Source organism: Poromitra crassiceps (assembly GCF_964638095.1).
Source record: "Poromitra crassiceps genome assembly, contig: HAP1_SCAFFOLD_320, whole genome shotgun sequence".
In the NCBI taxonomy this organism is placed as follows: Eukaryota; Metazoa; Chordata; class Actinopteri; order Beryciformes; family Melamphaidae; genus Poromitra; species Poromitra crassiceps.
Genome location: NW_028152082.1, coordinates 27,430 through 171,608, shown reverse-complemented (window position 1 = coordinate 171,608; position 144,179 = coordinate 27,430). Strand labels below are relative to the sequence as shown.

The following is a 144,179-nucleotide window of genomic DNA, read 5'->3' as shown; positions in this document are numbered from 1 at the left end:
TGCAGCCGGGCGGCAGTGTGATGTCCGGGGCGAAGACGCCCACGGTGTTGATGTCGAGGAATAGACCGTGGTCGGCCACCACCGTGCTCAGCTGTTCCAGCGAGAGCTCACTCCTGGCGCTCTCGCTCATCACGTCATGGCTGTCGTTGCGCGTGAGTGCTAAGTCGTAGCTGCTGAGCATGACCTCGGCCAGGTCGCGGGCCTGCACGGCCGGTATGATCTCCAGCTCCGAGCCGTACATGGACTGCAGCGCTGCAAAGTCCTCCATCGACACCGCTTCGATGGCCACCTCGACCACGGCCACGGCGAAATGCGAGTTGTCGCCGTTGCCCTGATGGCTCAGCTGTAGCATCCAGTCGAAGACCGAGGCGATCTGCCCCTGCGTAGGCCCGGCGTCAAAGCTGATTTTAATTCCGAGCCGGGCCGGCCACTTCTGCTCTATTACGGTGGCTATGGTGCTCATAGCGTCCGCGGAGATGTACAGGGCGCCAGGGGAGCGTTCGGGCTGCGAACGCTTCCCTGACACACGACGGAGAGAGTCCTTTGCGACGGCCCCTGTCTCGTCGGTGAAGACGCGCACCTCGATGAGGGCCGTGTCGCAGTGCTGCACGTCAAAAGGTGCCGCGGGGCTTGTCCGCGGGGGGCCGTCAGGCATGCTGAACACGTACTCGGTGATCAGGCAGAAGCGCTCGGTGCTCGGCGAGGTGGAACCGTACAGGCTCCTGCCGGCTCGCATGGCAGCAGGATCGGGGGTTTCTCGGGACACCGTCAGAGTCCAGCCGGGCTGGGGGGTCAGGAAGTTGGCCTCGCTCAGGCAAGCCGGCGAGCAGGGCCCCAGTGGGCTGATGTAGTCGGCGATGGCCTGGGCGCAGTCGCACTGGGCGCTCTTTTTGGGCTTCCACTGGCAGTTGACATCGATCGTCCTGGACAGGACCCATCGCTCCGCGGAGGTTTGGCTTCCAAGCAGGACGCTCACGTTGAAGCTGCGGTATCTGAAGCAGGTGAAGTCCCTGATCCTCAGCGAGAGGTTGAGCAGGTTGTGAACGTAGCCTTGGTGCACCGCGAACCACCACCCATCGGTCAGGGAGTGTATGGAACCGGCCGTGGGCCGGAGGACGTTCCGGTTGGCTTTGATCAGGGTAACTTTGGCACCATCGGAGCCTGTCGCAGTCCACGCCAGGATCCTGCCCACGCCGTCGTTCAGCAGGCCCGCCAGCCCAATCAAGTAGGCCGGCACGACGAGTATCTTAGTGTCACGGGTCCACCACGGACTCGGCAGGTCTACCGTGATACCGAACATGGGCTCGGGGTGCCTGAGCACAGGCTCGATCACGTTACGATACAAGTCGGTGGCAGAGGCCGACAATTTCAACCCGCTCAGGCTGATGTACAGCTGTTGAGCGCTGCGAAATACCTGCTCGTAGCTGTGCCGAAACAGGCTCGGCATGCCCTGGGAATCACACAGTTTCGTCACGGCCGCCTCGGGTAGGGCTCGCAGCCACCGGCGGGCTAGGTCGTCCATGACGAGCATCTCATCGCTGTCCGGCATTGGCGCGATGACGCTTGAGTCGGTAGTGTGCGGCTCCCGGGGCGAGCCGCACACTGTGTCGTGCCACCTATTGCCCAGGATCATCACCGCCTGGCTGCCAGAGCAGTTCTTGTGCAGCTCACAGATCTCTCGGTTGTTGCGGGTCGCGACGTGGTAGCCACTGGGGCAGACGTCGTGGCAGGTGCCGTAGTGTCCGGTGCGGCTCCCTCTGGGCTGACCCAGAGGGCAACGGTACCTACACTTGTGCACGCCGCCCTGCCACGAGTACAAGTAGCTGGCCCCACCGCATACGCGGGCGGCCAGTTGAACCAGGCCTTCGCACACCGTGTCGTGCAGCTCATTGCCCGGGATCACCACAACCTGGCCAACAGAGCACTTCTTGTGCGGCTCACAGATCTTTCGGTTGTTGCGGGTGGCGATGTGGTAGCCACTGGAGCAGTAGAAGAGGCAGACGCCTTGGTGGATTGAATGCAATGTAGCGAGCAGCACTGGCACCAGCAGTCGTGCGAGGCCCATGCTGTTCACTCAAGTGCACCAAGGTGTTAACGTCCGTCCCGTGCCCCGACACTGTTAATTCAGAACGCTTGAAAACTCTGATGACCAACGACCCCGATGGACGACGGAGTAGCCGAGGCGGCAGAGCGGATCGGGACGGACGACGACCCCGAGGCGCCCGTGCCGGTCGGCCTCGTCGGCGGCGTGGCCGACAGAGCACTCCTTTTGCGGCTAACAGACCTCTGGGCTGTCGCGGGTGGCGGCGGCACGAGTATGTCCGCCGGGGCAGACGTAAAAGCAGACGCCCTGGTATGTGTCGGCCAGGCCGCCGAAGAGGCCGACCGGCACGGGCACCTCGGGGTCGTCGTCCGTCCCGATCCGCTCTGCCGCCTCGCCTACCCCAAGGCGCCCGTGCTGTTCAGCCTCTTCGACGGCACAGGCAGCATCTGCAAGCCCTTCCTGGCTGACGGCTGGACGGTCAGGAGGCTTGATATCGACGGGAAGCACGGCGCCGACATAGTCGAGAACATCCTAGACTGGAACCCCGAGGTGTCGTGGTCGGGTCGCTGGCCGGACTTTATCTTCGCCGGGCCCGAGTGCAAGAACTACAGCATCGCCAGGACCACAGCCAAGGCGCCGAGGGACCTGAAGTACGCCGACTCGCTGGTGGACAAGACGCTTGATATTATACACTTCTTCCACGACAGGAACCCTAGGCTCCTGTTCGGTTTTGAGAACCCCGCAACAAGCTTTGTGTGGAGCCGATGGGTCTCGGCCCGACTGTACGCCGACGTCTCCAACCACTTCCTTACTCTGTTATCCCAGTCCGCCGCTGCTCAGGCTGCCAAGTCACTGAAAAGGAAGACAGCTAGGGACGGAGTGGACGACGACGGCCCTGCCGGCAAGAAGATCAAGCAGGACCAAGACAGTGACGACGAGCACCCGGGCGAGAAGATCGAGGAAGAAGACGGGGTCGTGAGCCCCACTGACTCCAAGGAGGACGAGACCGAGTATAGCTCTGCGTATCACGGGCCTCCTGAGGCGAAGGTGGATATCAAAGTCGATATCAAGACCAAGAAGGCTGAGAAGCTCCTGGCAAGCTATGCGCCTCCCCAGGCAATGGTCCGCATCAAGGCGGAGAAGGCTGAGAAGCCTGTGAGCTCGGAGTGTCCAGAGACCAAGACAGAGGAGAAGATCGGAATCTGCGCAACTGGCACCGAGGCGCCTGAGAAGGCTAGGAAGGACGAGCGCGATAGGAGACGACGCGCGCGCAAGGCGTCGCAGGCTGACGAGAACGTGGTCGTGCTCGACTACTGCCAGTACGGTGCCCCGTACAGAAAGCGGACGAGGATCATGACTAATTGCCCATTTGAGGGGCTGCTGTGCAACCGCTTGACATGCGAGTCGGTGAAGAACGGCAGGCACCTCAAGACGGCCCAGCGGGGCTCTGGCAAGTGTGCCAATGGGCAGAGGATGAAGGACGACGCCGTCTCCCTCGACACGCTCTATGCTTACCCGGACCGGCTAGTTCGTGCCATCTTCGAACGCGTCAGGGCCAGAATGGCTGAGCCCAGGGAAACAAAGAGGCTAGGGGCTCGCTCCCTCCAGCCCTCCATGCCAATTTTAACTCACTAGCATGTTGAGGTATCCTAGCAGGCATAAAATCCGTCATCAAGATTCAAGATTTTTATTGTCACTCCGTAGTACAAGTATCACGTGTGAAATTCTTGTAGAAACTTTGTGAGGGGGAGGCGGGAGCACCGATATATTAGGGCAAAGCAGAGAGGGTCTCAGTTCAGAAGGAGACGGAGGCATCATCTAGGCCTACTTTAGTTTATCGTTGGTCGCTTGCACACTCTGGTCCTGGCTCACTGTTTTCATTGTTGCTGTGGCACGAGAGCAGGAGCGAGCCCATACTTCTGCGCTGTCTTCACCCACGGCTGGACGTCGCAGGACGACACCTACAAGATGGCCGGCCCGGTGGCGGAGGACGCAATGCTTGCCGTCCTGTTGTTCGTCGGATGTCAGTATAAGCCGGGAGAAGGAGATGGGATTCGTGTATACGATCCCCGCGCCGACCTCTGGTTTTATTTACCAAACGGTGAACTTGGGCCTGAGCAATGTTCCAGCGTCGCCGCTTTCCTAAATGACGCGGTGTACTGTGTTGGCGGCTACACGATAGATGAGACAGGTTTGTCCCGCACTCTCAGCAGCGTGTGGAAGTTTGACCTCCTTACCCGTTCTTGGCACGATGCGGCAGCCATGCATCATCCTCGCGATGGGCACAGCGTGGCAGTACTGAATGGCAGTATCTATGCCATGGGAGGCTACGGGTACGACAGACGCTTCACGCACGACAGTGTCGAACGCTATGATCCTCAGACCGACAAGTGGACTCTGCTCCAACCTATGAACGGGAACAGATCGGACGCCAGCGCCACAGTACTGAACAACAAAGTGTACATCTGCGGTGGTGTAGGTTGGATACCTCCACTACATAATAGTAAGCCGAAGCCTGAGCACCTGGCCACAGCCGAGTGCTACGACCCAGACACCGACCGGTGGACAAAGATCGCCAGCATGAGCAGCGAGCGTGCCGAATTGGGCATCATTGCCTACAGACAGCGCGTCTATGCCGTGGGCGGCAAGACGCGCAGATCTGGAACACTGCGCAGCGCAGAGGCCTACGACCCGCTAACCGGCGCGTGGAGCGCCGTGCCCAAGATGCGGGATTCACGCAGCGGCTTCGGCATAGGGGTGGTGGACGACCAGTTGTTCGTATGCGGAGGAGAATGCCCCAACAGCTCCAACGTGGAGCGCTACGACGGGAGCACCAAACAGTGGCACCAAGCCTGCGGGATGGGGGCCATAAGCATAGATATCAGCTGCTGCGTGTGTCCGGAGCATGCTCTACGAATGGACCCTTGTCTAAAGCTTCTCTCTCATAACCATAGATTGTTATAGTCCATTTCCTGACTTTTATCTCTCTGGCTCTATCCTTAGTGCCTGCAGTGAGATTAAATATGTGGGCCACATCATCTCGAATGACCTCTCTGATGACAAGGATATATTTAGACAGCGTCGGATGCTGTATGCACGAGGAAACATGCTGTGTAGAAAATTTAGCATGTGCTCAGTACCGGTGAAGATCTCACTTTTTAAATCCTTCTGTACACCCCTGTACACCGCCCACCTGTGGTGCCGCTACAAGCAGGCCAGTATCAGACGATTGACAGTGGCATACAATGACTGTATGAGGCTGCTTCTGAGAGCTCCAAGAAGCTCCAGTGCAAGCCAAATGTTTGTCAGTGTTGGGGTTCCCACCTGCTCTGCTGTGCTACGCAATCTTATGTATAAATTCATGTGTAGGGTATCTGAGTCAGTAAATGACATCATTAATGTCATCACTAACACGATACGTAGTTCTGTCAGGTTCTCCTCCAGACTGTGGAACCATTGGCGAACTTGTCTGTATGTTCGAAACTGAATATGGTGGAACTCTTTTTATTGTATATTTCTTTCTATATTATTATTCTTTTTATCTATTGTGTTGTTGTTCTGTACTGTGATATGGATTCCCCTGAGTCTGCAATAAAGAATCAATCAATCAATCAATCAATCAATCATAGGTCCCGCACAGAATCGTGGAGTAACGAGTCTGTTTAAATAAATAATTGCAAGTACGTTACGTTGCTGATGAAGTAATTCGTTACAGTACTCGTTACCGCAAAAAGTAACTTAGTTACTGTAACGCTTTACTTTAATAACGCATTAGTCCCAACACTGTCTATTGCTGACAAAAATGTGTTAATGTAATGTGGAAACTGACTCAAATTCGAAAGAGAAACTTGCCTGTAAGCAAAACCTGCCGGGTGATATCCGGCTATAAACAATGGTCTACAAAAATTATCAGAGTATGTGTTTTTATTTCATTCTTCACAACATTTCAGGTTATGACAGAAGCTTTAGACAGGTTATGACAGAGAAGCTTTAGACGAGGGTCCATTCATAGAGCAAGCTTACACACACAGCAGCTGATATCAAAGCTTAGGACCCCCATCCCGCAGGCTTCGTGCCACTCTCTGGTGCTCCCGTCGTAGCGCTCCACCTTGGTGATGTTGGGGCATTCTCCTCCGCATACGAACAACTGGTCGTCCACCACCTCGATGCCGAAGCCGCTGCGTGAATCCCGCATCTTGGGCACGTCGCTCCAAGTGCCGGTTAGCGGGTCGTAGGCCTCTGCGCTGCGCAGACTTCCAGCCGAATTGTAGCCGCCCACTGCATAGACGCGCTGTCTGTAGGCGATGACGCCCAAGCCGGCACGCTTGACGCTCATGCAGGCGATCTCCGTCCACCGGTCGGTGTCTGGGTCGTAGCACTCGGCTGTGGCCAGGTGCTCAGGCTTCGGCTTACTATTATGTAGTGGAGGTATCCAACCTACACCACCGCAGATGTACACTTTGTTGTTCAGTACTGTGGCGCTGGCGTTCCACCTTTTCCCGTTCATAGGTGAGAGCAGAGTCCACTTGTCGGTCTGAGGATCAAATCGTTCGACACTGTCGTGCCTGAAGCGTCGATTGAAGGAATTGTTCTCCCAGCCTCCCATGGCATAGATACTGCCATTCAGTACTGCCACGCTGTGCCCATCGCGAGGATGATGCATGGCTGCCACATCGTACCAAGAACGGGTAAGGAGGTTGAACTTCCGCACGCTGCTGACAGTGCGGTACCAACCACTCTCATCTTTCGTGTAGCCGCCAACACAGTAGACCGCGTCATTTAGGAAGGCGGCAGCGGTGACACATTGCTCAGGCCCAAGTTCACCGTTTGGTAAATCAAACCAGAGGTCGGCGCGGGGATCGTATACCCGAATCCTATCTCTTTCTCCTGGCTTAAACTGTCGTCCGACGAACAACAGGACGGCACGCCGATATCGCATCCTCCGACACGGTGCCGGACATCTACGTAGATGTCGTCCTGCGACGTCCAGCCGTGGGTGAAGACAGCGCGAAAGTATGGGCTTGCTCCTGCTCTCGCGCCACAGCAACAATGAAAACAATGAGCCAGGACCAAACTGTTGAAGCGACCAACGTTAAACTAAAGTAGGCCTAGATGATGCCTCCGTCTCCTTCTGAACTGAGACCCTGTCTGCTCTGCCCTAATATAGCGGTGCTCCCGCCTCCCGCTGACAAAGATTCTACCCTGTGCCAAAATCCTCTCCCCCGACGAAACATAATTCAGATATATGGTGTTTAGGTCACATTTTTATATAATGCTTCCAGGAAACCTCGGTCTCTTGTGTGTGCTGCATTAACAATATGGGTTCGGTGGGCAACTGACCAATGACAAAAATAAAAACAATGTTCTCTAAGAATGATGAGAGTATGCGTTTTTATTTCATTTTTCACAACATTTCACAGGTTATGACAGAGAAGCTTTAGACCAGGCGGTACATTCGTAGAGCAAGCTCCGGACACACACAGCTGCTGATGTCAAAGGCTCGGACCCCCATCCCGCAGGCTTCGTGCCACTTTTTGGTGCTCCCATCGTAGCGCTCCACCTTAGAGCCATCGCCGAGTGATCCTCCGCATACGAACAACTGGTCGCCCACCACCTCGATGCCGAAGCTGCTGCGTGGACGCCGCATGTCGGGCACGGCGCTCCACTTGTCGGTTAGCGGGTCGTAGGCCTCGGCGCTGCGCATTTTGATTTTGGCACTGCCGCCGCCCACTGCGTAGACGCCCTGTCTGTAGGCGATGACGCCCAAGTGGGCACGCGCGCTGCTCATGCTGGCGATCTTCGTCCACCGGTCGGTGTCTGGGTCGTAGCACTCGGCCGTGTCCAGGTACTCCCATGTCCCATCATCTAATACACCACCGCAGATGTACACTTTGTTGTTCAGTACTGTGGCGCTGGCGTCCGTCCTTTTCCCGTTCATAGGTGAGAGCAGAGTCCACTTGTCGGTCTGAGGATCATAGCGTTCCACACTGTCGTGCGTGAAGCATCTCTCATACTCGTAGCCTCCCATGGCATAGATACTGCCATCCAGTACTGCCACGCTGTGATTACAGCGAGGATGATGCATGGCTGCCAGATCGCACCAAGTAGACGTATGGAAGTCGTACCTCTGCACTCTGCTGATGCTGCGGTAGTTTTGATCCTCATCGACCGTGTAACCGCCAACACAGTAGACCGCGTCATTTAGGAAAGCGGCGACGCTGGAATATTGATGAGGCCCGAGTTTACCGTTTGGTAAATCAAACCAGAGCTCGGTGCGGGGATCGTATACCCGAATCCTATCTCCTTCATCCAGATCTTTGTGAGAGTCTCCTCCGACGGCCAACAGGACGGCATGCGGCTCCTTCACGTTGTCCTTCACGTTGTCCTCGGTGACCGGGACGGAGCCTGCGTTGGCGTAGTCTAGGAGGGGACGCATCACGTCCTCCGACACGGTGCCGGACATCTACGTAGATGTCGTCCTGCGACGTCCAGCCGTGGGTGAAGACAGCGCGGAAGTATGGGCTCGCTCCTGCTCTCGCGCCACAGCAACAATGAAAACAATGAGCCAGGACCAAACTGTTGAAGCGACCAACGATAAACTAAAGTAGGCCTAGATGATGCCTCCGTCTCCTTCTGAACTGAGACCCTCTCTGCTCTGCCCTAATATAGCGGTGCTCCCGCCTCCCCCTGAGAAAGATTCTACCCTGTGCCTCTGACAAAAATGGTGTAGATTGTTATGTACAGAGTATGCTGTGTGGGCTGGTGCCATACCGGTCGAGTTCGTGCTCGAGCTGCAGTTCGAGTGCCCTTCTCGCACGAGCGGTCGAGGTCGTGATCGAGCTGCAGCTGGCCTGCCTTTCTCGCATGAGCGGTCAAGTTCGTGCTGCAGCTCGAGTGCCGGTCTCGCACAAGCGGTGGAGCTTGTGCTCGAGTGCAGGTCCCGTTCTCGCATGAGTGGTCGAGTTCGTGCTCGAGCTGCAGCTCGAGCGATGTTCTCGCATGAGCCGTCGAGCTGGTGCTGGAGCTGGAGCTCGAGTGCCCGTCTTGCATGAGCGGTCGAGCTTGTGTTCACGCACGAGCCGTCGAGCGCGTGCTCAAGCTGCAGCGCGAGTGCCGTTGTCGCACGACCGGTCGAGCTGGAGCGCGAGTTCTGTTCTCGCATGTGCGTACTTGCATGAGCGGTCCATCTGGTCCTCGAGTTAGAGACACGGACACCGAGAACTTGCGAACGGTCCCGGGCACGCAAGAGTGTGCTGGTGCCGTTCTCGCATGCAGGGGGGGGGGGACTGTTTTTGAAAACCTAGTGGGCCAGGCAAGCGACGAGAGCAATTGAGGAGGTGGAGACAAGTGTGCCAAGGGTGCAAGGTGTTTGAGGACTGAGGCGCACAGGAGTTTGTCAGTATCACCGAGCTCGCTGTCTCCGGGCGGCTGTATTGTGCTTTTGATATATTTTGCAATAAAGAGGAAAACACAACTTTGACTTTGTCGATTGTAGTTTATTATTGTTATTCATCACAGGTAGAATGAACTCACTTACACACAGATGTAGGGATCACTAGAGGAATGTTGCGTTCCTCGACTGTGCTCGTAAGCTCAGGGGAGGCTGGGGTACAATCTGGTACATTGCATCTCTTCCCCTATGGAGATTAATGTCTTTTGGAGGGGGGTTGTGTCTGTGCGTGTGTGTGTGTGTGTGTGTGTGTGTAACATATTCATATATTATATATATATATATATATATTTACCAACCCATTCAGTCCAATGAGGGCTCGGCACTAGGAAGGGGGCGGGGGACAAGGGGCTTCTGCTGCAGATAGTCTTGTAAGAGTAACACCCCCCTGCCCGAAGTATCACTTTCTGTCTTTTCCCTTCTGGTGTGAGGCCCTGCAGAAGTAAGAGTTTCCCATCAGAGGAGATTGTGTCCAAAGTCCGAGGTTTCTGTGCTAGTCAAGAGTGTCTGGTCCTCAGAGTATCGAGCAGGAGCTTGCTCTAGCAATGGACCCCTTGTACATGTACAACCTGGTCTAAAGCTTCTCTGTCATAACCCGTGAAATGTAGAATAAAATAAAAACGCATATTCTTATCATTCTTGTAGAATTTTTTGTCATTGGAACCCCGGTGGTCGCAATGCCGCCTTCGGTCTATTGGCGGGTCAGAGTGGACGGCACGGAATTCGACGTCCGCAAGGCCGTCCTCTGCGGCTGCAGCCGATACTTCCGCGCTGTCTTCACCCACGGCTGGACGTCGCAGGACGACGTCTACGAGATGGACGGCCCCGTGTCGGCGAACGCGATGCGTCTCCTCCTAGACTCCGCCGACGCAGGCTCCGTCCCGGTGACCGAGAACAATGCGGAGGAGCTGTTGATATCGGCGGACTACCTCGGCTTCGCCGGGGTCAAACGCTCCTGCTGCGAGTTCCTGGAGGCGCGGCTCCACCCGGTGAACTGCGTCGGCATCTTTACCTTGGCAGACCTATACAACTGTCCGGACCTGAGGAACGAGGCCTTTCTCTTCATCCTGGTGCGCTTTGAGCAGATCGCCGCAGACTCCGAAGAGTTCCTGGGACTCTCTCTCGAGCGGTTGACGGACATCCTCGGACGGGACGATCTGAACGTGAGGCGGGAGAGCGCCGCGTTCGAGGCCGCGCTCCGCTGGGTCGCCCACGCACCCCAGGAGCGCGAAGGTCACATATCCGCGCTGCTGCCCAAGATCCGCCTGGCCCAAATGGCCACAGACTACTTTGTCGACCGGGTGAAGAACAACGGTTTGGTGAAGGACGATGCCGAGTGTGAGGCGATCGTCGCCGAGGCCGAGAGGGTCATGCGTGATGTAAATGCTCCGACTCGGCCGCGCCTGCCGCACTCCGTCCTCTTGGCCGTCGGGCATTCCGGGCATTGCGGAAATGGAACTAATGCGATTCGGGTCTATGATCCACGTGACGAGTGCTGGGTCGATCTACCAAGCTCTGAATTTGAGCGTCCCCGGCATCGCAGCGAAGCCGCTTTCCTAAATGGCTTCGTCTACTGTGTTGGTGGCTATCAAGAGTATGACGATGAGGACTTCTACAGCCTCACCACAGTGCTGAAGTTTGACCTCCGTACCCGTACTTGGCACGATGTGGCAGCCATGCATCATCCTCGCTTTTGTCACAGCGTGGCAGTCCTGAATGGCAGTATCTATGCCATGGGAGGCCGCCCGTTCACGAGACGCTTCACGCACGACAGTGTTGAACGCTATGATCCTCAGACCGACACGTGGACTCTGCTCCAACCTATGAACGGGAAGAGGGCGGGCACCAGCGCCACTGTACTGAACAACAAAGTGTACATCTGCGGTGGTGTAAGTGATGATGAGTTCCTGGACACGGCCGAGTGCTACGACCCAGACACCGACCGTTGGACGAAGATCGCCCGCATGAGCGTCGAGCGTGCCGACTTGGGCGTCATCGCATACAGACAGCGCGTCTACGCAGTGGGCGGCCACAATTCGGGCGGACGTCTGCGCAGTGCCGAGGCCTACGACCCGCTAACTGACACGTGGAGCGCCGTGCCCGACATGCGGGAACCACGCAGCAACTTCGGCATCGAGGTGGTGGACGACCAGTTGTTCATATGTGGAGGATGCTTCGACCGCTGCAAGATGGAGCGCTACGACTGGAGCACCAACGAGTGGCACGAAGCCTGCGGGACAAAGTTGCGATGCTTTCAGATCAGCTGCTGTGTGGCACACGGACTGTCCGACATGGCAGAGTACGCCGCGCCTCGCTACACCACAGCACGTCTACGCAGTGGCCGGCAGTTCTATCGGAACTAGAGGAACCTAGAACTAGACGAAGGTTGTTCATGTACAACCTGGTCTAAAGCTTCTCTGTCATAACCTGTGAAATGTTGTGAAGAATAAAATAAGAAATGCATACTCTGATGATTCTTGTAGAACATTGTTTTTATTTTTGTCATTGGTCAGTTGCACACTCTGGTCCTAGTCCGACAATCACCACAGCCCTCCCGACCGCCACAACGGTCCCAGGTCCCCAGTCCCCTCCGGCCCAGCCTCAGACAGCATTCAATCCGTAAGGAATAATTACGTCCTTATAGTACAATGTATCTCTCTCTGGCGCCCCCCGTTGACCGGAAGGCCACCTTTCCGGAATTCCCCTTTCTTGGAGTGCTATATATAGCCGATATAACAATATGTGCCTCTCTGGCGCCCCCCCCGCCCCCCCCCCCCCGCCCCCGCTGGCTGGAATCTCTCTCTCTCTCTCTCTATATATATATAGATCTATCAGATAGTCTTGTAAGAGTAACACCCCCCTGCCCGAAGTATCACTTTCTGTCTTTTCCCTTCTGGTGTGAGGCCCTGCAGAAGTAAGAGTTTCCCATCAGAGGAGATTGTGTCCAAAGTCAGAGGTTTCTGTGCTAGTCAAGAGTGTCTGGTCCTCAGAGTATCGAGCAGGAGCTTGCTCTAGCAATGGACCCCTTGTACATGTACAACCTGGTCTAAAGCTTCTCTGTTATAACCCGTGAAATGTAGAATAAAATAAAAACGCATACTCTTATCATTCTTGTAGAATATTGTTTTTTTTTATTTTTGTCATTGGAACCCCGGTGGTCGCAATGCCGCCTTCGGGCTATTGGCGGATCAGAGTGGACGGCACGGAATTCGATGTCCGCATGGCCGTCCTCTGCGGCTGCAGCCGATACTTCCGCGCTGTCTTCACCCACGGCTGGACGTCGCAGGACGACGTCTACGAGATGGACGGCCCCGTGTCGGCGAACGCGATGCGTCTCCTCCTAGACTCCGCCGACGCAGGCTCCGTCCCGGTGACCGAGAACAATGCGGCGGAGCTGTTGATAGCGGCGGACTACCTCGGCTTCGCCGGGGTCAAACGCTCCTGCTGCGAGTTCCTGGAGGCGCGGCTCCACCCGGTGAACTGCATCGGCATCTTTACCTTGGCAGACCTATACCACTGTCCGGACCTGAGGAACAAGGCCTTTCTCTTCATCCTGCTGCGCTTTGAGCAGATCGCCGCAGACTCCGAAGAGTTCCTGGGACTCTCTCTCGAGCGGTTGACGGACATCCTCGGACGGGACGATCTGAACGTGAGGCGGGAGAGCGCCGCGTTCGAGGCCGCGCTCCGCTGGGTCGCCCACGCACCCCAGGAGCGCGAAGGTCACATATCCGCGCTGCTGCCCAAGATCCGCCTGGCCCAAATGGCCACGGACTACTTCGTCGACCGGGTGAAGAACAACGGTTTGGTGAAGGACGACGCCGAGTGTGAGGCGATCGTCGCCGAGGCCGAGAGGGTCATGCGTGATGTAAATGCTCCGACTCGGCCGCGCCTGCCGCACTCCGTCCTCTTGGCCGTCGGGCATTCCGGGCGTTGCGGAAATGGAACTAATGCGATTCGGGTCTATGATCCACGTGACGAGTGCTGGGTCGATCTACCAAGCTCTGAATTTGAGCGTCCCCGGCATCACAGCGAAGCCGCTTTCCTAAATGGCTTCGTCTACTGTGTTGGTGGCTTTGACGATGAGGACTTCGACAGCCTCACCACAGTGCTGAAGTTTGACCTCCGTACCCGTACTTGGCACGATGTGGCAGCCATGCATCATCCTCGCTTTAGTCACAGCGTGGCAGTACTGAATGGCAGTATCTATGCCATGGGAGGCCGCTGGTTCACAAGACGCTTCACGCACGACAGTGTCGAACGCTATGATCCTCAGACCGACACGTGGACTCTGCTCCAACCTATGAACGGGAAGAGGGCACGCACCAGCGCCACTGTACTGAACAACAAAGTGTACATCTGCGGTGGTGTAAGTGATGATGAGTTCCTGGACACGGCCGAGTGCTACGACCCAGACACCGACCGGTGGACGAAGATCGCCCGCATGAGCGTCAAGCGTGCCGACTTGGGCGTCATCGCATACAGACAGCGCGTCTACGCAGTGGGCGGCGAAAATTCGGGCGGACCTCTGCGCAGTGCCGAGGCCTACGACCCGCTAACCGACACGTGGAGCGCCGTGCCCGACATGCGGGAACCACGCAGCAGCTTCGGCATCGAGGTGGTGGACGACCAGTTGTTCATATGCGGAGGATACTTCGACCGCTGCAAGATTGAGCGCTACGACTGGAGCACCAACGAGTGGCACGAAGCCTGCGGGACAAAGTTGCGATGCTTTCAGATCAGCTGCTGTGTGGCACACGGACTGTCCGACATGGCAGAGTACGCCGCGCCTCGCTACACCACAGCACGTCTACGCAGTGGCCGGCAGTTCTATCGGAACTAGAGGAACCTAGAACTAGACGAAGGTTGTTCATGTACAACCTGGTCTAAAGCTTCTCTGTCATAACCTGTGAAATGTTGTGAAGAATAAAATAAGAAATGCATACTCTGATGATTCTTGTAGAACATTGTTTTTATTTTTGTCATTGGTCAGTTGCACACTCTGGTCCTAGTCCGACAATCACCACAGCCCTCCCGACCGCCACAACGGTCCCAGGTCCCCAGTCCCCTCCGGCCCAGCCTCAGACAGCATTCAATCCGTAAGGAATAATTACGTCCTTATAGTACAATGTATCTCTCTCTGGCGCCCCCCGTTGACCGGAAGGCCACCTTTCCGGAATTCCCCTTTCTTGGAGTGCTATATATAGCCGATATAACAATATGTGCCTCTCTGGCGCCCCCCCCGCCCCCCCCCCCCGCCCCCGCTGGCTGGAATCTCTCTCTCTCTCTCTCTATATATATATAGATCTATCAGATAGTCTTGTAAGAGTAACACCCCCCTGCCCGAAGTATCACTTTCTGTCTTTTCCCTTCTGGTGTGAGGCCCTGCAGAAGTAAGAGTTTCCCATCAGAGGAGATTGTGTCCAAAGTCAGAGGTTTCTGTGCTAGTCAAGAGTGTCTGGTCCTCAGAGTATCGAGCAGGAGCTTGCTCTAGCAATGGACCCCTTGTACATGTACAACCTGGTCTAAAGCTTCTCTGTTATAACCCGTGAAATGTAGAATAAAATAAAAACGCATACTCTTATCATTCTTGTAGAATATTGTTTTTTTTTATTTTTGTCATTGGAACCCCGGTGGTCGCAATGCCGCCTTCGGGCTATTGGCGGATCAGAGTGGACGGCACGGAATTCGATGTCCGCATGGCCGTCCTCTGCGGCTGCAGCCGATACTTCCGCGCTGTCTTCACCCACGGCTGGACGTCGCAGGACGACGTCTACGAGATGGACGGCCCCGTGTCGGCGAACGCGATGCGTCTCCTCCTAGACTCCGCCGACGCAGGCTCCGTCCCGGTGACCGAGAACAATGCGGCGGAGCTGTTGATAGCGGCGGACTACCTCGGCTTCGCCGGGGTCAAACGCTCCTGCTGCGAGTTCCTGGAGGCGCGGCTCCACCCGGTGAACTGCATCGGCATCTTTACCTTGGCAGACCTATACCACTGTCCGGACCTGAGGAACAAGGCCTTTCTCTTCATCCTGCTGCGCTTTGAGCAGATCGCCGCAGACTCCGAAGAGTTCCTGGGACTCTCTCTCGAGCGGTTGACGGACATCCTCGGACGGGACGATCTGAACGTGAGGCGGGAGAGCGCCGCGTTCGAGGCCGCGCTCCGCTGGGTCGCCCACGCACCCCAGGAGCGCGAAGGTCACATATCCGCGCTGCTGCCCAAGATCCGCCTGGCCCAAATGGCCACGGACTACTTCGTCGACCGGGTGAAGAACAACGGTTTGGTGAAGGACGACGCCGAGTGTGAGGCGATCGTCGCCGAGGCCGAGAGGGTCATGCGTGATGTAAATGCTCCGACTCGGCCGCGCCTGCCGCACTCCGTCCTCTTGGCCGTCGGGCATTCCGGGCGTTGCGGAAATGGAACTAATGCGATTCGGGTCTATGATCCACGTGACGAGTGCTGGGTCGATCTACCAAGCTCTGAATTTGAGCGTCCCCGGCATCACAGCGAAGCCGCTTTCCTAAATGGCTTCGTCTACTGTGTTGGTGGCTTTGACGATGAGGACTTCGACAGCCTCACCACAGTGCTGAAGTTTGACCTCCGTACCCGTACTTGGCACGATGTGGCAGCCATGCATCATCCTCGCTTTAGTCACAGCGTGGCAGTACTGAATGGCAGTATCTATGCCATGGGAGGCCGCTGGTTCACAAGACGCTTCACGCACGACAGTGTCGAACGCTATGATCCTCAGACCGACACGTGGACTCTGCTCCAACCTATGAACGGGAAGAGGGCACGCACCAGCGCCACTGTACTGAACAACAAAGTGTACATCTGCGGTGGTGTAAGTGATGATGAGTTCCTGGACACGGCCGAGTGCTACGACCCAGACACCGACCGGTGGACGAAGATCGCCCGCATGAGCGTCAAGCGTGCCGACTTGGGCGTCATCGCATACAGACAGCGCGTCTACGCAGTGGGCGGCGAAAATTCGGGCGGACCTCTGCGCAGTGCCGAGGCCTACGACCCGCTAACCGACACGTGGAGCGCCGTGCCCGACATGCGGGAACCACGCAGCAGCTTCGGCATCGAGGTGGTGGACGACCAGTTGTTCATATGCGGAGGATACTTCGACCGCTGCAAGATTGAGCGCTACGACTGGAGCACCAACGAGTGGCACGAAGCCTGCGGGACAAAGTTTCGATGCTTTCAGATCAGCTGCTGTGTGGCACACGGACTGTCCGACATGGCAGAGTACGCCGCTCCTCGCTACACCACAGCGCGTCTACGCAGTGGCCGGCAGTTCTATCGGAACTAGAGGAACCTAGAACTAGACGAAGGTTGTTCATGTACAACCTGGTCTAAAGCTTCTCTGTCATAACCTGTGAAATGTTGTGAAGAATAAAATAAGAAATGCATACTCTGATGATTCTTGTAGAACATTGTTTTTATTTTTGTCATTGGTCAGTTGCACACTCTGGTCCTAGTCCCACAATCACCACAGCCCTCCCGACCGCCACAACGGTCCCAGGTCCCCAGTCCCCTCCGGCCCAGCCTCAGACAGCATTCAATCCGTAAGGAATAATTACGTCCTTATAGTACAATGTATCTCTCTCTGGCGCCCCCCGTTGATCGGAAGGCCACCTTTCCGGAATTCCCCTTTCTTGGAGTGCTATATATAGCCGATATAACAATCTGTGACCCCCCCCCCCCCCCCCGCCCTCGCTGGCCGAAATCTCTCTCTCTCTCTATATATATATATAGATCTATCTACATGTACACCATTAGATCCTTATAGTACTATCTATCTATCCATCCATCCGTCTCTCTCTGGCGCCCCCCGGTAGCGATATTATATATAATATATAACTATTATATATATCATATAACAATCTACACCATTAGATCCTCATAGTGCTATCTATCCGTCGCCCTCTGGCGCCCCCCGGTGGCCGAAATGCGTATTTACATCCCCCCCCCCACCCCACCCCACCCACATCATGCCACCTTTCCGGAATTCCCCTTTCTTGGAAGGCTATATATAGCCTCAGCCTACATAACAATCTACACCATTAGATCCTCATAGTGCTATCTATCCGTCGCCCTCTGGCACCCCCCGGTGGCCGGAATGCCTATATATATATGTACATATCTACATCTACATCCACATCTACACATATCCTTACAGTGCAATCTATTCCTCGCCCTCTGGCGCCCCCCGGTGGCCAGGATGCGTATCCACCCCCCCCACACACCACACCCCCACACCCCCACCCCACCAACACACAGCCTTACATAACATCCGGAATTCCCCTCCCTCTGCCGCCCCCCGGTGGACGCAACGGCCCCCGGTGGCCGTAAGGAATAAGTACGTCCTTATAGTACAATGTATCTCTCTCTGGCGCCCCCCGGTGGCTGTAAAGAATAAGTACGTCCTTCTAGAAGATTCCAGAAGATTCTATCTCTCTGGTGCCCCCCGGTGGCCTTAAGGAATAATTAAGTCCTTATAGTACAATGTATCTCTCTGGCGCCCCCCGGTGGCCGGGATGCGTATCCACACCCTGAGCCCCCCCACCTCACCCCCACCCCACCCACACACAGCCTTACATAACAGCCGGAATTCCCCTCCCTCTGGCGCCCCCCGGTGGACGCAGGCCATAGAGGGTGCGCGAAACCACCTCTAAAAACGTGGGCGGGGCCCGGCCTGCCTGCGCTACACGGCCAGCTGGACCTGGAGGGGACGGGGGACAAGGGGCACAGGGGGGAGTGATTCTAAAACGCCCCCCCCCCCCCCCCCCCGCCCCTCCCCGTGCTCCTGCTCCTGCATATGTATATCTCTCTCTCTGGCGGCCCCCGGTGGCGTAAGTTATAAGTACGTCCTTATAGTACAATGTATCTCTCTCTGGCACCCCCGGTGGCCGTAAATAATAAGTACGTCCTTCTAGAAGATTCCAGAAGATTCTATCTCTCTGGTGCCCCCCGGTGGCCGTAAGGAATAATTACGTCCTTATAGTACAATGTATCTCTCTCTGGCGCCCCCCGTTGACCGGAAGGCCACCTTTCCGGAATTCCCCTTTCTTGGAGTGCTATATATAGCCGATATAACAATCTGTGCCTCTCTCAAAAGCTGTTTGCCAACCGCCATAAAACATTAGAAGAAGAAGAAGAGAGAAGAGAGGAGTTGTCAAAATGGAGGTAAGCAAGGTGTGTGGCGTGCTACTTTGCAACATGCTTGCACTTACTTTGCAACGTGCTATGAGTCTTCACGTGAAGTGAAGACGTTATCCGATGCAAAACATCCTCTTCTTTTAATGACACCTAGTTGTTGCATCCAAATTGTTGCATAAAATCCACTTTTCTGTCTTTCAAAAACCGAAAAGCATTTATCTGGAGCACCGCTTCTTCTTCTTCTCTGATCCGAAGCAACCCGGAACAACGACTTCCGGGTTGCTCGAGGTGCTCCAGATAAATGCTTTTCGGTTTTTGAAAGACAGAAAAGTGGATTTTATGCAACAATTTGGATGCAACAACTAGATGTCATTAAAAGAAGAGGATGTTTTGCATCGGATAGCGTCGTCACTTCACGTGAAGACTCAGGTAGGAGCCGGCTTTTAGACCTAGACGTGAAAATGGCACAGTGTAAAATGGGAAATGCGTGACGTTCGCCGGGCTGTTGAGGCTACATTCATATAAGCATTAGACAATCGAATAGCCATCATCTGAGTAATCTGCAGGAAAGATCAACTGATGTTTAATTAATGAAATATTGTGTTGCTTGTGTTTGTTGTTGCTTGCGTTTGTTGAGTAAAACAGAAGATCAGGATATGAAATAACAATTAAATAGTAAACAGGGAACGGGGAACGGGGTATGTTGCCTCTTGTGGGCTTTTCTTATTTCACTGTTTTCTGCCTTCTCCAACCTGGTTTTCTTTATTTTGGATTAGGAGGATGCTCTGCTTAGGGACACCATTGAGGCAGCAAGGTGGTGTGGCACAAAAACATTCAAGGGAAAACTTTCCCTTCCCCAAGTCATCACCATGGACAAGGAAGATCGCTTGAGGGCAGTGGTGGAACTGCGACAGATGTCTGATGGCCTGGATGAAGAGGAGACTGAACTAAGGGAACCGTTCATGTTCCATTTCAGTCTGCAGGAAGATTACGAAGAATTTTGTGTAGAAATTATAGACACAAGGCGAATGCGGGTGTCTGCTGCTTTTGGAATAAAGGAATAGAGTGTACAGAACACTTACTGTTTTTGACACCGACAGGAATAAAGCGTGTTCAAGTGTCAATGGCACAGACATCACTTCAGTCTCTGATCTCCTTAATGTAGCTGGGTTCTGTCCACAACTGACCAATGACAAAAATAAAACCAATGTTCTACAAGAATTATCAGAGTATGCGTTTTTATTTCATTCTTCACAAGATTTCAGGTTATGACAGAGAAGCTTTAGACAAGGTTATGACAGAGAAGCTTTAGACCAGGGTCCATTACGAGAGCAAGGTCCGGACAAACACAGCAGCTGATCTTAAGGCTTTGGATCCCCGTCCCGCAGGCTTCGTGCCACTCTTTGGTGCTCCCGTTGTAGCGCTCCACTTTGGAGCTGTCGGGGGATCCTCCGCATACGAACAACTGGTTGTCCACCACCTCGATGCCGAAGTGACTGCGTGGACCCGGCATGTCGGGCACGGCGCTCCACGTCTCGGTTAGCGGGTCGTAGGCCTCGGCGCTGCGCAGTCGGTCCATAGAACTGCCGCCTACGGCGTAGACGCTCTGTCTGTAGGTGATGACGCCCAAGTGGGCACGCTTGCTGCTCATGCTGGCGATCTCCGTCCACCGGTCGGTGTCTGGGTCGTAGCACTCGGCCGTGTACAGGTAGTCTGTCTGTAGGCGACCATGCCCATGCTGGCGATATACTACACCACCGCAGATGTACACTTTGTTGTTCAGTACTGTGGCGTCGGCGCCCGTCCTCTTCCCATTCATAGGTTGGAGCAGAGTCCACTTGTCGGTCTGAGGATCATAGCGTTCGACACTGTCGTGCGTGAAGCGTCTGTCGTACCCGTAGCCTCCCATGGCATAGATACTGCCATTCAGTACTGCCACGCTGTGCCCATCGCGAGGATGATGCATGGCTGCCGCATCGTGCCAAGTAAGCGTACAGAGGTCGTACCTCAGCACTCTGCTAAGGCTGTGGAAGTCCCCATGCTCGTCGCGCGTGAGGCCGCCAACACAGTAGACCGAGCCATTTAGGAAAGCGGCGGCGCTGGAATATTCCCGAGGCCCGAGTTCACCGTTTGGTAAATCAAACCAGAGCTCGGCACGGGGATCGTATACCCGAATCCTATCTCTTTGTTTCAGAGTAAAGTTTCCGATGACGGCGAACAGGACGTCATGCGGATCCTTCACGTTGTCCTCAGTGACCGGGACAGAGCCTGCGTCGGCGTAGTCTAGGCGGGGACGCATCGCGTCCTCCGACACGGGGCCGGACATCTACGTAGATGTCGTCCTGCGACGTCCAGCCGTGGGTGAAGACGGCACGGAGGTATGGGCTCGCTACTGCTCTTGTGCCACAGCAACAATGAAAACAGTGAGCCAGGACCAAACTGTTGAAGCGACCAACGTTAAACTAAAGTAGGCCTAGATGATGCCTCCGTCTCCTTCTGAACTGAGACCCTCTCTGCTCTGCCCTAATATAGCGGTGCTCCCGCCTCCCGCTGACAAAGATTCTACCCTGTGCCAAAATCCTCCAGGACCAGAGTGTGCAAGCGACCAAGAAACCTTTAATACCTCAATCTGACTTAGCTGCACGAATATCAACATGCGTTTATGTGATTAAATATGAACAGATATATAGACATGATATATATCTATATCTATATATAGATATATTTACCAACCCATTCAGTCCAATGAGGGCTCGGCACTACATTTTGCAAGAGGAGTCCCAAGCTTTGACTTTTAAGTGTGTAAGCTTCGAGTTGTGAAAGCACCGGTCAGTCAAAGAACAACACCAACACCAACAACAACATTGCAGGCACATTTAATTCCCAATAAACGTAGTTATTTTTCTTTTATTGAAATCTGTGCAATCTTTTTTATGCTTCGTCTGAGGGGTTTAGAGTTCGTCAGAGGGCTCAGAGTCTGCCGGATCGGCTCTTAGCAGGCTCACACGATAGCCATGCTGTGTGTCCGCGGCCCAGGCCCACTGTCACCATCCGTGTACTGCTCGAGCGCGTCCTCCACGGTGCTCGGGCTGACGGGCACCCTCATCAGGTCGACGTCCCGCGTGACGGCCAGAGTCAGTGCCTGCTTGTCGATGTAAGCAGCGGTGTTTAGGTTGGCGGCTCCGCGCCTGGCTATGATCTCCACTGCAGCCGCCAGCGCGTCGGGCTGGATGCGCCCGCGCAGCGAGCTGAGGAGATATTTCATATTGCCGATCTCGCAGACGACGGCATCGATCTCCCTGTCGTACTTGGTGAGCTCCGCATCGGGCAAGGAGTCGATCAGGGCTCGAGTCCTGGCACGACGGGATGCCTCGCACTGCTTCTCGAGCGCCGCTATGGACTTACAGGTCATGGAGATGGCGATGTCGAGCTCGGCCTCGCTCTTCTTCTCGTAGCGCAGTAGGGACTCGCGTGTACGGCGGTGGATAAATATGGTGGCGAAAAAGTTGGCGCCGCAGAACATGGCGAGAAACGCAAGCTCGGCCAGGCCCCGGGAGATCTTCTCGCCGGGTCCTTGGCGGCGCCAGCCGTGCATCTCAGTGGCAGATGTGGCGCTCTTGTGTGCTGACGTTGATGAGCCTCGAAAGCACCATGCCTGTGATGTTCTTGGCGGCGTCGGCAGCGGTGTACGTGAAGAATCCCGTCCCGCTGATCCTCGGCGCTAGCTCACTCAGGAGGCCTGCGCTGCCGATGTCTCGCTGCTTGAGGGCCTTGTCCGAGGTGACGCCGATGCCATAAGTAGAGCAGAAGGCCACACCGAGGGACGCCTGCAGAAGATTAGGGCACCGCATGCCCTGGGCCCGATCCACTGCGTCCTTGAAGGGGTCACTGTTGAATCCGTCGAGGCGACGATCGAGCTCGGCCACCGGCTCCGCTTCGCAGAATAGCTTGATGGTCGGCCGAGGGCCCGAGCCCGCTCGCCGCTTGTGCCTGTGCAGCTCGCAGACACGATACACGGAGCTGAAGGGCCATAACAGCGTAGGCATGCAGCTGTACGAATGTGTGCCGGCCAGGGGGTCGACCCGGAGCTCTTCGTTCAGGTCCTCGGAGCGACCGCGGATGAACAGGTATGGCCTGCGGTAACCGGCAGAGCCGTCAGACTCGGGGCAGAAGCCGTTGTAGGCGTCCGCCACCACCATTGCGTATGGGTCAGACTTGGAGAGGCTCACGTCACCGCCGACTATCTCCTTCATGTACATGTTGGGCACGTGGATGCCGGGCGAGTCGAGCTTTTCCGGCATCACCAGCGACTCGCACGACTGCGTGATGGTGGTCTCCCGGTGGTTGTTGCAATCTGTTGGTTGGCACATGATCTTGGTTCCCAGGGTGAAGTGCAGCGACTTCTGCTCGATGAGCGTGGCGCCTACGCCTGTGAAGCGGACGCCGCGGAACAGTAGGTAGGACAGACCTGAGTAGTAGCGCCGGTCGAAGTGCTCCAAGATCACGCGCCGGGTCAGCAGGGTGGTGTAGTGCGCGGCCAGCAGCACTTTGGGCAGGTCCAGCGGCAGGTCGCGCAACATCTTTACCCTCAACGCCCAGGGGTAGGCGATGACCGAGGTGCTGCTGAGGCCCAGGTCGCTGAATTGTTTCGGCTCGGTGGCCGTCGGCTCGAAGTGTCCAGAGCGGTCCACGCAGCCTTTGGGCTGCACCTCGGCGAAGATGTGATCGAAGCCCTCCAGTCGGCCGACCGTGAGCTGCAGGCCCTGCTGTGTGCCGAGCTCATTGCCTAGGTTGGCGTCGGCGTCGCGGTACACCAGCGGGTGCTGGGTTGGGCCCTGCAAAGCGGACCCGTCTTCGGTGTAAGTGTAGGGCCTGGCGCCGAGGACGGGCAGGACGACCCAGTACATGAAGTTGCAGTAGTCGACATCGTCCAGGGTGAAGTAAGCCGGGTAGCCGTATCCGTCGTATGCGGTGGCTAGGGCTCCCTCAGGCGGTTGGCAGAACAAAGGCAGCGAAGCCACCACGGTGTTCTTGCGGCGGTCGCCGACCACGCGCTCGAAGAGCTTGAGGATTGAGCGCTGGAAGTTGTCGAACTTCTGCAGCACTATTGCGCCGGCGACTGTGGCCCCAGGTCTGTTCAAAAAGCGAGCCATGGCCACTGCGGCGATGGGGTCGGCGAAGACGGCGGACAGCTGGCGACCGGCGCCGGCCACCAACAACCTCTCTAAGGTTTGCTCGTCAAAGTAGGGATCATCGTAGGCTTTCCGCTTGATGTCTATCACCGCTTTGGCGCCGCCCGAGTAGTTCAGGCCCTCCCGAATGAACTTCAGGTAAGACTCGATGCCAAGGGCCTCGGGCGACTTGCCCAGCATGCTGACAAGCTCGCTACCGATCTGTACAAACTCGCCATGGACGTTGTTCATCAGTGACGAGTTGTACAGGGCCACGCGTGGCCTCACGGCCCAGTGCGTGGGCTCTGCGAGGGCGCCCGCATTGTTCACGGGCATCGCCATGTACCGCGGGCAGAACTCCAGCACGCAGGCGGCGTTGGCTGTCTTCGTCACCCAGGTGTCCTCGTGGCCCAGGCGAGCCAGCTGGGCCACCTGTACACCGGGCTGGCCGCCGAAGGTGGTGATGATAGCCCGCTGCAGGGACTGGACGCGCTCGGCGCTAAACAGCTCGGGCGGGTTCGCCTGTTCGTGGATATCTCTAAGCGAGACTTCTACGATCTTGCCGTCGTACTGCGTGACGTAGGAGACATTGGGCGATCGACACGCGACCAGGCTGGAGTTGATCTCGCCGGTACTCGTGTTCTCGCCGAGGATCTGGCTGGGCCTAATCCTGGTCACGGCCGGCGCCAGGCAGCCCACTGTGCAGTACTCCCACTTGTGCCCCTCGGCGTTGGAGAAGGCTTTGTTCTCCATGGACGTGTCCTCGGCGGAGCCCTGTTCCAACTGCGTCGTGGCGACGCGGATGATGGGCACGTTGGACGACCTGCCGCCGCCGATCGACATGACCGGCATGGTGACTCTGGACTCCCGCTGCTGCGCCGAGGTGTCCATGAAGGCCAGGTGATCTGGCGAGGTGCTGCCCGACGTCGGGGGGGCAGCGTACTGCAGGACATACTCGCAGCTGCGGTCCGCGGTCAGCGTCTCCTGTGTCAGGTTGTACGACATGTACTCGGGGGTGAGGTTCTTTTCCAGCGTCTCGCAGGCGGGGATAGCCCGGTACATACTGTCGCCCATGACCAGCACCTCGTCCCTGTCACTGTTGAGGATCCGGCGGACGTTCTCGAAAACGCCATTGGCGGCGCTGGGGCAGATGTTGACGATGCCGCACATGAGCTCGGTGAGCACGAGGACCCAGTACAGCCGGTCGGTGCGACTTTGCAGCTTGTTGCGGCGCAGCAGCATCTCGACTAGCGTTGGCTGCGCCGAGCAGCATCGCAGCACGGCCATCATCATCATGAGCTCCCACGACGTTTTGGCCGTGGTGAACTGGAGCTGGATTTTTTCCATGGCCTCTTTGCGGTTGATCATCATCAGCTTGCTGCCGAACGTGAGCGTCACGAAACGGGTGATCATGGTAAACACCTGCTTGTACTCCCTGGTCTGAGCGCCATTTCCGGTCGAGTCGTAGGCACCCTCCTGGGCTTCGCGCTGGTCCGTCACGAGGAACTTTCTGACGAACACGGTCGCCTGGGGCACGTGGGCCTGCGGCACCACCGTCTTGAAGACCAGGCCGGCGAGCTGGACTAACATCTCCTCCTGGTGCTTGAACAACGACGCTCCCATGGCCGACGCGCCAACCTTGGCAACGTGATCCGTGTTGATGGACGAGTTCCCCGCCCCGGGCCCGAACATGTGCTCGATCATAGCCTCTGCGAACGCTGCTGACTCGAGGATTGTCGGGACCGCCGGCGCCTCTCTGATGGCGACGGCGGGCCTAAAGCCGAATGAGTTAGCCTGTACTGTAGTGCTCATCTCGGCGGAGGGAGGGGAGAGGTTGTGCTCAAGGCTCGGGCGTCGCTCCCTGGGTCAGACGATCCTAAGGGCGACGTTTGAGAGTCTGGGGGGGGTAGCGGGGCGCTTCTTGACACGCTTTACGGGCAACAGACCGCAGACTCTATCCTCGATGGCAGTCAAAGATGCGGTCATTCTCTTCTCGGCTCGCTCTGCCTTTGTTAGTAAGGTTTGATCAAACGGAGACTCGCGGGCCCGCCTGGAAAAATCGAGCGAGGTTATGGTCTTCGCCACGGCTCCGTGCAACTTCTCAGTCTCCCTGTCTTTACGAGCCTTGTCGGCGCGTCCCAGGAGTTCTCGATAGCTTTCGTCCTCATCCTCATCGTCTTCTTCGTCCAGGCCTCCCTGGAGGTAGCTGCTGGAGCTGCACAGGCAGCATAAGAGTCTGACCAAGAAACACGGCATGCTCGCGGGCTAGGACGTCATGGATCGTCATACCGGCCCCGCTGATAGCTGTTAGTAATGTTAATTAACCCACCTCGGGCTAGCCCTGCACGAGACTATCGAACACAATACAATCAGACACAACACACTGAGACAGCACTTTCGAAAGGCTCTTTATTCGACGCTCAGCAACACCATACATAGGCAAAATATTAAGAAAAAAATAACTGACAGACACAGGTGTAACGAGAGAGTGAGCTTATGGACAAGGAAGAGGCTAAACTGGCGGCGATAGCCCTAGCCAACCGGCAGCAAGAGCCCTTTCGGGGAAGCTGGGGCAGGTCGGGAGGGCGGCGTGGAGCACAGCAGCCGCAGCTGATCGCGGTGCACAGGGCGCCGCACAGGAACGCCGAAGAGCAGGCCCGGGTGGGCGACGATCCGCAACTCAACATTGTCATCGACGAGATCGTCAACTCGTTCAGCCCACACCTGTCACTGGAACTGCTTCTGTACAATGTGCTGGGCAGCAACTGCGAGAGCGCGTCGGCCCTGGTGCGCTTCCTGGTCACGCACTACTCGTCCAACCAGGTGTGCGACCACATCAGGGATACTCTGAGGAACCTGGTGCGCTGGATCGTCCTCCAGGGCTTTGTGCCCTGCTCCTTCGTGCCCTGGAGGCAGGTCCGAAACCTGCGCATGGGCCTGTACGGCAGGACGGCCCTCGTCAATGTCATCCGGTGCTCCGGGAGAGGCTTGGGCTCAGGCATGGGAGGCATGGCCTCGGCGGGGGTGAGCCCGAGGGACGCGGCGGCCGAGGCCGCTCAGGAGCAAGAGGCTCACAGGACTGTGCTCGGGCTGCTGCTCGACGTGCCCGTCGGCATGCTGACGGATCAGCTGAAGAAGCTGATGGCGCGCAGCTTGCCCAGCGATCTCACGGCTGTGGTGTGTAAGCTCATCGGCGATTGGATTCGGGAGGACTGGGAGCGCAACAACTTCACGACCGACACCGCCATCAAGATCTCCGTCGTGTCCCTGTGGGAGGTGGTAAAGACGCTGGAGCACGGCCGGTGCCCCGTGGTGCCTGAGTGCAGGCCTTCGGGATGTCTGGCTTTCTACGACCCGGTGACTGAACAGGTCACGGCTTCAGTCGACGGGGCCGTGTACGTGCACGCGTCGGTGTGGCGGGGCGACGCGTCCGGTGGGCCGCTGTTCACCCTGGCCAGGGGGGCGTACGCCACGGTCAAGGGCTGGTCGACGCTCTTCGAAGACACCGCCCGGGGCTTGCGCACGTCTTCCAGCAGGCGCATCTACACGTCTTCGGTGCCGGCGTTGCAGTCTTCGGCCGTCGGCCGGCTCGCCGACGTTGTGCTGTCGGCGAGGCGCGACGGCACCGGCGGCCACTCGGCCAGGGCGCCCGTCGACGCAGTAACAAACCTCCTGCTCAACGACAACAGGTCCGACCCATTCGGCCTGACGTCAGAGACGCTGCGCGATGTGCTCTTCAGGCCCGGGGCCGACCCCTCGGCGCACAGGTCGGCTTCCCTGTCGCACAACCTGAGCACCATGCTTAGCTCCATGGTCGAGGACAGCAAAGACTCGGTCGTGCTCAAGGAGTTCCTGAGGGTCGTGTCCCACGACCCTGACGGGGCGCTGCATGGGCTCAAGGCTCATTGTGACACCTTCAAGGACGGCAGGCTGATAGCGGCTGCCGAGGCGGCCGTGAAGCGGATGACAGCCGCGGATGCCGTCGAGTCTGTCCAGGAGCCCGTCACGGACCTGGGCCCCGACGTCAGACTGCTGTGCCACTACCCGTCGGCGGTGAACATCGCCCAGCTCGAGGAGATCCTCAGCGTGTGGACCAACTTCTGGCGGAGCACGCTGTCGGGCTTCAGCCAGTTCAACCGAAGGCACAACGCCATCCAGTACACCAGCAGGAACCAGGCCCGTGAGCTGGACTCGGGATCGCCCAGCCACGTGTTCCACAATGTCCTTGTCGAGCTGCTCAACACCTCGGGACGCAGCTTCGCCGACAGCCTGGCGGGCAGGAGACCCGACGGCTCTCTGCCCGTCAACGAGATCATGCTGGCCCGTGACAGCCTGAGCCCCTCGGCTTACGGCTTGCTGCTAGCCAACAAGCTGGGGCTCAGCCTGTCTGACGTAAAGCACAGGAACCCATACGACAGCGGCGACGATGACGATGAGCACCCTGTCGTCACATTAGCGCACATGTCAATCCCCGAGGATGGGCGGGCTGGCACAGGCCGGCTGCGGCAGGAGGAGATAGACAGGGATCGAGCGCTGCAACGTCGGGGATATGGGGAGCCCTGTGCATACCGGCCACGTCGCTGGCAACGGCAGGGGCCTCGGGATGGGCTGGGGGGTCGCCACCGGCGACGGTACAAGGTTCTCGGTCGGGACCACCAGCAAGACCCGGAGGAGTCGCGGGGCGCGCCCTCGCGCGAGACAGCCGGCTTCCGAGGGCTGGGATACACCGCGCAGAACTCTGCTGAGTATCGATGACAGGCGCCGGTGCGGTCGCTGAGATGGCCAAGGGTAGCCGACGGCTGAGCTGCCGGCCGGGAGCCGAGGAGGAGGGTTTCCTACGAAGACTCTGTAGACTCTTGCTGCCTTGCAGGCTCTTTGACCTGAGCCTAGTGTTGTTGGTCTGTCCTGAAGCTCGAGTAAAGCTGTTGTTGGCAAACCCACGTGCCCTGTGTGCTCTGTGTCTTTTTTTCACTTTAGGGGAAGCCAGCTCAAGTTTCTCGGTCTCAGGCTCAGCTTCCGGAGGTCGCCCCAGGCTCAACGCGTCAACGGCCAGGGCTGCGTAGCGGCTCATCGGGTCGACGTCGGGGTGGCAGCGGCTCAGCAGTCGATTGCCGTCGATTGTCACGTCGGACATGGAGACGTTGTCGAACATCAGAGCCAGGAATCCTTTTGGCTCCAAAGTCGCACGGCCCGGCAGGCTCCAGAGGGGCTCCAGGCTGAGCTCGCTCACTTGGTAGAGCGACACCCTGAGCCACACCGAGAGTGTCTGAAAGGGCGCCAGGAGGTGTAGCGCTAGCTCGAACGAGAGGTGCTCCCCAGCCAGGGTGATCAGAAAGTTGTTGATCCGCTCGATCGGGTCCATATTGTTGGCAAAGAACTTCTTGTGATCCGGCGAGGCGGTGTATCTCACAAACTCTGCATTCTCGTCGTTCACCACCACACCTACTAGGTGCTGGAACGAGACGGGGCTGTTGCCCAGCCGCTGCTGGGTTGTCCTCTCCTGAGGCGGCTGAGGTCGTTGCTGCTGTTGCGTGTGCCGCTGAGCCATAGCTAGTTGTCAATGATCCTTCTCAGCGTTAGGCACAGTTCGTCGAGATGGTCGCAGAAGCGCTGGTGCGTCTCTATGTGGTCGTCGACGTGGAGCGAGCGCAAAGAGCCGGCGAGCTCCTGGGTGCGATCGAGGCACCGGCCTTTGTAAATAGGATCGGTCCAGCCCGAAGAGCTCGGCACGACCCATTTGTGGGAGCCGTCCGATCCGGCCGTCCTGCGAGCCGGCACACGGACACCGCGGCAGACGATCTCGTTGAGCGCGTGAAACCAAAAGTCCTGGAGACGGAACGACTTGCCGCACGCCGGGCATTTTGCTTCGCTGAGGAGCCCCTCGGGCCTTCGATCGGAGTCGGCCTTGCGGAGGATCGACCTGGCCTCTGGCAGGACGATCCTCGGGAGACCGAAGGTCGCTGTGGCCCCGTCGTCTCCCGTCGCCTCCAGATGCATGTAGCCAAACAGACGGCCCGTCTCCAGGTAGAGGAACGTCCACTCGCCGTCCAGCTCCGAGGCAGATGCCTCCGCTGCGCCGCGTGAGCCCTCAGTCAGATTCATGCTCTCGAGCGCCTGGACGCATTCCTCCACCTCTAGCAGCATCTTCTCGCTCGTCGTCACCAGGTCCCTGAGGCCTATACGGTGAGCGTGCCTGGCGGCCCGAGCCTTGACACTAGTCGACGAGAGACCCGCCGCAGCCAACATATTCCCGTAGTGCCTGTTCGCTATATCCGAGATCTTGGAAACGTATAGAAGACACGGAGGGGAAGCTGTCGGGGAGGTGGACGCCGTGCTGCTCGACATGATGCCAAACGTTGATGATAAGCTCGGCCCTGGCCTGGAGCTTGCTCTCCGCCCGCAAGTATGCCTCGTGGTCGAGTATGAGCTGGTGGTGCAGCTCGCTGGGGTTGTCGAGCAGCCAACTGGCCAGGTGCACGAACTCGGGGTTCTTGATGTGGTAGTTCATCAGGACCTTGTCCTGGAACCACGAGCATTCACTCTTGTACCTGGTGTCGAACGCATCGCCTACGTCGCGGCTGTACTGTGCCCAGTACTTGGGCGAGCTGCGGTCCCGGATCCCGGCGAACCACGTCTCGGTCAGGTAGAGTAGACAGAGCTTCTCCTGTGAAGTGAGCATGCCGTGACGGTCCTGAGCCAGTTGGCAGCAGAGCCTGTTGAAGTGCACGTTGAGCTCGACCAGATGGGCCACCTTGTCGAGGGCGTTGGGCAGCTCGACCTCGACATTCTTGACATTCTGGGAGTTGATGGCCATGGACGGGAAGAGCTGGTGGCTCCCGCTCTCGCACACATTGACCGATGAGAAGAAGAAGGGCGTGTGGAACTTGGGGTTGTTTGTCTTCATTTTCACCACCACCGTAGCGGGGTTGGCCACGCCATACAGGTAGCACGTGAGATTCTCATTGCTGACCGTGAACGCTTTGGCCGAGGTGACGGCCCGGCCCTGGGCCAGCGACACGGTCTCGAACATGCTCCTGAAGTAAGGCTGCCAGGAGTGCTTGGCGTTGGACGTGTAGTTGGCACTGCGGCTCACGTCGGACGTGAACTCGATGCAGGTGTTCCTGTAGCCGTGCTGCGAGCATAGCCTCTTCTTGTCCGAGACGAAGCGGAGCCTAGTTAAGTGCTGCGTCTTTGTGGTGTTGGACTGCACCTCTGCGTACTTGCGCAGCGCCTGGGAGAAGACGCGCGAATGGAACTGCTGGTTGCCCACAGTGTTGACGTGCATCACGTGGAGCAGCACGTCGCCGGCCAGGCGCACCACGCAGCTGCCTGTGTCCCTCAGCAGCTCGCTAGGGCTTTTCGAGTTCTCTAGCCGACGAGCTGGCGCCGCCCCAGCCCCAGTAGGGCTTGGGGCAGTAGAGCCAAAAGAGAGGCAGTCGGTGCACGTCGGAGTCCAGGCACCAGAGGCCAGCCAGCCAGCACAGCCGAGACGTCCGTGACTCGTACAGCCTATTGGCTGTGGCGCGCGGGTCTCTGCGTCCGAAGGCAGAGATCGGACACCGACGACCCCGCGAAGGCCGCTGCTTGCGGACCTTGTGGTGCGCTCGTGGCTTGTGTTCGAGGCCATGGACGAACAGTGCGGTCTTGAGCTCCTGGGGGCACAGTGCCAGTGCGGGCTCAGAGCGGGAGAAGAACTCCTCCAGGTTGAACAACAGCAGCGCTCGATGGCCCGCATATGTCAGCGCCAAATGGGTCCACAGCAATTCGGCTGCGACCTTACAAGCCGGGGAGACGTCGGGCGAGCGCGAGACACGCCCCCAATCGGCAGGCACGTCAGCCGAGAGGTTAGCGGCCAGGTACTCCAGGACTCTGATCTTGAATAACGTGGCCTTGTGGAGCCGTGTGGCGCGTAGTTCTGCGGCCAGGGCCACTGCGTTCTGCCGGGCCTCGTCGTGCTTCGCCGTCAGGAAGCAGAGGCGACAGTACACGGGCACCATCTTGTCCAGGAAGTCCAAGGGCGCGACGCTCGAGGACCACAGGTACGCAAAGCCCCCGTGTAGCCGCTCGTCGAAGTCGACATAGGCCAGACGTTGCGGCGACCAGACAGTTCGGCCCAAGACCAGGAGCCTGTAGTCGGCAAGGCAGTCTATTAAGTGCCTGGAGGGGAGTACAGCACCCTCAAGCTGGGCCCCTCCAGCGGCAGCACTGGCCACTATCTCGTCAACCAGGTAGCCTAGGAAGGTGGCGTAGTCCCTTATGCAGACGTGCGGCCCCGGCCAGGTCGGAAGCGGGGTGCCCGCCCGGTTCTTCGTGGCCTCAGCCATCCTTGCCTGTTACGGCGGGCTACCTGACGGGGAGCGTGATGGAGGAGGCAGCGTCGAACGGTCGACCAAGAGACCCAGGACCGATGGAGAGCACGACGAGATGAGGTCCCAGCAGAGCGCCGGGCCAGGGCCCCTGGCCGGCGAGTACGAGCAACTGTACGGAAAGCTCAGGGCTAAGCTGGTCGATCTGCAGCAGCTGGTGCGAGGCAAGGTGTCGACGATCACCTCCCGGGCAGAGTCCTACGCCTTTATGAACGTATACGGGCTGTGCTCGCTGGAAAGGTCCGTGCAGCCGACCTACGGCGGCGCAGAACCAATCAGATGCAAATTTAGCAATGTCACGGCGCACCCGGGCGGCAGGCCGGGGCTGAGCTTCGGCGTCGGCACCGTATTCGGGACACTAAACCCTATCTTGAGCGCGCGGTCGGCCCAGGGCGAGATACAGCTCACGCGCTGCTGCGAGGCCGATTACCAGAGGAGCGTCGAGGAGTATGTCAGGCTCCAGTCGGTGGCCGGCCAAAGGTACCAGAGAGCCAGCGGGGACGACCTGGGCCGCAGCGTGGGGAGCTTGGAGAGGCGCTTCACCCTGAATGTCAGGGAGGACCTCCATACGCTAGGTTGCGCATACGGGCAGCTGCTGGCTCTGGTCGAGCTGCTGCACATCAACCTCCTGCTCTTTCTGCACGGCTGAGGCCCAGGTGCGGGTTCAAAGTCCTGGGTGATGTCGAGATGGGCTTCGATCTGGAGTCAGACGATGAAAATGTATAACAGCACCAACCGCTGGGAGAGCATGTGTGTGTGTTCTATTCTGTAACTTGGAAATAAACAAAGCAAACATGGCAAGACACTGAACATAGTTTACTGTGCTTTATTGCCCAAGATCTGTCACACTACAATACATGTACAGTACACAAAGCACATAAGCGCCCACCCCAGGTCTACGCTACAGCCTTTCAGTCTTCGCTGAACAGCCGGTGGTCTCGCTCGGTGCTGCGGCGCTGACTGGCCGGAGCCGGGCCTGACTATGATCAGGTAGGCGACCGTGCGCTCTACTTTGCTCAGGTAGGTCAGCGAGAACCTTATCCTGGTGAGCCGCAGCTGGCGGTTGTAGCCGGCCGGCGTCTTCGCCTGTAGAGCGCAGCCGATGAATGGCGTTGGTACAGTGCGTTATTGAACATGTAGTTCCTGTAGCTCAGGTCTTTTGTGTCGGTGTCCCTCGTCTGGCGTCTGCTGCGCGTAACCCTGAAGTTGACACAGTTGGGTGTCATGCAGCCGAACACCTGAGGGCAGAAGCAGCCGATCCAGGGGAACTCTTTGCGCAGGGCCCGGGTGATGGTGGGCCGGTAGCAGTTGAGCACGGTCACATGGCCGGAGCCGGGGCTGACGATGATCAGGTAGGCGAGCGTCTGCTCGGCGGCGCTTGGGTAAGTGAGCGAGTACATCATCCACGTGAGCCACAGCTGACAGTTGAAGCGGGCCAGAGTCTTGTCGTCGAGCTCGTCGTTGTTCCTGGTCTTGAGCTCAAACAGCACCGTCTTGCGCGTGACTGTGTCGTAGCCAACCATGTCTACCTCGGTGCTGAGGCCCCAGTGTTCCCGGATGCCCGTGCACCCCTTCCAGCAGTTGTTGTGGTAGGTGGCCGGCACACCGGGCGGGGAGTTGGCCTTGGGTTTGTCGGGCCTGGGGATGTTGGCCACCTTCACGCCGCCTTGAAGTGGCTTAACATTGAGCGCGGCCAAGTGCCTAATGACCCGCCTGGTGACCAGGCCGACCTCGCTCATGGTCTTCTTGTTGTTGAAGACGTCCTTGCAGTCCTGATCGATGGCGTTACCCACCGCCACCGACAGGTCTAGCCTGTTCCATACCTTCTGGGTGGTGACCGGCGTCAGCGTGTTGGCCCGCCAGCGGAGCAGGAGGTCACTGCGGAACAGTTGTGCTATTCTCTCCTGGATGTTGAACGTGCGTGTCATGTATTTGGGCAGCCACTCGAGCTGGCTGTCGGGAGTTGAGCTGAAGTGTTCGAGCACCAACTTGAAGATGTACGTGCTGGTCATGTTGACGCGCCTGGCCCTCCTGTACGAGTATACAGCCTCGAGTTTACGCGTAATGCCCGGCACTGCGTACCAGCGGCTGTCCGCCATGGAGCGGGCGTACAAGCCCTTGTTCTGAAGGGTTGCGAACGTGATCGCAGGCTCTTCGGGGATCATCGTATTAAATGTCCGGGAACCCGGCTCTCTGTCTGTCTGCACCACTCCGCATTATTAGTGGTTCTCCTGTCCCGAGCGTGACGAACATGCAGTCGTACCGTAGGGGAGACAGCGCTGTGATCCCTGTCGGCCGGCCGGCCCTCAAAGACCGCATTGTGTCGGCGCTGCAGAGCGTGAGCAGATTCAAGGGCAACTTGGCCGTCACTCTCGAAGTCATCAGAACGCTCGTCGTGTGCTTCTTGGTCCTGCCCAACAACGTGCTGTACCTGCTCGACAGCACCAACGGCAACGCGCCTGGGTTCCAGCACACGCGTTGCACTAACGATCCGCAAGACGGCGAGGTCGAGGAGCCTGCCTACGGACAGGTCTACCTCAGAAGCGGCATAGCCACGGTTGTGCTGGGCTGCGCCTCACTCGTCATCTCCATCGTCTCCAGCTACTTCGCCGGCCTAAGCAAGTGGAAGTTGGCCACCAAGTACGGGCTCAGCAAAAGCGTGACCGACGGCAAGAGCACCCTGATCGTCTTGGTCTGCCTGGGGATAGGCAACGTGGAGCTCATCATGGCCGTGGTGGCAGGCTGCATGGAGCTACTGTACCGGCCCCTGGTCAACTCTCTCACCAGGTGGCACAGCATGGAGTACTCCATTGCCATCATCAACATTGTGGTTGTGTTTGCCCACGTCTGGGGCTCACTTGTGATCGTCAGAAGCGTACTGGGGCTCAAGAACGACCTGGACGATGATACCGAGTTAGCCGCTGGGACCTACTGCGCGCAAAACCCAACTCATCAGCCGTACACTAACTCCAACTACGCCGGCTATTGTGCCACCAACTCGTCCTCGACCTACCGCCCCGAGTCATCCGTATTCCAACGGCAGCACTAGGACCACGGCGAAGCGGGAAACGGGCGGCATGCAGTCCATGTACAGCCCCCGGATCGCCTGTGCGCGCTATCCCAGAATACCGAGAGGTGCAACGTGGCCTGTCTCTCTCTGTGTGTATGTGTGTGTGATGCTTGTGTACCGTCAGGTGTCTAGCTGTCAACTGTTTTTTTTTCTTTTTTGGATTAGTGTTGGCCTTTGTCTTTCATTTTCTGTACTGTATCCTAATGTCAATAAACATCACACAACACCTTGTCCCCGGTTTCTGAGCGTTTTCTTTTATTGATCACTTTACACGACATTGAAATGAAAAACAGACAAGAGTCTACGTCTATCAGCAATCTACAGGAAATTATAAAAAGTCCGTCCTCTGACAGATATATGTCATCCTCTAACAAATCTGTGCGGCTCCGAAGAAAAATGCTATCCTCTGACAGAAATGGCTTCCACTGTCAAATCTGTGTGCATTTTGTCAGAGACACACCAAACCCATATTGCTAATGCAGCACAGAATTGCCAGAGGAGACCGAGGTCTACCGGAAGCATTAGTGAACACATACATGTAGTACAGAATGTGACGGCTGTGTGATGATTGTATAAATGTGACCTAACACCATATAACTGAATACAAGGACACACTCAAATAAAGAACAGAAATGGATTTATGTATTATTATTTATTTTCCTTTATCATTATTGATTTATTTGATTTTACTTAGTTAGGGTTAACTCCATCTCGAACAGCGTACGGCGATGAAGTGGAGGTACTTGCTCACTCTCCTCCTTGTGTTTCTTCCCGGGAGTCATCTCCCCCTCCATCGGCCCGCTGTCTGTTCTGGATCTCGAAGCCTTCGCTGAGGCGGCTGAGGAACTCAAATCTGTTCAGTCCAGAAATGCGCAATAAATATGTGTCTGTTTCAGAACTGGGGGTTGACAATTTCCCTCCATCTTCCGCTGCTCCGTCTCCTCCTCCTTCTGCCTCTTGTGCGTCCAGCAGGTCAAAGCCTTTGTTGATATGTGTCAGTGCCTGAAATCTGTCCTGTCCGCGGACGTGTAATAGATATGTGTCAGGACTGGGGGTTGAACATTTCCTTCCATCTTCTCCTGCTCCGTCTCCTCCTCCTTCTGCCCCCTGTGCGGCAATGGCATCAAGGGCTTCTCCTGCTCCGTTTCCTCCTCCTTCTGCCCCCTGTGCGGCCATGGCATCAAGGGCTTTGTTGATACGGCTCAGTCTCATGTAGGTGTCGTGTCCGCGAACATGCAGGTCAAAGACCAGAGGCTCTACTGATGTAAAGCTCTGCATGTTCAACGTTAGCCGGAAGGAATCTTCGATCTGCCCCACCAGGCAAAAGGGCTGTAGTTAGGCAGGACCTTCAAAAACACCTTATATAGCTGCTCCCTCTTAGTCACAGGGGCCCGGATGCGTCCGGGCATGTCTCACTCTGCTTCTTCGTCAGAGGGGCACAGAACTGTTGTTCTTGTATATGGTGCTGTAACAAGCACTCATTTCTCTGACAAAAATGAGATCCTGTGACAAGTGCTCATCTCTATGACAAGAATCCAAACCTCTCGCAAAAAAATATATCTCTGTTTATATATATTGCTATACATGTACAACCTGGTGTAACGCTTCTCTCTGTCATGACCTGTGAAACGTGTGAAGAATAAAATAAAAAAACACATACTCTGATAATTCTTGTAGAACATAGTTTTTATTTGTGCCATTGGTCAGTTGCACACTCTGGTCCTGGCTCACTGTTTTCATTCCTGCTGTGGCACGAGCGTGATGTCCGTTGTGTACTTGTGAATCCTCGACCCCGGCAGTGTTAGCCTGTGCTACCCAACCAACCTTTTTCGCATCAGTCTTGGTCAGAATCTATCCCGTTGTTTTGAGACAGCTCCGGGTACATCTGCTGCCTAGGTCTCTGGCCATACAGATGCCACGGTACACTTGCCGGTCGTTCAGTGGCACGCTGGGTCACATTGCACGCGTTCTCATCCGGCCCAGTGCGCTCGGTCTGCTGAGTCTGCTGGTGCGGATAGAAGTGGTTCTGGGTCTGAAAGCGGCCTCCTCCGTTTTCCTCGTTATATTGCCGGTGCTCCGAGACTGGATGAGGCTGAACTATCACAGGTGGAGCTGAGGGATTTGGAGAGCTGGACGAAGTCTGCAGCCAGCTCTGGGGTATATCTTTCATGGTGCCACGCACCACATCGGGCCTGCTGCTGCACAGCTTGGTGGTGATGGACCGCCCGCGGGTCGTCTTGCGTGACATGCAGTAGCGGAACAACAGGAAAATGTAGTAGCGGTTCAGCTTCCGCGGGTCCTCAGCGATAACTTGGGGAATGTTCAGGTTCACCTCGTTCATGGCCTTGCACTGCATCCAGTGGAGGTTATCGAGATCGGCCTTGGGCACTGTGCCAGAGTCCTTCTCCCACATGTTCCGCAGGAGGTCAAGCTCTGACTGCTCGATGCTGACGTTGAGCGTCTGCAGCTGCAGGCCGGAGGCAGGAGCCCCGGCCATGATGAGGATCTCGAACAGCTCTGGAGATGCATCGTCGGACAGCACCAGCTCCTCACGTATCACGCTCACCATTATTTACCCCTCCGTCTGAGGATCAGGCTTCCGCAGCAGGCGGGCAGTAAATAGTCGTTGCGTTGTCCATAACTTGCCTCGTTATTGTTCCCTTCTTGACCTTTCTGGCCAATAGGGCGCTGACAGACTGTAGCCTCAGCACTGGGATCACCGAGCTGACATAAAGCTCTTTTGCCCTAATTAGGACCTACACAGGCTGAGTTCATGAGCTGTGAAATAAACAGACTCCAAATGCATGCAGCCTTGTGTGTGTGTGTGTGTGTGTGTGTGTGTACGGCAGAGGGACTACCATAGGCTCAGACAAAGGTATAGCAACACACAGCAAAACTTTTCTGATCTGTTCAGCCTAATGTATGAAAGTACAACAAAGAATGCAACTTGACTGGTAGATTTACAACATTTATTCTATTGTATGTAACTATTACCACACAACGTTTATTATAAACACAACCAACATAAAAACCAAATAAACTACAACAACAAATCTTCAGTCTTCCTCCGACTCACAGCTTTCTCTCTCTGGCCTCTCCTCCTTCTGAATCCCAGTGTTCCTTGAAGGCCTCGAGTACCATGTCCCTCAGTTCCTGGGGATAGATGAGAATCCTTCTCCTCTAAAATACAGAGAAAACTACACAATGTAAGGACCCGGCAGTGCGTAACATCAATGATGTATACACGAATAGAGAATATCACAAATTAATCGAATTGTTCTGGACAAGCACCTGAAGGTTGAGGGGGCGACGCACAGGCCTTGCCGCTTGCTGCAGGTACCTCAGTGGCAGGGCGGCGCGCTCCGTACTCGAGGCACGTGCGAGTGGCATAGGACTCTGCGACCGATGGGGGGGCCACATACCACTTGGAAGATGTGCCTACACCATGACACATGGCGACGCACACCCGATCCCGCTGCTCTTTGCTGAGCTCACGCTCGGCCTGGTACAAAAGAGTGAGTGTTGAAGATGCCGTCAAATCATACCCTGAGAGGGGAAGCCGAGTCCATATGACAGAATTTATATCTATCAATCTGCCAAACTCACCATCGTTGCGATAGAGGCGCGGATGACGTTGATCGTCACACCACTTATTTTAATCGAGTTGAACACCGTCCCCACCATCTCCCCCAGTTTGGCCATAACTCCCCCGGCCGAGTTAAAGAAGAAGGTAGCCTGGGACTGGTAGCCCGGGAGCGTGTGGCGGATGGTGGCGAACCTCCGGAACCAGGTGTACTCCTCAAGCGTGAGGACAATTCCTGCTTGGCCAAAGGTGCCGGCCGTCTTATGCTCTGCCACCTGGAGTCGTAGACGAAAATGTAGTAGTGTGTTCCAGCCAAAGCCGAATACAGATACAGGAATACACAAAGCGATATGTACAAAACATCTCATGCTTGGTAAAGGTTACCATTACGTACATTGATGACGTACACGTCCTCGTCCTGCTGTGGGTTTTCCACCTGAAGGGGGGTCAAATGTGTGAGCACCCCTTTCCGATGGCCGCTTAGGGAGAATACATACCCCGCCAGCCACCCGACAAAGCGCTTGAGGGCTTCCACGCTGCCTGGGCTTTTCAGCAGTTTCTCTGATACATCGATTTAAAGAGACAGTTATTTCACCCAATATTTCGTATAATGGCTGTGGATCTAGTCGTACGGTCTAGGATATTTCACACTTACCCAGGCAATTGGGGATTCTGCATTTTGCCACTCTGCGGAATTCTTCCAACTGGGCCCTGCTCAGGAGAAACTCTGTAAAGTATTAAATTGCAAAGTCAGATAATTCACATACAAAAAAAAGAAAGAAAGATAAGAAAATTTCATACAAAATGTTGTACTCACTGGCCTTCTCCAAAGCTTTTCGCTGACGATGTCCCAGCAGCTCAGCCTCGAGAGCATCCTGCTCCTTCTTGAGGACTTCCAAAAGGGAGCTAAAGCGGCGAGATCCCAACCTCACCTGAGGATAATAGATAATCCAAAACAAAAAATACATAAAATGCAATTAACAATGTCTGTATGGGTGTCTAAGTAGCTTTGGAAATTGTAAAGTGTTACATTATTACATTGCTGAAAAGTAATCCACTCAACACTGCTACTCATACCCCGTTGAAGGCCTGACTATGCACATAAATCAGGAAAGTCCGCACATGGTACACTCGGGTCTTGATAGTAGGTATTGCAAACTGTGATCGCAGGTCTTTGAGCCACCTAAAACAATATATATATAAGTAGAACTAATGCTCTGGTAATTGACACAGGTAGCAACAACAATCACACCATGGTGTGTGTGTGTGTGTGTCTGCGACAAAAAAAGAAGAAAAATATAACTTACATTTGAAGTTTCCCTGGCTCATCAATATAAGTAAGGGACACATTCAGCCCGCTGTCGCCACTTCCCATGGCCCTGATGAACTCCATTACATGCTTGACCCCCTGCTTGCAGTTCTCTTTTTTTTTCTTTGAGGCATTGGAGTGTAGGCGACTGCTCAGCCAGCGATCGGTGAGGTCCCCTATAAGCAGTAAACAAACACAATAATTGTCAGGCAAATGTAAAGGTGATACAGTCATTATAAAGGTTTGTGCTGAGCGACAAACCGATTGTCATCCTTGCCCGTCGCCCCTCCAGAGCCCTGGGCGGCAGAACCGCTGGTTGGTCGCGCCGCCGGTCTCTTCCCTGAAGGCTGTCAGAGTCTGATTCATCTCGCCTCGGTCTCTTCTTTGCATTTTTTGGGTCCTTGGCGCCCCAGCTGCCACTGGCGACGGCGTCCGCCAATTTACACTCTAAGTCAACCACTAACTTTTTTAGCTCCTTGACCTCATGCCTCGTTGACTTATCCTCTCCCTTCTTTTCTTGCAATTCTTTCAGGCGCTGCCGGATTTCTCCATTTTTCTCTTTAGCCAGTACCTCTTTCCTCTCTTCCTCCTTTAAACGTAGAACATAAAGGGTTTGAAGCTGGAATCGTTATGGTTAAGTTCCAAAATGACCGGTGGTAACTAGAGAAATCTAAAGGTGATGTTAAGAAAGGTGTACAATCATACCCCAAAATCGATGTGCTCAACAGCGAGGTGTATGTCCAGCCTTTTCTTATACTCCCCGGCACACTTTCCTTGGTGGCAGGGCAGTGGTCCAGCGTACCTCAACACAAATCAGTTTTCAATATATGTTCAGCATAATACAGGAATTAAAGAAGCTCTGCCTAGTGCGGTAAAAACATTTTTTTTACTTACCTCCCGTGGTCAAGGGCAAGATAGAGTTTGCGCTCTTCCTTATCAAATATATGGTGGACTTTCATGAGGTGTTCAGGCAGGTTGACCAGCTTGTAGTAGCAAATGGGGCACAATCGAAGTGGCGGCATCTTTCAGGCCTTCAGTTTTTGCGAATATCTGTGCACAAACGCAGACACATTACAATTACAATGAACATAATACTTCTGGCATTCGTAGGAAACAATTGGTAAAGAAAATGTACTTCTAAAAGAAAAAGTAGGTAGCATTTTCGAGCTGGAATCCTATCAATAAAACACTTACAGATTACGCTTCTCCAAGACATGTACAAGACAAGACTCCAAGACACTGGTATTTTATAGCCACCACAGGGAGCATCCTGTCAGAGCGAGACAGAGTTGTCAGAGGATGGTGTTTCTGTCAGGAGATATCTTTGTTAGAGGACAGCCTCTGAAAAACGCCCCTCTTACAAAATCCTCTCCTCCGACAAAAAACTCTTCTCTGACAAAACGCCCGTCGCACAAAATCCTCTCCTCCTCTCCTCTAGAATGGTACAGGTTTTAAGCCCAGTTTTCTGCTCCAGATAGTCTTGTAAAACTAACACCCCCCTGCCCGAAGTATCACTTTCTGTCTTTTCCCTTCTGGTGTGAGGACCTCCAGAAGTCAGATTTTCCCATCAAAGGAGAAAAAAAAACGCATACTCTGATCATATCGAATATTGTTTTTTATTTTTGTCATTGGAACCCCGGTAGTCGCAATGCCGCCTTCGGGCTATTGGCGGATCAGAGTGGACGGCACGGAATTCGACGTCCGCAAGGCCGTCCTCTGCGGCTGCAGCCCATACTTCCGCGCTGTCTTCGCCCACGGTTGGACGTCGCAGGACGACGTCTACGAGATGGACGGCCCCGTGTCGACGAACGCGATGCGTCTCCTCCTAGACTCCGCCGACGCAGGCTCCGTCCCGGTGACCGAGAACAATGCGGAGGAGCTGTTGATAGCGGCGGATTACCTCGGCTTCGCCGGGGTGAAACGCTCCTGCTGCGAGTTCCTGGAGGCGCGGCTCCACCCGGGGAACTGCGTCGGCATCTTTACCTTGGCAGACCTATACCACTGTCCGGACCTGAGGAACGAGGCCTTTCTCTTTATCCTGCTGCGCTTTGAGCAGATCGCCGCGTACTCCGAAGAGTTCCTGGGACTCTCTCTCGAGCGGTTGACGGACATCCTCGGACGGGACGATCTGAACGTGGGGCGGGAGAGCGCCGCGTTCGAGGCCGCGCTCCGCTGGATCGCCCACGCGCCCGAGGAGCGCGAAGGTCACATATCCGCGCTACTGCCCAAGATCCGCCTGGCCCTAATGGCCACGGACTACTTCGTCGACCGGGTGAAGAACCACGGTCTGGTGAAGGACGACGCAGAGTGTGAGGCGATCGTCGCCGAGGCCGAGAGGGTCATGCGTGATGTAAACGCCCAGATTCGGCCGCGCCAGCCACATGCCGTCCTGTTGGCCGTCACTCGAATCAGGTTTGGCGACGGTACAACTTCGAGGATTCGGCTATACGATCCACGTGACAAGTTCTGGGCCAATGTACCAAACAGTGAACTTCGGCCTATGCAAAATTACAGCGCCGCCGCTTTCCTAAATGGCGCTGTCTACTGTGTTGGCGGCTACATGAGCGATGAGAGAGGTTCGTTCTGCATTAACACCAGCGTGCGGAAGTTTGACCTCGGTACCCGTACTTGGCACGATGTGGCAGCCATGCATCATCCTCGCCCAGGGGGGCACAGCTTGGCAGTACTGAATGGCAGTATCTATGCCATGGGAGGCAAGGTAGGAAAGGTACAAACCGAGCAGGATGGGTTCGAGAGAGGCATCGTGCACGACAGTGTCGAACGCTATGATCCTGAGACCGACAAGTGGACTCTGCTCCAACCTATGAACGGGAAGAGGATGCACGCCAGCGCCACAGTACTGAACAACAAAGTCTACATCTGCGGTGGTGTAGTATATCGTCGTGTGACGGAGTATGAGCACTCTTATGAGACACATGAGGTCCTGGACACGGCCGAGTGCTACGACCCAGACACCGACCGGTGGACGAAGATCGCCCGCATGAGCGTCGAGCGTTCCCACTTGGGCGTCATTGCCTACAGACAGCGCATCTACGCAGTGGGCGGCCATGGTTTGGCCGGACGACTGCGCAGCGCCGAGGCCTACGACCCGCTAACCCAGAGGTGGAGCGCCGTGCCCGACATGCCGGAACCACGCACCAACTTCGGCATCGGGGTGGTGGACGACCAGTTGTTTGTATGCGGAGGATCACCCGACAGCTCCAAGGTGGAGAGCTACAAATGGAGTACCAACAAGTGGCACGAAGCCTGCGGGATGGGGGAGGATTGCATTTCAATCAGCTGCTGTGTGGCAAGCGGACTGTCCGACATGGCCGAGTACTCCGTGCCCCGCTACACCACGGCGCGTCTACGCAGTGGCCGGCAGTTATATCGGAACTAGACTGCACAGCGCCGAGGCCTACGGGCCGCTAACCGACACGTGGAGCGCCGCGTCCGACATGCCTCGTCCGCGCAGCAGCTTCGGCATCGAGGTGGTGGACGACCAGTTGTTCGTATGCGGAGGATCCCCCAACAGCTCCAAAGTGGAGCGCTGCGACTGGAGCACCAATGAGTGGCACGAAGCGTGCGGGACCGGGATGAGAGGCATTAGGATCAGCTGCTGTGTGGCACACGGACTGTCCGACATGGCAGAGTACTCACAACCTGGTCTAAAGCTTCTCTCTGTCATGACCTGTGAAACAGTGTGAAGAATAAATTAAAAACGCATACTCTGATCATTCTTGTAGAATATTGTTTTTTATTTGTATCATTGGAACCCTACAACTGCTGTACATAGCGTCAACTCCATGCTCATCACAGAGGTCTATATTTGTCTCTATTTCTTTTCTATGATTTACTCTAGGGGTTTGCTCTGCCCCACCGGTTATTCTCTCTTCATATATTTGTATTTATACCAGAACCCCAGAATGCCAGCACCAATAGCCATCAGCATTAAAACTAAAATGTGACACTGTGTTCTTTGTATTCTTTATTTTCGCAGGTGCAGAAAACACACATACACAGAAAATCAAAATCTGGTTCACGAGGCCCAGGGCCCTATGTAGAATTTCAGTAAATCAACAACATATATCAGGTAACAGAAGTGTCACTCCCACTATTTGTCCTGGAGTGTCTCAACCTTGACGGTGTCTTCAAGCATCTCAGCATCAGCGCTCCCCAAGGCCGCCACGGACGTCTTTGCCTTGGTTAAGTGCTTCGCATACATCATGTAGTGGCCGTAGTCCCTCGCGGCCAAACCAAACCCGTGTTCGTCAATGTCGCGCCAGAGCAGCTCGGTCAGCCAGTTTTCGGGCCACGGGACGTATGAGGGGTGGCACACCTTGACGACGTTCATGGCATTGTAGGTGGTAGCACCGCGTTCGCCCTTGGTGGCAAAGGCGCTGTCGATCAGCATGGTGTCCTGCCCCAGGCAATCCATCATGCACAGGTCGAGCGCGAATGGGCGGCGCTGCAGTGCACGCACGGCGACCGTCATCCTGCACAGATCCTCCTGGTCTGCAGAGGGGGCGTGTGACACTCCTGGCCTGCCACGAAAGTTGCTCAGCATGACCTTGACGCTGTCAGCCTCGCTGACCAGCCTAAACACCTCGCGAAGGATCAGCTCCAGGCCCCGGCACACCGCCGCAACGCTCAGGCCGTTTTCCTCAGCCAGATGGAAGAGATTCTCCGGGGCCGCCAGCCGCACATCGGGCCCGTTGGCGAGGTCGAGCCGGAGGTGGCGGCCAGGCTGCTGCGGGTCGTCGAAGTTGAGTAGTGCGAAGTAGTGGTATACGTCAGCCAAGCGGTCTGGTTTGAAGGTGAACAGCAGGTTCTGGAGAAGTTTGCGCGGCTCCATTCCGCTTGTCTTGCACGACAGCGGTTTGCGGTACTCGGGCACCTTGTCGAAGATGGCCACGCGTACCTTCGCGGTGCGATTTCTGTAGCTCGCCTCGAACTTGGTCGCTTCGTCCTTGCCCGCCTGAACCAAGGGCGTTGACTTCAGGCCCGCCGGCAGGTAGAGCTGGTGGCGGAACACACCCGTGGGTAGCCGAAGGTGATCCGGTGTGCAGATGCGCTGACTGTACAGGTACAATCTCTCCAAGACGGCCCGCGTAATCCAGCCGAAATAAGACCCGGACCAGTCCTCAACGTACTGCGTGATCGCCCTGGCCGTAACGTTGTCCCTTAAACGTATAAACAAGTCGCCCCTGTGGACCTGGCAGGTCTGCCGGTTGATCAGCCACAACAGCAGGTAGACCTTGCTCAGCGAGACTTCGTTCATCTCAGCCAGGACATCGTGCCAGATGAACACGTCCGTCTGCTTCTTCGGTGCAGAGCGGGACGTAAGCGGGAGCTCCACTGGTATGGTGCGATCGGCGAGCGCTTCCATCTCAGACCTAAGGTCCTTGAACTCAGTGGAGTTAGGTTCAATGAAGCTGGTCACTCCCTTGACCAGCTGCTCCCAGGCATCTGCTTTGTTGCCAGAGCAGAGGGCCCAGCTGGTCACGGCATTCAAAGGCTTGTACAGCAATGCTGACTTGACGCCCTGTTCCAACGGCAGCCAGTACTTGTGTAGGATGTCATGCAGGATGTCGAGCATCCTCAGGCAGGTCTCGGTGTAGGAAGGCAGCGTGTCGGCGGACCCGCACAAGAAGCAACGGTTCTCGGACATGGTGTTGTTGTAGAGGCGGTCGAGGGATCTTGACTGAGGTGCGGAAGTGCGGACTGAGACCTCGCTGATCCGCTTAGCCTCGCTTAGGCTAGTAGCTTAAATTCATTGTCAACAAGCCCCTCTTCTAGGCCGTCACCAGGAGTCAGACCGGGGCCTCTATTCGACCAAGCTCAGAAAGATAGACACAACAACACCCTAGGGGTTACAGTCAAATATGTTTTTATTTTCTATTGTCTCACATCACACATCGAGTTACAACAGTGTCACAAACTCCTCAGTTATGCCAGCCCCGGAGCTAGGCGGTGTTCGCGTGTCGGCGTCGCCGTCCGTTTCTGAGCCGTCGCTGTCGCTGTCCGTTTCTGAGCCGTCGCAGTCTGAGTCGCTCTTCTCGTCGGGCAGCGTAACGTACATGGTGCTGACAGTGGTATGCAAGTACTTGTCTGGGCCGTAGCCGTCGGAGTTCCATTCAATGCAGCCGGCATCCGAGACGGACGCCGCAACACTCAGACGGACACTCTCGCTCTCCGTCGTTGCGCGTTGCGAGTCAGCTCGCACCACGAAGAGGGCTGCGTTGATCTCCGCCGGCTCTCGGAGCAGCGTCACACTCTTCTGTATGGCCGCAGTAGGGCTCACTGTCAGCGTCGCAATCCGAGACATGGTCATCGGAGACCTCAGAGTCTTAGCCGTCGCTGTCTGCGGCTGAGTCCGGGTGCCGCGGCCCGCAGTCGTGAACCATCAGTGTGTCTGAGTCGCTTGCGACTGACGTGGGCTCGAAGTTGTTAGCAGCAAGAGCGGCTCCGAGACGCTAATAGTTCAGTCGGCTGTCGGCGTCTACGGCCCCCCCGTCGTCCCCGCTCCTCCCAAAGCACGAGATGCAACGTGAGACGAGCGTGGGATAGTCGACCAGCAGCTCCGAAAAGATGGTCCTCTTGCACAACGGGCATGTGGTGTACACCTGCCTCATGTAGGTGAATGTCAGCGTATTGACCGACTCGGTGCAGAGGGGCATGTACATGACGGGGGCCTGGCAGCAAGACGAGCTGAAGGCCATCCTGTCGAAGTCAAACTGGACGTCGATGTTCTTGGGGTTGCCCCGCACTTCCGCTGAGCGGAAAGTCTGGTTCTTGAGGCAGCTGTAGCAGCGCATGTCACACTCGTCAACGCGGGGCTTGCCGCGCGGCTGGCCGGGCACCAGCAGGAGCTGGTGGTAGGTGGGCTCGATCCAGTTCACGTAGCAGTTGAGCACGGCGTACAGCGTCGTCAGCACACGCTCGTGCAACCCGGCCAGCTCCGCGAAGTTCTCTTGGTTGATGAGTTCGACCGCGGGCTTCAGCCATGGCATGCACGCAGCCGCCAGCTCCAGCGGGCTGTCGGTGGTGTAGGCCATAGCCAGCCTGTAGTAGCAGCCGAGGCCCCACTGGAGGTCGCTCTTGACCAAGCCCGCGTGGCCGACCTGCTTCACCTTCTGAAAGGCCTTGGTGAGCCTGTTCTGGTATGACTGCTTGGCCTTGACGAAGCTCAACTTGTGCCACTTGATGCCCGGGCACTGGCCGTCACCGGACCTTCCGGTCGCCGCCGTCCTCGGGCGATGCTGCCTGGCTAAGACGGAGCCCTGAAATAGGAGCCCGGCCGCCTCCTTCACGCCCCTGAACCGGGAGGCGTGCTCCGGGGTATTAGGGCCCGGGTTCCTTGACAAGTACCTATAAAAGTGCGCCATCAGTCCTAATCTGAGTAGATGCTTCTTGTTCTCCCTAGCTGAAACCTCCTCCCTGCTTGGCAGCCAGTTGGCGTTTTCCCCCTTCTCGCCCGGAAACAGCGCAGCAGCCAGATCGTCCCACAAAAAGAGACAGAAGGCGTACGCCTTGTCACAGCCCCGAGTGTTGGTCTTGCACGTCAACAACTTCTCTAGTTCCTTTCTCTCACGGTCGGCTCCAGACCCCCTCGGACTCTTAGAATGGCGGGTGGCGTAACTAAGACACTGAAGGTAAACCTTCCCCAGGAGAGTTTTTGCCTGACGGTGGGACCGGGCCACGCCAACATCGATTACGGGATGGAGCTGTCGCCCATGACCCACGTCCTTGTCGACTCCCCGCCTGTCTTCCATGTCTACTGCCCCGCCGTCGTGCCGAGCAAGGTGCTCGTGCTGCATGGCGAGCACCTGGGCCACTTCCTGACTATCCAGGGCAGCCCTCGCACCATGGACAAGGTCCCTCACCGCTCCCACGTCACGTATGAGCAGGTGGCCTGGCAGAGCCTGGTCAAACTGCAAGGCGAAGAGGCTGTCCTCTCGGCGTTCGTAGGCTCTATGACCTCGGACAATGTGCTCGCCGAAATACAAAAGCCTTCTGGCGAGGCCCAGCCCTGGATCGTGTTCAGGGAGACTTCGCTGGAGGCGGCGGCCTTCATCTTGCAGCTGCTCCAGAAGTTCTCGCCGATTGACCTGAAAACCGACGATCCCATTCCGGGGCCCGACGGATCAGAGCCTCGGCACATGGTGTTCATGTACCTGACGCAGCTGTTTGCCAGGTGCGTGGCTCTGAACATGGAACCCCAGGACCTGGCGATGGTGCTGAGCGCAGCCTCCGCGCCCTTCCTGGAGCACAACTTTGTCGACCCGCTGTTTGCAGCGACGCTGACGAAGCCCATGTGGCTGCCGGTCGGCGGCGTCTACAGGCTTTTCCAAGGCTTCCACATCTGCCAAGGCGAGGACGTCACCCCATCTACTGCAGGCTTCTACTGGACCGGCGCCGACATAGCGGAGCGACTCGCGCACAAAAACAGGTTGACGGAAAGCGAGTGCCGAGCCCTATGGTTTGTTGCCCCGCAGATGGGAGACCGAGCGGCGGCGCTCGAGAAAAACAAGGCGCTTGCCCAGGTGCCGATGGGCGGGCCGGACATGTATGGTAAGAACCTCTGCATCTACGAGTACCTGCTGTCAGACAACATGATGGCCTACCTGCAGTGCCTGGTGTTTGCGACGATGCGCAACATGCTGCCCTGCCACAACAACAGCCAGTACAGCCAGTCGGACCTGGACAAGGCCGGCGGCAGCGTGTTGCTGCTGCGCGATGCCATAGTAAATCAAACAGAGACACTCTACAAGAGCATCAAGGACGGGTCACAGGGGAACATGTTGCTGTGCTCGGGGGTAGGCTTCAGGCCCCAGACCGGGGGCGCGATGCAGGACTGGGGCAAAGTGTACACGTCACAGAAGGAACAGCGGCCCGCGACCAAGCAGCACAGCAGCTCCTCCAAGCAAAGCGGCACCTTCACCTCGGTTGCGATGACCATGAGCGGGGGCACGTACATGTCGGAGGCCATCGACATTTCCCTGGCGGGCGCAAAGACGGACAAGCTAAAGCTCAATTCCAAGGTGGGCGCGATGATGGCCAGCCCGTTCAAGTGCGGCTCGGGCATCAATGCTAAAGCATCCACGGTAACGAGTATTGGGGTGTACTCCCGCTGGCACCGATTCAACGAAACCGAGTTCACCGAGGTGGGAAACGTACTCGACCCGAACGACCCCAGGTTCGACGAAAGAATGAACAAAAGCGACATCGAAAGGGACCACACCTACCGGTTTCTCGGCACCAACGGCAACATGCCCATGTGCCACTTCACACTGGCCCTGTCGATCCGCCAGGCCGTGGCTTTCGCCATGGGCTTCTTCTGTGCCGAGCTGGCCCGGCTTGTGCATGCCCCTAACCCCAAGCACGGCTCCAACCTGTACAACGCTCTGTTGTGCCTGAATGCACAGCTGATGCCCAAGAAGGGTAACGAAGGCGAGACGGTGAACATGCTGACAAGCTTCAAATGCTGCGACCCGCTGAATATCAAGGGGAAAGCTTTTCCCGAGGGCAAGCCATGGTCGTCCGGGCTGAACTTGGACTCGCTGGAATGGCTAGACGCTGACCGGTGTAATACGCTCCCCCCAACGCTGGGGCGGACGCTCCGCTATCTCGGGAATACGCGACTCAAGGTTGACAATCTGCTTCAGCAAAACGACAAACTTGCGTACTGCAAGGTCCAGTTAACCCGCGACTCAAGGATCCTGCATACGGAGACGATGTTCAACAATGCTCGGGCACAGGTACTGGCCCCGGTCATGATCGACACGTCGCTGTGGATCTTCGCGGACCTCCACACTGGTACGTTCGGCTGCATGAGATTTTGCAGGAACAAGGACTATTACTACATCAATGTGCTGAGCAACCAGTGCATCAACGGGGATGTTCGCGGCCAGCACGGCAGGGCAGCTTACACAGAGTCCGAAGCCGTCCCGGAGCAGTCCATGTTTGCCACGGTAAAGAATGAAACTGATCTCATGCTCGTGGCCCGCATCCAGGTGTCTAGGCTCAACGCCCTCTTCCCCAAGATAACAGAGGAGTCGTACAGATCTCTTGTGGCCAAGATACAGGCCAGCCAGATCGAACTGGATAAGGACGAGAGACCCCTGTTTGAGCTGGCCAAGAGCAGAGCGGCCAAGCTGCGCGCACACGACACGTCCGAGGGCTACGGCGACGCCGTCAAGCGGAACTGGTTCAACGGAAACGAGGACAGCAAGGAGGAGGATCCGTACGATCACATGTTCGATGACGACGACTAGGGCAGCCATTCCGGCATGTCGGCACGCTGACGAAGACGCTATAGAGTTCCTGCAGCAACCAAGAACAAAATGTTTCATACCAAACGCAATAAATCTGCTAAATTCATAAACGTTAGACTCATCCAGATCAGAACCATGCCCGTTATCGCTGTTGTCTTATGTACCCTATCATTTCCTGTGCCGTGTACTTTCCATAATGTGCAAGCAAACCTGTAAAGCCAAAGGCAAATTTCCACATTGTGGACAACAATAAATTGAACTGAATTTAATTGAATGTCTCTCTGCAGTATGCAGATGCCTGTCTATATATCCATATATTTTCCTGCAATAAAGAATACATATTTCGATCTGAAACCCTTTTTGTCTCATTCTCTCATCATTACAAACTCGCACATCGGGCTGGTGTTGCACAGAGGTTTATTGTACAAGGGACAAGGGAAGAGTAGCATACGGGGAAGAGTAGCATAGGGCACTGATTATGAGAACTAGGGCAGCCATACTGGCCCGTTTCTGTCTAGCCCATGATCCTGTTGTGTTGTGTCTACTGTTGAGATGAAAAGAGTCTAGGAAAAATATATGAAGGCAGGTTGTCTTTAGAATAGATGGCTGCTGAGCCTTCATGTCAGTCTTCTGCCATCTCCTGTGAGGACCTTTACCTACTGTACTAACAGGAGCGAGCAGCCACACACTGACCCGGATCTAGGAGACAGACGCGCTTCCGATATGAGCGACGCGTGTGTCTATCCACCCGCCCAGCCCAACCAGGAGTCCGGCGTGATCGGACTGGTTGCGGGTGAGAGACCCCCACCTAAGCGCACCATGAGAAGAATGCCAGCCTACTACCAGCCTGCCAACTCGGAGGTGTTGTCAAAGGAGTGGCCGGATGTCAAAACTCGGCTGGGCAATTGCTGGTGGGGGGCAGCGACCCAGGCCGCCGTTTACAATGCACTAGAAGAAGCCGGCACCAACAACATGGTGTTCTCCGGGTACTTCCGCAAACATGTATACGGTGACCTGATCTCGGTCACTTACAACGTTGATGGTCACATCTGTGATGCCTCCGTGCGCGTCGAGGACGGCACTTTCTACTCCAAGCGTCTTGGCCCAAACAACCCAAACATCGGGCCGGGTACCCTCCAGTGGGTACTGGATGAACTGAAGGGGATATACGGGCGATCCTTCACCGCCCTTGAAGCAACCGGATCGCAGCCTGACGACTTCATCTCCAAACTGGTGATGCGGAAAAGAACCATGATGGCGGTGCTGGACAACGGCACCAATTGCTGTCATTATGTTTGCAAAAAATAAAATAAATAAAAATGAACACCTCAACCCAATCAGTTCCGTCTCCTTTGTTTGTCTGTGTTTTTGCTACTCCGTGTCATATAAGGGTCCACAATGCAGTTCATTATGTGCACAGTGTGGTGCTAAGGATGGTTGACAATGAACACAGCACAATAAGGACAACACTAAGGTTCTGGTGAGAAAAGTTTAATGAACACTGATACACAAGGGGGCAGGGTAGGGAGGACCAAAGTCATTTACTATACAATGTTATGTTACCGGTCTGTTGAGTGCCAATAAAGATGCGTTCACAAGAATAAACCTTCTGTCTTTGTCTCTCAGTTTTGGGGGTATGTGTGTACTGTGGCAGTGGGATGCTGGAAATATCGCTAAGGCACATGTTAGCAACACTCCAAACTACTACCTCGATGATGTGACGCAACAAGGGGACATTTATGGTACCAGGTTAAACTCTTTGGCTCCATCGATTTGGCCCAGCACGAAAACACCCAAAACGCGAGACCATGCCCCCCTCTGCCTTACTGCTGCTCGTCGAACTGAGCGACCCGGGCTCGGTGGCCTCGGTCGAATACGTGCGGGTGACGCTGTCCAAGCTGGGTCGAGAGCTCCCGCACCTAGTGGCAGTAAAGCCAGACGGCCAGGGCCGTGTGTGCGTAGACCTTGACAACGGCTTCTCCCCCGCCACGCATTGCCTCGTGCTCGTCGTGACCGATGCCTCGGGCGACAGGGCACACGGCCTGATCTCGGGCAGACACTTCCTCGACCCGTGCTACGCGGACGCCAGAGGACACCCCGTGAGACACATGGGCTCACTGGCCGGGGCAGAGATAGCGTGGGCCATGCCCGCCGAGGCCCCCCCGGGGGACGGCGACGACCGGGAGATCTACATGGGCAAGAACCCCGAGATCGAGGTGAGGAAGATACTGCGCGGGGTCTACAGGGAAGTCAGGCTCGCGGCGTCCGACATGTCCGCCGGGTTCGAGCTCGACGCCACAATGGTCCAAACAATGGCTGCACTTGCGGCGCCGTTGGCGTTCAAGGCCCTGTACGAGCAGGTCGTATTTCATCTGCCGTCAGGCGACCCGTCGCCGCCCCGACCCTGGGGCAACTCAGTCGTCCTGCGCCGGGCTCCAGCAGGCGGTCTGTCCTGCTCGGCTGTTAACCAGTGCTGCGACAAAGCGCACGACCCGATGCCCCCCGAGGCCAGGCTACGGATAGGTCTGCTGTTTGACGGGCTGGAGCTCAAGAGGTACGGAGGTGACAGAAGAGGTGGCAAGATTAAGATCGACAAGATCACGACGGACTACTGGGGCGTCTGCCTGGCGGCGTTGTGCTGCGACGCAGCGAGGGTCTGGGCCTGCGCCCTAGTGGAGCTGCACTCGGGGATCAGAGCTGGCCTGGGCCTGGAGGGCCTGTGCCAGCGCTGCGGCTACGCCTACCGACGGGACCCTAGCTTCGCCTGTCCCCCGGAACCGCTCAGGGTCCCAGGCGTAAAGCAGATTGACAGGATCCTCCTCGGGAACGTGTGCACAACCCTCTGCGCCGAAGCCCGGCGTCCCGGCGTCGACGACGAGCCTGTGAGGTACTGCATCAACCATGCTCGTGCATACAAAGGTGGCGAGGAGGAGCTTGCACAGAGCGCAAGCCGACGAGTCGTAGCGCGCCACTACGAATCGGAAGAACTCGCAGGCTGGGAGCTGTGGCAGTGCCTCAGTCGCTACGAGCGCAGAGCCTACGCCAGGAGCCCGGACGGACCTCTCTGCCCCCAAGCCCGGGCTGTCCGGCAAGTCGAACTTGACCGTATCTGCGAAAGCATTTCCTCCGGCGGCCGCTGCTGCTCCAGCTGCTACGCCTCCGGATCCTATGACTCACGCGACGGGACCCCAGTCTGGTGCTGGTGCGCCCCAGCGACCCGAGTTTCAGAGGATGGTGCAAGATCCGTGGAACTTTGGCGGGGATTTTCGTGTCAGGTTCTCGGATATCATATACGCGTCAATCCCCTCGGTTCCCGGGGCCGAGTGCACGACAGAGAATCTCAGGCTGATGTCTGAGGGCTTCCACAATTTTGTCAGCCTGTTAGATAAGGTGAGAGGCTCGGATGTATCTGGCTTGGTGACCGAAGCCCTGACGCAGGAGCTGTGCGGCGCGTATCACAGCATCGCAATGCTGATGATGACCTCGACGATCGAGGCCAGGACCAAGATTGACAAACTAGCCTTGCAGTTGAAGGAGGCCCGGCAGGAAAAAAAGCAAGGAGTCATGACGCTTGAGACCGAGCTTGCCGAGGTCAGGCAAGCTGTGGCCAAGGCTCAAGAAGCTGGGAAGAAGGCAGATGAAGAGAGAAGCGCAGCCAAGGAGGCAAGGACCGAGGCCGAGGCCAAAGCGACAAAGGCAGATGAAGAGAGAAGCATAGCCGATGAGGCAAGGACCGAGGCCGAGGCCAAAGCGACAAAGGCAGATGAAGAGAGAAGCGTAGCCGAGGAGGCAAGGACCGAGGCCGAGGCCAAAGCGACAAAGGCAGATGAAGAGAGAAGCGTAGCCGATGAGGCAAGGACCGAGGCCGAGGCCAAAGCGACAAAGGCAGATGAAGAGAGAAGCGTAGCCGAGGAGGCAAGGACCGAGGCCGAGGCCAAAGCGACAAAGGCAGATGAAGAGAGAAGCGTAGCCGATGAAGCAAGGACCGAGGCCGAGGCCAAAGCGACAAAGGCAGATGAAGAGAGAAGCGTAGCCGAGGATGCAAGGACCGAGGCCGAGGCCAAAGCGACAAAGGCAGATGAAGAGAGAAGCGCAGCCGATGAGGCAAGGACCGAGGCAGAGGCCAAAGCGACAAAGGCAGATGAAGAGAGAAGCGTAGCCGAGGAGGCAAGGACAGAGGCCGACGCCAAAGCGACAAAGGCAGAGGAAGAGAGAGCCCAGGCGGTGCAGGCGCGTACCCAGGCCGAGGAGGCGAAGGAAGCCGCCGAAGCAAAGGAGGCACATACCACTAAGCTTACGATGGCCATGCTGGATGAGATGGATAGGAAAGTACGCACGCACGATGAAGAGACTCGGCTCGCCCAGATGGAGCTGGCTGAGGTCTCGTCTAAGTTCAACGTGGAGAAAGTGGAGCTGGCCCGTCTTCTACAGATGGTGAGGTCCGAAAATACCGATTTGAACAATAAGTACTTGGAGGATAGCCTTGCACTGGAAGAAGCTCAGGACCGCAACCTGAAGCTAGTCGACATGTGCCACAGTGTCAGACGGACCCTAGTCACACTGTTTCCAGAACTAGAGGAGGGGGGCGAACATTTAGGGCATTCCGACCTCTTGGCCAGGGCACAGGAACAGGTGGACAAGTTGATTGTAGATCTCAAGTTCATGATTGGATCCCACTGCATCAGGACCTCCGAGGACGGAGGAGGATACTTGTCCTGGCACCCCGTCAGCTCTATGGTCGGAAAGGTCAGGGAAACGATCTACAACTACATCGTAACAAAGCTCACTGTAGCCGCGCAGCCTATGGAGGGCGTTCTGCAGCCCAGGCTGCAGGCCTCTGGTAAAAGACGCATGGACCGTGGCAGCAAAGAACACCCCGCCAAGTTCAAGATCACGTCTGAAGACGGATCGCCGAGCGCTAAGAAGTGGGTCAATGCCGTCTTGAACATCAAAAATGAGCCCGGCGAGGACGAGTACCTGTACGTGCGAGAACAGGTCTGCGGAGCGCTGTGCAGGGCCCAACACGAACTGAGGATGGTTGAGCTGGGCACCCTCAAAGAGCTGCCCGGTCGGCTCGGCAAACTGCTCGGGGTTCCGGCGGACAACATCGAGGGGCCAGTGGCAGGCTGCCACTGTGATTACATGGTCAGGTTGGCGCAGCTGCTAAAGTGTCAACTGATTGTGGTATGGACACCCAGCTTGAGCTACCAGTTGTACGGCTTTGTAGCCGATGCTCCCGTGTACGTGCTCCTGGCCTGCGAGGGCACCCTTAAGGACTACCACATCGCCACGGTCGAGAAAGAGGGAAAGCCGTCGCTCTGCATGGTTAAGGACATAGCCAAGCTTACCAGCGGGTTGAACAGATTTATCCACCAGGAATCAGGCTGCGGGTCTCCGCCCGAGCCCGACCCTGGTGCGAGAGATCTACATCTAAACATAACCATGGTCAAGGTGCCAACATGCAAATTGTCTGATTGTATTGATTTAATTGTCTGACTTGGGCCTTTGTCTGTCTGTGTAGTATGTTCTATTTGCATGTACTATGTTTGACAATAAAGACAGTGCTGAATCAGCAACCGCATGTCTCGTCTCCTGTCTGTCTCATATTGTGCCTTAGCACAATGCCTTAGCAATGACAATACTGATACCAGATATTTACGTTCATAGAGGTGTCTTTATTTATTTGTGTTTTACAAAGTTACATCATGCAACAAGCCAGGTCAAGAAAGACACGAATTAGAACACAGAGCCAAAGCCGGAAGGGTCGTGCGCACAGTCGAGTCTGGGCTCCGAAGCGCCGCGGGCTGCAGTCGGCCTGACGCCGGCGGTCTCATCCGACCCTCAGCGATGCACGGTCCTGGTCTGGTAGGTGTAAACAGGCATGTCGATAATGTGGTCCATGAACCTCTCTGCGGCGGTGAGCAGGGCGTCCGGGTGGTAGTGTGTCAGGCGGGGCAGCTTCTTGACAGTGTGGTCGCCGGTCGGGTGGTCGCTGTTGATGCTGATGTGCATCGTGTTAGGGTCCTCTGTGCGGTACACAAACAGCGAATTGACGTTCAGCCTGTCCAGGGTGATTTTTGGCAACCCGCTGCAGGCGATGTAGATCTCCAGGCACTTGAACTCCCGCTGGGCACTCATCTCACACTGGCCAATCGTCCCCCCCCCCCCCACCACCACCACGTCCCCTACGTTAATACACTCCCTGTAAGGCTACTCCGTTGCTTCCGGGGCACGTTTTCCCCGGACCCTCTTCCGATCCCTCATGCATACAGGCCTCAACCACCGAATGTTCCGGCGCGTCGAGGCCGGCGCCGCTGACCTAGGAACCTTGGCGCCTCCGGTAGCCTCGACGGAGCCGAGCTCACCCGTGTGAGTGAGGTAGTGCCGCTTTAGGTGCTGGTCACAGTCGACGCTCGACGGGCGGGCCTCGAGGGCTGCGATCTCCTTGCGCTTCCACCGCCAGTTGACAAGGTTGGTCGAGATCGACAGGCCGTACTTCACCAGGGCGTCGGCGGCCCGCTCGGCCCCGGCTGCGGCGACCTTGTCAGCAAAGTCCTTCTTGAAAAGTATCTCGCATTGCAAGCAGTTCGGCAAGTCTTGACATGTCGACCCGCTCGTGCCCGACCCGGCCGTTGCGAGACAGGGTGAAGCCCACACCGCCATCGCCGTCGAACACGTAAATGCCGTCGGCAAGCGGCTCCCCGGGGCTATCGCCGGGCACGACGTGGTCATGGCTCAGCTCACGCAGTGTACAGTAGGCCGTGAGGTGTGCAAATACCCAGATCAAGGCGGCGAGGCGTGAGTTATACACGGTGGGTTCGGCCGTATTGCTCAGCTGCAGCTGCACGCCCTGCTCCAGCGTCAGGCCTATGAGCAAGGAACTGTCGACGACCGCTGCGCTCGTCACCAGGTCAGCGGCCGTCTCCACTGGGAAGCCTGCTGCCAGCAGGTGCTTGAACAGCATGATCCGCTCGGGCAGCACCTTGTAACGTTCCGTGTGCCTGCGCGCGGGGTCCACGACAATCCTTGCCACCATTGCCACAAGGCCGTTGTTGGTGCCCGTCGATGCTACCGTCTTGAGCGTGGCCCGGAGCGTGCCGATGCGGGGCAGAGCTCGGGCTCTGTCGCCAGCTTTGCCCTCGTAGTCAGCTTCCAGCGCCTCGGCGCGCTTCCTGCTCGCGTTCAGCGAGCCGTACAGCTGGCACAGCCACGCGAGCGGGTACTCGCTCAGGTAGCGCGGGCTCGACAGCTCCTCGAGCGCATGCCTGTGAATCTCCAGCTGGTGGTACAGCTCTTTGGCCAGCGTCTGCTGCTTGGCTATTTCGTCGCGCCGCTTCAGGTACTCGAGCTGCTCCATGAATCTGAGTGGCTCTGTTTGGCCGTGCGCCGACGGCTCCTGGCTGTCGGGCTCGAACATGGTAGCCGAGGTGCTGGCCCTGGCCACCCTGCGTATCCTGCCTTTGGCGGCAAAACTGCCACCCCTCCCGGCGCCTTCTGGGGCTCCTGATAGCACAGGGCCGAAGAGCTCGTGTCTGAGCGTCAGGTGGTGGCACGAGATGCTCCGCCGGGTCTCTTCCCACTTGTCCCTCGTCACCTCGGCCTCGTACACACACTCGGGGCACTCCTTGGTGTCGAGGGCGTCCTCCGGCACCACTGGGTATCGCAAGATAAGCGCGTAGAATCGCTCGAGCTTCTCCAGCGAGGCCAGCGACTCGGCCCGGGGCACGATGAAGAAGTCGCGCGACAGCTTGCGGTGCTCGTCGCACGCCCTGGAGAGAGTGACCGGCTGGCCCGGGTAGCCGCAGATTGCCCGACTGTCCGAGATCCCGATGCAGATCAACCACAAGGTGTAACGGTCTAGGTAGTCTGCCGAGGGGGCGACGGGGCTCGCCAACACAGCCCTGGGCGACACGAAGTCTCGGCAGAACTCCATCAGGGCCGAGCTCAGGCTGCCCGAGCACCGAGCCGTGCAGGCCGCATCGTACAGCTCCACTAGGCGGACTTCGCATCCTCCGCACCCCGAGTCTCGGGCTTCGTTGTCGTCGCGCTCAACCACTCTAGCACGCCCGGCACTAGCCGGTTCGCGAGTAGTTTGAGTCCGGACCATTCGCACAGACATAGCATCAGTCCGATCCATCGAGGGTCAGTCGAGCCACTGGGAGGCTTGGTGTCTTCGCGCTGTAGCAAGACGGGCCACTCTTCCCTTAATCTCTCAAACAGCTGCTGGCTGCATCGGCTGCCGAAGCGCTCCGGGAACAGTTGAGCGCGAGGGCTGGGCGGGATGCAGCAGCTCCTCAGCCTGCCGTCAAGCTCCTCCGGCAGAGGGTCGAACAGGTAGCTTGTGCCGCACGGGGAGAGCACCACGCCGGCGTGCACCAGGTCGCGGGCGGTCGCCAGTGCAGCCCTTCGACCTCCTCGCACCGCCACTACGAGCCTCGGATCTGGGCCCAGCGTCAGGCCCGGTGAGATCCGCTCGGCCAGGGCTAGCGACTTGGCTGCCAGGTACACCAAGGAGTGGTCACAGGTCGACGACAGCTCGAATGCGGGCTTCAGGCCGCAGCCGTGCAGGGAGACCATTGCCACCCGACGCATTAGCGATGAGAAGTTCCCGGCTCTGTAGAAGGCTGTCACGCAACCGCGGTGCCCGATGCGGACCCGTGACAAGAGCGGCGACTCGTCGCTCCTCTCGACGATCACGCAGCCGGCCGCCGGCAGCTCGTAGACGAACTCCACCGTCAGCCTGGAGTTCAGTACCAGGGAGCCTCTGTCAGCGTTCCAGTCCAGCCACTCGCTTGTGACTCGGATGGGACCCGGCTCTTGGTCATCTCCGTCCAGCTCTCTGTCATCTCCTTTTCCTGCCTCGATCTTGGTGGCGTCTTCTTCCTCCTCGACCTCCGTGATGAGCAGCAGCTCGGACCTCCTCAGGTCGACGGCCTCCCAGAACCTGAGGCCCTTTGCTATAAGCTGCCCGTCATCGGGCCTAGTCCAGGAGGGAGGCTCGCGCGGGTCTGCAGACCACGCTCGCGCGGCTTCGCCGATCGCTGTGAGGTCGGGTCCGCACAGGCCCGACTCCCACCTGTACTTGAGCAGTGCGGCCTGGGTGCAGAAGTAACCCGGGCTGACAGACGACCAAGGAGTCTGCTTCCAGGTCTCGGGCCCCCGCACACCTCTCGGTATGCGTGCCTCCCTGCAGAACATCTCGAGTGAGTCACGGCAGCGGATGTGCACCGTCTCCACCGGGCCCGCCAGTGCCTCGCCCGAAAGCCAGTCAACAGCATTCACGTGGAAGCCCATGTCGCCCCTGATCTCTGCCAGGCGAATGGATTCGTCACTGGGGTGCAAGACCAGATTGCCGTACGAGTTCACCAACATGATGTCTTTCGAGGTTTCAAGCTCAAAACTCAGGGCCTTGCGGCTCTTGCAGCCGTCGTGGCGCGAGACCAGGTAGGGGGTAGACGAGCTGCTCAACACGTCCAAGCTCCCGTGCAGCTTGCCCGTCCACTGCCCCATGGAGTCCTTGGGTGAGTACACCGTAACAGTGCGGCACCTGAACGGGCCGGTGGCGCCAGCGAACCACGCCAACATTCTCTGTACGTAGCCATAGACGTCGGGCCGCAGGCACCTGATCTCCAGGCGCTCGTACGTGTTGCCCGACAGCATCCTAGCGGCGAGGGCTCGCGCGAGCCCGGAGGCAGAGCAGACCTCATATGTGTGCGCCACTCCATCGGCGGCGTCTCTGTCCCCCTCGCAGCCGCTGAGCTTGCTCTCCGGTGTGGCGTACCAGTCGCCGGCTGCCGCAACAGTGATCCGCTTGGTCCCCAACGTCAGGGCCTTTGCGCACGACGAGCTCAGTGCCTTGTTCTTCACCAGGCAGGTGCCCCGGCTCCACGTCCGCTCCGAGGGGCAGACGAGTACGCGCGAGGCCAGGACGTCGAAGCCACGCCACGCTTGAGGGCTCGAGGCCCTCGAAGCCTCCAGCTCCAGAACCATTGCGGCGCTCTCTGCGCTCGGGTCGGGGGCGAACCTTGCCGGCGGGGGCTCTGCGCTCCAGCTCGAGGCCGGTCCCGCGCCGCCGATCAGCCGGAGCGGATCCCGGGATACGGCGAGCTTAGCGTCCCACGACGGCTCACCGTCGCTGTCGACGGGCGCCCTGTCAAACGACCATTTGGTCTCGACCAAACTCGTCCACGTACTCTCGCACACAGCATAGCCCTCGACGGGGTCCCTGTGACCCGGCCGTACAAACATCTCTTCGAGGACAACAGTCTTGTCCCTGCACGGCAGCCGCCCGATGGGTTTCGGTTCGGGCCACGCAAAGGCATCCTGGCCGAGCGCAGTCGTCCTACACGCCGAGGCGTTCTGCACGACAACGGCCACCGACTCAAGCCGCTGCACCAAGGGCCCTTGACCCGACACGTGGAACAGCGGCGACTCCGCGGCGTGCACAAACGTGTAGCCGTCCACCACCGAGACGCCGGGCTGCCTGGAGGCTCCGGCACGCCGAGGTCTGAGCCTGAGGAACCGCCACTTGCCGAAGCTGGTCCTGACGGTCGAGGGCGCGCTCGTCACGGGCTCAAACTCAAACACGGGTCCCAGTGTCTCCTCGTAGGCCCGCAGCAGCAGCTCCTCCTCGTCACCGCGCGGCAGCAGGAATGCCGAGCCCCGCCGCAGCTCATGCTCCCTAAGCGGACTAGGGTCGCAGCACCGGGCCAGCAGCGGGCCCAGCCGATGGTCTCTAGAGCAAAGGAATGCTCCGACTAGATTGATTCTGCTGCCCCAGGGCTCCCGAGTCTCCGGGGCCGGCACAGCGCAGGCCCACACCGAGGCACCCCGGTGCCTCGTCACGAGGATCAGCCGCAACTGCGACAGCGAGTTTACGCGGCAGGTGTCGGCCACATGCTCCAGGATGGCATACACCGGCAACAGAGACCCGCCGCCGTGCACGATGAGCTCGTAGTCGAGAGTCACGTCGCCCGCTGCCATGGCAGGCAAGCAGGGGTGCACGGCCCTGTAGAACGCGGTCAGGCACACGCTCACATCGAAGCTTGCCTCGGTCCCGCAGCCGCCGTCGCCCGCCAGCAGCCTGGCGCAGTGGCCCAGGAGCACGGCCTCGTCGACGTGAGCCTCGTACGCCGCGCCACTCTGCGAGACGCCCCTGTCTGCCCGTGCCAGTGCGAACGACTTCGGCTGCAGACTCACCGACAGGTTGAGTTTGTACTCATCCAGAGGCTCGGGAGGGCCCTCCGCATCGGTCTGTGCCGCTGCAATCTCCACCGAGGGGAAGAGGGTCCCGTCTCCGATGGCGGTCGTGCCACCCCGGCCCCGGCTACGCTCGCTCACCGGGCGGACTAACCAGGCCCTGACGACTCCGCCGTCTCGGTCTTCGTCCTCGGCCAGAGTCAGGCTAGGCCTGCGCCTCCGCCTGCACCAGTCGAACAGACGACTGAGCCGCTGATCCACGTAGCCCCTGGCGGCCTCGCTAGCCACTGCGGCTTCGCGGCCCGATAACGGTCCGGCGGCGACTGGCGCGCCGGCTGAAGGATGGGCTGGGGCGCGGGGTCGGTAGTTGAGCTGGAAGAAGCAGGAGCCGTCGTCTTCCGGGGCTCTCCCTCCTAGGTCTATGTCGTAGAACTCGTCGCGTAGCTTTGTCCTCTTCGTCGACCAGCGCGGCAGGGGCTCGACACCTTTCGTGGCGGGCATGGAAATGCACACATGCTTGCTAGCGCTGTGTTCCCTCAGCAACCCGGCGGCCTTGAGGATCTTGAGATTGACAAGGCCCAGGCTGCTCACTCCTACGATCTTGGGCTTGCAGCCGAAGGCTGATTCGGGATCGATCAGCACCGAGTGGCCAGTCAGCAGCCTGAGCCGAGGAGCCCCGAGGACCCCCGTCGCCACCTTTTGCAGTCGCGCCGCTTCGTCATCTTCGTCTGCGTCCCGGGCCGCTCCGAGACCGTCCGAAAGCTGCACCGCGAGTTCATCGGGCATGGTGACCTCCGAGGACAGAGGCTGGGGCTTGGGGCAGATCGGGCACACATCGGGGTCGGCGGAGAACAGCAGCCTTAGATCACGCAGCGAGTCCCTCGATGTGGTCGAGAAAGCCAGGTGCCGGCGGCCGGGCTCGCAGCCTGTCTCCACGGCCAGGTAGGCCAGCATCAACGCCTGGGCCTCACGCAGTGTCAGCGGGGAGCCGAGCGAGAGGCCCGCGCACCTCCTGTTTTCAGCCTCCTTGAACATCGACTGTAGGAGCTCGAACGCGTACAGCATTGCCACGCAGCCGGCGAAGCGGAGCTCACGGGGCACCGACACCTGCATGGTGCCGGGCGACAGGCACACGGCTTGGCTCAGGTTGCAATCGTGACCTCGCTCTGTGACCCGAGCCCCGCGTCTGTACGCGACCAGCATCCCGGGACGCGAGTCAGCTACTCGGTCTCCGTCATCCCTTACATTTCGATCTGTCCCGTCGCTTCTTTGGCATTCCTCGCTTCCTCCCTCGCTAGAGATTGTGAGGTCCGGGTGGGTGCCAAGAGAAACTCGAAACGAGGCGCGCTTCGAGGGTACCCACTCGATCAGGTGTCCGTAGAGGCCGGGGATCCTGTTCAGCTGTCGAGGAGTCTGGCGCCTGTGAGCCTGGATCCTCACAAGCTGCTTCGGAACAATTACCAGCAGGTCCCTCAGCGTGTGCCTCAGCACGCACACCAGCTCGTTGTCGGCCACAGCCGTAAAGCCCGCCGGCAGGAGCCTGAGCTCGTGCAGCGCGAGCTCGGCGGCGATGGGGTCCATAGTGGGTTGAGGCGAGGGAGTCGACCTGGGCTGCAACGGTCGCGCGGGACGCTCACAGAACCGAGGTTCCAGTGACCTGAGGTCGAGGACTGCGTTCCGCAGCGGCGTCACGCACTTAAGCTTGAACTTGGTGCCGAGACGCGGGTCGCCGATGGTCAGGGCGCAGAGGGCCCTGACGATCTCGGGCCCGCAGCAGGCACCGAACGTCAGGCACACGTCGGTCTGCCACGATGAGACCAGCCTGTACAGCGACGGCCCGTCAGCTACGATCAGGCTCGAGGGACCGGTGAGCTTGGTGCTGCGCGATGGGCTGGCTGTCACGGTGCACCTGATTCCCCAGGCGGGCCACGCTCCGCCCGACGTCTCCGCGTCCTCAGCCTCCGAGCACACCACCAGGCAGGCCCCGACATCCGAGCTGCTGTCGTCCCGGTTGAGTTTGAAGGCAACGTCGGAAAACACGGCCAGGGTCCGTCTGAACTTGGCGTAGCCGGACTCGGACCGAGTCTGCACGCGGGTTCTCGGTGCCAGGTGCCCGAAGCGCCTGATCTCCAGTATCCTACCCTGAGCGTCGGCTGTCTCACGTGTGCCGTCGGCTAGGTCTGTCTGACTTATGGCGCTCGTCACCGACAGCCCCTGGCCCTGGAGGCGGCCGCGGCCGTCTCGGCACCTGGCCAGGAAGCAGGGCAGCCACTCTGCATCTAGCCTGGCCTCCCGCCGGAAGCCGGCGCCGAACATGCCGCACAACTCATCCTCGGTGAGCTCTGGCCGGTCCAACTTTAGGCACGTGTACACGTACAGCAGGTACCTGTCGCACTTGTAGATGAGCTGCGTCCCCAGCGGCAGCCTGCCGGCGCCCGTATTAATTAGGGCAGTGGGCACGTCGGCGTTTCGCGACGACGGCAGCTGCGGCATGGCTTCGTCTTTCTGGGTCCCGACACTTAGGGACACAGATGCGCTATCCGTGCGCGATCGGCTCTCGCAAGCCTGTGGTGTTATCTTTACAAATGCCGGGCGCACGTCAGACTCGTTTCAGTCTATGGAGTGGGACATGACCTATGAAGGTTTGGAGCACCCAAGGGTCAAGAGCGAGAGCATGCTTCCCTGCTCCGATGACTCAGACAATTTCTTCGACCAGAAGGTCGACCTCGAGCGGTGCGAAAGCGAAGAGAGCATGTCAATACACTACTTGAGCTCAGACTCCGAGGACGACGTTGCCTGCCCGCGTCTCCGACAGCGGGTCGTCCGCTGGAGTTACGACAGAGTCGAGGGCAGAGCTGCCGCACCACAACGAGCAAACGCCTCGGCAGCCTCGAGAGAGTGCCTCAAGTGCGACGCACTCACTGTGCAGTGCAACACTGCAGCCGAGCACTACGATCGGACGCTGGCGTGCTACGCAGATACAGTGCGGGAGCTGATTGCGGGTGGCAGATCGGTCCTAGAGCGATGCCCTCGCCTGAAGACGGACCACGGCGACGACCAGCATCTGAAGTACTTTGTGGAAGCCGTACTCGGCCGCAACGACTACGTCGGTGACATCGCGGCCATAGCGGCCCGGAGACGAGCCGGCAGGGCATGCGGTGCTGGCTCCGCCAAGGGTGAGGCAATGCTCTCCGTGGCAGAGGCTCTGAGTTCTCAATTTTCCGACTCCGAGGCCCTGCGTTATGTCGTACGGGCGTACATCATGCTTTACATCCAGTACGTGGAGGTGTGGCGCGACATGAGCACTAGGGTGCGCGGCGAACTCCCCATCATGGAGTTCGTGAGGCTGACCAGCGGCAGGCCCGGCGCGGAGCGATGCGAGCCCTGGTCCGAGGCACTGGCCTATGCGACACGCATGGAGGACAGGATGAAGCTCATGGTGCCTGCGAGAATCCGGGATATGTGCCTTGCGGACCTGCAGGCCGTCAAGCCCCTTTTGACAGGAGTACCCACGGGCTGCGACTTCCGGGTACCTCTGGACGCCGCGTCCGTCTCGCTAGAGGCCGTCCGCTCGAGGCTGGACGAACACGTTTCGCAGTGGGCCGCCGACCAGCGGCAGATGGACCTATACCTGGACATGCGGTCCGACCTCACTCTGATGAGTGAGCTGATCTCGCTAGGCGAGATCTCCGTCAAGACCCTGGTGTACGACCGCCGCTTGCTCCTGGCCGCTGTGCGTAAGCTAACCACCGACACCTGCTCACTTGGGGGCGAGCTTGCAGACCCGCAGAGCTACTAATCTCGCCCCAGTCGAGGGAGCGTGCGCACGACCGGGCATGTCTGACTCTTGCTGCTGGACCCTGGTCTACTCGCCGGACTCGGACGGCGGGGACTCCGTAGAGGGTGATGGTGATGAGGAGGAGGGAGAAATAGAGGGTGAGAACAGTTTTACGAACAAAGATGAACTGGGAAGCGCGTCATGGGGCTCGGCTGAGCAGTTCCCGTGCCCCCTGTGTTCCGACTTCCCGGACTGCAACGTTGTCAACGAGTACAATTGGACGCTCGACGACGCTAACGCAGATGCCCAGGGACACCATACAAAGCTGCACCTTACCGATGAGATCGAACCCCTGACGCCCACGCTGTACTTCGTGAAGGCGGGTGACCTGGTGCGGGTGAAGGGCCCAATGTTTCCACGCCAGGCTCCAGCTGCGGGCCAGTGGCTGCTCCCGCTCAAAGACTGCCGTAGGGCCTTGGGAAGGCTGCGTAAGGCCGCACTGGCGGCCCAGCAGCAGCCCAACCTGAACAGAATCGTGCTGGAGCAAAAGAACGACGACGGCCTTCTGGAGCTCGTGGCTAAGTGGGTGACCGACTCCGCCGTGGTCAAGCACAGCCTTGAGACCTTCGGCGCTTTTGCCTCCGACGCCCTGCTCGCGCCATTGCTGCACACAGTGCTCAGGTCCCAGTGGCTGGCAGAGCGCAAGGCCCGGCTGGAGCAGAACAACATGATGCCACTCGGCTGGGGTGGCGAGTTCTACGATGGATGCGCGCCGGCAAAGCCCTGCCGTTCATGCTGCAAGAGCTGCAAGGCCGCAAAACGGGTCGAGCTGGTCGTCCACCGCGCCAATCGCTCGCCCTGGTCCATGGTGCAAGCTCTGAGGGCAATACCCCCGACGACGCGGCTCTGCATCAGAACCGCAGCATGGGCCGCGGGCCTGATGGAGCATGCCGCCGTGGAGGCGTCACGCGCTAGCGACTGGCTAGTCAGGAACGAGGCCGTGATCGAGTTCTGCGCGCTGATGTGGGACATGCACAGCCCTCGCGGCGTGCCACGCACCACTGGCCTGGTCGACTTCGCCTGCCGCATCGTCACCCACCGCATCGCCTATGAGCGCCAGTGCTCAGTACTGCGTGAGCAGGATGTCGACACGCTGACAGTAATGTTTGGCATAATGCACCTGGATGGCGACTGCCCCGGCGGCGTCCAGAAGGTCCCACGAGAACGGCACCAGATGATCTCCCGAGCCGACGTCATCGGGCGGGTGGTCCCGCCCGACCTGAGAAGCGCGACACCTAAACTCCCCGCCGTAAAGGATACATTCTCGAGTGGCGTACCGCCCGCAGTTTCGAAAGACGCAAAACCGCCCCATCGCGAAGCATCCCCGGTCAACACACTAACCGTGAGCGAGGCCCTGACTGTCTGCTTCCCGATCGTCGCTACGGAGCAGCTGAAGTTGACCGACCCCGACAGCGGCGGCTCCGTACAGTTCTCGGGCTACTTGTGGCCCACGTTTGTCAACCGCACGAGACGGTGCTACCCGCTCTTCCGTACGTTAGCCTTCCCCGCGCATCCCGCCCCTGCCTACCTGCTCGAGATGCTGGCTCAGGGCTGGCGGCTCGCCAGCGGGGTACTACACCGCCTGCCCGCTGCACCGGGCCGCCGCAACCTGTGCATCGACGAGAAGCACTTCCAAACATACTTTGTCGCCCCACTCAACAGGCTCTGTAGCTGTGCCGTGATCACGTCCGGTGAGGAGTCGGACATGTTTGAGCTCCTCCGGTACGGGATCCTGCCGTGCTTCGCAGGGCAGGGCGATAGTGCCCCGGACCGGGTCGTGAGCGCAACGATGGCTCTAGCCTTTGCAGCCAGCGGTATAAAGCTAGTCAGTGTGACCAGGTCCGACACGGTCCGTACGGTCACCGTGGCAGGCCTCTTCTACTTTGCGGCCTGGTACATCCTCGTCTACGCGGGCGTGTTGCAGCTCTGCCCGGCCGTCTGCACCGGGGTGGACCGCAATGGGTCAGACGCAGACAGGCTACTGCTCCAGGTCATCCGGCTGTCCGAGGACACCGGAGAGGTTCGGGTGGTGTCCTACGACAGGACCGCGCTCATCGACGCCCTGAAGATTGTCTTCGGCCAGTTCCTGGCTCCGTACACCCTGGCGTGTTTTGCAGAACTCTACGGCGCCGGGCTGCAGCTCCAGCTGCCCTACGCAAAGGCGCTCAGTAGGACGCCGGGGAACCTCAAGACCGCCCTGGGCAGCAGGGACGCCTGGCTGGCCGCCCGGCGCCAGGCTATGGACGCAGCATCCGGAACCTCCCATGACCATTCAGCGGCTCCCGATACCCCGTTTGTCTACCTAGGCCCAATAGACAGTAGCGCGAAGAGCACCGTACTGGGCCTCTCGCAGCCCGGCCCAATGGCCAGAGCCATCGATGCCTCTGCAGACGAAGCTTACAACTTGTGGTATGGCACGGTGGCCTGGGAGGATGGTGTCGACAAACCGGGGCAGGCTGGACAAGTTCGCACCGTGCTGGCTGAGAGTCTGGAAGAGCTGAGCGCACTGACCCGGTCGCTATCCATGACGTAGCGAGCTATGTTCTCTTAGGTACATACAGTGGTTTTGTAATAACAAAGTATTAAATTATATTATTATTATTATATCATATATAATGTATGTATGTATATATTATATATATATATATATATATATATATATATATATATATATGTTTGTGAGTGATGAACAACAAGAAATAAATATTTTTTTTTCTAATGGATTATACAGGATAGGCAAAACATAAGCCTTGGCTCCAGCCTATTCCTTTTTTCGGTCATTGATTGTATAAATTGTATTTGTGTGAAATGGTTTGATATGTACATGTATGATGATGTTGTATATTCACACAAATTGTTACATTTTGTTTTGTGGTTCATTATAACCTATGACCGAAAATAAAACATTTATTCATTCATTCATTCAATAAAGAGACCATAGACAGAACAGCTGAACTTTCTTGTGTCTTTTAATGGGTAATCTTAGTAACAACGTCAAAGGGAAATGTACCATAAGATCAAATAGACAGTGTACAATATCAAGTCAAGTCAAGTCAAGTTTATTTGTATAGCACATTTCATACACAGAGGCAATTCAAAGTGCTTCACATAAAATGGTTGGCAGGAAAAGAAAAGAAAAGATAATAAAATGGACATTTAAAAGCATCACAACAAAACTTAAAAAAAAGAGTATAAAAAGTGCATTAAGCAACAGGCGCAGCAGTTGCAGAAAGAGCTAAAAACTTATAGAGGACTCATTGGGTTTGCATAGTAGCTGTCAGCAGTTAAAAGCGACGGTAAATATAAAAGGCTTTAGTCTATTTTTAAAAGTAAGTAAGGTTGGGGCAGATCTGAGGTCTTCAGGCAATTTGTTCCAGCTAGCAGAAGCATAGTGGGTAAATGCAGCCTTCCCATGATTTGATTTGATCCTATAGGGACAGTTAATAAGCTGGACCCTGTTGACCTAAGAGTTCTAGACGGTTCGTAGCGTGGGGGCAATTCAGCTATGTATTTTATAGACTAATAACAGTATTTTAAAATCTATTCTATGACAATTGAATTTATTGTTGTGCACAATGTGGACATTTGTCTTTGGCTTCACCTTAGATAAAATACTGGTTAACGCAGCCGGTCTAAAACCATTGAGCTCTGTCGCTCTGGGCTTCTTAGGGACAGGAATAATGTCGGATAGTTTCCATGATTTGGGAACAGAATGATTATTCAATAATAACTGAAACAGCTGTGTAAAGACGGCTGTGAGCCGAAACCCTTCAGTCCTGAGTCAATGTGGAAACATTCCATCGTTTCAAAATCTCAATCAAAAAGATCAAGGCGCTGCTCCTCCCTGTCCTTGGTCGGGGGGGACTCCTGCGGGTCTGTGGTCTGGAAGCTCTCGTCACAGCTCTTGCTCAAGCATTGGTTTACTAAGCCCTGCCAGGACAAGAAGTTGTCCGAGTCGTCGGACTCCTGCGGGGCCGGGCTCTCGAAGCCCTCGTCCCGGCGGGAGTAGCGGAGGCCTCCGGCCCAGTCCCTGGATGTCGAGGAGTGCTGCGAGTCGTCGGACTCCTGCGGGGCCAGGGTCTCGAAGCTCTTGTCCCGGCGGGAGTAGTGCAGGCCTCCGGCCCGGTCCCTGGACGCCGAAGAGCGCTGCAAGTCGTCTGACTCCTGCAGAGAGCCTTGATCTCTTCGGCCACCAGCTTGCTGTGCCCCCCACCTCCTGGTCTTCTTGGATGTCTGATTCAGGGTGGCTTTAGCCTGCTGCCGCAGTTGTGTTTTGGGCTCGACGATCACCGCCTGGTTCCAGGCATACTGCTTGTTCAAGAGCTCGAAGGCGAACGGTCCGTAGGGCTGCACCGAGCCCTGACCCGTCTCGATGGTCTGGGGCTCATACTCCTGCTCTGGCCCCAGGAAGGTGAACGAGTTCAGCCGCCCGGGGTTGCCGAAGCATAGCTCATAGAAACGCGTCAGCAGTGACATGTCGTCGCGCAGGTCGCCCTGCGGCTCGACGCCGTTGCGGACCCACCTTGTCACGTTGCTGATCAGATCCTGGGCGTCCTGCGGCAGGTACGATAGCATGCCGAGCTTCCGGAGGGTCTCGCTGATTGAGCAGATGCCCTCCTTGGCCCGCTGCCCCCGCATAGCCCTGTTGGTCTCATCAGCTGTCATTATGCAGCCGGTCAGCCGGTGCACCCGGAAAGGGTGGATGCTGTCGATTAGACACGAGATCATGTCGGGTCTGAAGCCGTGGCCGTTTCGGTACAGTCTAGCAGGCTGCACGGTCCTCAGGGTGAAGCCGAGCAGCATGAACGTCAGGATTTGGATCCTGATCAGGCAGAGTGTCACATGGTATGCCATCACGCGACACTCGTCGGGGGTCGAGTAGAGCAACCCGCAGGGGCTTCCCAGGTTCCAGGACCCTGGCGACTCGCTCACAAACACGGCGGAGCACCTCTGCATCTCCAGCGGGCTCATGCACATGTGCAGCGCGTACGTCCGCGGTACGAACGCGTGTCTCTGCAGGGTCGTGTGCATGTCCAGGATCCGCTCAAAGTCTGCGGACCGAAAGGAGTAGGTCATGCAAAGCAGCAGCCCTGGGATTTCGTGAGCCGTGGTCACGGCACCCAGCACCTGGGGTTTGCGTGCCGCAATGCGTATCAGCCCTTTCTTGTGGTATACCGCCGAATTACGAGGCATTACTTCCGCGATGATCTTCACATGCCTGAACGGTTTGTCCCAATCGGCGGGTGGCTGCGACAGGTCCACTGGCAGGTACTCCACTGGTTTGCGCGTGCAGTCAAACGTGATCATGTTATGCCCCTTCGGAGTGTACGCCTTGGCGTCGACGTTCCCGCCACTCAGGTACCAGCACTTCCCCTTCGGCGACTCCACGCCATTGAGCCAGTTCACCGTCTTGTTACCCACCTGCGGTCGTATGGCCTCGCTGAGGTCGCTCCGGTAGGGCATGTGGAGATCCTGTACCGAAGGCCATTGTGTGCCTACTGTGAGATCCAGGTCCTGGCAGCAATTCCGAATGGGCTCCCGATTGCCACGGGGCTCCACCCTTTTGGGACTGATGTATTTGCGTTTGCACTGTAGACATTGGATGCTGTCGCTGACAGTGATGTTTAGGTTGTCGCAGGCACCGTTGCCGAATCTAGCGGCCACCGGGTCTGGCACGCCGTGCACGTGCCACAAAGTGAGCCCTGACAGGACTTCCCTCAACACATCTTCGTGCGACTCGTCCTCTGTCGCTGTGCGGCGCACGAGCCGACGACTGTTTGAGCACGGCCTCTTCATCACCTGCCCGCTCTGGCCGTAGTTCTGCTTATTCAAAGGGTCCGGGGTGCTGCAGGACTCGTCGGTGTGGCTCCTGTGTCTCTTTTCGCTTTGCGATGCAACCTGGAGAGTTTCATGAAGAGAGTTTCTGTGCATTTTAAACAGGCCTGCCAAAAAGTCTATCTCATCGGGTGGGTTCGAGCACAATGCGCTGTCTCCGTCGATTGTCTCATTGTCTGAGCCGGAGTTTGTTTGAGACAACTGGTGGAGCAGCTGGTCGGGATGCTGCAGGTTGTGTCCGAGCTGTGAGGTCGAGCTGTCGTCGTTTACTTGTTCCTCACCCTGATCCGGCCGGAGGACCTGCTGGTCCAGCGTGTGGGTTTTAGAGGCAGCGTAGGCAACGCGTGCCAGCGTCATCAGTTTGTTGTCACCTGTATTTGAGTTGTTCGACATGAGCTCCTCAAAGAAGCTATCATCTAGGGTAGTTGCGAGGGAATGCGCCGGAGGCAGCTGTATCTTCCGCCCAGGTCCCGGAGGCTGCTGCATGCTGGAGTCGACGTGCCTGGTCCGGGTCGAGGGAGAGGGCTGCTCCTGCCCGTGAGGTTGAGGTTCCGGCTGTTGAGACGACTGGAACGCGTGAGCTGTCAGAATACATGCAGTATCAGGCGTCCGTGGGTGCTGGCTCAATCCGTGCTGGAAGGATGCCATCGGAGGCTGTCTGTCGGGTCCCGTTACAGCTTGGGAGAGATAGCACGGCGCACCGTTGCCGAATCTAGCGGCCACCGGGTCAGGCACGCCGTGCACGTGCAACGAAGGGAGCCCTAACAGGAGTTCCCTCAACACATCTTCGTGCGACTTGTCCTCTGTCGCTGCGCGGCGCACGAGCCGACGACTCTTTGAGCACTGCCTTTTCGTCACCTGCCCGCTCTGGCCATAGTTCCGCTTATTAGAAGGGTTCGGGGTGCTGCGGGACTCGTCGGCGTGGATCCTGTGTCTCTGCTCGCTTTGCGATGCAACCTGGAGAGTTTCATGAAGAGAGTTTCTGTGCATTTTAAACAGGCCTGCCAAAAAGTCTATCTCATCGGGTGGGTTCGAGCACAATGCGCTGTCTCCGTCGATTGTCTCATTGTCTAAACCGGAGTTTGTTTGAGACAACTGGTGGAGCATCTGGTCGGGATGCTGCAGGTTGTGTCCGAGCTGTGAGGTCGAGCTGTTGTCGTCGTTTACTTGTTCCTCACGCTGATCTGGCCGGAGGACCTGCTGGTTCAGCGTGTGGGTTTTAGAGGCAGCATAGGGAACGTGTGCCAGCGTCATCAGTTTGTTGTCACCTGTATTTGAGTTGTACGACAGGAACTCCTCAAAGAAGCTATCATCTAGGGTAGTTGCGACGGAATGCGGCAGAGGCAGCTGTATCTTCCGCCCAGGTCCCGGAGGCTGCCGCATGCTGGAGTCGATGTGCTTGGTCTGGGTCGAGGGAGAGGGCTGCTCCTGCCCGTGAGGTTGAGGTTCCGGCTGTTGAGACGACTGGATCCCGTGAGCTGTCAGAAGACATGCAGTATCAGGCGTCCGTGGGTGCTGGCTCCATCCGTGCTGGAAAGATGCCATCGGAGGCTGTCTGTCGGGTCCCGTTACCGCTTGGGAGAGATAGCATGGCGAGAAAGGATGCATGTGAAGACTGACAATTCTATGTTATTCTATAGAATAAATAAATAAACCCTGACCTATAACACAATCTAGCTGCCACCGAGTCCAAAAGCACACAGTGTCAAAGTGTTTAATATACCAAAAAATGCTCCCTGACAGAACACAGGCTGTTAAGAGAGTGCGTGCCTTCACAAAGGTGGGGTCTGGGTGAAACTAAGGTCGACCGGCTCGCACAGTTAGAGGAACCTCTGAGATTCTAACTGACAGAGTGAACAGGCTCTAACGAACCGGCACCTGACTGAGCTTGCGGTCTCTGACAAAGAACTGTCCCCTATGACAAAAAATGCTCTCTGACATAACGCAGGCTGTTAGAGAGTGCGTGTCTTCGATGACGGAGGGACCGGGGCCTGGGTATAGGTGGTGGAAGACACAATATTTAACACATCCCCAGTTGGCAACACTGAACCCGACTGGATAGGATCACAGGGAGGAGAAACATGGCTCTCCTTCACAAGTTTTCTATGCGGCTCTTTCTTCATGTCTGTTCCCTGAGCTGGAGCGCATGCTGGGCGCATATTGATGTGACTATGTCTGAGAGTGCGGTGGCCGTCGACCTGGGCGACTCGGCCCAAATCCACTGCGGGTACAACATCACTGACCTCATCTCGTGGAGGGTTAAGTGGTCTGTGGCTGAACGCCCTTTGGCTACACGCTTACGGAAGAGGATTTCCTTCGGTGGAAGTGACAATCCGGGTCGGGTTGATAACAACACGGACTACAGTGGTCGCATCAATATGACCTGTGACGGCCGCGGAAGCCTACTAACCATCCGGGAGGTCCGGCTTTCTGACGATGGAGAGTTTTTCTGCGAGGTTCATGGGATGATATATGGCTACGGTGAGGGCAAAACCCATCTGAGGGTGTCTGCTCCAGATCCTCCTGCCACCACAGCTCCCCCGGCCCCCACCGCCGCCACGGCTCCCCCGGCCCCCACCGCCGCCACGGCTCTCCCGGCCCCCACCGCCGCCACGGCTCCCCCGGCCCCCACCGCCGCCATGGCTTCCCCGGTCCCCACCGCCACAGCCGCGGATCAACTGTTCACCTCTCTGACCCTGGCCCCAACGACGGACAGGGTCACGGGCGGCGCGGTGGGTGGAGTTCTCTTCCTGGTCCTGATTCTCGGGTCAGCCTACTTGATATACCAACACAGAAGGGGAACTACTGCTCGGGCATATACTGTGCAGGCATATACTGCTGCAGACTTTAAAGTCTAAAAGTCCGTCCGTCTACAGGACTGACTCTCATAGCGATCTCGAGGAGGGCAACCTTTCCCCAAAGCAGTCAACAGCACTCCCGCTACCTCCCAGAAGACTCTTATTTACAAACTTTCATATATGAGAATCAGATCAAATCGTCTAAGTGCCCTGTGTTGTCACTTGATCAAATGTAAAACCTATCCTTTTGTCTGTATTATTTGTAAATGTTCATCTGGAAATAAATAAATCCTTCCTGGCTGAGGCTAGTAATAAGAATGGAAGTGCGTGTGTGTGTGAGCAGAATTCTGGCCGGCTCTGGGCCTTCCTGTACCTCTCTCGCCTCTCATGATATTTTTGGCAGACAGATGAACGCTTGTCATGGGACCTCATTTTGGCCCCCCGGTTATCGGCCGATGGCTCTGAGCTCATCGAACTCTGATGAGCTCAATAAAGTGAACAGAAAGCATAGGTCCAATAAAGTGAACAGAAAGCATAGGTATGGTTTGATCATTATTTTATTTTATTTCGATTATAGAGACATAGACAAGTCGGTAATGTTGTGGAAAAAACAGTAAGCTCAATAAACGAGCAAGTCCAGAGAAGGAAATGTCACAAAGCACTCTTGAAAGTAAATGAAGTATTTATTAATCTGCAGATTGAGCAGTTTCAATGAGACAATAACAAGGTTGTAGTCAGTGGAAGAACCGAGCCTCTTCCACACAGGGTGAGTTTATATACAGTAAGCAGGCTGGGTCTTGAAAAAGGTAAGTCCTCATGTGTACGTGCGGTCCTGCACACCAACTTGACGAGCTGAAAAACATGTTTGTTTCATAATATATCAAAAGGACACGAAACCAGCCATAGACAGGTACACATCCTTGTTTTACAACAGGGGTCTCTTGGTAGTCTGATGTTACGGGTAGTTTCACATAGAACTGAAACTCCTGTCTGGGGCCAAACATCCGTTAGTATAGTTGGGCAAACATCTTATAGGTCACACATTATTACAAACAATTTTTCCATCACACTCCGCCCTTTGATTACAAACTCATCAAAACATTTGTAAGCATCTTAAATGTAAAATTGGTATCTCAAAACAAACTAATCAACAGTATAAAGGTATCAAAAGTTTATCCTTCCCACTTATAGGGTAAATGTAACATCTATCAAAAACAACACCATGTGACAGATAACATCAGAGTGAGCAGTTTCACTTAAGCCTTCTCTGCTCCCTCGTCTTTCAACTCAATGTCACATTAAAATATATATTGCTTATAACAGCTGTTTTTGTCCAAAGTAGGGATTTAATCTTCTTCAACTTCGGGGATTTTTTAGCAAGCAATTCATTTTAATAGTAGTATCACTTCTAATATATGTATATGTAAAAATTTATAATCAGGAATTAAAATATTTCAAACAAGCACAGCTGAACACATCTTTTAGCTGTAATGACATCACTTCTGACTGAAATGTCAGAAATCGATCAATCAAAGCAGTTACACAAGTCACATGTAAATGGTCAAACACATATGGCTTTCAGTCAGTTCAGGTTTCAAAGCATTTACTCCTCACCAGAGGAAGTTTCGTCATCAATATCAGTTCCTGGGTACAAGTCAAACTCATTCACAGGGTAAGAGTCAGGCTGTGTAGAAATTTCATCCATGTTAATATTCTCATCGTTTCCTGTGCACTCATTCTCGAGTAGGGACAGAGCATAAGGCGGGGGGAAAATCTTCCGCATTCTGGGTTATTGTATCTGTGGGTTCATGATCTTTCTCTAGTTTTGGGGAGTACACTTTTTTATCAAAAGTTTGGATGGAATGGGTTTTTTTTAGCAGCAGAGAGATCAGAAACCCCACAGGTCAGCAAGGTTGGTGAGTAAATATTTTGTTGGTTGCTGGACTCTACTGGATCTTGGGGCACTTGGGAACGAGCGGCTGTGTTTGAGGAAATGTCAGAGGGAAAATCAGGAAAGTCAGGAGTCTGGTCATTGGTCATATTTATCTCTAGCATGGTTTTGTTCTCTTCAGGGTGGGATTTGGAGTAATCAGGATTAGCGGTAACCATATCAAAAGAGGAACACCCAACAACAAACACATGGTGACTCGAATACCACAAAACCTCTTTACAGCATTTTCCTCCATTCCATCTGGTGGCACCCCGTCAGCAGGCTGTGTAGTTCTCGTTGTGTATCAGGTGGCTGGCTGGATAAAAAATGTCTTTCAAATACTCTGCGTGGTATTTGAATATCTGTAAATATGTTCTTTTCTTGTATTGTTCAGGATATTCAGTGTAAGTGTTTTTCTTGCAGTCCTCTGTTGCCCCTGTACCCGTGTCTGGGTTTAGGGAAAGTGAGTGGAGTGTGTAAGGGTGATGCAATTGTGCTCCTGCTCACTTTGTGGTTTGGCTGAAAGGGGGTGGTTTCGTTTCCTGGTTACAGCTGGGCTGACTGGAACGAGGACTGGAACCTTATGTGATGTTTTGTGTACGTTGTCATCTGGTTTTGGCACCTCCCTGCAGTGACTGACATGGATTTTACCCCATATCTCTTTCGGCCAGCGCAAGACATCGCCCCGTACTGTTAGTTTTCTTCCGAATCTGCTCATAAGAAAAATCATGTATACTACATTTGAAAATGCGTGCTTCATAGCAGCAGGTACATGGAAGCATAATCATCTCATGAACCACCTCTGCTTGGTCTACCATGTTTAACGGGATTGGTGTTATTAAGATCTCACAGCGACGCCTGCTCATTTCTGTCTCAGTAGATGGACTTGCAGGCAGAGGTTGCGGCTCCTCCCCCAAATGAGCAAAATAATATCTAAATGTTGCATCAATAACTTTCATCATTTCCAATTCGCATTCCATATTTTTCTCTCTTGCTGACGCTTCGTCCTCTGTTGCCACAGCTGAAGCCTCTGTTGAGCGGTCCTGCACACCAACTTGACGAGCTGAAAAACATGTTTGTTTCATAATATATCAAAAGGACACGAAACCAGCCATAGACAGGTACACATCCTTGTTTTACAACAGGGGTCTCTTGGTAGTCTGATGTTACGGGTAGTTTCACATAGAACTGAAACTCCTGTCTGGGGCCAAACATCCGTTAGTATAGTTGGGCAAACATCTTATAGGTCACACATTATTACAAACAAACTACAGAGATGTGTGTATCTATCACAGATCTATGTTTACTGACAAAACGATGTCCTGAGGCAAACCCCAGCTCTCTGACAAACTAGTGGCTGCTGGAAGAAAGAAATGTGCAGTGCGGCACAGATTTGTCAGACGATAGAATTTGTGTCAGACAATAGCCTTTTCCTGGTAGGGTCCAGGTTTTGTCAGAGCCTATGCACTCCGCCAGCGAGAATCTACAAAACTAAATATTAGAGCAGGTCTTCACTCACAAGCACTCTCCAGCAGCAGCAGCAGCAGCAGTGGGATAGAGAGATCGGAGTTTTAAACACATACAACTTTCAACTAATCCTTGGGGACCATTCCCATAGCACCCTCAGCTTCCCTACAATCCACCCCGGTCTCCAAGCCCAACCAGGCCTCGTCGGCCCTCTCCTGCTCCTCGGCCTCCCCACCACAGAGCTCTGACACATGGGACAACTCGTCCTCAGCCAACCAGGTGGATAGCCTTCGCGTGTTGACGTATTTCCCTTCTTCCTCGGATCCCTACAGCCGCTTCTCTGAAACCTCGGCCAGCACTGCAGCATCCCCTACCGCTTCCACCACCCCAGGCTGTGTCACAGGGAAAAAGGTTCATTTCTGTGAGGAGGTAGAAGAGATAGATGTCGCTTCCTCCGCAGATGCCAGGAGGTGGAGCAGAGGATAGCCTACTGCATGCAGCCCCGGCACCGAAGCCTGGTGTACCAGAGTTTACCGTCCACTGACAAATCTGTTCCATCCTGACTAAATAGTCCTCTGACTAAGCCGCTTCTCTGACAACACTATCCTCTCTGACAAATCTGTGCCTCTCTTACAACACTATCCTCCGTCACAAACATATCATCCTCTTACAAATCTGTGCCGTGTGCACCCAGCCCCCCCACTCTCTAAAAGCCTGTGTTTTGTCATAGGGTCCAGGTTTTGTCAGAGCCTATGCTCTGTCACTGAGAATCTACAAACTATAAATATTGGAGCAAGTCTGCACCCACAAGCACTCTCCAGCAGCAGCAGCAGCAGTGAGATAGAGGGATTGGAGCTTTAAACACATACACCTTTCAACTAATCCTCTCGATGGATACTGCAGCAGAGAGTATCATCGGACCCTCGGAGGCTACCGAGCCTGCCTCAGGAGCCGAGAGCACAGGGTTCACGGTGATCCTGTCTAAGGACCCCCCTTGGTACAGGAAGCTTGGCGACCAGGTACAGCGGGGACCTTTGAGCTGCGAGGATCGCCTCCAACTGTCAAGTGTCTGCAGCCTCATGACGATTGAGAGCAACAACATCATGACCAACCCGGAGGTGGTCCGCATGCGGATGAAGGACAGCAACGTCAAGAAGATGATCAGGGTCCGGGTCTTGGACGAGGCGAAGAAGTTACAGGAGAAGCCCCGTCCCGAGCTGGTGATGGCCTTGATGGACATGGCCGAGATCGAGGGGGGTACCCGGCTCCAGTGCTTCTCGGACGCCGGGCATTTTGACCGGGCCGGCGCGAAGCAGATGGTGCTGGCGTCACAAAACAACTACTTCCTCTTCTACCTGCCAGCGAAGAAACTGTCTACAAGCGTCAAGCCCATCATACCCGTAGTGACTTACTACAAGAACAATCAGAACATGTGGTACGTCGACAAGCTGACCTCCAGAATCGCCACGTACACCGTGCCCCTGGGCTGGTTCAGGGAGAAGCCGGCCTACTTCATCCAGGAGGTGCTGGCGCTGTCTGACCGGGAGACCCTGGAAGACCTGAGGGCTGCGACGGGTGGCAGGTTTCAGTTTTGGGACCTGTCTCTCGAGGTGCCGACTCACGAGTCGGCCCTGACCCCATCCTTTGCCTACGTCCAGCTCGGGACGCTCATTGGGCAGGACCCCGTAGAGGGGAAACAGACGGTCCAGCCCATGCTCTGCCTGGACGACGGAGCGGGGTGCGGTGCAGACTCCAAGAGGTTGTGGTACGACGTCAAGCAGCTGCGACCCGGGGTCCTGACGACCAAGTTTTCCGTCGATCGTGCTCAGTCCTGTGCCCTCCCTGCCCTGGGCCTGCAATTGAAGCGCGAGTCTCGGCACTGTGTGGTGCCGACGATCCCCCCTAAAATGGCAGGCTTGTCGTCGACCCTGCATGGTTCAACGACACACAGGTTCCTCAATGCCTTGGAGTTCACTGCCGTGAACGGCAACGGGGAGATACCGGACTGCCAGACATGCATGCTGATGGACCTGGTCACGACGAGCAACTTCATGGCCCCGCCGGTGTTCTACGACAACATTTACGCTGACATTCTCCGGGGATACACTCAGCGTGACACGGGTTTGGCCATACCCTGCCACATCGACTGCCGCCTTTCGGACCCGCTGCGCAACGAGCTCGTGACCCTCGGCATCAGGCTGCTCAGCAACGGCGTCCCGATCCCCTTCGCTGTCGCCGAGCTCCTGTGCGGTGAGTCCTATGCCGCCAAGGGCTACCTGGCTTGGATGCAGGCCTTGGCCAAGGAGGACTCTCTGGTGCTGGCAGCCAAAAGGAGCAACAGGCGCAAGCTGGACAGCCGTATGGTAAACAATTGGAAGGCTCTCCAGAAGGCAGCCATGGACTACTGCCAGGCCATGGTAGCCGCAGAAGACCCCCTGCTTGATCAGTGGGCCCAACTGTTCGGCCCTGACGCCCAGACTCCAGATAATGTGAGTAAGGTACGCCACATGTGGAATGAAATGGATAACAAGTCAGGCTGGAACAACAGGAGATCTAGGGGGGCGACCGCAGAGGAGAGCAAGAAGGCCAAGATCAACAAGGAGGCCAAAGACATCAAGGAGAAAGCTCTTTTGCTGATGTGCAAGCTCAGAGAGGACCACAGCCACATCACCAAGTGCCGCAAGACGACGGGTTCAGCGGTGCAGCAGCAGCAGCAGCAGCAGCCCGCAGAGACAAAGCTCAGTGAGAGAGCAGAATATATGATCAAACATTTCCCACTGCCACTCGCTTACCAAGGCAATGGCACCAACCTGGCCAGTGTCAACTGGACCAAGATCTTGCAGCACCTGCTAATGGAGCCGCGCTGGCTCTACGCCGATCAGGTCAACAGGGACGCGGTCTGCATCCTGCTGGACATGCCCAACAACATCCTGGCCGAAAAGAACGCAGACCAACTTCAAGCATGGACCCAGGCCAACCAGATATACATATACTCCTACTGCAAGCTCATTAAGCACAACAAAGCAGATATGCTGAGCGCCACTCTGATGGACAGCTACAAGAAAGTTATCACCTCGCTATCAACCTGGAGTCAGAAGGTGGGTGTCATCGCCAAGGTGGAGCGCAAAGAGCATAAGGACGAGGTCGGCAAGAAGCGTAAGAAGGCGCACAAAGAGCGCAAGGACAAGGCCTGCAAGGAGTCTAAGAAGGCACGCAAAGAGGCCAAGGAAGAGGCACGCAAGGAGCCCATCGAGAAAGCTCGCAAGGGTAAAGCTCACAAGGCCAGCAGTAGCAGAGACTCCAAATGTTCATACTTCATCGACAAGTGCGACGAAACCATGGACGGGTCCGAGGAAGAAAACGAGGCCTACGATGAAAACCTCAGAGACAGCGGGTCGGAGAGCATCGACGAGCCTGATGAGAGCTCCCGTCGCGAAGAAGAGGTCCCCGGCGGGGGCCTATCGGCGGGCATGAAAAGGGACAGCTTGGGGAGGTCGAAGCAATGCGACTCTGAGGTTAGGGAGCGGTCGGCGGAGACTCAACTCTCCTATCGCGTAGAATCCGTTGTGTCCCCGAAGCTCCAGCTGCCCCAGGTCAACCCCAAGGGAAAGACTGCTTCGCCCACTGAGCCTACCTCGTCGTCCCCTCGCTTCAAGACAGACGGTTCCACGAGCAACGAAGAGAAGCTGTCGTGCTCCCAGGAGGGAGACCGGAAAGTCTGTGTGGAAGCCGGGGCCGATGGCAACTCGGACGAGGATGACGACGAGCCTGATCCGCGAGCCGTGTCCGATGGCAACTCGGACCTGGACGAAGATGAGTTTGATCACGAGCTGCTGCAGCTGTGATGATTACTCGATATGTTGCATTAACAAATTAATTCAAAGCCACAGATGCATTAGCTACTTCTGAAAGTGTCTTTTCATAGAGAGAGAGAGAGAGAGAGAGAGAGAGAGGAGGGAAGGGGGGGAGGGGAGATATATACATATTCTTGCCACGGCGGTGCACCCTCGCTGTCGCTGACCTGCCTGATCCCCATTGAATACCTGCCGCCCCCGGGAAGTCTGGTCACATAAAGTGTAATGACTAGCCGTGCCTGTTGTTTTGTATGCAATTCTTAGGTGTATTGGTTATGTTTGCAAAAAATAAAAGAAATAAAAATGAACACCTAAACCCAATCAGTTCCGACTCCTTGTTTGTCTGTGTTTTTGCTACTGGGTGTATAAGGGTTCCACCTTGCAGTTCATTCTCTGCACAGTCTAGTGCTAAGGATGGTTGACAATGAACACAGGACCACAATAAGGACAACACTAAGGTTCTGGTGAGAAAAGTTTAATGAACACTGATACACAAGGCTCACAGCAGGGTATAGGGTAGGGAGGACCAAACAAAGGGTGTTATTACATTATTATTATTATTACTATCATCCAATTATACGCCTCACAGTCAGCAGTCTGTGAAAGACCAAGATTTCACTTTGTCGAACAGCCCTGTGACGCTCGTCACGGTACCCCGGTCGGTCAGGAGCACAAAGATCACATTGAGTGTATAGTAAGTGTAGCTTAGCCTGGGTATAGGCGCCATCTTGAAACGGGTGATGTACATGATCACGGGCGCCCACTTGCGTGCAGTCACCAGCCCCGTCGTTGCTCCGTGCGCGTAGTACGAGCTGCCCTCGGCCATGTCGGGGGCTGACATGGCTATCTCGTCGATCGGCAACACATGCTCCAGGGCGCCTTCGGAGAGTGTGATGTTGCTGCGGGTGCAGTCGGTGACCGTGACTGACACTTTGACGTCGGAGCCAAAGATCTTCTTCCTCATGGCCGACGCGATGTCGCGGGTTATGTCTTCGAAGAGCTTGGGGTTCGGGTCGGCGTCCTGGGTCCCGAATACCTTCACGGGCGGGCTGCTGTACGTAAACACTTCAAGCTGCCTCCTGCCTTTTGTCCGCTTGCCTTTCTTGGTGAACCAGCAGGCTCCGTAGCTGTTGAACGTCAGCCTACTCGTCCGGAGGTCCACGAAGGTGGGTGCTTTGCGTTTTAGGGGCTGGGCGGTGGGGTTGAAAGTGGCCAGTGCCCAGGCTAAGAATTCCTGCGCCCCCTCTGGGGAGACTGCCCGGGACGCGAGCAGTTCACAGTATGTAGGCATCAAGGTCGAAGAGATTGCAGCCACAAAGCTCGAGAGCCAGGCGCCACCGGATTGGCCGAAGAGCTCCTCGCGGCTCCTGAAGTGCCTGGCCAGGTACCTCACCACGTCGATCATCACAGTGCCTTGGCTCATCAGGATGTCGCAGGGCAGCAGCTCCTGTGTCGGGAGCAGGCCAGCTTTCGCGGCAGACTGGAGCGTCAGCAGTACCTGCGTAATGAGCTGTTGAGACGTTAACTGCGTAATGAGCTGTTGAGAACGTAATGAGCTGTTCAGACACTTGCTCAACTCTGTTGTGTTGGGCACCAGCTGGGCGTACTGGAACAGCAGCGTGTTTTTGTCACCGCAGCAAGTTACTGCGTCGCCCCGGGGACCGTGGAAGATGTCAGGGTACTGCGCGACGACGCTCTGCGACAGCCGCACCAGATTCTGCTTGAACACCCGCATGTCGTCCTTGTCTATCGAGTCCAGGCTCACTATGGTGACGGGCAGCTCGTCCTCCAAGTGCCTCGAGACAATCGAGACGCCCTCCACGAACCTGAGAGCGGCTTTGCCGGCCCCCGCTAACGGCCGAACGGCATCCTCGCGCTTATTGCCGCTGAATCGCTGGCGCAATGTGGCCCCCTTCGCCCAGAGCTCGTCGACCTTGTCTTTGTACCAGGTCTCTGGCTGGATGTGGTCGGGCGTCAGCCTCAGCATGTCGAGGCCGTAGTGAGTCTTGGTAGTCTGGTTGTACTTGGCGGTGTAGCGTGGCGCCCAGGCGTCGGCGGCTCGAGGCTCGACGTTCCTAATTTCAGGACTCAGGACCACATCGGTGGTCCTGTAGGTGCCGATCGTCACCGACGCGGGCATCTCATAGTGTAGCGCCTCGGACGTCGGTTGGCCTATGTCGGATTTGGCGTTGAGGTACCTAGGCGTTGAGAGCAGTTGCGCCGGCGTGCACCGTTCCTGCGGATAGAGGGTGATGCACATCAGGCCTATGTTGACAAACTCCTGGTACTGGCCGGGTGTGACATTGAGCTTGAGGAGCCTGGCGTTGAAGGAGGCCTTCACGTCGACCACGGAAGGTCTGGAGCCACCGTAGATCCGGAGGAGTTGGGCTGCGTCGATCTTCTGCATGCGCGGTTCGTAGAGGGTGTCCAGTTTATCGGGCTTGTAGCAGCCCAGCATGGACGCGAGTGACTGGGCGTGCTTCTTATGGCAGAAGCCGGCGTTGCTGAGGGAGCAGAAGAGAATCTCGGAGAACCTGCACTCCCAAAGGACACAGTACCAGCTGAACATGTCGCTTCCGAAGCTGTAGTCGGCACACCACAGCACCTCAGGGGGCATGTTGACCTGGTTGCCATTGTGCTGGTCGGGAGTGTTGAAGGTGCCGGCGGTACCAAAGTCACTGAGCTTAAAGACCACGGGGAAGGGTGCTCGCCCACACGCCGACACGAGGATGTTCCTGCTGGTAATGTCCCTGTGCTGCACCGACCTCGAGCGCAGGTAGTTCAGGCCGCAAAGCGTGTCGTACTCCACCGTCAGCATCACCTTGCTCATCTTGTCCGAGCAGCCTAGCCACTTGGCAAACTCCTGCAGGGTGCACACAGCTCGCTCCATGACAATCACTGCCCTACCGCCGAGCGCGTATTCTGCGCCGTCGCACCAGTAGCCACACAGCGTGCGCACCACATTGGTGTGCCTCATCGATACGCCGAGCAACAGCTCTTCCATCTGGCAGGCTACCTGGACATAGGCCAGGAGCTTTTTCCTGACTACAGGCACAGACCAGTCATCCGCCACAGGGAACAGGGCTGTCTTGGCCACAACGTCGGCGTTCAGGGCCACCGTAACGCCGAAGCCGCCGGAGCCTAGCAGCTTGTCGTCATCCGCCATGAGCGTCATCAGGTCGAGGCTGTTGTGTGAAACCTGATCCGGGCAAGGCCCTACGTTCGCCAGCAGCGTCCACGGCTCTGGCGACACATCCTCTCCCACCCCGGCGTCGGCGCGCTTGTCTATGTAGCTCCTGCCGAATCCGTCCAGGATGGGACCGGGTTGCACCACATCACTCAGGGTCTTGTAGCTGGAAGGGTTGAAGCCTTCGATCAGGGGCCGGTCCTCGTAGCAGACACAGACCGCCGTCTGCTTGCGCCCCAACCTCGAGAACTCGGGGTAGAGCTCCGTGACGGGTTTCTGGGCTAGCAAGCGGCAATACACCAGTGTCGGATGGCTCTGGACAGGACACTCCTTCTTGCGATTGCCCAGCACGTAGAACACGACCAGGGTGTCCGGCTCGCCGTCGTCCTCGTCGCGTCGCACCATCGCCACTACCCACTCGGTGTTGGCTTTCAGATTAGGCTTCTCGTTGTCGACGACCGCCACCAAGTTCAAGAGGCTATTTCTCTCGAAGAGAAATGTAAGCCGCTCTACCGTGTCGGTTTCAGAGTCCAGGGCCTCGTCGAGGCCCAGGGGGTCCTTGACCCGCATGCATGACAGCAGCCCGGCAAGGTTGTTGGCCTCCACCGTCTGCACGTGGTACAGACGGCAATCCCGGATCAGAGCAGACACCGCTGCCTTGTACGTGTTGGCCATGTAGTCTTAGGTGACTTTTCATAGAACTGCAGAACAGAAGAGTGGTAAATAATGGTGAGCATGACAGGCATTTTTGTCAGAGCGGCAGTGTTGTGAGGCAGTGTTAAGAAGCTCCCCGCTTTACCCCAAGTGTATCAAGACGAAACTGCAGACATCTTATAACAAACTGATGAGAGTTGTGTTAAATTTACCTTTCAGAACCCATGTTGGCCAGTCCCAATTCATTGTACTAAACTGGCTGTCAGTTGAAGACAGAGTTTAAAGAAGGACACGAAAACAGCTGGTTCAAATATTAGGTTATTTATTGTCAAATAAACATCCTGAAATAGTTACAGACTGTGTTTCTGCACACATAGCACAAGTTGCGACAGTGAGCGCAAGGGAGCAGTATGACATCTTTCAAAGCGTGACAAACTGTACAATTTGGAGTGTCGCTGTAATACGGAAAGGTAATATATGTCATATATGGACATACATCCGACACAAGGTCCACATATATGTCACCATATATGTACACGTATGCACTCTGCATACAAACCCATCTGAGATATATGCATATATATGTGAGGATCATATATGTGATCCAAATATTAATTGACATATATGATCATATAGGCAATTAACATATATAAGTACTCCATAAAGCCACCGCTTCCTCCCGGGCGGCCCTCGTCGATTCCTGCATGACCAGGGTCAGGTATTGGCTCCTTGTCGGGAGCTCAGCATCCTGCTCCGTTTTCCTCTCAAAGCAGTGCAGGTAGAATTGACCCTTCACATTCTTTAGGATGTCTAAGGGACTGAGCGTAGGAAAAGAGGGAAACCACATCCTAGGTCGAAATGGTTCGGGCGTCACGCTCCATCTGAACATTACCACTGTTGTATCATCCATAGTTGTAGTTGTATATACCGGTGCTCCCTCTGAAAAAACAAGTTTGCAAGACGATTAAACTTTCACAAGACGGGGATATTTGTAAGAGAGTTATATCATTGTAAGAGGATATAGCGCCCCTATTTGTCAGATGCCTTATGTTTCGTCGTTGAGAGGATCTTGTGAGAGGAGCATTTTGTCACATGTGCATTTTGTGATAGGGTGTTTCGTGGGAGGAGAGGGTTCTGTCAGAGGACGTTTCTGTTAGAGAAGGTGTTCTTTGTAGGAGGAGAGGGCTTTGTCAGAGGCCTTGTGTTCATTAAACTTTTTCTCACCAGCACCTTAGGTGTTGTCCTTATTGTGCTGTGTTCATTGTCAACCATCCTTAGCACCACACTGCGCACAAAATGAACTGCAAGGTGAACCCTTATATGACACCCACTAGCAAAAACACAGACAAACAAGGAGTCGGAACTGATTGGGTTGAGGTGTTCATTTTTATTTATTTTCTTTTTTGCAAACATAACCAATACACCTAAGAATTGCATACAAAACAACACATGTTTTACACAAACACACTAAAACCACCAAGTATCAATCGATCGAATATTTTATTTATGTTTCAGAGCTATATCATCAGTACAACAGGTACATTTTAAGATGCTCTGGTACAATGGGTTAAAAACACAAAACATTGAATTTGTAGAGTTTTCAAATTTTCAAATTTCAATTGATTGATCATAACAAAAATGTTTTTAATAATAGTCTTATAAAAACAGCTTAAGTATAAAAAAATATATGATACACTTTAATGTCATGTTGATACACACACACACACTTGTTTTTCTTATTGTACAAAGCACCAAGTACAGTCACCAATATTGGGACCTGGGTCCAATATCATAGAATTTCTGACTATAACAGTGGTAGACAGTAATAGAGTAATTGATGCTCTAAGGGCGGCTGTAGCTCAGGAGGTAGAGCGGGTCGTCCACTAATCGCTTTGGATAAAAGAGGTCGTTGGTTCGATTCCCGGCTCCTCCAGTCTGCATGTCGAAGTGTCCTTGGGCAAGATCCTGAACCCCAAATAGCTCCCGTTGGTGTGCCAGCACCCTGCATGGTAAACTGACGCCATCGGTGTGTGAATGGGTCAATGTACCTACTGACTGTAAAGCACTTTGGATAAAAGCGCTATATAAATGCAGGCCATTAATCAGAAAAACTGTACTTGGGCAGTGTTTACGTTGCACAAGGCAGGTCCGAAGCAATCGTTCACCATCAAAGGGACTGAAGGGACTGATGGTTGGTGGCAGATTAGTTCTTGATTTAGATCGATGTCACTCGCAGCCACCTGAGTAGGACGTTTGAAAAGGGTTTCGATGTAGTCCTTCTTCTCAACATTAAACACAGACTTAGACGCAGGATACAAGGGTGGCATTTGCCCACCCTCCGGCAGCTCCAGAAGCTGGCAGATCTTGACTATGAAGCCCACCAAGCTGCTCTCTTCGACAGCTTTGCAGCCTAAGACAACCTCAACGTTTCTACTGTACTGGGACTTGAGCCACAGGTTCAAAGCGTAGGTCATGTTGTTGAAGTTGGCCAGGTTGTATTCAGCTCGGTCTAGCCCCAGGATCTGGTCGTTCTGCGTGAACCACATCGCCAAAATCACTGCTGTGTCCAGCACAAAGGCACACCAGTGAAATACCAGCCCGGCGGGTAGGGACACATGGAAGAGTCGGGGGAGGTTGTCGTCTTTAGCCACCATCTGGGCCGGTGAGGGCCTGTTTAGGCCGACTGCGACATGGTTCCAGAAAGCCGGCAGGTGGGGGATGCACGTGTAGCGCAAGCTTAAATCCAGCGGTACTTTCTCCAGGCACTTGAAACTCATACTGTCCCTGGCGTCCAGCAGCTTACTGTAGGCTGGCAATAGAGAAGAGAGCAGAAAATCAGTTACGTTTACACAGACACAAAGACACACAAACTTGGAAACTGACTCAAATTCGAAAGGGACACTTAAGTTACCTGTAAGCAAAACCTGCTGTGTGATATCCGGCTGGTTCTCTATCATGGTGTGGACATAACGTTCCTGAGCTTCGAGGGTTTTGAACTCATCAGCGGGCACCAGGTTCATGTTCCATTTGTGGTTGTGCACAAACAGAGCTTTCAGGACTATCATGTCTATACCTGGGCACGACGAGATGGCATTCTTCGATGTAAGATTGTGCTCTTCGCATCCTCCGTTCGTCTTGTAGCACTTGAAGCAGCAGATGCACTCGCAGGCCACCCTCACGGCCCTGTTGAGTTGGATGTAGTAGCTGTCGGTGTACAGCTGTGTGTTGAACACAACCTGGCAGAGGCTGCAGGTCGTCATTTCGAGAAGCTGCATAATACAGTCCAGCATGTATGCCTTACTGTTATAGCAGGACAGGCTGAGGTGATCGCTGGTCTGGATCCTGTTCCTCAATGCCCCCTGCAATCTTTCAAACTTTCTTTTTTGGCCCTCGGGCTGCACTCTTCTCTCTGCCTGCAAACCGGCTGTGTTCCTCTGATTCAGGGAGATCTGGGCAGGTCGCTTCCTGGGAGTTTTGGGGGGATTCTGAGGACGGGAAGAAGAGACCGAGGCCTGGGCGGGGTTCCTCTGATTCAGGGAGATCTGGGGAGGTCGCTTCCTGGTCGCGTCGGAGGAATTCTGAGGATGGGAAGAAGAGACTGACGCCTGGCCGGGGTTCCTCTGATTCAGGGAGATCTGGGCAGGTTGCTTCCTGGTCGCGTTGGAGGAATTCTGAGGACGGGAAGAAGAGACCGAGGCCTGGGCGGGGTTCCTCTGATTCAGGGAGATCTGGGGAGGTCGCTTCCTGGTCGCGTCGGAGGAATTCTGATGACGGGAAGAAGAGACTGACGCCTGGCCGGGGTTCCTCTGATTCAGGGAGATCTGGGCAGGTTGCTTCCTGGTCGCGTTGGAGGAATTCTGAGGATGGGAAGAAGAGACCGACGCCTGGGCGGGGTTCCGGACTGGCTGTGCCTCTAGTATTTGGGTCAGATTCTCTATCTCTGCTGTAATATCCATGAACGAGGGCATCTCTGAGTTGTCGAAGAGTGTTTCCTCCAGCTCCTCAAAGAGTGCGTCAGACTGCTTTGTTGTTACAAACAAGGCGTCAGAGCAAGCGTTATTGATCGCGGCCAGCTCGTCGTCGACAGGCATTAGCGGCGAGCCGTCACCATCGCCGCCATCGCAGCCGTCGCCGCCATCATCGTCGCTGCTGCTTCCCCTGTCGTCGACAGGCATTGGCGCCGAGCCATCACCATCGCCGCCGTCGTCGCCGTTGTCGCCGTCGTCGCCGTCGTCGCCGTCGTCGCTGCTGCTTCCCCTGCTGCTGCTGCTGCTGCTGCTGCTGCTGCTGCTGCTGCTGCTGCTGCTGCTGGTGTCGTCGCTGTCTTGTTCGCTGTTGTTCTCGGTCCAAGGTTTTCTGTTCCTTAGGTTGCGTGCAGCAGCAGACTCCTGAGAAACAGACACAAATGTGCTAGGATTATACATTCTGTCACGCCAAGGCCAAACATTGTCATTATAGCACTGTTTGCTGATAGACTGCCAAACTCCTTACCTTTCCATGCTGGGGCTGCTCGTGCTCCGATTCCTCCTCCATCTCTTCAGTCTCAATCTGTTGCGTGTCCAGAGTCACCACGTCTGTGCCAGCCGGGGTGATAGAGGCAACAGCTTTCTCTAAGGCCGTGCAGGATGTCTCTTCCTCAGAGAGTAGACCATGGTCGACCTCCAGGAAGTGCTCACGTTGGCCTCCAAAGCCATTCGAAGCTGGCTGTCTTTGTGCGGATTCGCACGAGTTCGCGGAGCTCCAGGCATATCTCTCTCTCTGGCTCCCCCCAGGTTCGCTCTGCTTCGAACTCCTCTTGCTGTTAAAGTCGAAAATCGTGCTGGGGTCCACGTAGCGGTGGCTGCCTCTTCCGTCTGTCAGCGGTGACATGCTGCCCCTTCCAGGCGGTCTGCTCTCCCTACCCTCCGATGACCTGCTGAGTTTATAGGGTGCTGGAGCTCTGTCCTCCGAGCTGTGCCGTTTGCCCCCCATCAATGGCCTGGCTTTATCCCATCCAGGCATCCCGTCTCTAGGCCGCCTGTGAGGTGCGTGCCACAGGCGATCATTCAGATTACGTCCCTCCAGCCCGTAAGAGCCCGAAGACGAGTGTGGCGAGTCTCCACACCTCTGGTCAAACTGCTGTGGCTGCCTAGGCGGAATAGAAACCTGACTCTTAAGTCTGCTGTTCGGCTTGTATGTCGGCATCCTATACTGGAGCTCTCTGGAGAGTTCTCTCTCTGCTTCTCTGCTTCGAGCTACACCCATATATACGCCCCTGGACAGGAGGTCCATCCTCCAGTTACAAAGAACACCTTCTCTCACAGAAACGTCCTCTGACAGAATCCTCTCCCCCGACGAAGCAGAAGCCCTCTGACAGACGTCCTCTGACAGAATCCTTTCCCCCCGACGAATCGGTAGCCCTCTGACAGAACACTCTCCTCCCGCACAATGCCTCTTGGTCTAAAGCTTCTCTGTCATAACCTGTGAAATGTAGAATAAAATAAAAATGCATACTCTTATCATTCAGTCCGACATGGTACGCCGCGCCTCGCTACACCACAGCACATCTACGCAGTCGCCGGCAGTTCTATCGGAACTAGAGGAACCTAGAACTAGACGAAGGTTGTTCATGTACAACCTGGTCTAAAGCTTCTCTGTCATAACCTGTGAAATGTTGTGAAGAATAAAATAAGAAATGCATACTCTGATGATTCTTGTAGAACATTGTTTTTATTTTTTGTCATTGGTCAGCACATTTCCGTCAGCACAATCTGGTCCTGGTCCCACAATCACCACAGCCCTCCCGACTGCCACGACGGTCCCAGGTCCCCAGTCCCCTCCGGCCCAGCCTCAGACAGCATTCAATCAATCAATTGGGCATCCGTAGGACACACGACAGCTTTGTCTAATTCTAGGCGTTGCAGTAGAAATTGTACAACATCCTATATACACAGCTTCTCTGAGGAAAACAGACACATATACGACGATATGAGATGCTGGGTTCCTTCTGTGCTACTGCGGCGACGGCCTGAAGATGACAGAGCCGCTGTCGTCGACGCAGAGGACCCCGAGCATTTCCGTCCAGTCGTAGTAGAATTCAGGCTTGTAGCTCCCCGCCCGGCCCTGGAAGCGGATCAGGTGCTGGATGCCGCAGTCCTGGATGGAGATTTCAGGGACGCCGACATCATGAGCCAGCTTGATGTTGAAGTAGTACACCGGCTCTCTGGGAAGCGGCTCCAGGTTCTGCCTTTCAACGCTAGCGTTGGCGAGCACGGTAGCGGTCTGGTGAAAGAGCAGGCACAGGATGCAGGAGCACGGCTCGACCGGGTCGGTTTCCGGGTCCAGAGTCCGGTAGGCCTCGGGAGAGAGCAGCGACGGCAGGGGCTTGCAATGGACCTGACCGTCGGGCCGGCGCAGCAACATCCCCTTGCATGCGACGCCGTTGGCGCACGGCGGTAGCCGGGGGTCGGTGAACATGGCCTGCAGCAGGGCCTTGTTGTAGACATTACGGACGAGGGCCCGGCCCGGCACAGCGTCCTTGGCGAACTTGGCCATCACAGGATCTGTGTTCTCGCTCAGTAGCCGCATGACGGTCAGCAGCGGCGTGCAGCCCGGGCACATGACGCCCGGGAATTCGTCCGGCAAGCACGTGCACCGTTTCGGGTCGGGAAGGAAGTCGGCGAACAGGACTTGGATGTCCTTCGCTTCCAGGTACTTTGATCGCGTCACCTTGGCTATCACCCGCTCCCTGTTTGCTTCTCTGTAAGCCTCGGGCATGTCCTCGCTGGTGTCGGCAGCGTTCCCCGGACCTTCCTCCTCGCAGCTGGCCTGCCGCGGGCCCTCTCGTCTGTCTGCGACCGAGCCGCTCGGCTCGGTCCACAGACTCTGCATCTCCCTGCGCTCAGTAGGGACGGGCGCGGAGCAGATGCGGCATCTCTCGATCGTTCTTGCGCACTGGGGGCACGCCCAACGGCAGCAGATCCTCTCTCGGACTCTGTTAAATAACTTGCACTCGCCGCAGAAGAATAACTTGAGCGTGGAGCAGTCGTGGAGGTGGGGCTGCTGGGCGTACCAGGGCTCGACGTCGGCGCTGGGGGTCTTAAAGCACACCAGGCACACGCGCACATTGCCACAACCGCAGTTGATCACTATCCCCGAGCGTGAAGACAGCTTGCTGGTCTTGACCAGGCTCATCTCACACACCAGGCATTTGGTGGCAGTGTCCTTGGCAACGGCGCGAGCCACGAGCGGCCGCTGCGGCTCGTGCGAGATCGATGAGAGTTTCCTGTATAGGACCGTGCACTTGTTGCCGCACGTAGCCTGATTCCTGGCCGACTTCTCGGCACACGCAACGCGTAGCATGTCAGGCACGAGGCCTGTGAAGGCCGGAGTGTTGAACATGTCGAAGCTGCCGTCATCGCCGTTGCTCTGCTGTGAGCTGATCAGAGCGCTGACTCTCGAACCGGTGCCCGTGATAGGTGACAAAGTGTTCGTTCGCGGTGCCGTCAACGAGCCGCTCAGCCAGCTAGGCCTTTTGCCGGAGGCCATTTGCGATCAGCACAGGACTTCAATGCCGTGGATAATAAGGGCCCTGGCGGCAGCTGGCGCGGGGGGCGATGATACCAGGGATGAAGACACAAAGAGCGGTAAGGCTGAGGAGCGGTGCAAAGAAGGTCTGAGCCAGAGGAAGAAGATTAGACTGTGCGGCCGGTGGAAAGAAACGCTCCTTATAACGGGCAAGGGAGGATCGAGCCTTAAGGACCAAGCCAAGATCTTGTGGCCCAAGGAATCAGTGTCCGTGGCACGAGCCTACCAATGGACATTGCACCTGAGGAAGGTCAACCCTCCCGGGTGCGGTGTCACAGTGTTGGTCCGGCTGAGGAAGTCGGACGGGCTGCCACCGGGGCTGTACCTGTACAGCCAGTCGCGGCCTGAGAAAGCAAACCTCATGGATGTACTGGAACAGCACGGCATCAGCATGGCTAAAAACATGCGTGCGAAGCTGCCCATCAGAGTGTTCCCGGGCAGTGACAGCTGCAGCGCCATGTACGTCATCCACAGGACGGTATCAGGGGATAGCATCAACGAGTACGGCAACAGGCTGTACGGCGACGCTCAGACCCTGCACGTCATCAAGCCGGGGTCCAACTACACAGGCTGCGACCTCGTCGACATCGGCCTGCGCAGCAAAGAAAGGTGCATCGTGGACCTGCGGTGGAAGGCCGGTGACCTGCTGAGCGAGTGCTACGACGCTGTGCCCAGGATCCATGGGCTAAAGGCCTTGGTGTGGCAGAACGACTCAGAGTCTCACGTCGCCGAGACAGCCGTCGTCGCATGGCTCCACGGCGTCGGCAGCCTGCCTGCTTGTGTGAAGCTCATAGATCTCACTCAAGAGAAATACACATTCTCCTACATGGTAGCTGACCTGGACACCTTCCCCGGCAGGGCAAAGCTACCCGAGCCGCCGGACCGCAGGCGCTCGTACTTCACGCACATCTACGTGGAGGGCGACGTCGGAATAGCCTGCGCCGCGATCGGGAAGCTGCCCAAAGGCGTGATGCGGATGGGCTACCCGGGCGACGTGAAGTTGGCCGCTTGGTACGAGATGCCGAGCGTCGGCACAGCGTGCCGGCCAACCCCGCTGACGGAGGGCAGGCTGGTGCACCGGGTCCCGGCAGCCAGCCCTATGCCCGATATGAGCAGCTGGAAACAGTTTGATGCGATCAGCAAGTGCTTCTTCACCACCGTTGTGCATGCGCTGTACTACAGCTGTGTCAATGGCGACTACAAGATCATGACCACTCACACGCATGCCTATCACGAAAACTCGGAGATGGCCGTGCTGTGACGGCAGGGACTCGGTGACCAGGGAACCGGGGCGAGGGTTGTGTTTGGGGGTCTGGGGTTTGCGATCTCTGGTCCGTGTATGATGATGATGATGACTGCTTGGTGAACTGTGCAGTGTGCAGTGTGCACACGGTGGTGGGGTGGATTTTCACATTCTGGTTGATTTTGTTTCCTAAAACGAGAACGATTTTGGTGTTTGTTGTGTACATACAATGACGAGCGAAAATAAAAGTTACACGAAAACAAGATCCGAGAGTATTGTTTTTATTCCAAAAAAGTATAAAACACACACAATCAGGGGCGTCATGCAAGCCAACAATCTGAGGGGGCGAACTCTGGCGCCGCCCGAAGGGCGGCAAAAAATTTGGGGGGTTGGAAGCCAGATTTAGAGGAATATCTAATTTTAAATTAACAGACTGAGCAGGTGTAACCATAAGGCTATTTTCCAAACTGCTCAGCCTCCTGGAAAGATCCATAATCACCAGACTAAGTACATTGCCACTGCCCAGGCTCAATGGACTTGACAAAAAAGGGAGACCACATGTTTCAAAGCAATGTAACACAATGTTTATTTTGGCTGGTATTGCCTTTTCAGAAGGTAGAAATCTGTCCTTTAGAGCAGGGGTTCCCAACCTTTTTTGTGCCAAGGACTGGTAGATACATGGGGAAAAAAGTTGCGGACCGGTTGTCAATTCTAATGGTTTTAGTTATATATATTTACTCACCAGGTGGCGACAAAGGGTAAATAACAGCCTTTTGTGTTGTACTGTATGTAGCCTATACAGTATTTATGTTTTTGTTTTAACTACAAACATACATAAACGTAAACTTGAAACTATGTTTCAACTACCATACACAGCCTATAATATTATAGCCTATGTTTATTAAAAAAAAAAAAAAAAAAAAAAAATTTACCTCTCAAAAATCTGAGGGGGCAATTGCCCCCTCAGTTACAATGGGCATGACGCTTCTGCACACAATCAACCATCTCACCAAACCGGGCTCCAACTGTCCCACACACATTCAGTATTTGGAACACACCAAAGACAAGATACAGAAGAGTCACACAGATTCAGATGGCATTGTGCAGTGTCTTGCTACGCCTCTCCTTGTACCTGCGGCCGGACGGGGAACCGTTTTCCTCCGCGGGAAACCTCTTACGGTGACGCTTTGTTTTCTGCTTTCTGGCCTCTACGTCATCGTATTGTGACTGTTCTGACTGCGAGAGCATGCGGAGAGGCCTCCCGCATTCAGACTCTATCACGAAAACTCGGAGATGGCCGTGCTGTGACGGCAGGGACTTGGTGACCAGGGAACCGGGGCGAGGGTTGTGTTTGGGGGTCTGGGGTTTGCGATCTCTGGTCCGTGTATGATGATGATGATGACTGCTTGGTGAACTGTGCAGTGTGCAGTGTGCACACGGTGGTAGGGTGGATTTTCACATTCTGGTTGATTTTGTTTCCTAAAACGAGAACGATTTTGGTGTTTGTTGTGTAGGGGAGAGTGGGGTGAGTTGTGCCAGAGGGGAAGTTGTGCCACCCCTTGTATCTAGAAAACCATAGAAGAAATTGGTCATGTGACCACACATTTTTGAAGAGGCATCAATTTTACTCACTCTGCAAAGAAGGGAGGCAGATGGCACAAGAGCTAAGCACATTTATGTTCAAAAAAATGTTTTTTGCCTCTCAAAGTAATTTTTTTATGATCAAGGTTTATTGATTGTTGTGTCTGAACAATTATAGACAAGCTTGAAAACATTTCACACATGTGTTAGTGTTTTAGTAAGCTACAATATGAGGCTATACTGTTAGCTCCAAACCAGCTATATGATACAAGTTTGTTAAAATGGTGGGGATGGGGTGATTTGTGCCAAAAGGCCTGGGTTAAGTTGTGTCAGTGCAGTTGCAGTTGATTTAGTGAAATTTTATTTCATTTTGTTCTTAAATGTTTAAATAGACCTTGTTGAAGAATATTGCAGTATTGGCAAGTGTAGCCTGGCTCTGTGATAGTTAATTTTGTTCATTTTGAACATAATCTTTATTTCTGAAAATGTTAAATATGTAGGTCAACTGCTGCTACCGTTTAGCCTTGTTTAACCCTGTTATAGTACACTGGACTTTAGTGTTATCTTTATTTTGTCTTGCTTTGATATAGCATTACAGTATATGAGATGAAAATGTTCTGTTTTACTTCAGTAATCAATGGCACAATTTACCCCAACGTATTCTCTCCAAAGGCACAACTTACCCCGCACCGGGGGCAAGTTGTGCCAAGAGACCACTTTTTTAAGAATAGCCATATTTTTTTAACAGTTTATTTAAGATCCAAAGGGAGTGTTCCCAGTGGTGCACAACATCCTGAAATATATTTACAGATTGTAGTTGGAGGCATTACTGTCATGCCCTCACTTTAAAGACATCTCAAGTAAAAAGTGGCACAACTCACCCCACTCTCCCCTACATACAATGACGAGCGAAAATAAAAGTTACACAAAAACAAGATCCGAGAGTATTGTTTTTATTCCAAAAAAGTAGAAAACACACACAATCAACCATCTCACCAAACCGGGCTCCAACTGTCCCACAGACCCACACACATTCAGTATTTGGAACACACCAAAGACAAGATACAGAAGAGTCACACAGATTCAGATGGCATTGTGCAGTGTCTTGCTACGCCTCTCCTTGTACCTGCGGCCGGACGGGGAACCGTTTTCCTCCGCGGGAAACCTCTTACGGTGACGCTTTGTTTTCTGCTTTCTGGCCTCTACGTCATCGTATTGTGACTGTTCTGACTGCGAGAGCATGCGGAGAGGCCTCTCGCATTCAGACTCAGAAGACCTGCTACCTGGACGGCGCTCGGTGGCATCGTGTTCTTCGTCGGACTGAGATTGCTGAATGAGGGAGCCTCGGATCCTATACAGAGGCTCCCTGTCCGATGGCTCGCCCCTACCGCCGGCCGAGGCGTAGCCCAGTTGAAGGTTCTCATCCGCAAAGGACGCCGAGGCCCGAACGTACGCGCCCCTCCTGCGCAGAGCTTCCAGGTTGGAGAGCTTGTCTCCCGGACGTACTGAGGCCATGGTAGAGGCGTAGTCAGCCTTGAGGTTCTCAATAGTAAACAACTTCTCGGAGTAAATGCTGTTCATCGCTGTGACGGCGTCCTTCCATTCCCAGTCCTCCTCCAGGGCCTTGCGGTGTGCCTCGAACCCATGGGGCTCCTCGCTGAGGGTCAACTTGATCGAGCCCTGGTGGTAGACGGTGCGCGTCCTGCAGAAGGAACTCAGATTGAAGATGGGCACGCCCGAGTACTCGGGTGAGCACACCTTGAGCCTGGGCCCGTGGAAGGTGCCCCTGGGCCCTGCGCGAGCCTCCTTGACGTGGTCCTCGTTATAAGCGTCGGGCGGTGAGTCAGGCAGGTTGTGGATCACCGCGCCGTAGTATATTGGGGCCGAGCAGTTGTAGCGGTGCCGCTCCAGGCTGCTGCTCTTGACGAAGGACATTTCCGCCAGTGTGCGCACCCCCTTGGTCCCCTCGAGGATCAAGCTCTGCACTGTGTCATCTTTCAAGTCGAGGGTGAATGAGATGGTGCGCGGAAGGGCTAGCGAGGCGTCGCCGTCGACGCCGGCTGCAGCCGTTGTCTGGTTGAAGAACCCCCCGCCGGCCACCTGCACATCGCCTCGCTGATAAGCGTCGACCATGGCCGTGCTCACCTTGTCCCAGAAGGCCCGGTGGCTCTCGGGAGCATAGAGAGCCAGGAGGTCGTAGACCACTTCAAGGGACAGGGTCACGGAGGAAATCTTTGACTGAGTCTTGTAGGGCATCTTTTTGTTGAAGCCATCCGGCCGGTCCTTCTTTTCCTTTGCAGAGAAGCACAGAGTCCTGGGGCTCGTGTCGCCGTCCCGGGTTCGCGACGGAAAGGAGCACGTGGCGCACTTTGCCAGCATCTCATGCGCCACCGAACTTGTCTGCAGCTTTTCCGGGGGAAAGTGCAGCTGTTCGATGCCCGCCACCTTAATGCTCTCATTTTCGAAGGAGAGGCTGAGGCAGCTCTGCTCGTACACTTGCTGCAGCACGTAGACCAGGACCTGGCAGGCGAAGTTGCTGTGCGTGTCGATGACCTTGGGCAATATGTCGGGGAGGCACGCGGCAGAGCACAGCTTGAAAAGTGAGGCCACCTCGATGCAGACCTGCCCGAACGAGAGCTGGTCTAGGGCCTTCATGCGCGCCGCGTTGAGGTCCTTGAAGAAGCGGACGTGGCCATCACTGTCGTCGGGCCTGCTCCTGCGCACAGTTGTCCAGGGAGGCACCCAGAGGTCGAAGACGAAGTGGCATGCGAGCTTCATAGCCTCGGCGAACACCATCTGATTGACGATGCCCAGCATCCGCTGGTTGTTCTTGCTCCGTTTGCCGGTGTGCAGCACGTAGGTCGACCTCAGCACCTCGATGCAGCTGGTGCGGGCTGTGTCGAAGGCTTCGCTGAACTGCATCAGGCTGTGGTGGGCGATCATGCTGGTGCACTGCACCAGGTTCTGCCTGTACAGGCACGTTGCCGCGATCTTGTCCATATGCTGCTCGCTCACCGTGTCTGCGATCTCCTGGGTAGAGCGCGTCCGCCATGCGCTGTTCGTGAACTCGGAGGGCATGACGAGGGACCGGTCCAGCCAGGCCGGGCTGGCGAAGTCGAGCGTGTTGGCGGTCCACACAAAGCCGCAGTTGTGAACCGAGTGCACCTTATTCGTCTCTAGCGCACCCAACGCCTGGTTACGAAACACCACGTTGCTCTCGACGATGCTATCGTCGAGCAGGTGTTTGAACACGTTGGGGATGTTGCAGGAATCCCGGTCGACACCGTGCGCGCTCTTGTCTGAGTTGTGAGTGTCCTCGATCATGACCGTCCACGCCGTACGCATCTTGTGGTACTTGAACGACTGCGGCGTGAACGACGTCAAGGTCTCGATGCAGCCTTCCACTTGGCTGAATAGCCGCAATAGCAGTTTGTTGATGAACGTCTTGCCCTCGCCCGGCGGCGTAAAGTTGAACAGCATGCACCGCTCTATCGTGTAGCGAGGCGCCGTGTTGGCGATCACGTAGTTGAACGTCGTCGAGGCCTGGAACAGCCGGTGGACATTGAAGTTCTCCACAAACAGGTGCGAGACCAGCGCTCGGTCGTACAGCTTGAGCGGGTCGAAGCCGTGGCTAGTGGCAGTCTCCGCCATGCCTCTGTACAGACCCCTGTATATCTCGGGGCACTGCTGGCCCAGTGACAGGGCCGAGTTGGACCGCGAGTCGCCGGTAAGAGACCGGAGCCCTGTGTACATGCTCTCCACGCGCTCTGGCGCGCTGAACCGGACCTCGGCCAGGCACGTGTACACCATGGTAGCCATGCTCTCAAACATGGGCAGCGGAAGGCTGCCCATGTCGCTGCACTTGGTCTTCACCTCCTTGGCAAGGCGGCTCAGCTTGGCCAGGTGCGGGAACAGGCTCTCTAACGTATCCCCCTGGGACACTATATGGAACGGGTGTTCGTCCGACGTGTTGTACAGGCAAGCGTACGAGGCCACGCACTCTCGGGTGCACTCGTCCAAGCAACCGCAGCCTCCATCGAGGAAAACTGCGCTGAGCGGCGCCATCCTGCGCCGCTCACCCAGCTCGTTGATCGTCTTGCTCAGCAGGCCCTGGGGCAGCGGCACATGCTTGTGAAGAATGATGTCCAGAAAGGCTGCGGGCTGCTCCCTGGTGATCAGCGAGTCCATCTTGTACTCGAACACGATCAAGGGATGCGTGTCCACCCAGGTTGCGTTTCCGGTGGCCGCCAACTTGTCAACCAGGTCCTGGAGCTTCACCAGGAAAGTTCGGTCGCCCTCACGGCCCGCATTGTACGCCTTGGCCAAGTAACCCTGAGAGAACAGGTTTTCGGCCAACATGGCATCCATCAGGGAGTGGAAGAGCTGCTTGCCCTGATGCGGGAAGTCCAAGTCGACGATCGTCGACACAGACTCGCGCAGAGCTTCCAGGCTCAGGTCCTGGATCGTGGCGGGGACGGCGTGCGATCTGCTGCCCGACGAGCAGGCAGGTGTGTACGCCGAGCCCATCAACTTTCGCACCTTACTCTTGTCCATGTTTCTCGAAACCAAGGTGTCGGACACGTAGTCCAGGCAGGCGAACCCAGCGCTCACCTCGCCCTTGCTGTCGCGCATGTTGATCATGGCGTAGTTGAGTGACGATACCTTGTGCTTCACCAGGCCTAGCCGCATGAACGCGTTGAAGGCCTCTTCGTATATCCCCAGCGCAGGCGTCTCCTGGTCCATGAACACGCCCATGTCCTCGAGGCTCTCGGTGTCACTGTCATCGCTGACGTCGGGCTCCCCGGCCGAAGCCGGTGCGTCGGTCGGCGGGTCCTCAGACAGGTCTAGGACGAAGCAGAAGAGCAGGGCCTCTGCAAAGTCCTCACGGATCGGCGGCGACATATGGTGCACCTGGGGGTTCTCCAGAGTGATCTGGAATACCTTGCCCTTGAAGCAGTAGGAGATATAGAGCAGCAGTTGGAACAGCGAGCGTCCCTGGCTCCCGAGCGCTGCAAAGCAGTACACATCTGAACCCTTGTCGTACAGCAGGGTCTTCTCGACAGCAAGGAACATGACATGCCTGTACTTGGGCACACTCACGCTGGGGTAAGCCGCAGTGTAGCGGGTGCGCGGGGGCGCCCCCGGTGGCAGGAGCTCACTGTCGCACGGCTTGGTTCGAGCCCGAGGCATCCTACACCAAGGCCCAATCAGCAGCTCCGCCTGGAAGAAAACACCTTTTTGGTTTTAGATTTTTGTCTGTGCTGCTGGGGCGGAGACTAGTCTTATCATGTAAAGTTGCATATAGTCCCTCCTCCATATACTGATAGGGTTTTTGTATCTGCAAAGCACCACTACCGCTATGGATGGCCCGTTCCCCTTCATGTCCGCGTTCCCAGACATGTACCCCACCTGGCGCAGCGTCGACCTGGCTCGCGAGCGTTGCCTGGTGGGACTGCTCGTCAAGTCGGTCATGTACGACCAGCAGCACCACAGCCTGCTGTGCAGGGCCCTGGCCGTGTATGGGCCTAACCGCTTACTTGGCTGTACTGTCTCAATGCAGGTGAAGGACATCGCCCTGGTGGTGGGCTACGACCTGGAGCTGGGTGAGTCCTCACCCGAGACCTGGGAGCGCGTAAAGGCCCAATGGAGACAGCACATGGTTGCCGAGCCTGTGCCCTTGAAAGTACGGCAGGACGACATCAAGAGGCCCGTGGATGCTCAGGTCTTCCCGCTCGCCTCCGTCACCCTGGCCAACAGGTACTTGGCTACGGTGGCGGGAGCCCTCACCTTTGGCGACTTCAGCGGAGAGAAGGGCTACTACATGCCACGCGACGGCAACGTCCCGGCGCTGTGCTCCGGCCTGATGTTCGGCCGGCTCTACTTCCTCCCCGAGACAGAGGTCGACCGGCTGCTGACCACCCCTGTGGTGATGCCCCTGTCTCTCCGGGACCTGATCTACGACCACGAGCTCTCAGAGGCTGAGGCGCTAGCCTTCGACGCAAAGCACCGCAGCTTCTTGTACAACAGCGCGTGCCTCGACATTGAGACGGTGGTCAACGAGAAGTACAGGAACCGCGCGACCCAGTGTCCTCAGTTTTCCGCAGACAACCCCTACTGCACCGAGAAGAAGGTGGAGACCCTCAAAGCATTCGCCCGCCAACTGGCCGGAAAGCTGGCCGGCTCGCGAGGCAAGTCGAAAGTGAACATCCCCAACCTGCCCGCAGATATGGTCGGCAAACAGCACGAGATTACCTGTGTTTCCCTGGTGTTCCTGCGCAGGAACAGACGTAAGGAGCATGGCAAACACAGGAAGAGCCTCATGGTGTTTTACAACACAGCCAAGGTCACCGGCCCACCCCCGGACCACAATGCTCCAGTGGCACGTTCTGTGGGCATCGGTGACCCAAACCGAATCCGGATGTACGCCTGCACCAGCGAGTTCTCCCTGCTGTGCCAGGTGCTGACGGCGCTGACCAGCCAGAGTATTGATCTGATCTACGTGTACAACGCCGGCTTCGACCTGAGGGTGCTGCAGCAGCGCGTGCGCTTCTACGAGAGCCGGTGCTGCACCCGGGGCCACAGCGGCGTCAGCCCTGAAAATGGTGCCAAGCTGCGCGCGCTGTGGGACAGCCTGTTTGTGTCTAACAAATTTGGCAGCCGGCTGCAACCCGTCTTCCAGTTTGAGACGCCTAGCCTGATCAACTTGTATGACGCGCTGCTGAAGGAGCTGAGCGATCTGATCACGCGGGGCACCGAGACCTGTGAAAAGCTCACCAGGGAGGCTATCAACCGTTTCAACAAGGGCAAGATGAAGCTGGGCCACTTCAAGATGAACAGCTGTGGTGCCAATGTGATCGATCTGTTCAGGATGGCAGAGACCCGATCTAACACATTAGACTGCCCCGGCATGAAGCTCAACGACGTTGTGCTTCACGCCGTCGAGGGCATGCGGCGAGCACGGGGTATGCCGCCCAAGGACCGTAATAAGCTGCACAAGCTGTCGACCGTGAGCTACGGGCGCACGGACGAACTGATTGCCCAAGGCGGACAGGGCCTCTTCGAGGTGCTCGTCTATAACCTGGTCAACTCGCAGCTGTGCGCGAGGCTGGCCAAGGTCCTAGATCCCGTGTCGTGCCTGTTCCACCGCTGCCGCTCGACACTCAACATCGACGTGATCGTGCACGGTCGCGGAGGCGCGTTCAGCGGGTTTGTTCAGAGCATTCACGCGGTGCAGGTCCCCCAGCTCAAGTACAAGCTCGACAACCTCAGGTGCATGGCTGGGCCTGCGGGCCGCAAGCTGCCCAACCGGCGGCCCTGGACCATGAACGTGAGTGAGGAAGCGTGGAAGGGCGGCTCTGTGTGCACGCCCCTGACAGGCCTTCACTATTCGGGGCCGGGCATGGGCCTGGAGCTGTCCTTTGACTTCGCCAGCATGTACCCGTCGATCATGAGCGCGCTCAACATCTCATCCGAGTCTACTGTCCCCTGGCCCCCAACAGAGTCCGATTACAATCTGTCGGGCTGGCTGTGTTACAGCTGGGAGGTCGAGGGCTTCAAATGCGCTTCGCTGATCATGAAGCACGATGATGCGACACGCCGCTTCGTCCGCGACGACGGCATCATGAACTCGTCCATGGAGCGCTACTACAAACGCCGCGCCGAGTGCAAGCAGCGGCTGAAGGCGTCCGTGCTCAGTGACGAGCAGCGCGCCTACTCAGAGCTCCAGGTGCTCGAGTGTAAGATCCTGATGAATTCGTTCTATGGCACGGCCGGTGCGTGCGGACCTCTCATCTCAGCCGCAGGCAGGCAGCAGATCTCGCTAGTCAACCTCTGCGTGTCGCAATTCTTCGACTCCAGGTGCCCCATCGTTTACGGCGACACCGACAGCGTAATGGTGTCGTTCGGCTACGGGCCCGAAGACGAGCCCGAGCCCGAGTTGGAAGACAGGGTCGACAACGCTCCGCCGGGCGCCGAGGACGAGAGGCTGGCGACGTTCGTTGAGCGGGCCCGCAAGGCCATTGCGAGCAAGTTTGGAGCCGAGGCGCAGGTGCCCGCCTTCCTCGAGTTTGTGCACAGGAGGCTAATCGATGACGTGCTCGGCCGGATGTACCTGATAGGGCCCGGCAACTCGCCACAGCAGGCCTTCAGGGACCCCAAGGGCGGCGAGACGCTGGGCTATCCCACGTACCTGGTCCGGATGGCCGACGGAGCTGAGCTTGATATCACGCGCCCCTTCGTCGATAACCTTAGGATCAAGCTCGAGTACGAGCACAGCTCGTCGGTCGTTTGCCATATGGCCATGAAGACGTACGTCAGTCTGAGTCACGCGGTCGACCGGGACACGGGCGAGCTCACCCAGGTCGAAGTGCAGGTGCGTGGCCTCTCCGCGGTCAAGAGTGTGCGCTCCGCATGTGACACGGCGATGGCCGACGTCTTTATCGCGTGCGTGATGCGAGGCGACTGCCTCAAGCTCGAGCCCCACAGCGTCAGATGCTTCGCCACCCTGCCCTGGCACCAGTTAAGCATCGGCGACCGCATTTTGTTCAATCGGCGCAAGGTCGAGATAGACCATGCCACGGGCCTGTGGCGGGGGTTGGCCGACGCCGAGACAGCGCTCGGCTGCCACACGGTCGAGCGGGTCAAGGCAGTGGACTTTGACCTGGGTTTCTCGGGCGTGTCAGTCACGCTCAGCGATGACGACTCGACCAAGCGCACAGAGGTGACAACGCTGTACAAAGACAAGAAGTACTGCCTGAACCACCTCTTTTCTTCAGCTGAGGCAGTGCGCAGGGACCTGATCGCATGCAGCGCTGCAGAGCTGGTGTCGTCTCAGATGGCTGTCGGCTTCTTCCCATGGAGCGAGCTGCTCAAGTGTGCCAAGAACACCAACATGAAGCCGGAGGTGCTCAGCAGGCTCGGGGTCGAGAGCTCGAGCGTCAAGACGACGTACGTCGAGACGGTGAACACCTGTCTGAATCGTATCACGGGCCTGTCTACCAGGGTCTCCATGAGGCCCGACGACAACAAGGTGAAGCCGTGCGAGGCAGCTTTGTACAGGTACCCTCTCAACCTCAATGCCAAGAAGGGCTGCCTCGTTTCCATGTTTGGGGCCTGCTCGCTGCCCCGCTTATCCAACTCTGCTACCAATGTCGACGCCGAGGACCCTCGGGACAGCAAGAGACCCAGGCGGTCCTCTCTCCTCGTCATCTCCGACGATGGAGAAGAAGACGGACACTGGGATTTAGTCAACTACGAGAACGGGTGCGAGGGAGGCCTCTGTCGGGAGGCCACCCCACAGGGGTGCGAGGGACGCGAGCCGGTGGCTGATAGGATGCTGATACATCACCCGTACCAGCCCAACTGCAAGTGCTACGAGGGCTCCAGGGTGCTGGTGGCCCACGAGGCTGACTACACGCTGATCAACCACCACACCAAGATGATCGCACACTGCGTGGTGGACTACTGCCTGCCCCGCTACATGTACAGCGCGACACCCGCCAAAGAGAGCCTGGCCGTGTGCCGCAAGCACTTGGCCGACAGGTTCGAGGTAGTTTCGGAGAGACTCAAACTGGGGAACGACACGTTCCTGATCGTGATGAACAACTGCCCTCTCCACGTGATGCCGAGCTGTGGGCGCGAGGAGCTTGAGGCCATCGACGCGCGCAGGATTGCCATGTGGCAGCTGTCCGCTCAGAATCGGGCCCTGGCAGCCAGAGCGATCGTCACCGACATGGGACTCAACCCGGCACAGGTGTACCGCAGCGCAATCGGAGCCTTCGGGGGCTCACTGTCCAAGGCCCTCCGTGAGCGCACAGTCACGCTCACTGACAACAAGCACGCCAAAAATGCATGCGTGTCGGTGAGCGTGCCGAGGCCGCTGCTGGACGATGCAGGCATCGACGTGCCCGGCACCTGGATATCGGTGCACGGAGGCGAGTCTGAAGAGGGCGAGCTACTCGACCTGGCAGGCACCCTGTACCAGGCCGTCCTGACAAAGCAGTTGTGCGACCCAGACAGCTTCCCACGGCCCGCTATAGCCCTTCCCAGCGACGTCCTGCGCATCATGCCTTACTCTAAAGAGGACGTCCCCGAGTGGGTCGGAGCGTTCGTACAAAAGGGATGGCTGAAGGAGCAGGAGCGTCGACCTCGGGAGGATGCGTCGGGCCGTAAGAGGCCTGCAGCAAAGAAGCCAGCCCCCTTCCTCCCCGACTACCACTGCACTGGCTGCTCGGAATTTTTCCAGGTGCTGCACAGGCAGCGCGTGACGGCTTCGCAGCTGGAGAACTTTGTGTACAAAAACTCGACCAGGAGACAGATCGGCGCATGTGTCAACGAGCAGTGCCGGATCTGACTGCCAGTGTGACTCCGAGGCTGACGAACACAAGGCTGTGAAATGTCGTCCACAATAAAAAAATAAATAATTAAGTGAAAAACAGACACTATGTTCTTTGTATTCTTTTAGGTTTAGGGCTGGGCGATATGGACCAAAAATCATATCTGTATTTTTAGGCTGAATGGTGATACACGATATCTCTGTATTTTCTACAAAGTGTGGGCTAAATGTTCAGTTGTAAAGCCACATGTGATGTAGCGCTCAAGCATCACAATATTTGGACCAAATACCTAGATATTGTGACAATATTGCAGGCATGACTATTGGTTGGTGTAGAGGTCGTAGAGAGTCGCGGCTGGTCGCGTTGGATTCCTCGTCTAAAATTAGCATAATGGCGTAAAAAAAAAAACGGAAGTAGAATTTCCCTTGCTCGGATCGAGGTAAAAGTTTTTTTTTGGGCTTCTCGCCACATTTCATAGTGTGTAGAGTGGTTACACGGCTATGAAAAAAGGTTAGCATTAGCATTAGCATGTTAGCATTAGCATGCTAACATTAGCTTAGCATGCTAGCAACATTAGCATGCTAAAAAAACTACTTCGGGTTTTGACTGGCCCGGCTTGTGCATGCCCCTAACCCCAAGCACGGCTCCAACGCTCTGTTGTGCCTGAATGCACAGCTGATGCCCAAGAAGGGTAACGAAGGAGCAAATACCAACATTTTACAAATTGGGACAAATATCCAATCGAAACACTTACTTTTGGACTTTTGGACTTTTGTAAAAGTATACTACACCTCCATAGGAAAACCACAAATAATGCCTGTCGAGCAGAATTAGGCCAATACCCCCTCCAAATAAAAATTGAAAAAAGAGCTATCAAATTCTATAATCACCTAAAAACAAGCGACCCCCAAACCTTCCACCACAAAGCCCTAAAACACCACGAGATGAACCAAGACAAAGACAAGAGTCCCCTCTGCCAACTAGTCCTGAGACTCAGTCCCCTAACCTCAACCAACCCTACAGAGCCTCAGGACACCCCACAGACAATCTGGCCCAACCAAATTATAACAAGACAAAAAGACAAATACATCACCCATTGGAAAGACACCACAAAAACTCAAAGTAAAATGGAGTGCTATTTGGCCCTAAACAGACAGTACACGGTGGCAGAATACCTGACCACCGTGACTGATGACAAATTAAGAAAGACATTGACTAGGTACAGAGTCAGTGGACACAGCCTGGCCCTAGAGACCGGTCGACAAATGTGACAAATATGCAGAAATTAGAGCATCATTCTTCCCCAAAATTATACACAAATACCAAGAATTCAAAACACAATCAGAAAGAGACAAGCTTAAATACCTATTAGGAGAAAAACCAAACTGCTGCATATTGGCAGCTAAATATCTGGCCTCCTGCCACAACCTCAGAGACATCCAGTGAAACACACCAGCTCATTTTATTTTTATTTTTATTTTATTTTATTTTATTTTTATTTCATTTCATTTTTACTCTTATTCTTATTTTATTTATTTTACCTATTTTATTTATTTTATTTTTATTTTTATTTTCTATTTGACAATTACTGTTTGTTTACCTGATGAACAACTGTAAAAAATTTAAGTCAGAATGCCCCATTTTTGGGGAAGTTTATATGTACATATATCTTTGACTGTAAATTTTGACTGTTTGTACATTATACATCTTCGACTGTACATTCATTTATTATTATAATTTCCTTATTGTTGTACTGTTAATATGTGTATTTGCTTTGGCAATATAAGCACTGTCTTTTCATGCCAATAAAGCAATTTGAAATTGAAATTGAATTGAAATTGAGAGAAAGAGGGAGAGAGAGAGAGAAAGAGGGAGAGAGAGATGGATGCCCCCACAGTTCTTCCACATGACATTACATCATCATATTCAAAGCATGAATACATGCATACATCAACACTTAAAAACAAACAGCAATACCTTTGTAGATGGAGAGAGAGAGAGATGGAGAGATGGCTGAAGCTGAATCCCAAGAGGCTGACTTAGCCTGTCAGTTGGCTGGAGGCACACACACACACACACACACACTTCATAAACACCATAAATCCCTGTATTACCATTACCATAGGAAACGAATAAACAAGCGACCCCCAAACCTTCCACCACAAAGCCCTAAAACACCACGAGATACATATATCTTTGACTGTAAATTTTGACTGTTTGTACATTATACATCTTCGACTGTACATTCATTTATTATTATAATTTCCTTATTGTTGTACTGTTAATATGTGTATTTGCTTTGGCAATATAAGCGCTGTCTTTTCATGCCAATAAAGCAATTTGAAATTGAAATTGAATTGAAATTGAGAGAAAGAGGGAGAGAGAGAGAGAAAGAGGGAGAGAGAGGGAGAAAGAGGGAGAGAGAGAGAGAGAGATGGAGGGAGACCTTGACCTTTAACCAGCCCTGTATTGCATAGCCGAACCTGTTTTTTGTTGCTCACTTGCGCCCCCTTATGGTCAGAAATAGCCCGAACCTGTTTTTGTTGCTCACTTGCGCCCCCTTATGGTCAGAAATACCATGTGTTTCTGCTCAGTTAAGAGAGAGAGAAAATAATACCATAAATGACGTAATTCATAGCCGAACCTGTTTTTTGTTGCTCACTTGCGCCCCCTTATGGTCAGAAATAGCCCGAACCTGTTTTTGTTGCTCCCTTGCGCCCCCTTATGGTCAGAAATACCATGTGTTTCTGCTCAGTTAAGAGAGAGAGAAAATAATACCATAAATGACATAATTCATAGCCCGAACCTGTTTTTGTTGCTCACTTGCGCCCCCTTATGGTCAGAAATAGCCGAACCTGTTTTTGTTGCTCACTTGCGCCCCCTTATGGTCAGAAATAGCCCGAACCTGTTTTTGTTGCTCACTTGCGCCCCCTTATGGTCAGAAATACCATGTGTTTCTGCTCAGTTAAGAGAGAGAGAAAATAATACCATAAATGACGTAATTCATAGCCGAACCTGTTTTTTGTTGCTCACTTGCGCCCCCTTATGGTCAGAAATAGCCCGAACCTGTTTTTGTTGCTCCCTTGCGCCCCCTTATGGTCAGAAATACCATGTGTTTCTGCTCAGTTAAGAGAGAGAGAAAATAATACCATAAATGACATAATTCATAGCCCGAACCTGTTTTTGTTGCTCACTTGCGCCCCCTTATGGTCAGAAATAGCCGAACCTGTTTTTGTTGCTCACTTGCGCCCCCTTATGGTCAGAAATAGCCCGAACCTGTTTTTGTTGCTCACTTGCGCCCCCTTATGGTCAGAAATACCATGTGTTTCTGCTCAGTTAAGAGAGAGAGAAAATAATACCATAAATGACATAATTCATAGCCCGAACCTGTTTTTGTTGCTCACTTGCGCCCCCTTATGGTCAGAAATAGCCAAACCTGTTTTTGTTGCTCACTTGCGCCCCCTTATGGTCAGAAATACCATGTGTTTCTGCTCAGTTAAGAGAGAGAGAAAATAATACCATAAATGACGTAATTCATAGCCCGAACCTGTTTTTGTTGCTCATTTGCGCCCCCTTATGGTCAGAAATAGCATGTGTTTCTGCTCAGTTACGCCACCTGCAGGTGAGGAAGACCCCTAAAAAGACAGAAAAAAAAGGATCCTACGAATTACGTTATTCCTAGGAAATGCATGGGGAAATGACAGAAAGTAGCTCTGTGCGAAGGCCTCGTTCTGCATATGACTCGCAGACAGAATGGAAATGAATATAATTAATAGCATAAACCATGTAATTCATAGCTATTAGTTCAGAATTCATAGCCGTAGACCCTAACCCTAAACCTAACCTCTCCCACCCCCCACGCCTAAGCCTAACCTCCCGCAGAACCTAACCTCTCGGCGAAACATTTTTTGGAGATAAAAAGGGCCGCCTCTCCGGTAGCATAGAAGTCAATGATCGGAATGCCGACACTTCGGAATGGCGAGCTGACCCCTGCTAAAACAATACTTTAAAAAAAGTACATTTTAATCCCCCCCGTCCCAGCAACCCCCTCCCCCCGTTTGCTTTTAACTTTATACTACCCAGATGCCCCCACGTTTTAAAATTTAAAGCATTTTTTTTTTTATTACGATAATGTATTACGATAATTATTACGATAATTCCATGGGGTGCTAGTTTCAGAGCATCAGAGGGCGGATATTTCACCCAGCATCTTGGGCGTGGCACCTACATGAGGCGCCTAAATCTGTGTTGCGATTCGGTACCGGTTGTAAAGGTACCTGTACCCATTAGTGGTACCCGGTTTCGGTACCCAACCCTGTTTATGAAGTGTTCCTTCAACCATGACGTTAAGTTGGGATCAAGGGAGCTGTTGAGTTGAGATCAAGGGAGTTGTTGGCCCAATTCCAATCCGCCCCCTAAAGACTCAAGCCCTGTTCCCTCACTCCCTCTAATGGCCACCATCTGAAAGTGGTTGAGTCATCAAGTGTGGAAGGTGTCGTATCTGGCGCATCTACCCTCTATTATCTTATATTATCTTCTATTTTTATCATTAAGAGAGGAGTGCAGTTATGAAGTGTAGGGAGGTTAACTAAAGAGGACTAGGAGTGGAGGTCAGTTGGGAAACAAGCTCAGGCAGGCTCCTCTTTGAAGCATGGGAAAGAAGCAATACAGTTGATAGCCTCAGGAGAGACACACAGAAACATACAGTGTTCTAACAAAAGCGTTTGATTAGTATCAGGGTGCGACAGGAGGTTTACACACAAACGTACAGTTTGGGGGTGCAGAGAGGATGACACACACTCACATGCACTCAAATGCATTCACATGCGCAAGCTTGGTTCAGCTGTGGAAGGAGTTGAGAGGGGGTAGAGATGCTTTATGACCGTCATAAAGCAGCTACCCATTTGTTGAAAAGGAAGTTGGAGGATTTTTCTATTTAGAGAGGCTAGGTTGAATGGGTTTGGAAACAGGTGTGCGGAGACAATAAAGTAGTTGTAAAGGGGTTTAGATGTCAGAGGGGGTTTGATTGACAGGTGACACACGCAGCTGCTCCACAGATAACACACACACATTTAGGAAAGGGAGCTGATTGGATGAGAGAGTGGGGCATGACAGTGTGAGAGTAGTAGGTAACTTAACCTAAGGAAGTTTTAAATACAGAGGATGCAGGGTCAAAGTTCAGAGGAGGCACTCAGAGAACAGGCCAAGACAACTCTCCATGGCATCCTCCATAGCCATGTCAATACAACACCTTCTGCAAATAAAAGACCTTCAAATAGACTACATCATGTCTTGTGGTTCATCTCTTCGTCTCCCAAATGTATTTGAAACACGACAAAGGGATCCACATTGGATAAATAGGAGGATTGGGACAGCAGAGCCCTTTGCACTTGACAAGATGATGTTGACTCTGGCAGGTTTGGGGCTCGCTATATATTGTTTATTGTCAAGACGCCTAAGGAGGTACAGTGGAGCAGTGGTAAGCACTATTGCCTCACAGCTCGAAGGTCGTGGGTTCGATTCCCACCTGGGGACGAGGTGAACAAAACATGCAATATCCTGGTTGCTAATGTGGTTCCTCCTCTGCTCATTAAGGGCGCCTGTTCAGAGGGAGGGGAACTGGTTGGAATAGCGTGAACCTCCCACGTGCTATGTCCTACCGGTGAAGCTTCCTCTGTCAGGTGAAAAGAAGCGGCTGACTGACTGCCCATGTCTCGCAGGAAGCATGGAGCCAGTCTCGGCTCTCCCCAGATCGGCAGAGGATGGAGTAGCAACCAGGATTGAGAAATCAAATGAGCACTAATGAGGGATAAAATGGGATTAAAAGAAATCGGGAAAAAAAGTATACAAAAAAAAAAAAAAAAGACGCCTAAGGTGTTTGAGGGATAGACTCCCTGATGAGTCTGTTCTCATCCAGGCTCTGGCTCTACAGAGTGGACAACAGGTCATTTAAAAATAATAAATGTAGCCTACTGCAAAATCTGCAATTGATAACTCTGTAATTATAATTAAAATAAGCTTAATAATGACATGTCACCCAACATTTTACACAATGTCAATACTGTGCAATACAGATTCGGTAAAACTATTTCTCATTCATCAAAAAAGTTGTGGATTGCAATTGTAATAGAAATGGTCGATGATTATACTAGGATTGTGTAATATAACTACTTGCATTCCTCTGATATAATATTTTTGCCGTTGTCTTCCTCAGCATTTCCATTTTCTATTTAGGTTTTAAGCTTATATTGCCATTTGGTATTTAGCCAAATTATAGTAGGCGACCCTTGTGTCACTAAAGAATTTCTCAGGGTTTGAACACCCTTGTTGAGATTTCTCAGGTTTTTAACTTTGTTTGGACGTCTCAAGGTAATTGTTGAAACATGTAAGGGATTGTGTACTGGGATGTTTTTCAGCGTTATGCACTGTCATCTCTTAATTATTGTGCTTGCTGACAAGCAAGGCACAATCTTGAAATCCCACATACTTATTATTATTATTCTATCTGCCAAAAAGTTCTACGAATAATAACTCCCCCAATTTTTGCGCCACATAGACATGCCAGACCTCAAAATGACCGGCTTATTGAGGACAGGTGTGCTATGACTTTGTTAAGGGTTTGTGAAAGCGGTTTGGCCGCAATTCGCCATTAAGCGCCATTTTTTTCCCATTGACTTGCATGGGGTTTGGAAAAATCTTGCAAAATCTTGCAGTAAATTAGCTGTCATTCACAAACCATAACAGCTAGAGCTACGAAACTTGGTAGGGAGGTGCACGGAGGGGTCTTTTACTATCCCCGAAAAAATTGCACCAATTGACCAGATGGTGGCGCTATAACAGCCCTCCTTACCTTTTGGTCCATAACTTTTGAACCGTAGGGTTTATCATCAAAATTCTTTTTTCCCTGGATTCCTTGGGTCCTCCCGCATCTACTCAACTAGGCCACGCCCATTTGCGTCTGACTAGATTTTCGGCCATTTTGCATTTTGTCCAAAACCGTTTTTTTGCCATTTCTCCTTGAAATTTTGTCCAATCTTCACCAAACCAACGCACACATCATGTGGGGACTGTCCTGCACAACACTGATTTGGAAGTTAAAAAAAAAAACACACCGTTGCGATATAATCCACTTCCAACTTTCTGTGGGTGGGGCCTATTTCACAAAAATCATCCGATGCTAACCAAACGTAGTACAGGTGTGGAGGGATGTACTCTGAGCCTATATCAGAAGTATTTTGTCATTTAGCCTTTAGGGGGCGCTATAGCAGCATTCAGTGCCTGTCCCTTCTCAATTGTTTTATTTTGAAGGGCGGCAGGAAGTGCGGATTCATTGTCATTATGGCCAGCCTTCCTTCTTGTATGACACTTGACACTTCTGAGTTGATTTCAGAAGAGATAGTGTCATTTGGCGTGTAGGGGGCGCTATTGTTTGCCTATGGGGGGCGCTACAGCAACGTATCTCCGCAACCGTAACTCGTAGAGACTCAATGATGGCGGCGTTGGAATCGGGGTGAAAAAGTACGCTACTGGTGGGCAGAATCACGATTGCACCTTCCGTTTCCGAGATAAAAGCAATAATTATTGTGCTTGCTGACAAGCAAGGCACAATCTTGAAATCCCACATACTTATTATTGTGCTTGCTGACAAGCAAGGCACAATCTTGAAATCCCACATACTTATTATTCCTATTCTTATATCTGCCAAAAAGTTCTGCGCGTAATAACTCCCCCAATTTTTGCGCCACATAGACATGCCAGACCTCAAAATGACCGGCTTATTGAGGACAGGTGTGCTATGACTTTGCTAAGGGTTTGTGAAAGCGGTTTGGCCGCAATTCGCCATTAAGCGCCATTTTTTTCCCCATTGACTTGCATGGGGTTTGGAAAAATCTTGCAAAATCTTGCAGTAAATTAGGTGTAATTCAGAAACCATAAGAGCTAGAGCTACGAAACTTGGTAGGGAGGTGCACTGAGGGGTCTTTTACTATCCCCGAAAAAATTGCACCAATTGACCATATGGTGGCGCTATAACAGCCCTCCTTACCTTTTGCTCGATAACTTTTGAACCGTAGGGTTTATCATCAAAATTATTTTTTCCCTGGATTCCTTGGGTCCTCCCGCATCTACTCAACTAGGCCACGCCCATTTCCGTCTGACTAGATTTTCGGCCATTTTGCATTTTGTCCAAAACAGTTTTTTTGCCATTTCTCCTTGAAATTCTGTCCAATCTTCACCAAACCAACGCACACATCATGTTGGGAGTGTCCTGCACAACACTGATTTGGAAGTTCAAAAAAAAAACACACCATTGCGATATAATCCACTTCCAATCTTCTGTGGGTGGGGCCTATTTCACAAAAATCGTCCGATGCTAACCAAACTTGGTACAGGTGTGGAGGGATGTACTCTGAGCCTATATCAGAAGTATTTTGTCATTTAGCCTTTAGGGGGCGCTATAGCAGCATTCAGTGCCTGTCCCTTCTAAATGGTTTTATTTTGAAGGGCGGCAGGAAGTGCGGATTCATTCTCATTATGGCCAGCCTTCCTTCTTGTATGACACTTGACACTTTGGCTGAAAGCAAGGCACAAATTACAAAGTCCCCCATTATTATTATTGTGCTTGCTGACAAGCAAGGCACAATCTTGAAATCCCACATACTTATTATTGTGCTTGCTGACAAGCAAGGCACAATCTTGAAATCCCACATACTTATTATTATTGTGCTTGCTGACAAGCAAGGCACAATCTTGAAATCCCACATACTTATTATTATTGTGCTTGCTGACAAGCAAGGCACAATCTTGAAATCCCACATACTTATTATTCCTATTCTTATATCTGCCAAAAAGTTCTGCGCGTAACAACGCCCCCAATTTTTGCGCCACATAGACATGCCAGACCTCAAAATGACCGGCTTATTGAGGACAGGTGTGCTATGACTTTGTTAAGGGTTTGTGAAAGCGGTTTGGCCGCAATTCGCCATTAAGCGCCATTTTTTTCACCATTGACTTGCATGGGGTTTGGAAAAATCTTGCAAAATCTTGCAGTAAATTAGGTGTAATTCAGAAACCATAAGAGCTACAGCTACGAAACTTGGTAGGGAGGTGCACTGAGGGGTCTTTTACTATCCCCGAAAAAATTGCACCAATTGACCATATGGTGGCGCTATAACAGCCCTCCTTACCTTTTGCTCGATAACTTTTGAACCGTAGGGTTTATCATCAAAATTCTTTTTTCCCTGGATTCCTTGGGTCCTCCCGCATCTACTCAACTATGCCACGCCCATTTCCGTCTGACTAGATTTTCGGCCATTTTGCATTTTGTCCAAAACAGTTTTTTTGCCATTTCTCGTTGACATTTTGTCCAATCTTCACCAAACCAACGCACACATCATGTTGGGAGTGTCCTGCACAACACTGATTTGGAAGTTAAAAAAAAAAACACACCATTGCGATATAATCCACTTCCAATCTTCTGTGGGTGGGGCCTATTTCACAAAAATCGTCCGATGCTAACCAAACTTGGTACAGGTGTGGAGGGATGTACTCTGAGCCTATATCAGAAGTATTTTGTCATTTAGCCTTTAGGGGGCGCTATAGCAGCATTCAGTGCCTGTCCCTTCTAAATGGTTTTATTTTGAAGGGCGGCAGGAAGTGCAGATTCATTCTCATTATGGCCAGCCTTCCTTCTTGTATGACACTTGACACTTGTCGCACGCACGCTATTATACAGACAACAGACACACCTATGCTTGTATCTCAGTGGGTATATCACTCATGGTCTCACTCTCATTTGCATACTGTATGTTTTCAGCAGCTCCAACTCTTCTCTGTTAAAAACCAAATGCTAAAAGTGTACTGGAAACAGGAATCCGGTGAGATTTGACCAGATAAATAGAGCTTAAGAGCAACTCTGAGCAGCAGCGTTGCATGTTGGGTAGAGCAGTGTTGCATCTTGGGTAGAGACAATGATATACACTTGTCGCCAACCATGGGAGGCCTGTCTGTTCTGTTACCTGCTGTGTTAATGTAGCATGGTAACATGTCCAGAAAACAATGAATGAACAAAATGAACTGAACCCATGGGTAAGTGTCACCACTTTGTGGTTGTTCATTTTATACAGCCAGCTGGGTTTGAAAACATAATGGAAGAGATAGCCTAGTGTGAATAGCCTAGTGTGAATGGAGGCTGTTAGCCACAACAACTGTGCCTTATAGGCTAACCTCAGCCAGCCAAAACAAACACCTTGTCCCCCTGGCGTTAGGACACACTGTTCATCAATGTTTGGGACTAGTTGCAACAAGCTAATTGAGCTAATGCTAGCGTTAGGCCAGCGTTTCTCAACTGGTGGGTAGCGTCGCGGGGCCGTTTTGATTGGGTCGCGGACTTTTACAGTACAGTACTTTTTTTTTTTTTTTTTTTTTTTAAATTCAGATTATTGAAACTGGATTAGCCTGACCAGTTTCACTTGTTTAACAAGCTGAAGCATATGCTCTGCCTGTAATTCAAGAGAAGTCTGCCTTTTCATTTCATATTTGATTTTAGTTCAATTCAGATGATTGAAACTGGATTAGCATGGCCCCAGTTTAATTAAAAGTTATGACCAGTTTAACTAAAAAGCATATAGCCTGCCTGTGATTCAAGAAAAGTCTGCCTTTTATTTCATATTTCATACAGTTCAAATAAGACTTTCTGACCATGACCAGTTTGACTTGTTTAAATTTAAAAACATATAGGCCTGTAATTCAAGTCTGCCTTATTTCAATTGGTTTTTAGCCGTAGTTGCACTTCTGTTGCACTTTTTTGTTCATTTGACAGTGCATGAAGGCATTGTGTATTAAATAAATGCGCTATTTTTTGTGCAATAAATTTGAGTGGTTTAAAAAAATATCTGAAATTTGGGTCGCGACTTCATGACAAGGAAAATAGTGGGTCCTGAGGCTACACCAGTTGAGAACCACTGCGTTAGGCGTTAGTTAGCATGCTACCCAAGCAGCTTCTCTGGCTGACTGGACACATGACAACCGATCAGCAACTCTGTAACAAAACTAAAAGGGTAACATTACTTTGGTGACCAGGGACTATTATCAGTACATTTGACTTCTTACACTAACATAATGGAACATAGCCTACATTAGTTACTGGCTGATTAGATGCAGCCATTGATAGCTTTTCACTTGTGTGTTTGCAGCTCTGGTAAGCCTGCTAGTTTTGTAAACAGTTGTTGTCGCAACCATAAACATGAATGACACTACAAGGAATACTACTTCTCTGGAGGTTATCATGTCCTATTTTCCTTGAGACAGTTGGAGACATTTACAATACATGGTAATTATTGATGCTGTAGTTTGCAGGTAATGTAGTTTTAGATTGCAGAGATTGGGCTAGCCTTTTGTGTCTCTCTAGTAGGCTACAACCAGTCTGACTTCCCCACCTACCAAGTACTTCTACTCCAAAGTCCTTTTACTCACATAGGCACCCCCATAACTACTTAGTCCCCCTAGGTCCATGGGCAGGGATTTTGGAAGCCAGGCGGTGCATGGCGAGGACAGCAAGCACAATTACATTTTCGTTAGGAAATGTAGACCATCTAGTTATTGTGCTTGCTGACAAGCAAGGCACAATCTTGAAATCCCACATACTTATTATTATTATTATTATTCTTATATCTGCCAAAAACTTCTGCGCGTAACAACGCCCCCAATTTTTGCGCCACATAGACATGCCAGACCTCAAAATGACCGGCTTATTGAGGACAGGTGTGCTATGACTTTGCTAAGGGTTTGTGAAAGCGGTTTGGCCGCAATTCGCCATTAAGCGCCATTTTTTTCCCCATTGACTTGCATGGGGTTTGGAAAAATCTTGCAAAATCTTGCAGTAAATTAGGTGTAATTCAGAAACCCTAACAGCTAGAGCTACGAAACTTGGTAGGGAGGTGCACTGAGGGGTCTTTTACTATCCCCGAAAAAATTGCACCAATTGACCATATGGTGGCGCTATAACAGCCCTCCTTACCTTTTGGTCCATAACTTTTGAACCGTAGGGTCTATCATCAAAATTCTTTTTTCCCTGGATTCCTTGGGTCCTCCCGCATCTACTCAACTAGGCCACGCCCATTTGCGTCTGACTAGATTTTCCGCCATTTTGCATTTTGTCCAAAACAGTTTTTTTGCGATTTCTCCTTGAAAGTTTGTCCAATCTTCACCAAACCAACGCACACATCATGTGGGGACTGTCCTGCACAACACTGATATGGAAGTTTAAAAAAAAAACGCACCGTTGCGATATAATCCACTTCCAACTTTCTGTGGGTGGGGCCTATTTCACAAAGATCGTCCGATGCTAACCAAACTTGGTACAGGTGTGGAGGGATGTACTCTGAGCCTATATCAGAAGTATTTTGTCATTTAGCCTTTAGGGGGCGCTATAGCAGCATTCAGTGCCTGTCCCTTCTAAATGGTTTTATTTTGAAGGGCGGCAGGAAGTGCAGATTCATTCTCATTATGGCCAGCCTTCCTTCTTGTATGACACTTGACACTTTGGCTGAAAGCAAGGCACAAATTACAAAGTCCCCCATTATTATTGTGCTTGCTGACAAGCAAGGCACAATCTTGAAATCCCACATACTTATTATTGTGCTTGCTGACAAGCAAGGCACAATCTTGAAATCCCACATACTTATTATTATTCTATCTGCCAAAAAGTTAGCCGCGTAATAACTCCCTCAATTTTTGCGCCACATAGACATGCCAGACCTCAAAATGACCGCCTCATTGAGGACATGTATGCTATGACTTTGTTAAGGGTTTGTGAAAGCGGTTTGGCCGCAATTCGCCATTAAGCGCCATTTTTTTCCCCATTGACTTGCATGGGGTTTGGAAAAATCTTGCAAAATCTTGCAGTAAATTAGGTGTAATTCAGAAACCATAAGAGCTAGAGCTACGAAACTTGATGGGGAGGTGCACTGAGGGGTCTTTTACTATCCCCGAAAAAATTGCACCAATTGACCATATGGTGGCGCTATAACAGCCCTCCTTACCTTTTGGTCCATAACTTTTGAACCGTAGGGTTTATCATCAAAATTCTTTTTTCCCTGGATTCCTTGGGTCCTCCCGCATCTACTCAACTAGGCCACGCCCATTTGCGTCTGACTAGATTTTCCGCCATTTTGCATTTTGTCCAAAACAGTTTTTTTGCGATTTCTCCTTGAAAGTTTGTCCAATCTTCACCAAACCAACGCACACATCATGTGGGGACTGTCCTGCACAACACTGATTTGGAAGTTTAAAAAAAAAACGCACCGTTGCGATATAATCCACTTCCAACTTTCTGTGGGTGGGGCCTATTTCACAAAGATCGTCCGATGCTAACCAAACTTGGTACAGGTGTGGAGGGATGTACTCTGAGCCTATATCAGAAGTATTTTGTCATTTAGCCTTTAGGGGGCGCTATAGCAGCATTCAGTGCCTGTCCCTTCTAAATGGTTTTATTTTGAAGGGCGGCAGGAAGTGCAGATTCATTCTCATTATGGCCAGCCTTCCTTCTTGTATGACACTTGACACTTGTCGCATGCACGCTATTATACAGACAACAGACACACCTATGCTTGTATCTCAGTGGGTATATCACTCATGGTCTCCCTCTCATTTGCATACTGTATGTTTTCAGCAGCTCCAACTCTTCTCTGTTAAAAACCAAATGCTAAAAGTGTACTGGAAACAGGAATCCGGTGAGATTTGACCAGATTAATAGAGCTAAAGAGCAGCTCTGAGCAGCAGCGTTGCATGTTGGGTAGAGCAGTGTTGCATCTTGGGTAGAGACAATGATATACACTTGTCGCCAACCATGGGAGGCCTGTCTGTTCTGTTACCTGCTGTGTTAATGTAGCATGGTAACATGTCCAGAAAACAATGAATGAACAAAATGAACTGAACCCATGGGTAAGTGTCACCACTTTGTGGTTGTTCATTTTATACAGCCAGCTGGGTTTGAAAACATAATGGAAGAGATAGCCTAGTGTGAATAGCCTAGTGTGAATGGAGGCTGTTAGCCACAACAACTGTGCCTTATAGGCTAACCTCAGCCAGCCAAAACAAACACCTTGTCCCCCTGGCGTTAGGACACACAGTTCATCAATGTTTGGGACTAGTTGCAACAAGCTAATTGAGCTAATGCTAGCGTTAGGCCAGCGTTTCTCAACTGGTGGGTAGCGTCGCGGGGCCGTTTTGATTGGGTCGCGGACTTTTACAGTACAGTACTTTTTTTTTTTTTTTTTTTTTTTTTTTTTTTTTTTTTTTTAATTCAGATTATTGAAACTGGATTAGCCTGACCAGTTTCACTTGTTTAACAAGCTGAAGCATATGCTCTGCCTGTAATTGAAGAGAAGTCTGCCTTTTCATTTCATATTTAATTTTAGTTCAATTCAGATGATTGAAACTGGATTAGCATGGCCCCAGTTTAATTAAAAGTTATGACCAGTTTAACTAAAAAGCATATCATATCATATTCCTGTGATTCAAGAAAAGTCTGCCTTTTATTTCATATTTCATACAGTTCAAATAAGACTTTCTGACCATGCCCAGTTTGACTTGTTTAAATTTAAAAACATATAGGCCTGTAATTCAAGTCTGCCTTATTTCAATTGGTTTTTAGCCGTAGTTGCACTTCTGTTGCACTTTTTTGTTCATTTGACAGTGCATGAAGGCATTGTGTATTAAATAAATGCGCTATTTTTTGTGCAATAAATTTGAGTGGTTTAAAAAAAAATCTGAAATTTGGGTCGCGACTTCATGACAAGGAAAATAGTGGGTCCTGAGGCTACACCAGTTGAGAACCACTGCGTTAGGCGTTAGTTAGCATGCTACCCAAGCAGCTTCTCTGGCTGACTGGACACATGACAACCGATCAGCAACTCTGTAACAAAACTAAAAGGGTAACATTACTTTGGTGACCAGGGACTATTATCAGTACATTTGACTTCTTACACTAACATAATGGAACATAGCCTACATTAGTTACTGGCTGATTAGATGCAGCCATTGATAGCTTTTCACTTGTGTGTGTGCAGCTCTGGTAAGCCTGCTAGTTTTGTAAACAGTTGTTGTCGCAACCATAAACATGAATGACACTACAAGGAATACTACTTCTCTGGAGGTTATCATGTCCTATTTTCCTTGAGACAGTTGGAGACATTTACAATACATGGTAATTATTGATGCTGTAGTTTGCAGGTAATGTAGTTTTAGATTGCAGAGATTGGGCTAGCCTTTTGTGTCTCTCTAGTAGGCTACAACCAGTCTGACTTCCCCACCTACCAAGTACTTCTACTCCAAAGTCCTTTTACTCACATAGGCACCCCCATAACTACTTAGTCCCCCTAGGTCCATGGGCAGGGATTTTGGAAGCCAGGCGGTGCATGGCGAGGACAGCAAGCACAATTACATTTTCGTTAGGAAATGTAGACCATCTAGTTATTATTCTTATATCTGCCAAAAACTTCTGCGCGTAACAACGCCCCCAATTTTTGCGCCACATAGACATGCCAGACCTCAAAATGACCGGCTTATTGAGGACAGGTGTGCTATGACTTTGCTAAGGGTTTGTGAAAGCGGTTTGGCCACAATTCGCCATTAAGCGCCATTTTTTTCCCCATTGACTTGCATGGGGTTTGGAAAAATCTTGCAAAATCTTGCAGTAAATTAGGTGTAATTCAGAAACCATAAGAGCTAGAGCTACGAAACTTAATGGGGAGGTGCACTGAGGGGTCTTTTACTATCCCCGAAAAAATTGCACCAATTGACCATATGGTGGCGCTATAACAGCCCTCCTTACCTTTTGCTCGATAACTTTTGAACCGTAGGGTTTATCATCAAAATTCTTTTTTCCCTGGATTCCTTGGGTCCTCCCGCATCTACTCAACTAGGCCACGCCCATTTCCGTCTGACTAGATTTTCCGCCATTTTGCATTTTGTCCAAAACCGTTTTTTTGCCATTTCTCCTTGAAATTTTGTCCAATCTTCACCAAACCAACGCACACATCATGTGGGGACTGTCCTGCACAACACTGATTTGGAAGTTTAAAAAAAAAACACACCATTGCGATATAATCCACTTCCAATCTTCTGTGGGTGGGGCCTATTTCACAAAAATCGTCCGATGCTAACCAAACTTGGTACAGGTGTGGAGGGATGTACTCTGAGCCTATATCAGAAGTATTTTGTCATTTAGCCTTTAGGGGGCGCTATAGCAGCATTCAGTGCCTGTCCCTTCTAAATGGTTTTATTTTGAAGGGCGGCAGGAAGTGCAGATTCACTTGTCACTTGTCGCACGCACGCTATTATACAGACAACAGACACACCTATGCTTGTATCTCAGTGGGTATATCACTCATGGTCTCACTCTCATTTGCATACTGTATGTTTTCAGCAGCTCCAACTCTTCTCTGTTAAAAACCAAATGCTAAAAGTGTACTGGAAACAGGAATCCGGTGAGATTTGACCAGATAAATAGAGCTTAAGAGCAACTCTGAGCAGCAGCGTTGCATGTTGGGTAGAGCAGTGTTGCATCTTGGGTAGAGACAATGATATACACTTGTCGCCAACCATGGGAGGCCTGTCTGTTCTGTTACCTGCTGTGTTAATGTAGCATGGTAACATGTCCAGAAAACAATGAATGAACAAAATGAACTGAACCCATGGGTAAGTGTCACCACTTTGTGGTTGTTCATTTTATACAGCCAGCTGGGTTTGAAAACATAATGGAAGAGATAGCCTAGTGTGAATAGCCTAGTGTGAATGGAGGCTGTTAGCCACAACAACTGTGCCTTATAGGCTAACCTCAGCCAGCCAAAACAAACACCTTGTCCCCCTGGCGTTAGGACACACTGTTCATCAATGTTTGGGACTAGTTGCAACAAGCTAATTGAGCTAATGCTAGCGTTAGGCCAGCGTTTCTCAACTGGTGGGTAGCGTCGCGGGGCCGTTTTGATTGGGTCGCGGACTTTTACAGTACAGTACTTTTTTTTTTTTTTTTTTTTTTTTTTAATTCAGATTATTGAAACTGGATTAGCCTGACCAGTTTCACTTGTTTAACAAGCTGAAGCATATGCTCTGCCTGTAATTCAAGAGAACTCTGCCTTTTCATTTCATATTTAATTTTAGTTCAATTCAGATGATTGAAACTGGATTAGCATGGCCCCAGTTTAATTAAAAGTTATGACCAGTTTAACTAAAAAGCATATAGCCTGCCTGTGATTCAAGAAAAGTCTGCCTTTTATTTCATATTTCATACAGTTCAAATAAGACTTTCTGACCATGACCAGTTTGACTTGTTTAAATTTAAAAACATATAGGCCTGTAATTCAAGTCTGCCTTATTTCAATTGGTTTTTAGCCGTAGTTGCACTTCTGTTGCACTTTTTTGTTCATTTGACAGTGCATGAAGGCATTGTGTATTAAATAAATGCGCAATTTTTTGTGCAATAAATTTGAGTGATTTAAAAAAAAATCTGAAATTTGGGTCGCGACTTCATGACAAGGAAAATAGTGGGTCCTGAGGCTACACCAGTTGAGAACCACTGCGTTAGGCGTTAGTTAGCATGCTACCCAAGCAGCTTCTCTGGCTGACTGGACACATGACAACCGATCAGCAACTCTGTAACAAAACTAAAAGGGTAACATTACTTTGGTGACCAGGGACTATTATCAGTACATTTGACTTCTTACACTAACATAATGGAAGATAGCCTACATTAGTTACTGGCTGATTAGATGCAGCCATTGATAGCTTTTCACTTGTGTGTTTGCAGCTCTGGTAAGCCTGCTAGTTTTGTAAACAGTTGTTGTCGCAACCATAAACATGAATGACACTACAAGGAATACTACTTCTCTGGAGGTTAGGGACTGTTCGTTATTTATGAGAGGGGGGGTATGGTGCAGAAAGGGGGAGGGATATCAAATATTTTTTTTAGTACTGGGGAGGGACTTGTGTTTTTTATTTTGGCTTTAGGGAGGGCTATACAACATTCATTTTTTGTATTTTGTATATATTTTAAATGCGTTTTTTCGTTCCAAAATTCGTGTTTACTCCCCTATTTATATCTATGGTTTACCTGTATGGTGACTGGACTTGGTATCTCCCATTCCTTCCTTTCACGTAAACCGCTGCTCCTATGCACTGTGTACAGGCCCTCACTCGGTCCTGCTGTTTGCTTGGTGCATTGACTGGAAACGTTTATCATCGCTTTATATTGTTTCAGAGCTGGAATTGTTGACACATATGCAGTTGGCTAGGCTCAGGGCCGGTTCGAACATATAGGCGACATAGGCGACCGCCTAGGGCGGCACTTGTGCGCCTTCACTTGCAGCTCTCCAAATATTCTCCAGCGCTCTGCCTCTCATGCTCTTCCCCGCTAGATCCATTCTCTCGCCGCTGTCCGCGGCACGAACCGCCCGCCCTACTATGCCTCTGATTGGCCTACCCTGATATTCTTACCCTAACCCAACCAATCATCACTCCTCATGCCTAAACAAGCACTACTACTAGCCAATCAGAGGCAGAGGAGGGCGGGTCATCATGTCTTCTCCATCCCGCTTGAATGAGGAAAAGGGACACGGAGTAAATGAAATGACATAGCCTACAAGTAGACTAATTTACATCATTAACTTTGGGTTAAGGTAGCCTAGGCCATGTGCTCATATGTGTGTACCAGTATTAGTGTAATCAGTAAATAAGCGCGATATTTCTAACGTTGTTTCTGGGTTCCAAAACAATCTGTTTCCCTGTGCAGCGCGCACTTTGCCTGCCCATTCATTGGAGAGACCAAAATTGCAAGATACAATATCTGAAGTTTCTCAAAGTTGAAACTACCTCTGCAGTAGTAGCCTACAATGAAACAAGACAGACTTAATGGACTGGCAACAATCTCCATATAAAATGAACTGGCAGAGAGAATCCTAATAGAGGATGATTGGATTTATTTAAAGACCTTTGCTGACGCAGCCCCCGCTGGTGTCCACTTCTGAAAGGTAAACAAGCTTTATTTGCCAACAGCTCGTAACAACAACTCGCCTTTGTTAAGTTGTGAATCTGCTGATGATATAGGCTATAGGCTAAATACATTGAGAGTCTTATATTACTGTGGTTGCGCCGCCGTGCGCACATTCCGTGTTTTATGCACATGAGAAAGTGGTAGATAGCGTTGTACAGTGGGTGGTACCAAATACAAGATAGCGGGAAAAAACAACACAGAAACTGAAAGTGAGGATTTATCCTTCAAGATGAAAAACGTACACCAGGATTTGGTACAGAAAACCTATACTTTCCCCCCAACTCCAGGGATTTCGTTGTCATGCGACCATCAAATGGTAAGTGTTATATGGCCGCCGTGCCAATATTGTGGACGCTGCTCCTACAGTATGCACTGTGTACAGGCCTATTCAGTACATTTGGGAGAACGGTCATTAATATGCACGTGTCGGTATGTTTTGTGTGTGTGTGTGTGTGTGTGTGTGTGTGTGTGTGTGTGTGTGTGCAGAATAGGTTGTTTTGGTCCTGCAGTTTGCTTGGTGCATTGACTGGAAACGTTTATCATCGCTTTAGCCTATATTGTTTCAGAGCTGGAATTGTTGACACATATGCAGTTGGCTAGGCTACTGTAGGCTTTATAACTAGGAGATGAGGCCATATTGGGCTGGGCACTATTAACGTTATATGCCCCCCGCCCCCTCTCCCCCCCGATGTCGGGCGCTATCAAACGTAGCGTTCTTCAGTAGGCTACTACCTTTGGTGTGAATATGATAAAGTGTGGTTATTTATGGTGGAGGGAGGGTGATGCATTTATCTCCAGTCACTCAGGGAGGGACATGGGAAAATATTTATAGATCTGGGGAGGGTGAAGGAACAAAACGAAAACAAAGTCGCCCCTGCACCATACCCCCCCCTCTCATAAATAACGAACAGTCCCTTATCATGTCCTATTTTCCTTGAGACAGTTGGAGACATTTACAATACATGGTAATTATTGATGCTGTAGTTTGCAGGTAATGTAGTTTTAGATTGCAGAGATTGGGCCAGCCTTTTGTGTCTCTCTAGTAGGCTACAACCAGTCTGACTTCCCCACCTACCAAGTACTTCTACTCCAAAGTCCTTTTACTCACATAGGCACCCCCATAACTACTTAGTCCCCCTAGGTCCATGGGCAGGGACTTTGGAAGCCAGGCGGTGCATGGCGAGGACAGCAAGCACAATTACATTTTCGTTAGGAAATGTAGACATTCTAGTTATTATTCTTATATCTGCCAAAAAGTTCTGCGCGTAACAACGCCCCCAATTTTTGCGCCACATAGACATGCCAGACCTCAAAATGACCGGCTTATTGAGGACAGGTGTGCTATGACTTTGCTAAGGGTTTGTGAAAGCGGTTTGGCCGCAATTCGCCATTAAGCGCCATTTTTTTCCCCATTGACTTGCATGGGGTTTGGAAAAATCTTGCAAAATCTTGCAGTAAATTAGGTGTAATTCAGAAACCATAAGAGCTAGAGCTACGAAACTTGATGGGGAGGTGCACTGAGGGGTCTTTTACTATCCCCGAAAAAATTGCACCAATTGACCATATGGTGGCACTATAACAGCCCTCCTTACCTTTTGCTCGATAACTTTTGAACCGTAGGGTTTATCATCAAAATTCTTTTTTCCCTGGATTCCTTGGGTCCTCCCGCATCTACTCAACTAGGCCACGCCCATTTCCGTCTGACTAGATTTTCGGCCATTTTGCATTTTGTCCAAAACAGTTTTTTTGCCATTTCTCCTTGAAATTTTGTCCAATCTTCACCAAACCAACGCACACATCATGTTGGGAGTGTCCTGCACAACACTGATTTGGAAGTTAAAAAAAAAAACACACCATTGCGATATAATCCACTTCCAATCTTCTGTGGGTGGGGCCTATTTCACAAAAATCGTCCGATGCTAACCAAACTTGGTACAGGTGTGGAGGGATGTACTCTGAGCCTATATCAGAAGTATTTTGTCATTTAGCCTTTAGGGGGCGCTATAGCAGCATTCAGTGCCTGTCCCTTCTCAATTGTTTTATTTTGAAGGGCGGCAGGAAGTGCGGATTCATTCTCATTATGGCCAGCCTTCCTTCTTGTATGACACTTGACACTTCTGAGTTGATTTCAGAAGAGATAGTGTCATTTGGCATGTAGGGGGCGCTATTGTTTGCCTATGGGGGGCGCTACAGCAACGTATCTCCGCAACCGTAACTCGTAGAGACTCAATGATGGCGGCGTTGGAATCGGGGTGAAAAAGTACGCTAGTGGTGGGCAGAATCACGATTGCACCTTCCGTTTCCGAGATAAAAGCAATAATTATTGTGCTTGCTGACAAGCAAGGCACAATCTTGAAATCCCACATACTTATTATTGTGCTTGCTGACAAGCAAGGCACAATCTTGAAATCCCACATACTTATTATTCCTATTCTTATATCTGCCAAAAACTTCTGCGCGTAACAACGCCCCCAATTTTTGCGCCACATAGACATGCCAGACCTCAAAATGACCGGCTTATTGAGGACAGGTGTGCTATGACTTTGCTAAGGGTTTGTGAAAGCGGTTTGGCCGCAATTCGCCATTAAGCGCCATTTTTTCCCCCATTGACTTGCATGGGGTTGGGAAAAATCTTGCAAAATCTTGCAGTAAATTAGGTGTCATTCAGAAACCATAATAGCTAGAGCTACGAAACTTGGTAGGGAGGTGCACTGAGGGGTCTTTTACTATCCCCGAAAAAATTGCACCAATTGGCCAGATGGTGGCGCTATAACAGCCCTCCTTACCTTTTGGTCCATAACTTTTGAACCGTAGGGTTTATCATCAAAATTATTTTTTCCCTGGATTCCTTGGGTCCTCCCGCATCTACTCAACTAGGCCACGCCCATTTCCGTCTGACTAGATTTTCGGCCATTTTGCATTTTGTCCAAAACAGTTTTTTTGCCATTTCTCCTTGAAATTTTGTCCAATCTTCACCAAACCAACGCACACATCATGTTGGGAGTGTCCTGCACAACACTGATTTGGAAGTTCAAAAAAAAAACACACCATTGCGATATAATCCACTTCCAATCTTCTGTGGGTGGGGCCTATTTCACAAAAATCGTCCGATGCTAACCAAACTTGGTACAGGTGTGGAGGGATGTACTGTGAGCCTATATCAGAAGTATTTCGTCATTTAGCCTTTAGGGGGCGCTATAGCAGCATTCAGTGCCTGTCCCTTCTAAATGGTTTTATTTTGAAGGGCGGCAGGAAGTGCGGATTCATTCTCATTATGGCCAGCCTTCCTTCTTGTATGACACTTGACACTTTGGCTGAAAGCAAGGCACAAATTACAAAGTCCCCCATTATTATTGTGCTTGCTGACAAGCAAGGCACAATCTTGAAATCCCACATACTTATTATTATTGTGCTTGCTGACAAGCAAGGCACAATCTTGAAATCCCACATACTTATTATTATTATTATTATTCTTATATCTGCCAAAAACTTCTGCGCGTAACAACGCCCCCAATTTTTGCGCCACATAGACATGCCAGACCTCAAAATGACCGGCTTATTGAGGACAGGTGTGCTATGACTTTGCTAAGGGTTTGTGAAAGCGGTTTGGCCGCAATTCGCCATTAAGCGCCATTTTTTTTCCCATTGACTTGCATGGGGTTTCGAAAAATCTTGCAAAATCTTGCAGTAAATTAGCTGTAATTCAGAAACCATAACCGCTACAGCTACCAAACTTGGTAGGGAGGTGCACTGAGGGGTATTTTACTATCCCCGAAAAAACTGCACCAATTGACCATATGGTGGCGCTATAACAGCCCTCCTTACCTTTTGCTCGATAACTTTTGAACCGTAGGGTGTATCATCAAAATTCTTTTTTCCCTGGATTCCTTGGGTCCTCCCGCATCTACTCAACTAGGCCACGCCCATTTCCGTCTGACTAGATTTTCCGCCATTTTGCATTTTGTCCAAAACCGTTTTTTTGCCATTTCTCCTTGAAATTTTGTCCAATCTTCACCAAACCAACGCACACATCATGTGGGGACTGTCCTGCACAACACTGATTTGGAAGTTTTTGAAAAAAACGCACCGTTGCCATATAATCGACTTCCAACTTTCTGTGGGTGGGGCCTATTTCACAAAGATCGTCCGATGCTAACCAAACTTGGTACAGGTGTGGAGGGATGTACTCTGAGCCTATATCAGAAGTATTTTGTCATTTCGCCTTTAGGGGGCGCTATAGCAGCATTCAGTGCCTGTCCCTTCGAAATTGTTTTATTTTGAAGGGCGGCAGGAAGTGCGGATTCATTCTCATTATGGCCAGCCTTCCTTCTTGTATGACACTTGACACTTCTGAGTTGATTTCAGAAGAGATAGTGTCATTTGGCGTGTAGGGGGCGCTATTGTTTGCCTATGGGGGGCGCTACAGCAACGTATCTCCGCAACCGTAACTCGTAGAGACTCACGAATGGCGGCGTTGGAATCGGGGTGGAAAATTAAGGGGGGCAACACTCACGGATGGCGGCGTAGGACTCGGGGTGGAAAATTAAGGGGGGCAAGGCCCGGAATATATCTGCCACAAAGTTCGGCGCGTAATAACTCCCACATCTTTCACACGACATAGACATGCCATACCTCAAAATGAGCGGCTCATTGAGGACATGCTCTGACTTGGCAAAGGGTTTTGTCAAGTGGTTTGGCCGCTATTCGCGAGCTAATCTGACGCTTCGGTCATGCTGCTGCATGTGGACAGGTGAAAACTGCTCTGCTCTCCTTTCATAGATGCTCCTGTCACACTCAGAGACTCCATCCATCCACCTCCAGCTCACAAGCCAGCAGTCTTGATCTGGGGACGTTAAGTCCAAACTCCTGAACTCCACCGGCCCAGGCTCCACCAGTTTCAAAGCATCACAGCCTCGCTCCTCTGCAAGACTCAAGCCTCTACAAGCTCTCTCTTAATTTGCCCTTGACAAGGGGGATCCCTTGTAAATGCTACCTCTCAGTAAAGAACTGGTAATCCTGTCCTGTTGCCATATCTGCTCATTTGGGGTTTTTGTGCCGGGCCTGAGTCAGGACAAATACAACATATGATGTTGATGATGTATTGTTATATATATAGGCTATATCATCCCACTCCTACTAGTAATCAAGAGAAACCAAGTTCAAATGTGAGTTTTATAGTCTGATCACAGGGTTCGGGGGATTACTTTAAAAATGCAACGCGATTACCAATTACCTGTTAAATATCGTAATCAGTAATGTAATCCAAATATCACAATATCAAAGCAATGTAACTGTAACAATTCCATTTTTGAATTTACAATGCACTGATACTATACTGATACCATCTGGTTTCTATTTTTTTTTTATTGCACTGGTCATTTTTAACAGCCAAGTGTTTTTTCTCCATGTTTTTTGGTGTTCTTTATTTGACCCTTATATCAAACATTAATAATAGGAGTCAATATTTACAGTGCACAGCCACTTGGGGAAATATACACTATCCAATACATAGAATCTCCAATAAATGTATTTGAAACTGAAATCTTGCTAGTAATCCCAAATGTTTACTAAATGTAACTCTGATGTTCATCACATTTTTTTTGTTTAACTGCAAGTTACAGAAAAATTTATTTTTTTCTAGCCTGATTACAGTTACCAGATTAGATGTCATCAATTACTCCCTAAACCTATCTGTTCATTAATTTGGGTTGGATAAGACAATTATGTCGCCATCTGCTGACTTGTTTCATGCACTCACATGAGGAATTCGCCCAGTCGCTCCAATTTGTCTCTGTCCTGTCCAAAAATACATTAAAAAATCCTGATTGTAATGTGTGTGGTTGTGGTTTTGCCTTTGTCATTTGTCCATGTGAGAATAATTAATATTAAATGCATAATACAATCAATTACAAAGAAATACATAAACCTCTGATAGTAAGGTTATGAATCAGAATGAATATGAATATTGACAAATATGAGGAATAGAAGCTACACATCAAGCCAGAGATAGGCAGGTGGTTTTGCATTTCCCAAAGCAAATAAATGCAAAATATTAACAAAATACACACTATCTTTGTATACTGGTAGACTTGTTGGTCCGAAGACAGGAAAGGATGCTACATCAAGTTCCTCCTACTGAAAGCTGTGTTGACAATGATTGAAAGAGCACAACTTGAACAGACAAATGTTATTCTTATAGAAATATAAATGCAGCCTTTCATTCTTGCCTATACAGATACAGTTGTGTCATGTCTTTGCCAATTTGCGACTGTCATGGTGAGTCACTCGGGGTATCTGGAAGCTATTTCACTTCGTTGGATCCTGTTTCACATACAAACCATTACATACATAACAATGTATGCCTTATTCAACAGTGTAATGTAATTTCTCGATTTAGCTGTAGATGTTCACCTTGACCCACCTAATTGGGTCGTGGTCCTTCATGTGACAGACATAAATGGAGAAAAAGGTTTTGGTCAATTCTGACTTTTATTTAAAAATATTTAGAAAAAGGAAATCTGCACAAGCAGGCTAATTTGCACAGCATGAAATCCCAGCCACAGAGTGCATACAACACATCCACTTTTTCTTTTACCTACCAACCACCCAACCCCAACCCTGCTCTGGAAGACAACTTTGTTTATATGTAATTAGGCCAAATGATAAAATGAATGCACATATCTGAAGAATAGTTTAACTCTTCATAACTTTTTAAACCCACCACCCAAACCCCCCCCATATACACACACTTTGGAGGACAACTTTGTTACTCTTCAATTATGTCTATAAAACAACCAAAAATGAATGCACATATCTGAAGAATAGTTTAACTCTTCATAACTTTTTAAACCCACCACCCAAACCCCCCCCATATACACACACTTTGGAGGACAACTTTGTTACTATTCAATTATAACGTCTATAAAACAACCAAAAATGAATGCACATATCTGAAGAATAGTTTAACTCTTCATAACTTTTTAAACCCACCACCCAAACCCCCCCCCATATACACACACTTTGGAGGACAACTTTGTTACTATTCAATTATGACCTTATTTAATCTAATGATGAAGTAGATTGCATCCTACCTGTCATTGTAGGATAATTTAGACTGTCCTACATCTGACCTACATCAGATGTACATACAGGTGGTGTTACATCTGACCTACATCCTGATTACAAGCTCAATTTAATGAAATATCTCAGATCAGAAGAGTTTTACACTGATCCAGAAGCAACACCGGAGACAAAACAATGAGTTAGACATATTAGCACAAGAAAAATATGGCAAACTGCTCAAATCAAAAAACAAAGACATGACCCCCTGGTCCTTTCTGTGTGGAGTTAGCATGTTCTGTGTTGCATGTGTGAGTTACCTCCCACCATTAAAAGACATAGATGTTGACCCTATGTATGTTAGGGTTAATAGCAGTAGGCAAGCTTTGAGGTTTTCCCATGAGGACACAGAAGTAACCCTGAAAGCTGCAGTCCATTGAATGGCCACCTGAGGCAGGACTCAGAAGTCCCGTTGTTCCCATTCACCACCATGTTAATATGCCACAATTTGTAACAGTGACTAAACATCTTTACAATCTGGGCGAAACACGGTGTTGGTCTGTTTAGCTAACTTCACCTTTTCATACCAACTTTAGGGTGATCATTTCTTAAATTACTTGCCTGTTTGGAGTAAAATAGACAACACAAAAGACAGTGATTACGGACCAATAGCAGGCAGACCTACGGCTCTGGGAAACCCCCGTATCACCTGAACTGTGTAAGGCCCCCCAGATGATGACAGACAACACTTTGCTGCAAAACATGAGCCCAATAGTGGATGGGTTTGTGCAGATTATTTAGGTGAGTGGTTAATACACCAGTCAGTGCCTGTGGCACTGGCAGTCCAAGTGGAGTTCCCATCGCCCTCAGAGGAAGCAATGTTGCAGCAGCAGTAGAGACAGTGGTTGTGAGGGGGTGGGAAGATGAACGCTGGGGGCTAAGCTGGTGATGACATCCTTTGGCAGAGGGGCCACCTTGGTCAGCAAATCCAGAGTCTGGGGGAGATAAAATAATCTAAATAAACATTCAGAGCATACCACAAGTAGACATCAGAATGACATTGTAAAAGGTATAGTATTGGACCATTAAAACAACTATGGGAACCTAGATACAATAAAGTGTCAATAAAATCTGCATTGTCCTACAATCTTGATCAAGTACCAATTGAGTGAGTGAAATATGCGAGGTACGTGATATATCATGTGCCATCACATGATAAATCACGTACATCAGCTATTTAACATAGCACTGCTATGTAGGTAATAAGTCAAGTAACACAAAGACTTACTAGCTGTTGAGCTGCAGTTGGGGAGCCAGCAGCGAATGGAGTAGCTGGCAGGGAGCTGTGAGTAGGGAAGACTGGAGTACAGCTGGGAGGAAGTGGTGATGTGCCAGAGAGCATCTAGGAAATAGAAACCAATAAAAATCACAATTCAAATGATCATGAGCCAATTGTAAGTCCACTGAGAGAGATCAGAATACTTACCAGTTGTTGGTCAGGTGGTGTTGCCGTGGCCATTCTTGTCAAGGGGTAACGAACAGCTTCTCCACACCAGCAAACCTAGCACATGCAAACACTGAGAAATTATTCTGTTCTCGTATATTACAACAAGTTTCATGAAAGAGGAGATGAGCATGCTTTCAAACATTCTACTAGTCCTGCCATGCAAACATTGTAACACAGACCTGTTGGTCTCATGCAGAAGCCATGCAAGGTCCCAGGCCAGGCTTTGACCTCTGTCGCCTGGCACGCTGAAAGCAAAATCAATGAACAATCAAATAAAGCATCTGTATCAGAGGGGTTCAATTCTCAAATCAATGTCCAACATTTCTGAAACCGACACCTAATCACAGAATATCAAAGTGAAAGGAAAAAAGATTATTATTGGAGACATTTGGAGTTTAAAATAGAGCTGTGTTTGGGCACAATCATCTGTGTATTCGGAGATGACTGGTGAGTTTCAGGAGGCATTATGTACAACACTGGCCTTCTGAATAAAGCATTCACATGATCAACACAACACACACGGCATTCTCAATGACATGTGACTCGCACTCATAGGCATTCTCCAAAATGTACAATGATATAACAGTTTCACAACACATATCAGATATGTGCCACATATCAGCCAAAACACCAGAATGGGTTAACTTGTAGCTGACAGTTTAAATGCGGCTTTAAATGTGGATAAGGCTCCAGTGTTTACACTGACATTGACTGGCAGGACAAAGGACATACACCATCTCTGACAAAGCCAGAGTAGCTAATGATCCTGCTGCAGCAACATAGAGCTGGCCAACCGGTGGGTGACCTGTCCTGGCTGAGTGACTAATTTGGAATCCTTACTCTGATGTGTTTATGTTTGGACATACCATTTCCTGGATGGCACTGACACGGTCTTCTGTGTTGTTCACTCTTGCCATCTTCCATCTTCTGCAGCTCCTCTTGAACCCGTTGTCCTATGTTCAAACATAATAAACAACTTTTAGGAAGGAGATAGATTTCAGTGGTGGTGCGGGGAAGGGGACAGGGCAATGTGGGTGGTGTCAGAGGTTCTGTCTCTGGCACATGCGGGGGGTAGGGGGGGGCAAGGAAGGGGGGAGTGGCCAAAGCAGGTGATAGAGGCTAGTGGGATATGTTTGGATAGGGGGCAAAGAAAGGGAGGGTGTGAGGGAAAAGGGGCTGTTGAGGGAGTGGTGCTGTGGTCCTCTGTTTGCACTTGTGACTGACCTTGATGTGTCGTTACTCTGGTGTCCTGCTTCATCACTGGAGCTGTTGCCATAGTCGTTGAGGTGTTCATTGCAGTGGTTTAACAGCTGGGTATTGTCTATAACAGATCAGAGGACATAGGCAGGTGTATTACTGCTGATTCTTTCCTTATGACCACATTTAAGAAATGTGTCTTTGAGAATGTGGTGATAATCTACTTTGTGATCCATTAATAAACTATTGAAAATGTTTGTGTATAATGAAATGAGGTGGCAACACTTAGCTTGAGTTGTTTTCACATCTCCAAACTTCCATGGTGCTTCTTGGTAAGTATGGTCTGTTCGTCACACTAGTGGGATATGTTTGGATAGGGGCAAAGAAAGGGAGTGTGTGAGGGAAAAGGGGCTGTTGAGGGAGTGGTGCTGTGGTCCTCTGTTTGCACTTGTGACTGACCTTGATGTGTCGTTACTCTGGTGTCCTGCTTCATCACTGGAGCTGTTGCCATAGTCGTTGAGGTGTTCATTGCAGTGGTTTAACAGCTGGGTATTGTCTATAACAGATCAGAGGACATAGGCAGGTGTATTACTGCTGATTCTTTCCTTATGACCACATTTTAAGAAATGTGTCTTTGAGAATGTGGTGATAATCTACTTTGTGATCCATTAATAAACTATTGAAAATGTTTGTGTATAATGAAATGAGGTGGCAACACTTAGCTTGAGTTGTTTTCACATCTCCAAACTTCCATGGTGCTTCTTGGTAAGTAGGGTTAGGGTTAGTCACACTAGTGGGATATGTTTGGATAGGGGCAAAGAAAGGGAGTGTGTGAGGGAAAAGGGGCTGTTGAGGGAGTGGTGCTGTGGTCCTCTGTTTGCACTTGTGACTGACCTTGATGTGTCGTTACTCTGGTGTCCTGCTTCATCACTGGAGCTGTTGCCATAGTCGTTGAGGTGTTCATTGCAGTGGTTTAACAGCTGGGTATTGTCTATAACAGATCAGAGGACATAGGCAGGTGTATTACTGCTGATTCTTTCCTTATGACCACATTTAAGAAATGTGTCTTTGAGAATGTGGTGATAATCTACTTTGTGATCCATTAATAAACTATTGAAAATGTTTGTGTATAATGAAATGAGGTGGCAACACTTAGCTTGAGTTGTTTTCACATCTCCAAACTTCCATGGTGCTTCTTGGTAAGCATGGTCTGATCATCACACTCTTGGTGGCTATACTAATGGACAAACTTGTAATAACAACAAAAACAGTACACTGCATTTACCATAACAGTAACAATAACTGCAACTGGACCTCCTTACCAGCAGCCTCCTGCTGCTTTGACTGCTCCTCAGCCTCAGGTGCTCCCTGCGCCTCCTTCGCTCCAGGTGCTCCCTGCACCTCCTCCGCCTCAGGTGCTCCCTGCACCTCCTCAGCATCAGGTATTCCAGGCGCCTCCTCCTCAGCCTCAGGTGCTCCCTGCACCTCCTCAGCATCAGGTATTCCAGGCGCCTCCTCCTCAGCCTCAGGTGCTCCCTGCACCTCCTCAGCATCAGGTGTTCCAGGCACCTCCTCCTCAGCCTCAGTTGCTCCCTGCACCTCCTCCGCCTCAGGTGCTCCCCGCCTCCTCCTGCCTGTGGCAAATCCCTTTGCTGCAAACCATCGGAGCACAAGCTGCCTGGCCTCCACTGGATTCCACAACTTCACCTCTTTGCTGTGTAAATGATTACAAACCAGCAACAACATATGGTGTCTAAATAAAACTAATGGTGTTGGAATCCAAGCCTCTGCTGTCTTCTGTCCTGGCCGACAGGACATTGTGTTGGGCCCTACCTGGAACCAGGCCTTACACCTGGGCTGCACCCACCCTCACCACCATTCCTTACAACTGATATTTAATTACTGATATACTGATATTTCCTTACAACTGATAACTTAAACCCACCACCCAACCCCCCCCCTCTTTGAAGGACAACTTTGTTACTATACAATCATAGTGACCACATTTCATCAAATGGTGAAGTGGCATCTTAACTGAAGAAAAAAACAAGCCAATGAAACCAAATCCACTAATGAGTGACCCAAAGTCAATGTCACTCCTGAGTGATACAGTAATAGGTGAAGGGGACAACGTTTCTGGCTTGAAGAGGCCCGCTCAGAAACGCCGCCCCTTGCATCACTGTATCATTCTACCACAACATTTTACCTGAACAGAAAAACACCCCCAAAAAACGAGTCGAACCACAAATGAGACCAATTAAAAAGAAAGAGTATAAATAAATGGCTGCACCAGATTGAGACCGCCAAATTTTGAAGATGCCCTAATGAGTGACCCAAAGTCAATGTCACTCCTGAGTGATACAGCAATAGGTGAAGGGGACAACGTTTCTGGCTTGAAGAGGCCCGCTCAGAAACGCCGCCCCTTGCATCACTTTATCACTATACCATAGCGTCCCACTTTTCCTTTCTGGCCTCAGGTGCCCCCCGCACTGTCAGTCCCAGTGCTTCCTGCACCACCAGTCCCGGTGCCCCCTGCACTGTCAGTCCCAGTGCTTCCTGCACCACCAGTCCCGGTGCCCCCTGCACTGTCAGTCCCAGTGCTTCCTGCACCACCAGTCCCGGTGCCCCCTGCACTGTCAGTCCCAGTGCTTCCTGCACCACCAGTCCCGGTGCCCCCCGCACTGTCAGTCCCAGTGCTTCCTGCACCACCAGTCCCGGTGCTCCCCGCACTGTCAGTCCCAGTGCTTCCTGCACCACCAGTCCCAGTTCCGGTGCCCCCCGCACTGTCAGTCCCAGTGCTTCCTGCACCACCAGTCCCAGTGCTCCCCGCACTGTCAGTCCCAGTGCTTCCTGCACCACCAGTCCCGGTGCCCCCTGCACTGCCAGTTCCGGTGCCCACAACGTTTCTGGCTTGAAGAGGCCCGCTCAGAAACGCTGCCCCTTGCATCACTACACCATAGCGTCCCACTTTTCCTTTCTGGCCCCTCACATCTCTAACATACAGTATACTGGGTTGTGATAACTATAATATGTTTGCAAAACACCTGATTGCAGGCAGAGCTGTGGCTGAGAGATGTACATGTGATCCAGGAGTGTGTTTTTCTCGGTGGTTGCAGTTGTGATGAGTTGTTTATATCCTCTTGACTGAAAGAACTGGAATATCACTTTATTTCCATTGGATAACAGGTCCTCATTGAAGTCACCGCAGACAATGATTGGCTGCTGGGCAAGAATTTCCAAGGAGTCCAAAAGACTTTGCATGTTTTGGAGGAAATCTCGAACATTGTAACATGGGGGCCTGTACACTGCAGCAATCCATGCTTCGATAGGTGCCCAAACCTTGATGGCAACAAACTCTAGGTCTTTCACGCTTTGTATGAACTCCATGTCTTTTGCTTGAATATGGCTTTTACAGTAGATAGCGACCCCACCACCCTCTCTGCTTGCAATGTCAGGAAACGATTGGTACGATGTGTGTCTGTTGCGGGTGAACATGTTGTAACCTTCCAAGTTGAGATTTGTTGGACTGCTTGAGCCAGAGAGCTTGGTTTCCGTAACACATAAAACATCAGAAAGTGTCAACTCATGATGCCGCTTGATGTCCTCAATGTGAGATGTTAGGCCTTGGGTGTTGTGGTGAATGATCTTGAATGTGTGGAATTGGTTTGTGACTTGTACATGTTCATACAGAGGCATTATACTGTTGACTGATGCTTTTGGCATGTTCTCCAGTGCAGATGTGATGGCTGGGTCTGAATATATCTTTTTTTCATCAAGGTCTGTCAGGTAGAGTCCACGAAGTGACGTAGTTCGACTTAGTGCAACATAGGCCATTCCTGGTTGAAAGACACGTTTCAAGGACACTACAGCAGACTCCAATGTCCTTCCCTGAACTTTGTGGGTTGTACATGCATAAGCTAATTTCAGGGGGAACTGATTCCGAATCACTGCTGCTTTGGAGTCCATGCTTTGCTCTACTCTCTCAATGTACACCACGTTGTCTGCTCCATCTTGGGTGGCATTGCGCTGTTTCCGACCTGCACTTGGATCGTCCATCTTAACTCCAAGCTTCGTTAGAGTGTTTTTTCCGTTCTTAAGCTCAGTCACAATCTTGGCTATCTTTCCAAATGAACCATTGACTAGGCCATCCTCTACATCTATATTTCGAAGGAGCACTACACAGGCTCCCACTGCAACTTGTAGAGTGTCAGGTAGATCACCTGTTCCACCTGTGATGGGTGTTGGCAGTCGTGTCATGCCTCCGCCACGAGGGTCTTTTCTGTAATCCCGGGCATCAATGTTTATGATATCAGTATGGAGGGCACTTAGTGCTGCAGCATTATACTTGTTCACTTCTTTGTTAGTTGGGAATATACGCAATGCATCAGGTGGGCAGTCTTTGGGGTCTGTCACAGCTTGTGCAAGCATAGGTCTGTCATCCTCACTCAAAGGTTCATGCTTTAGCTTCACTCGTAATCTGTTCAGCAGCTGTGCAAAAGCAACATCATCTTTTTGCCGCATGATCTCTGTCAGGGTGATAATCTCAAAGTGCTCTTGCCACAAGTCGAGTGGGTCATTCTCATCCACACAAAGCGGTTTGGCTCTTCCAAACGGTGGCAGCTGATGAAAGTCTCCTACAAGTAGAACACACACTCCTCCAAAAGGCTTCGTGTTACCTTTGATAGCCTGGAGTCGCAAGTCGACATTCTTCAACATGGGTTTGGGGAGCATGGACACTTCATCAATGATTAGAATTTCAGCATTTGACAATAATGCTCTCATTTCATCCAGAGCATTTCCAAGCCCTGGCAACGGCTTACCCTTTTTGAGCCTTATTGGGAGTTTGAAAAGGGAATGTAAAGTTTGGCCTGAAATGTTGTAAGCTGCGGTGCCAGTCGGTGCAGAGAGAAGCACAGTGGCTGCTGATGAGTCTGCCTCATGATACAACCTGGGGAGTTCCCGCAGGATTTTAGTTGCCTCCATATATATGCAATTGATAACATGAGATTTTCCAACACCAGCTCCTCCAGACATATAATAAAAGAATGGTTGGGGATCATGGCCGGCCACACGCTTGTAGCACCAGTCACAGACACTGTAGAATATGGATGCTTGGGTTTGGTTTAGACTCCGATAGAGCTCAAACATTTCCGCACGGGACATTGGGGGTGCTTCTACTTGCGGTACAACTCCAGCTGCGTCTTGAGGACGAGTGCTGTAGTCTGGAACATCATCTTGGTCATTGTCTTCTGTGGGATCCATCTGTTCCTGTTCTGCAATGCATTCCAAGCGAACCAATTCAACCTCTGGAGCAAAAGCTGTCCATGCATTCTCCATTGGCCCATTCTTTTCCAAATGCTCAATAGCTCTGTCAATGTCACTGCTGTGTTTCTGTCACTGCTGTGTTTCTCGTACTCTTGTCTGTTTCTTTGCACTATCACATGCACTGCCATGATGCATTTTGTTCCTGGGAGTTCAACGCAAGCTTTTTGGTAGAATTCCTGGTATGTTGGGTATCTCTCGGTTTTGAGCTGCGAGTCTGAGCGGTTTGGGAGATACATTTTGAGCAATCTTCCGTAAAACTTTTCGGGATGCTTGAGTTCTGAGAAGCGGGCATATTTGATGATAGCTGGCTTTCCTCGAGTTCTTTTCTGAATGTATCCCAGGCCGTTTAGTAGTGGCACAGCATTCTTGCCTCGTGCTTGCTGGCCATAGACAATCCTGTAGTTTGATGCAAATTCTGCCAGGCACATGTTTTCATACTCTCGCGTTTTTGGTCTCGCCCTGTATTTCTCAGGTAATCCTGTCATCCAGATGTCTGTCGAGTCAGGGGTTTTGCTCTGCAAGGCACTTAGGGGGAGACTCATTCTAACGCCGTCATCATCTGTTTGTATGAATACTACATTGCGGGAACATTTCTTCATGGATAAGCCACATATTCTGGCCACAGATTCTTGTGCACTTACCTGTCTATGCTTGGAGTATGCCTGCATGATTTGCTTCATTTCCTCTCTCTCACTGACATCGGTTCCTGGCATATCCCTAATTATTGCCTTAAGGTACTCATCCATCTCATGCTCAGGTTTGGATATGTAAGACAACATATACATAACACACGAGTAAGGGTCTAAAATATATTGTATGTCCATGTTTGCATTCCAAACTCTGAGCACCTCGGGGGAATAGCCGTTCACCCAACAGTCTTTTGGATCACGTTTCATGATAAGTGCACTTGATTTACTTAGTTGATTAGCACACGTCATGTATTCTTCAGAAGTCAACTTGCATTGTAGCAGTAACTCTGAGATGCTATCCAGAGGCACGCTTGGGTCATTTAACATATCCCACACATGTTTGAGCTTCTGATTGGCTTGTGCTGGTGACATGGGGCAGTCCTTGTCGTTTGATGGTGACTGTGTGGTATCCGACTTGCTTTTTTCGTCATTTTGGGGTTCAGGCAGTTGGGGGTGGGTTATCGTGGTGTTTGCCATAGGTGGTTTTGGGAATCCAAATCTGCACACTTTGTTGCCTTTCTTGCATGACTTGGAATGATTTTTACTGTGAACTTGCACCTCGGAGACAATCTTGTGGAGCTCAGGGTCTTTGCTGGGGTCAGGCATTTGGCATGATATGTAGCGGTCTACAAAGTCACATACTTTCTGATCAGGGTCATCTCCACACACAGGGGCGTCTTTTATCCAAATCATTAGATGAATATGCGGGCTACCCCTGGCCTGAAACTCCACTCTGTAAAAGAAATCTTCCACTTTCCCAAGCGGGTTTGCCGATGACATGAGCAGTGACATCAGTGCTTCAACTCGTTTTTCAAACATCCGCATGACAGTGACAGGGTTCTGTGATAGAATGTCTGTTTTGTCAGTCCAGTCAAGCTTACTCCAATCCACCTGCTCACCTAGTTGGGCTTTAATTGCTTTAATGAACTCAGGCCATCTCATTTCTGCAGCACTAAATGTACAAAAAAAGGTAGGCTTCCCCAGCTGTCTAATCATGGCAAACAAATCCTTCAGTGTCTTTTGCCAGTAAGCTGGGGTCCCTCTCAGTGGTTGCATAAAGCGTGTTGCATGCTCGTTGTGTATCAGTTTCTCAACCTCGTGCTTATCCTGTAGCATGCGGTTGGAAATGCGCCGTCCATCTTGGGTTTTGTCTTTCCCTTTCCGAATCTGGATAGACATGCTACTCTTAGCCATGTATGTTTCCCCTGCCATCTGAGCCCAGAAGCCATAAGTTTGGTCTATTGCAAAACGATTATCCACATTGTACAGTCTCGCTTTGAAATACTTACAAGGGGATAGTTTGATCTCTCTTTCTGTATCAAGTGTATTCTTTCCATCGGGGAACTGAACTGGAAATGCCTTTGATTCTAATCTGGGGATGGAAAACAAGCCTACAGGCCTGTTTCCTTGGGCGGGTGCAATACTGAATATTCCCTCACCAAATGTTAACAGTTCCTCACCCATGTCAGCAGGCTGCAGGCATGAGTCTAGAATAAGACCATGTCTAAGCTGATCCAGGTCTTCCTCTTCATTGTCAGCTTGTGGCTCCTCTACTGCTTGTGGGTCCTCTACTTCCTCTGGCTGGACATCAGGATCATTTTCATCATCAAACGTGGCATTGTTATTTATTGGCGTATCTGCAAAATCTGGATTCATACCTTTCAGTACTGCAGCTCCCGCCACCAAATTTCTCATATTGACTGTCTGGTAGTACTGATATCCTTTGTAATTTAGATGTCGTTTTAATTTGACCTTCAGAACCTGGGATTCATTGCTACTTCTGGGCAGAGAAGTGAGTGTTTTGTTGACATCAGCAGGAACACACACAACCGCACCGTGTATAGCTTTTTGTTTTCCTTTGGGCAATGCCACAATTTTGGCAAATGGCAGTATTTGAGCCAGCAACTGTCTTTCAATTGGTTTCAAGCCGCTCAATTCTTTGGGGATAGGTGTCAGCTCTAATTTATTTGCCACTGCTATGTCTGGCATCAGTCCTCTTGTCACATAACTATGACAAGTTCCGCAGATCCATTCTGTCCTCCTCACTTCTGGGACTGTACATGTTGCTGGTCCTGAGCAGTCATTGTCACAAGTATGAATGTATTGTCCTGTTAGGCAAGCAGCCACCACATCAGGGTTTTTCTTGTATTTTGTTCGTATACAAACTCGTACTTGGTTTCGGAATTGGGTTCTGTGGCAGACAGTGCAGACATGGATGGGGCCAAGCTGAGTCTTTGCACGGAACGCAGATTGGGCAGCTCGCATCAAAGGGTTCTGTACAGGCTGCTGTTGCTCATGCGGGATCTGCTGGTGGTTACGGTTAAGGTATTTCCTTGTTATTTTCCATGCACAGTGCAACTTGTGCAGGATGTGAGCTGAGGGGTTTTTCAAGAAGTAGTTTGTCTTGTTTTTAGTACAGCGTTGTATGTGATGCAATCTGAAACTTGGGTCATTAAGATACCTATTCCGAATATGTTGTCTTTGCTTTATTCTGAAAGCAGGATCTGTGCTGTATCTCTTGGTGAGGTATGTTTTCTGTTTTGCTTGGAAAATAGGATCTGTGCTGTATCTCTTGGTGAGGTATGTTTTCTGTTTTGCTTGGAAAATAGGATCTGTGCTGTATCTCTTGGTGAGGTATGTTTTCTGTTTTGCTTGGAAAATAGGATCTGTGCTGTATCTCTTGGTGAGGTATGTTTTCTGTTTTGCTTGGAAAATAGGATCTGTGCTGTATCTCTTGGTGATGTATGTTTTCTTTTTTTCATGGAAAATAGGATCTGTCTTATATCTCTTGGTGCAGTATGTTTTCTGTTTTTCTTTGAAACTCGGATCTATGCTGTATCTGTTGGTGAGGTACGCTTTCATGTTTTCCTTCCGTGTCTTTTTGAATTTAGGATCCAGGTGATAACGAGCTTTTTCACATTTTCGTTTTTTGTCCTGTGTTTGTTCAAGTTTTAGTTTTTTCGCCTGTGTTTCTTCATGAGAGGTAGGTTTGGCTTTCTGTTCTGCGCATTCTTTTTTTATGTTCCTTTCCATGCGTCTGGCTTCTCTAATTTGCCGGGTTTTATTTATTTTGCTTAGGTTTATAGATGGACCTTCACTGTGTTGGTTTTGGACTCCAACATTAAGTTGCGCTTGTGGTACAATTGTACTGTCTTTTGAGAGCTGCAGCTGAGTAGACTGTTTGGAAAGTGGGGCGGATTTCAGCTGGAGAATTGTCTCTGATTGTGGCACACATTGTTCCATGTGCACAGCTTCATTGCATGGCCGTTTAACATTTGGGTTGTTCTGGTTTGTGGGCTTTCTTTTGTTTTGTGGGTTTGGGGCTGTGACACTAGTTTCCACCTGTGGTGTGGTTGAGGTCTGTTGTGACATGGACACACCAGCTGACACTCCACAAGTACAACCATTTAAATGCCATTTACAACGTTTGCT

The 144,179-nt window shown here is 52.8% G+C and overlaps 1 protein-coding gene across 1 annotated transcript; it reads left to right on the top strand.

Annotated features, from left to right (window-relative positions):
* Positions 1 to 41,807: 41,807 nt before the first annotated feature.
* LOC310771051 (kelch-like protein 10) lies at positions 41,808 to 43,866 on the top strand (the record flags this gene model as incomplete). Its single annotated transcript, XM_083663732.1, has 3 exons — positions 41,808 to 42,777; positions 43,054 to 43,230; positions 43,535 to 43,866. 3 exons carry the CDS (start codon positions 41,808 to 41,810, stop codon positions 43,864 to 43,866), a joined length of 1,479 nt encoding a protein of 492 aa, XP_083519858.1.
* Between the last annotated feature and the right edge of the window lie 100,313 nt (positions 43,867 to 144,179).